Here is a 121,896-nt window from a genome sequence, read left to right as displayed (position 1 = left end):
CTCTTGAATAACTGTGATACAATTATAATTTTGTAATTCTGTTCTACCATTTACTATTTCATTGATTTGAATAAAAAAGTCTTTATGACGATATCTGTCTCAGTGTGAGCTTCTTGTCATACCCCCGTAGGTCCTTTTATAAACTCTGTGACACCTGATTCAGGATGAACTTTATCTTCTGATCAAACAAATTGGTGAGCCTAAACCCATACTAATTAATATCAATAATAAGTAGTATTAATTAATTAAAATTAATTAATTAAAATTAAATTAAGTTGCTAAATGAAATCAACACTACTAACACCTCCAAATCAGGTTACAAGGTGGGCCTGATCCTGTGAGGTGACGGGGCCTTCCCCTCCTATTGACTTCAGTGAAAGGTGCTGCTCAGCACCTCCCAGGATCTGAGCCCATCAGCACAACAAGCAGAGCCCACGGGAGAGGAAGGAGATCTCCCACAGGGCATTCAATGAAGCACCTGAGAGTAGTAAACGTGGGTTTTATTTAAAAACATGACATTGCACAGTAAACTACTAGCACTAACTTCATACAGTTCATCTACCTTTGTCCACGCTGGCCTGTGTGTGAGGGGGAGGGGAAAAGATCTCTGAGCAGAGACTATACATTTCTTTGATGCTAATGCTATGACTGGCCCCCACTCCCTCCTCTGGTCCCCCCACCAGGCCAGGCATTGCTTACATGGCATGGGATAGAATACATTGGACTGAAGCAAGCTCTTTCACAGATACAGTGGGTGGACAGGAATTTCTGGAGTGGTGGGACAGGGCTCTCGCTCCTTGTCCCCCTTCCCCAGCCTATACACACGGCTTTCGCAGCTGTAACAGATTTACCCCAAGTAGAATTTTTCCCACTTGCCATTCCTGCATGTTCAAAGTCTTCCAAGAGGATAGATGCTCTTGGGGCAGTCCAGGGGCTCCTCCCCACAGGCCAGACCCCTCTTCTATTTCTCCTTTGGAAAACGAAAAGAAAATCCCCTTTTCTTTGGGGATGCATGACGCTCTGCCAGAGAACAGCTTACTCTCGGAACCTAAATGGGTTCTCAGCCACTGGCTCTTCATTTCCACATGTCCTGGGAAATCCACACTGGTACCCCTTGGGGACACTTTGTTTTGTAACACTGATTGGCCATTTATGGTAAACAGTTGGCCCCCGAAAGCCCAGTTTGTTCTCCATTCCCCTCCTCGGAAGTGCAAAGATGTCTGGCCATGGTCTGCATAGCTGGGTTACAGAGCAATTTGCATTCTGGAGCTCAGAGATCAGCCGCTAATATGGAGTTGTTTTCTTACAAAATACAACTAAAAGACTAAGTACTGGTAGTAAATATGGATAGGCTAGGAAGGGTGAGCTCGTGGGTCCGTTTGCAGGGCATGGCTAGACCAGGCCAGCTGCCTTCTCTTGTACATTGTATTCCTTGTTCTTCTTCACCCGCCAGTTGATGATGACTAGCAGCAAAATGCCAAGGAGTTTATACCCCATCTGGAGGCCTATGTATCTGGCAAGAGAAAGAAATAGAGAAAAAGAACAGTGTGAAACTGCCAGGAACAAACTCTGATCTGATGGGCCGGTCCCTGTGCTCGCTAAGGTGGCCCTGCTGCTCCCATGGAATGATTCCTGAGCTCTGCTGAACCTTTGGAGTCTGCAAGCTGACCGAGGAGAGGCAGTGCAGGGCCATAGCTAGGGTGCTCGCTTCCTGGCTGTGCCACTGAGTGCTGTGACCTTGGGCGACTCCTGGCCCACCTGTTTGCCTCTCCCAACTTTTGTGCGTTTAGCCTGGAAGCTCTTCAGTGCAGGGACTGTCTCCTGCATGACCAGCACCTACAACAATTCTGCCCCTATCTCCACGGCGGGCTTTCAGGCTTCCTGGGACACCAATACCACCACTAACGGTTCAGCTCTGGGGACTGCACTGGGGGCTCTGCGATGAGACCGGCGCTCTGTGGGTGAGAGAGGGGCCATCCTAACTTGGAGCCCTCTCCTAGCTACACTTTAATCTATCCTAAAAGAAAATCCCTCCAGCTAAAATATATCCCAGGCAGGAGACAGGTTACTTGCCTCACACCTAGCAACCCAGCAAGAGAGGAACATCTCTGCACTGCTGAGGGGTAGGGTCTTTGGCTTATCCCACTATTTATAATAGCGGTGTTCGGACCATGTTTGCACATGCCCTTCCTCTCCCACAATCTCCTCTCAATCCCCTCCTTTGGTCCGGTTTTCCTGCTCCCAAGTCCCTGGACTATCTTGAGCATGCAGCCAGTTGCCTGATCACCCCCCTGACGTTTTTCTCAATCCTCCGAGCCAACTGAAAAGAGAAAAACTCTCAGGAACTCCCCTCCCAATGCCACCTTCTGCCACCGCTTGGCTGTCAAAATGGACCCCCCAGGGCCTGGGGGTCTGATGGCAGAGGGAGCATATGGCTTCCCGAGAACCACCGGACTGACCCATTCCAAGCCGGGGATGGGCTTGTCCTCAGGAGAGCTGGCTCTGAGTACCTGCTACGAAGGAAGTCATTGTTGTAGTAGGCGCAGAATCCTCGCTTCCTGCATTGCTTATTCCAGTGGAGGCAGGAGGAGTCAATGATGAGACCAAAGAGAGCTGGAGCAGGCAACCAGGCTGCCATGGCCAGAGGGAGAAGGGGAAGAAAGCATGTGAGACCAGCATGACACTCCTTGCCCTGCAATATAGATACAGCTGCCTGTTTAAATTTCCTCTCCTGTTTGCATGGAGAGTGTTTCCAGCCAGCCCTCAAACACAGCCTGGCATCCTGCTCCACCTGGGGGCAGGCCTGATGCTTTGCATCTGCTTTACCCCAGGTGGAGCACTAGCCTGTTGCACACTAACTATCCAAGTGGACCCTGCTGCCATGTGTTAAACATTCCCTAGTGTGCTCTGATCTACTCCTGTGTCAAGTGGGGTAATTCAGCGTGCACAAGGGAACTCTTAGTGCACAGCAGTGGTGTACACAGCAAACAGCAGGAGCTAGATTTAGATCCTGGCTTGCTGCAAACTAAGTGTTCACCCAAACACGCACTTAGACAGTCAAAAGAAATCCTGTCCTCTCTCCAGTCTCCAGCTCAGACCTGCGCTATAACATTATATGATTCACACAGAATCATAGAATATCAGGGTTGGAAGGAACCTCAGAAGGTCAAATAGTCCACCCCCCTGCTCAAAGCAGGACCAATCCCCAACTAAACCATTCCAGCCAGGGCTTTGTCAAGCCTGCTTGTTTCCTCCCAGTTTGTGCAATAATTGGTGGCTTGTACAGGGAGCTCGAGTCAGACGGACACTCACCTAACAGTCTCATCAGTAAGAATTGGACTCCAATAGCAAAGGACTTTTCATCCTGGTTCACCAACCTGTAGGGGAGAAGTTAGAGAAGATCAGATCCAAAAGTTGGACTCATCATTTTTGATGCATTGCCCTGTGTAGATAATGAACAGGTTGGAATCTGCATTCCGGTGGCTTGGGGCTCACCACGTCTCATAGAATGTTCAAGGCTTAAAGATACAGTCAAGCCAGATTTCTCTTGATTTGAAAGATGTGGGGGAAAGGGATGTTTAAGTAATTCCTGAGGGAATGGGCCATATTCAGAGAGTACGTCACTGGTGATTGGAGCTGGCCAGAAAATGGTAAGTATTTTCTGTGAAAAAAATCAAAAGAAAGGGGAAATAGTTCCCCTTAAATATTTTGCAGAATTTTTCCAGTGAAAAACTGAAAACAAAGGGCTGAGAGAGGATCTGATTGCCCAATAAATTCATTAGCAGGGAAACACCTGGGAGGGAGAAGAACTATTTAAGCTAACAGATAATACTGGCACAAGAACAAGTGGGTATAAGTGGCAGTGAGTACATTTAGGCTGGAAATGAGAAAGTTTCTGACCATCACAGGACTGAGGTTTTGGGATATTCTTCCAAAAGGAATAGTGGGGGAAGCAACCTAAGAGTGGAGGAAGCAACCTAACTAGCTTTAAGATGGAGCTTGATAAATATATGAAAACATTATATGACAGATTACACATCTGCGACAGTAGGTGACTGGACTGTGGTCCAAGAGGTCCCTTCCAGTTCCATGTTCTATGAAAACCCAAAACCTGTTGGATCTTTAAAACTGAAGTATTTCTGGTTTTTAAAAATCTCACCCCAAACAAACATTTTCCAGTTTTTGAAATATTGGTTGTTTTTGAAAACTGATTTTTTTTCAGTTTCTGTTTTTTCATAAACCCCCTCAGAAAATGTCATTTGAAACAAAAAATGTTTGCAAAACTTGATTTAGAAACAAGATGGTTTTCTTGTTAGAAACCCATTTCTAAGACAAAATGCTGCTCAGCTCACTGGTGATGTAAGTCACTCCTTGGCGGTGGGTGGAAGGAACTGATGTGCTCAAGGACAGAAAGGGGAAGTAGCAGGAAAGGCAGCCAGCAGACAGGATGAAAGTAAAGAGTGGGAGGAGCTCCACGGCCTCTTGGTTGATTTTACTGTTGCATTTACTCAGTGGAATATAATTTACACCACCACTTACATCACATCTGAATTTGTCCCAATGACTTGGTATATTCAGATATCTAATGAGCAAGTTTCATCGGGGCCATGCAGCAATTTCACACCTTCCTTGAGCATATGAAGGACGCTATTCTTTTGGAAATCTGGTCTCTGGCCAGGACTGGAGGAGATAGCGGAGTTCTGACCTGGTGAAGAAAGTAGCTTTGGGCTGAAGAGCATGCAGCGGGGAGATAGGGATGAAGGGCAGATAAATGAGAAAGAGGCAGGGTCTGCTGCATTCAGCTAGGAGGAAGAAGCTCTTGGGGAGCCCTGTGTCTTAAGGGGGTCCAAAAAGTTGGTGGATCTGGGTTGGGTTTAGTCTTAATTCACCTCTGATTGTGAGCCTAGGAAGATACAGGGCCAGATCCAAAACTGCCATAAATCCAGGTAGCTCCATTGATATCCCTTAATTATGATATTGACTTTCATGGAGCTCAGCCAATCAGCACTTGCTGAAGACCTGGCCCATACTTCCTGGCCTTTCTTTAAAAGACAACATACCAAACCCAGTCTCCTAGTTGCCTCTTGCCAGTAATAGACCTAGGCTGTGTGACCTATTCAACCACATAATGTCTAACTCTTTTGGAGCACCCACCACACACAGACACTCACTCCACTAGCCGGAATAGCATCCCCAACTCCACATCCAGCAGACCACGTCAGAGAAAGAGTTCCCCAACTGCCCTCCCTGAGCTCCAATTCAAAAGTCCATGTAGGGGTGCCACAAACAGTCACAGACTATTATACATGGGCAAGGAGGGGTGTGTCACCCCAAGCAGTAAGGAATGAGGCAGCCACTGTGGAGAGAACCAGAAGATCTGGTCATAGATAAGGAGGAAATTTGCCAGTGCTTTGCATGTGATACTTCATATGAGGTCCCATGAAACTGAACGTTGTCTCTTACCGTAATACCATCATGTAGAGGGGATTGTGAGACAGGCAGGCTACCAGGGCAGCAAATGAGATGAGGAATACGACAGGAAGGAGTAAATGGGAGCAGCTGACCAGACAGGAACCTGTCTTTGCTGAGGACTGTCCATTCTTGGTGTGGATACAGGAGCAGTTCACATAGACCTGTTTAGGGCATTAAAAAAAGACAGTAAAACATCTCTTGAGATCAGTGTATCTGGAGCAGAGATTTCGGGACTCTAACCATCCCAGTTCTCTTCTCCCACCAGTTCTCCATGGAGTAATGGCACTGGCCTCAGTGGTAGGAGTGAGAAGAACATGGCCAATAATAAAAAAATAATATTGTGAAGTCATCATTCAGTGCTTACTAGTGATGCTTGATCAACAGGAACCTGGCCTAACCCAGGAAGAGCTAGATCACACAGTTACTAAAAGTCCTACTGAAAAACAAAACACCTAAAAAACATACTCAGAATTTAGGCTATAAAACCATAAGAGTACAACAGTGCAGGCAGACCAGCAGCAAGGCAAAAGGGTAACCAATTTATTGCGTTCAGAGCAATATATATGATTTTGGGCAGATAGCGTATGTGTGCATGCGGTACAGGATACTCATGACTCTCAGAGACAGACTACAGGCTCCGAAGGCCACAGTGGCTGAGCTGGAGGAGCATAGGCAGACAGAGGTTCAGGGAGGAGACTTTTAGATACATCATAGAGTGATTCCACCTCCTGTCTGACAGCCCCTGTGTGTCAAGGAGGATGAAAGTCACGGGGCAGGAAATCATAGAATCATAGAATAACAGGGTTGGAAGGGACCTCAGGAGGTCATCTAGTCCAAACCCCTGCTCAAAGCAGGACCAATCCCCAACTAAATCATCCCAGCCAGGGCTTTGTCAAGCCTGACCTTAAAAACCTCTAAGGAAGGAGATTCCACCACCTCCTTAGGTAAACCATTTCAGTGCTTCACTACTCTCTGAGTGAAAAAGTGTTTCCTAATATCCAACATAAACCTCACTCACTTCAACTTGAGACCATTACTCCTTGTTCTGTCATCTGTTACCACTGAGAACAGTCTAGATCCGTCCTCTTTGGAACTCCCTTTCAGGTAATTGAAAGCAGCTATCAAATCCCCCCTCATTCTTCTCTTCTGCAGACTAAACAATCCCAGTTCCCTCAGCCTCTCCTCATAAGTCATGTGTCCCAGCCCCTTAATCATTTTTGTTGCCCTCCACTGGACTCTTTCCAGTTTTTCCACATCCTTCTTGTAGTGTGGGGCCCAAAACTGGACACAGTACTCCAGATGAGGCCTCACCAATGTCGAACAGAGGGGAATGATCACATCCCTCGATCTGCTGGCAATGCCCCTACTTATACAGCGCAAAATGCCATTAGTCTTCTTGGCAACAAGGGCACACTGTCGACTCATATCCAGCTTCTTGTCCACTGTACCCCTAGGTCCTTTTCTGCAGAACTGCTGCCTAGCCATTCGGTCCCTAGTGTGACAGGGTCAGGCCAGATGGCTACAGGAGAGTGATAGAAGGCAAATTAATTAGCCCCAGGTTAAGTGGGTCCCCTTTTCCTGGGTAAGGTAACAGGGAAGGTTCCAGTACAATCAGGAGCTTTCTGGAAACAATTAAGGCAGACAGGCTGATTAGAACACCTGCAGCCAATCAAGAAGCTGCTAGAATCAATTAAGGCAGGCTAATCAGGGCACCTGGGTTTAAAAAGGAGCGCACTTCAGTTTGTGGTATGTGTGTGAGGAGCTGCTGGAGAACTGAGTACAAGTGTTATCAAAAACCAGGAGAAAGATCCTGTGGTGAGGATAAAGAAGGTGTTTGGAGGAGGCCATGGAGAAGTAGCCCAGGGAGTTGTAGCTGTCATGCAGCTGTTACAGGAGACACTACAGACAGCTACAATCCACAGGGCCCTGGGCTGGAACCTGGAATAGAGGAAGGGCCCGGGTTCCCTCCAAACCTCCCAACTCCTGATCAGACACAGGAGGAGTTGGCCCAGACTGTGGGTTCCACCAGAGGGTAAGATCTCTGAGGCGAGCAAATGTGCCAATAAGAGCAGGAGTCCAAGGTAGAGGAGGAACTTTGTCACACTAGTCTGTAGCAGTGCATGGGATTCTTCCGTCCTAAGTGCAGGACTCTGCACTTGTCCTTGTTGAAGCTCATCAGATTTCTTTTGGCCCAATCCTCTAATTTGTCTAGGTTCCTCTGTATGCTATCCCTACCTTCCAGCATATCTACCACTCCTTCCAGTTTAGTGTCATCTGCAAACTTGCTGAAGGTGCAGTCCATGCCATCCTCCAGATCATTAATGAAGATATTGAACAAAACCTGCCCCAGGACTGACCCTTGGGACACTCCACTTTATACCAGCTGCCAACTAGACATGCAGCCATTGATCACTATCCACTGAGTCCGACGATCTAGCCAGCTTTCTATCCACCTTATAGTACATTCATCCAGCCCATACTTCTTTAACTTGCAGGCAAGATCATCAAGCTGGAGTGGACAGACATGATCCCACAGTTGAGACTCACCTTCCGGATGATGTCATGGTATCTTCTGCACTGAGGATATCCCTCCAGGGCATGGAACCCAGTTACTGAGACGAGACAGGCCATAATAGTAGCAGAAACAATTATTAGAGCCATAGATAATTGGATTTGTGATGACCAGGAGAATGACATGATGAACTGCCTACTGGATGTGAAAGTAATGGATCTCATGATACATCTAGATAACTTCATAGGTAGTACTGGGGAGGAGCCAATGGTCATGGTACATGTAGGTACCATTGACATCGGGAAAGGCAGGAGAGAGGACCTGGAGGCCAAATTTAGGCTGCTAGGTAAGAGATTAAAGTCCAAGGCCTCCCTGGTAGCATTCTCTGAAATGCTTCCAGTTTCACATGCAGAGTCAGTAAAACAGGCAGAACTGCAAAGTCTAAATGCATGGAAAAGACAATGGTGTAGGGCGGAAGGATTTAGGTTTATTGGGAACTGGGGAACCTTTTCAGGAAGGAGCAGCCTCTGTAGGAAGGATGGGCTCTACCTGAACCAAAATGGAACCAGATTGCTGGCATGTAAAATTAAAAAGGTTGTGGAGAATTTTTTAAGCTAAGGGCTGGGTAAGTGGACAGGTGCAGAGGAGCACCTAGTTCAAGCGGAGACATCCCTCAGGGATGAATTCATTACGGTGGGAACTCCATAGCCTAGGAAAGAGGATAGGAGAGAACATGGCAAAGTACAGGTAGGAGCTAGTGAGGAACAGTCATATGTAGAAGAATCCATTTCAATATAACCACATGAATATTGATAAAACATACAAGTGCTTATATACAAATGCGAGAAGTCTACATACTAAGATGAGTAAACTAGAGTGCCTAACATTAAATGAGGATATTGCTGCAACAGGAACCATGGAAACTTGGTGGAATGAAGATAATCAATGGGACACAGTAATATTAGGGTATAAAATATATAGGAATAACAGAGTAGGTTACTGTGGTGGAGGAGTGGCACTATATGTTAAAACTGCTGTGACAGACCCAGACCAGTGGGGTACAGGAGTCTGGCAGAGGGCAAATATACTGGTCACTGGATGAGTAGTTTTCTGTTCCCTGAGTGACCAGGGAGGGGCTGCACTAGAGTAATAAGGAACCTGCTAGAACCAATTAAGGCAGACAGGCTGATTAGAACACCTGCAGCCAATCAAGGCAGGCTAATTAGGGCACCTGGGTTTAAAAAGGAGCTCACTTCAGTTTGTGGTGTGTGTGTGAGGAGCTGGGAGCAAGAGGCGCAAGGAGCTGAGAGTGAGAGGGTGTGCTGCTGGAGGACTAAGGAGGACAAGCATTATCAGACACCAGGAGGAAGGTCCTGTGGTGAGGTTAAAGAAGGTGTTTGGAGGAGGCCATGGGGAAGTAGCCCAGGGAGTTGTAGCTGTCATGCAGCTGTTACAGGAGGCACTATAGACAGCTGCAATCTACAGGACCGTGGGCTGGAACCTGGAGTAGAGGGCAGGCCCGGGTTCCCCCTAAACCTCCCAACTCCTGATCAGACACAGGAAGAGTTGACCCAGACTGTGGGTTCCACTAGAGGGGAAGATCACTGAGGTGAGCAAATCTGCCACTAAGCGCAGGACCCACCAAGATAGAGGAGGAACTTTGTCACACAGCATAAAGCCAAATAAGGTGAAAACTGGAAATGACTTGAACAGAACCATAGTATCTCTATAGATAGAGATTTGATGCTTGAATAGTAAGAGTCTAGCAGTAGGAATATACCACTGACCATCTGACAGGATGGTGACAGTGACTGAGGCCTGGTCTACACTACGCGTTTAAACCGAATTTAGCAGCATTAAACCGATTTAACTGTGCACCCGTCCACACAACGAGGCCCTTAATATCGATATAAAGGGCTCTTTAAACCGGTTTCTGTACTCCTCCCCGACGAGAGGAGTAGCGCTGAAATCGATATTGCTATGTCGGATTAGGGTTAGTGTGGCCGCAAATCGATGGTATTGGCCTCCGGGCGGTATCCCACAGTGTACCAATGTGACCGCTCTGGAAAGCAATCTGAACTCAGATGCACTGGCCAGGTAGACAGGAAAAGCCTCGCGAACTTTTGAATTTCATTTCCTGTTTGGCTAGCGTGGAGAGCTCACCAGCACAGGTGATCACGCAGAGCTCATCAGCACAGGTAACAATGCAGTCTCCTGAGAATAGAAAAAGAGCTCCAGCATGGACCTCAAGGGAGGTACAGGACCTGATCGCTATATGGGGAGGGGATTCCATGCTAACAGAACTCCATTCCAAAAGAAGAAATGAAAAAACATTTGAAAAAATTTCCAAGGCCTTGATGGAGAAAGGCCACACCAGGGACTCAGTGCAGTGCCTTGTGAAAGTTAAGGAGCTCAGACAAGCCTACCAGAAAACCAAAGAAGCAAACGGAAGGTCCGGGGCAGGTCCGAAAACATGCCTCTTCTACGCTGGGCTGCATGCAATTCTAGTGGGGTTTGCCACCAGTTCCCCAGCCCTGTCCGTGGATTCTGAGGTGGGGGTGGTAATCTCAGCCATGCCTGAGGATTCTGCGGACGGGGAAGATGAGGAGGAGGAAGAGGAGGACGAGCTTGCAGAGAGCACACAGCACTCCGTTCTTCCCAACAGCCAGGAGCTTTTTCTCACCCAGACGGAATTACCCTCCCAGCCCTCCCAAGCCACTAGCCCAGACAATGAAGCCATGGAAGTGACCTCTGGTGAGTGTACCTTTGTAAATATAAAACATGGTATAAAAGCAAGCATTTTTTAATGATTAATTTGCCCTGAGGACTTGGGATGCATTCGTGGCCGGTACAGTTATTGGAAAAGTCTGTTAACATGTCTGGGGATGGAGCGGAAATCCTCCAGGGACATCTCCTGGAGGTACTCCAAAAGCCTTTGCAGAAGGTTTCTGGACAAGGCAGCCTTATTCTGTCCTCCATGGTAGGACACTTGACCACGCCATGCATGTAGCAAGTAATCTGGTATCATTGCATGACAAAGCCTAGCTGCATATGGTCCCAGTGACTGCTGGCATTCAAGCAATATCCATTCTTTATCTTGCTGTGTAATCCTCAGGAGAGTGATATCGTTCACGGTAACCTGGTTGAAATTCAGGAATTTAATTAAGGGCATAGAGATGGCCATTCCTACTGGGCTGTTTGCCTGTTGCTTAAAAGAAATCCTTCCTTGCAGGTAGCCAAGCAGGTGGAGGGGAGGGGGGGTAATGGCACTGAGCTTTTTCGCGTTTGGCTCACAGGAATCTTCCCTGCTACCAGCCATACGGTGGGGGGAGAAGTAAAGCGATCATCCCAGAGAATTGAATGGGGGGTGGTTTCTGCTGCTGCATGTTAACAGGAAAGAAGCAGCACTGAACAGGATTTGCTTGGTATTTAGGAAAGGAGGGCACTGTGTATATGAAGGCTGCAGAAACCGAAAGACAATGGCTTACCATGGACTCATGCAAGCTGAATTCTGCTGCCCGGACCTGCATCTGTGAGATCTCTAACACCAGAGCCACAGGCACTCAATATTAAGATGCAAAATGCGACCTTGTAGTGAAATCACATGTGCTATGTAAGGTGAATAGTGTTGTTCACGGTGAAAGAGTATAAGCATTGTTCTGTAAAATGTATCTTTTAAAATACTTCTGTCTCTTTTTTCCTTCCCTCTTGCAGCTGCAAATTTTTCAAGCCTCCCTACTCCATCCCGAAGGCTATCTCAGATAAGGCGGAGGAAAAAAAAGACGCGAGACGAAATGTTCTCGGAAATCATGGAAGTGACCCGCAATGAAAGAATTCATCTGAATGAGTGGAAGGACATGGTATCAAATTACAGGAAAGATGCCAGTGAACGTGAGGACAGGAGGGACCAACGTGAGGATAGGAGGGATGAACGTGAGGAGAGGAGGGACGCTCGAGATGAGAGGTGGCGGCAGGTAGATCAGAGGTGTAGGCAGGAAGATCAGCGGTGGCGGGATGCAACGCTGGGGCTGCTGCGTGATCAAACTGACATCCTCCGACATCTGGTGGAGCTTCAGGAACAGCAGCAGGGTCACAGAGTGCTGCTGCAGCCCCTGTGTCACCACCCTTAGTACTCACCATGTTCCATATCTTCCTCACCCAGACGTGTAAGAACGCATGGGGGAAGGCTTCGTGCACCCGCCCATTCCACCCCCGTGGACAGCCCTACCAAAAGGCTGTCATTACTTTGAAATTTTTTTAGTGGCCTTTTCCTTTCTCCTATCCTCCTCCCAAACCACACCCGGGCTACCTTGTCAGTTCTCTCCCTCTTTTTATAATGACTTAATAAAGAATACATGATTTTAAAATGAGAGTGACTTTATTTCCTTAAACAAGCTGTAATCCAAGTGGGAAGGTGGGTTGCTTACAGGGAATGAGTCAATCAAGAGGGGGGTTGATCAAGGGGAAACAAACACAGTAGTCACACCGTACCCTGGCCTGCGATGAAACTCGTTTTCAAAGCTTCTCTGATGCGCAGTGCTTCCTGGTGTGCTCTTCTAATCGCCCTGGTGTCTGGCTGCACATAATCAGCGGCCAGGTGATTTGCCTCTGCCTCCCACCCAGCCATAAAGGTCTCACCCTTACTCTCACAGAGATTGTGGAGCACACAGCAAGCAGCAATAACAATAGGGACATTGATTTGGCTGAGGTCTGAGCGAGTCAGTAATGTGCGCCAGTGCGCCTTTAAACCGCCAAATGCACATTCTACCACCATTCTGCACTTGCTCAGCCTGTAGTTGAACAGCTCCTGACTACTGTCCAGGCTGCCTGTGTATGGCTTCATGAGCCATGGCATCAAGGGGTAGGCTGGGTCCTCCAGGATAACGACAGGCATTTCAACATCCCCAACTGTTATTTTCTGGTCTGGGAAGTAATTCCCTTGCTGCAGCTGTTTAAACAGAGTAGTGTTGCTGAAGACACAATCGTCATGAACCCTTCCCGGCCATACCACGTGGATGTTGGTGAAACATCCCTTGTGATCCACCAGTGCTTGCAGCACCATGGAAAAGTACCCCTTGCAGTTTATGTACTGGTGCCCTGGTGCTCCGGTGCCAAGATAGGGATATGGGTTCCATTTATCATCCCACCAGTTAGGGAATCCCATTGCAGCAAACCCATCCACTATGACCTGCACATTTCCCAGAGTCACAACCTTTCGTAGCAGCAGCTTAATGATTGCTTTGGCTACTTGCATCACAGCAGCCCCCACAATAGATTTACCCACTCCAAACTGATTCCCGACTGACCGGTAGCTGTCTGGCGTTGCAAGCTTCCAGAGGGCTATTGCCACTCGCTTGTCAACTGTGAGGGCTGCTCTCATCTTGGTATTCTGGTGTTTCAGGGCAGGGGAAAGCAAGTCACAAAGTTCCATGAAAGTGTCCTTACGCATGCGAAAGTTTTGCAGCCACTGAGAATCATCCCACACCTGCAAAACTATGCGGTCCCACCAGTCTGTTCTTGTTTCCCGGGCCCAAGATCGGCGTTCAATGGCTAGAACCTGCCCCATTACCAGCAGGATCTCCAAAGTGCAGGGGCCTGCAGTTTGAGAGAATTCTGTGTCCATGTCCTCATCACTCTCATTGCCGTGCTACCGTAGCCGCCTCCTCCTCGCCTGGCTTTGCAGGTCCTGGTTCAGCATAGACTGCACGAGAATGCGCGAGGTATTTACAACGTCCACGTTTGCAGTCTTGATCTGAGCAAGGTCCATGTTTGCTATGCTATAGCGTCTGAACAGTTCACCCAGGGAAAAAGGCGTGAAACGGCTGTCTGCTGTTTTCACGGAGGGAGGGGTGAGGCTTTACCCTAGATACCATGAATGACTGCTTCTTGGAGCAGCTAATCCTGGAGCCCACAAAAGGAGAGGAAATTCCTGATTTAGTCCTAAGTGAAGCACAAGATCTGGTCCAAGAGGTAATGATAGCTGAACCACTTGGTAATAGCAACCACCATGTAATTACATTTAGAATTCCTGTAGGGGGGAAAATACACCAAAACCCCCGCCCCAGTGACATTTAATTTTAAGAAGGGGAACTACACAATAATGAGGATGCTAGTTAGATGGAAAATAAAGAGAGCAGTCAGGAGGATAAAATGCCTGTCACAGCTGGGTTGTGGGCTGTAGACCTACCAGAACCAGAGTCCACAGTCACAAGACAGGGGTCAAGAGCCAGCTGGGTCAGGACTTCAGGAGGTCAGAAGCAGGAGACAAACTGGAGATTCGACCCATGAGTCAGGCCAGGTCAGGTACTAGGGGCTCAGAGGCTGGTGACAAACTGCAGGTCAGGAACCACAAGACAGATGCCAACAGGCCAGATGGGTCAGTAGGCCAGAAGATCAAGCTGGGGACACAGGAGCGGGAAGCAGGAAGTATAAGGCACAGAGTCCAGAGCAGGATGGAGCCCACTAGTTCAAATAACTTTCTGCTGCTGAGTCAGAATGGGGACAGCAGGCCAATCAGCCATGCTAGGATGCTGCCAATCAGACCTCAGGGGCAGAACCTCATGCATCTCAAGTGAGCTATTGCTAACATCTGTCAGGTGGAGGGCTGGGGCATGGCTGCTCCCAGGCAGACCTGTAGCTTGTAGCATCAGGCAAAGTACTTTAAAACACCATAATAGAGGCTCAGACTAAATGTATACCCCAAATGAAAAAAGACAGCAGGAGGACCAAAAGAATGCCACCCTCACTAAACAGCAGAGCATTGCAAGCTAAAAGATGCCCTTTAAAATTTGGAGGTCAAATCCTAATGAGGAAAAGAGGAAGGAGCACACACTGTGGCAAATAAAATGTAAAGGTGTATCAAGGCAGGCCAAGAAAGAATTTGAGAAGAAACTTGCTAAAGACACAAAATCTAACAGTAACAAAAAAAAAAAAGTAAGTAGATAGAAGCAGGAAGCCTGCCAAACTATCAGTGGGGCCACTGGATGATCAAGGTGCTAAATGAGTGTTCAAGGACGACAAGGTCATCACAGAAATGCTAAATAAATTCTTTGAATCTGTCTTCACTGCACAGGATATGAAGGGGATTCACACATCAAAGCTACTCTTTTTGGATAATAGATCTGAATTATTCTCCCAGACTGATGCGTCAGTAGAAGAGGTTTTAGAACAGACTGACAAACTAAAAAGTAATGAGTTTCCCCAGTTTATACAGAATTCTTTGAAGGAGTCAATATGTACATGGAAAAAAGTGATCTGGTCGATATAGTGCACTTGGATTTTCAAAAAGCCTTTGACAATGTCCCTCATCAAAGGCTCTTAAGGAAACAAAGTAGCCATGAGATAAGAGGGAAAGTCCTCTCATGGGTCAGTAACTATTCGGAAGACAAGGAAAAAAAGAGTAAGAATAAATGGTCAGTTTTCACAATGAAGAGAGGTGAACAGCGGAGTCCCCCAAGAATCTCTCCTGGGGCCTGTGCTGTTCAAAATATTCATTAATGATCTGGGAAAAGGTAGTGCACTGTGAAGTGGCAAAGTTTGCAGATGGTACAAAATTGTCCTAAATAGGTAAGTCCAAAGCTGACTGTGAAAAACTACAAAGGATCTCACTAAACTGGGTGACTGGGCAACAAAATGTCAGATGAAATTCTACGTCGATAAGTGCAAAGTAATGCACAGGCCCGGCTCCAGGCACCAGCAGAACAAGCAGGTGCTTGAGGTGGCCAAGGGGAAGGGGCGGCACGTCGGGCTCTTCAGTGGTAATTCGGCGGCGGGTCCCTCTCAGAGGGAAAGACTTGCTGCCGAATTGCCGTCAAAGAAGAAAGTGGTGTGGTGGAGCTGCCGCTGATTGCGATCATGGCTTTTTTTTTTTTTTCCTGCCACTTGGGGAGGCAAAAACCCTGGAGCCGGCCCTGGTAATGCATATTAGAAAACACAGTCCCAACTATACATATATATGCAATGATGAGGTCTAAATTAGCTGTTACCACCCAAGAAAGAAATGTTGGAGTTATTGTGGATAGTTCTCTGCAAACTTCCACTCAATGTGCAGCAGTGGTCAAAAACTCCTATAGTGTGTTAGAAATTATTATGAAAGGGATAGAAAATAAGACAGAAATTATCATAATGCCTCTATATAAAGTCATGGAGCATTCACACCTTGAATACTGTGTCCAGTTCTGGTTGCCCCATCTCAAAAAGAACACAGAGGAACTGAAGAAGGCTCAGGGAAGGACAACAAAGATGAACAGGGGTATGGAACGGCCTCCATACAAGGAAAGACTAAAAAGATTAGGGCTGTTCAGCTTTCAGGACATTGGAAATGTCTCCATTTTTCATTGCTTTGATTAAAACTTTAGACATTTTTAACAGCTACACAATGCTTGTTCGAGATGTATTGCTACGCCAAGCAGAATTTGTTCAGTGTTTAATCTGAAACTGATAATCCAGAGGAACAGGCATCCCAGGTGATAAATCATGTTTGGTGTGAAGAAGGAGAAAGTCAAATGATTGCAGGCCTCATCAAAGCTCTTCTTTTGCTTTGAGGCAACATTAATTATACTTGTCTAAGTGTTCCGTGATCACCTTATTCCGAACATGAAGCTCCGGGGAAAGTCCTGTGCTCAGAGAAGTATGCACACGCTACTGGTGAGTCAGAAGCTGGCATGGCAATACTAATGCACACTTAGAGAGAAGTGCCCTTTGTCGGGACTGTTTTGCAACCCGCAACAATGTCACCGCAAAAGCACCCTGGGTTTTGATTCTGAGAAAACGATCACCATAGCTAGAAGTGGCTCCAGACACCTGAAGCCCACTTTTCTGGAAGTGGGCTTACAGAAAACAGTTTAGATTCCAGCCCGTCAATGTGACTACGTGGGCCAGATGGCTCAGCAGCGCATTATCTCCCCAGCCCCCGGAATCCAAGTTGCCACTACTTACCACTTGCTTGGGTGTGGAGGAATTAACAATGGAATCCATGCAGCCAGCATCGCAGGGGGAGATATACTCCACGTTGTTGTCTCCACAGACTGCGTGAAAGAGGTACTCTGAACAGGAGCACCCAGTAGGGCACTTAGCTTGTGATTGGGAACTTGATGTACTGCCAAAAAAATGGAAAAAATAAAATAAGAAAATAAAAAAAGGATAGGGGAAAAAACCCACCCTGTTGCATTCTCTGCGTGGTTAACCAATTTCCCTGTCTCTGTTTGTGTTGGGCCACTGCCATGCAATAGCCTGGCCTTGTGCCTGATTCTTATGCCCCGGCAGGTACTGCTAAAGTTTACAGTGAACTTAGCAGTAATTACTCACATGTGCACGCAAACAAACTTTCACACCCTTTTTTTTTGGTAGAAAAGTAATAATCAGATACCTAGAAATTTAACTGAGCTAAGGCCTCTGTCTGAAACCACATAACACCCAAATCGGAAGTGAGGGGAATGTCAGTTCAATCAGAATTGAAACTGGAAGCATGTTAGCTTGAACACACAAACTGAGGCAAGGGCTGAATTTAAACTTCACAGGACAAAATTCCCTACACTGATTTTTCTTTCGTTAGCACTAAGGAGGAGCAGTAAACTTCTGCAGTAACATATGACCCAGTAATCCATCTTCAGGGATTACACTCAGTCAGATCCTGGGGCGTGGTGGATGGCAGGACAGATTGAGTATGCTTTACTTCCTGCAGCAAATAGCTAACAGTCACCTGGGGCTTTCCAGGTAAAAGGGACTTTCCACTACTCATGGGCTGCTGGCACTGAGGTGGGGAAGATTTCCAGAGCAATGGAAGACATCGGCCAAAAGACATCAGACCATAGAAAGAGTTTGACTAGCCTGGTAGTTAGTTTGACCCAAGCAACCTGCAGGGGAAGGAGAGGAGCAGGTTAAGGGAGCCACTGGGGAGAAGAGACAGTGTCTGGAGTGGCTCAAATAATAGCCAGAAAGTGCTGAGCCCAAACCTGGCCCTGGAAGTGAATTGAGTTCACTGGGCCTTCATGATGAGGTGGAAGGGGGCCTCTCTCTCTCTCTCTCTTTAGAAACAGTCTCCAGTTAAATCCCTTCTCCTGGCCCTATTTGACCTGTAGGATTTTGCCCTCCCCACTCAAATTGACAAGGAATGTGGATTGTGGTCCCTCCACTTCTGCCAGCCAGGGGTTCTGTGTACAGTGGTTCCCTATAATCAACAGTGGGGAACTCACTTACTACTTGTCCTGCCTAGGCTGCTTAGATGTGGCAGCAAAGGGGCAAATGCCTGTTCTCCACTGTAGTCTCCCAACCTGCCATCTCCTCCCATTCAATTGTAACCCACACACCTCCTGGGCATGGTGCTCTGTCCCAGCTAGTGGCACCAAGACTACTGAGAGAGAGAGAGATTAGAGTCTGCTCTACAGCCTTAGCTAAGGGCCATATGGCTTTTAGCTCATGCAGTAGAGACTCATGCATTTAGCTCCAGAGGTCCCAGGTTCAATCCCGCCTGCTCTGCTGACAACCGGGGTCTGTCAGTGTTACACAATTATCAGAGAAACTCCAGCCCATGCCTTCAAGCTGGGGAGTGACAAACATGGTCTCAAATTAAAACATAAAATTAAAAACCATCACCACCTCCCAGCACTGTATTGGAGTTCAAGGGCCACGTTCCCTGACCTCGCCCCAGCATTTCCAAGGCAGGAATGAGGTAAAGTCAGACTTTAATACACAGCATCACAGCATGCAGATCTCTCTCAGCAGCGTGGCACGTGCTCCCTGCATTCCATCAAAACACAGCAAATTGTCAGTAAGTGATGGGGGCAATTCAATCCCAGAGCCTGGTCAGCAGACACTGCCCCCGAGCTGACTGCGCCCTCCCTGACAGCGACCGGACATACACAAACATCTTAGTGAATCCTGACACCACTAGAGGGCACAGTTGTGCTGACCCATAGCTCCAAATGACACCACCAAAGAGCCTGCAAGCCCCAACTCTCTGCAGCTCTGCTTCACTTGTCCAGACTCTCATCTCAGACTGCAAAGAAGGGTGAATGGCTTGGAACTGCAGCGGTAATGTGCTCAGAGACCTCCAGGTAAGTATTACCAGCCCCTACAGAGTAACCTGTTCTCTTTCTTCAGAACAGAGCCACCTCAATTAACACACAGTGTTGAACTCTAGGCTGGGAGGAATTCTTAGCTGGACCGAGGCTGACAGCCTGAGCTCCTGAAGCATGCAGCCAGTCTGGCTCCAGCAACAAGAGAACAGTGCTGAATGAAAGCATGGCCCGTGCCTTACAAAAGCTTTGTGCAGCTCAGTGGAGGGGCTGTCGTGACTGGAGCCTTCTAAATGTCTCAGCTAAGAGCTGAGCCAGCTATGGCATGACCCTTGAGGCCTTTGACACCCTGCAGGAATGGAAATACTGAGTTAGGTACCTGTGCCCTGAGGTGACTGGGATTCTTTTGCAAAGGATTTCATTCTAAGTTGTTTCACTCCTGTCTCTGAATCCTGGCCTCTCCAAGTGGGAGGTGCCTGAGGAAAACAGCCCAGATGGAAAATAGCACTGAGGTGCTGGAGGGGGCTCTCAGGACTGTGCCACTAAAATCCTGCCATCAACTGAAGGGAGAGTCAGGGGAGCTCCTTGCCTCTGATGCGGGTCACTCTCTCTGCCTATGGCTAAATCTGTCCTGCCAGAGATCCCATTAAAAACACTTGTGAAGAGGGAATTTTTGGTGTGTGGAAGCCAGCGTCATAGGATCCAGCCTTATCCTACTAAGCTATGAGCCGAGAGTGAGAATCCTGGCAGGACAAGCTCTTCAGAGAAGTAGGCTACAAGTGAGATTCCCTTTCCTAATGTGACCAACTTCCAGGATTCTTCTCTTGCCTCCTACCAGGAGCCTGGAGCCAGCCAGGCTCATGCCTCAGGCCCAAGAGTGAGATTCCTCTCTGCTTTGTGCAGGGAAGCAGAATGGCAGGTATGTGCTTTTCCCCATAGGAATGAATCAGATGGCCCCAACAGGCAGGAACTTTCCCTGGAGAAGATGCTCTTCTCTCATCTCCCCATCTTTGCAGTATCTGAGTATCTCATAATCAATAATAGATGTATCCTTACAACTCCCCAGTGAGGAAGGGAAATGCTATCATCCCCATTTTACATAGGGGAAACTGAGGCACAGAGCAGTTTTGTGATTTGCTCACAGTCATACCAGGAGCCTGTGGCAGAGCTAGAGAATGACCCCAGGACTCCTAGTCCCATGTCAATGTCGTACCCACAAAACTATCCTTCCTGTCTCGTAGATCCTTTACCAGCTTTCTCCCGCACTCCCACCCCCAAATCCAAACAATACAGGTTGAACACTATGCTGTATGGCTAATTAGAGCACCTCCACACATGGAGGAATATTTTTGGGGATTTTTTAAATTGTCAACACTCCCAATGACTATTAACCACTGCTAATGAAGTACACTCAATGCAGATCTCCTGAGCACCGTACAAATACTGCCAGCCATTTCCTAGAGGTCTGTTTGCCGAGCGCTGGTGTTGCTTTCCTTGGTTAGAAATATGTAAGTGTTTTTTGTTTAACTACAGGAGGGTGAAGGGGAGAGAAAGAATGGATAGAGTGGCCAGCCCCTGGCCCCTCCTGTTTGCAAGCAGCGCACCCCTGGGACAGAGGGCTTATCACAGGCCAAGAGAAACAACTGTGTGGAAGCCCTTTCTTAAGATATTGGCAGTATGCTGGGAAATGGTCTGATGAAACCAACGAGCTTGAGATGGAGACCAAGGGCTGGTCCATACTGGGGGGGGGAATCGATCTTAGATATGCAACTTCAGCTACGTGAATAATGTAGCTGAAGTCGAATATCTAAGATCGGAATACTCACCCGTCCAGACGGCGCGGGATTGATGTTTGCGGCTGTCCGTGTCGATTCCGGAACTCTGTTGGGGTTGATGGAGTTCCGGAATCGATATAAGCGCGCTCGGGGATCGATATATCGCGTCTAGATTAGACGCAATATATCGATCCCCGAGCAATCAATTTTAACCCGCCGATACGGCGGGGTAGTCTGGACGTGGCCCAAGTGCAACTTTATCTTAAATAAGTAAAAGGAGACAATAAAAGCCAAGAGTTCCCTCTCACACAGCCAGAGAGGCTACTCTCTGAGAGAAGGAGGGTGAGCGCCGGCTGGCTGTACTAACAGCCTTCAGACTGGGCAGGTGTTCCACTAGCCAGAGCCCCTCTCCCTTATAGAAATGTAGGGATGAAACTTACAGAGGTAGCTTTGAGTGATGTGGGAGTCATCACATAAACATTATGACCGCACCCGTTTGGAAAGGGGTGCTCTGTGCTGTATACCCTCTCTGTTCTCTGGCCGATATATTTCGGCCCAGTAGGTTGGACGTAGATTAAAGGCCAGAAAGGATCATAATGATCATCTGGTCTGACCTCCTGTATAACCCAGGCCATAGAATGTCATCCAGTTACCCCTGTATTGAGCCCAGTAACTGGTTATGTTAATAGCCAGAGGCTGCAGAAATTAGATGGGAAATGATGCTGAAATAGACCGCATGCCCAACAGACACAGAGACCATACTCTGATGATTTCCTGGAAGGACCACCTCTGAAAGGCAGAACTTCCCAGGATGTGCTAACCCTGTCAGCCAATCAGCATTCAGAGTGCCCTTTTGAAGCTGACGTCATTGCACAGTGGTACTCCCTGGTTCAGAGGCAGCCAGGATACAGAATACTTGCCCTTTTCCAAACACTCTTCTGCTCAGTCAGTCCTGGGGGAGCCCACCAAGGGGAGGTGTGTAACATTCCTCTTCTGGGTGCTTGTGAAATTCTGTGCTGTCACAGCAAGGACATATGGTCGATTTTGCTCATCCCAAGATATGCAATCTTGAGGAGCAGAAGGTAGCAAAGGGAGCAACGTGGAGGGTTAGTTTTGCCTGGCAAATGAATGTGTCAGTGCTATGGAGGCTGCATATGTGAGAGCCTGCATTGGACATAAGAACATAAGAACGACCGTACCGGCTCAGACCAAAGATCCATCTAGCCCAGCATCTGTCTACTGACAGTGGCCAATGCCACGTGCCCCAGAGGGAGTGAAGCTAACAGGCAATGATCAAGTGATCTCTCTCTTGCCATCCATCTCCATCCTCTGATGAACAGAGGCTAGGGACACCATTCTTTACCCTTCCTGGCTAATAGCCATTTATGGACTTAGCCACCATGAATTTATCCAGTTCCCTTTTAAACATTGTTATAGTCCCAGCCTTCACAACCTCCTCAAGTAAGGAGTTCCACAAGTTGACTGTGCACTGTGTGAAGAAGAACTTCCTTTTATTTGTTTTAAACCTGCTACCAGGACATGGCCTGGTTCCCTCTGCACTTGGCTGAAGTGAGCGAGTGAGGAGGAGAGCCTCCTGCAACTGCTACAAGGAGAAGCAGTGAATGGCCAGGCCTGATTGGAAGCCAATGTGTGCTGTGGGCTGGCTATGGGAAGGCCTCACTGTGCTCTCCTCATCATGAACTCCTAAGTGGCCCGTGACATACGTGAAGTCCATAGATGGCCATGGCCTTGTGTGGTGGAGTGTCTGTGGTGTGGTCAAACTGTAGTGACTGGAGTATAAACATACAGAAGGCTGTGGGTTTTGTGTGATCTGTAACTGGGCCAGGGACTGAGTGAGGGGAGAGGAGGGCAAGAAAAAGAGTTGGCCAAAGAAGGAAGGGAAGAGAAAAGTAGAAGGACTAGAGTGAAGGAGAGGTGGAACTAATCTGAGTACTTGGTGGACATTAATTTCCACTCTGCATTTTGCGGCCTCTTCTAGTGTAAGAAGATAATCTGTTAACCAGCAGCAGTAGACGACTCTTAACTCCTTTGGCTAAAGTTGGTGAGGCTCCTGCTTTTAGCAATGAAGGTTCCCAGGTTCAAAACCCACTCTAATGGCCCAAACAGGATTATACTCTCAGCCAGCCTTCCTCACTGGCACAGCCCTGTATTACCTGGGTGGATAAACCCCAGCAATGGTCTGTGTAGGGCAGCCCATGAAGAAGAGGGGGAGGCAGCAGAGAATGGAGATGAGGAGCACCACCAGTGCAAACCGTGGGATGGCTTTGATGGAGAAGCCAAAGCGCTTCATGATAATTCCTCCTAGAAGCATCCCTAGTGCGGCCGCGGGCAGGTTCACAGCTCCTGCAATGAGAGAAGAGGCAGCAGCTATGAGTGCATGTGAAGAGCTCTCCTGGCCAAGAGCCGTTCAGTACAGACATTCAGAAGAGCAGGGCTGGCTAGGTATTTGTGGTGGGAGGGGGAACCACAGACCCTTCAATCTCCCGAGGCCAATTAATTGCCACAGTACCTGATGCGAACTAGTTACCCCAGGCTGGGAAGTTTCATTGGTGATAGCACATCTATTTTTCATAAACTCTAAGCAGCACCTTTGCACCAATTTGGCCATGCCTCCTTCTTCCCCCGCTTTGATCCTAAGTCAGGGGTTGCAAGGAGGACAATGTACAACCGTTAGGCCAGCTCTGTTCCTCTGAGGGATGCCCTCAAGGCTGGGGGAATTCCTAGGTGGCTTGTTAAACTGGCTTGAGAGCCCGTTTGCTGCGGCGTGGCAGAGGATCTTGCCCATGGCAGGGAGACTACATTAATTTTACACATCTACCGAATGTCAAATTTGGTGCATCAGTGGAAAAGTTTCTCTAACCAATTGATTTGAAACATCTACCTGACTTTGCCTGCTCAAGTCAGTAGGTTGCATTGTGTACATGAGAGCAGCCTCTAGCCCACTAACAGTAAGATCAATCATGGACAGCCCGACTGATGAGGTCACCATGGCCTCATCCTCACAAACATTGAGGGCAGGAAAAGGGAAACGACTTGGATTGGCTCAAGACCAGAGAGGGTGGAGGTCTGTGAAACTTGCCTACATCCTTCCCCAGCTGCAGTGCCAGGAGAATTATTTCCCATGTTTTCCCTGTTTATATTTTAAAAAGTGGTGGAAATCATGGACTGGGTGCCCCCCATGTGTAAATGCATTTGCTGCGTTTCAAATCTTCCCTTTGAATTCAGGACCATTCACCCCCTTTCACGGGGACATGGACATGTGTCTCACCAATGAGGAAGTTGGCATAGGAAGAGGTGGTGCCATACTGTTTCTCCAGGAACTTGTTGAGGAAGGTGGAGAGACCAGCTATTACTGAGGAGAAGCTGCACTGAGCCAGGACCAGGAGGATGAAGAGGGGGTTCAGGAGCAGCTTGAGAAAGATCCGAGGGAATTCTACAAGGAAACAAGAAGGAAGAAGTAATTTATCAAGGAAGAGGTCATGCCAACAACTCGTCCCATGAAGAGAAAGCTTAGGAACAGCCTTTCTATGATAATTTAAAACAGGAACCTCTGGAGCACATGTGGGTTCTGCTATTGGAGACAATTCCCAGAAGAATGGTCATATTGGAATAGGGAGGTGAGCAGTGCTTAATTTGTAATGAGAGAAGTCCTGGGGCTCAAGCAATTATTTTACATTCATAACTGAGGTGGCAAGCCCAGAGGTGCTGGGGCTATGAACTGCTGAGCCTAGATATGCCAGGGCTCAGCAAATTAGGCACTGGAGGAAAGGCTGCCTCGAGCCCCACCATTGACCTCTTCTTTCTGTGTCTGTTTTTCTGAATTTAGATACCCTGCCCTTCTTGTAATATTGTCTAGCTGTGTCATGCTGACTTGTTAAAATGTGGGCCAGATCCTCAGCTGGTGTAAACCAATGAAACTCCATTGACTTTAATAGAGCCATGCTGATTTACACCAGGTGAAGATCCAGCTCCTGGACTCTGATTGCAAGGAAAATTAACCTTGCAGTAAGAGTTATGTAACCCATAACTTGTTCATTTGAATAAATGGCAGAGTGTAATTTATTATTCCGAAAGGCCAATCTGAGATGACTTGCATCAGGCTGGTCAGCCTAGCGATATGCCACAGACAGTTGACTGACCCCAAGTTACTCATGGACCACTGTCATTCTATTGATCACCTCCTTAACTTTGACCATTTTTTTTTAGAGGCAATTTGTCCGCATGAGGAAGAGGAAACATCCTTGTCTGGAAGCTCCCAGGCAGCAAAGCAGTGGTACAGTGTGCTACCCCTGGGGAAGGGTGGCACATCCTCTGCTAACAACGTGTAATTGCTGTGTCAGAGTGTGCTTGTGTCCCTGAGATCTCTTTCCTCTAGAGAGAGCTACATGTAAACAGGCTGGCTTAGATTGCAGTTACAAGTTTGAAGGTAGACCCAGTACCTACTGCCATTTATCTGTACTTTGTATCCCCTGCAGAATTTGGTAAGAGCAACAGGCTGGGTACTATTGTCCAAAGTGCCTAAGTGACTTAGGAGCCTCAAGCCCACTTTCAAAGAGACTTGGGCCTTAGGAGCCTAAGTCCCATTGACTTGCAGTGGGGTAGACTAAAGTCACTTCTGAATATGAGGCTTGGGCACACTGAAATATTTGTCCCTCAGCTCCGGATTAGACTAGCTGCGAGTGCTGCCAGCAAGGCCTGAGGAGCATGGGCAGCAATGTGCCAGGAAGTTACGCAATGCCTGCCTAGCCATGTGAGTCATTCCAGTTCCTGAGTGCACTATCAGCCACTCAAACAGTTAAAGTGAAAGTCTAGAACAGGAGCCCTTTACTTTTAATGAATTCCGCCAAGGAGACTTCTTCAGCCTTTGCCTTCTCCATCTTCTTCAGCATGTCTGCCTCAGCGCCCGCATCCTGGGGAGAGCAGAGAGAAGAACAGCTTACTCCGAGAGGCACTGGCAGACAGTTGGCTTTCTCCAAGTGAGTGATGGGTTCTGGAAACTACCCCATAACTGTATCAGAGAGACAGCTGTCATGCAGGTGTGGTCACGCACAGAGGCACGGGTGACAGTCTGACAATTAAGAAAGCTTAGACGTCCCCTTCCAAAGCACTGGCTGGCCTGCTCTGACACGAGCCAACTCAGCCCTTGTTGTGCTCAGTGCAGGGAGTGCCCCAGGGTGCATAAAGGGGAAGACAAGGAGATGTGCTTCTCTGGTGCAGTTGGACATTGCCAGTTGTGTCCTGGCATTCCACCTGCTGGAGCCAAGCTACTCTTTGATCTTTCACCAAGGCTGAGGCACTTGCTCAGCCTGCGGCAGTGAAGGAGCTAATTATCTGAGCGGCTTCTCAAATCTGCCCCTGTTAGGCACTAGAGTAGAGCTGGATGAAAAATGGTTTTCCCGTCTGAGAAATTTTGAAAAAAATACAAACACCCTAAATTGGGATGAAAAGTCAAATATCTCAAAAATTGGAATGTACCAAATATCAGGGCGGGGGAATTCCAGTTGGGTCAGCTGAAAGAAAATTATGAAATGTTTTGTTTCAATTTTGATTTTTTTTTTTTTACTATAAATTAACTTACATTTTGGAATGAAGAGCCGTTTCAAAGCAAAAAATGGAACTTTTCATGTTGAAAACATCAAAATGGGACATTCTGACAATTTCAAACCTTTCTCTCTCCCCCTGTTGCCGCCCAAACTGCTCTCAAAATGGGGAATTTGTCCAGACCAACCCTTTCCTGCAATCTGTTTCAATGGATCAGCATTTCTGACCCAAAAAAATGTATTGTGGAAAAATTCCCAACCAGCTCTGCTACACAACTCGGCATGGTGCTGGTAGCCCGCAGCAGAGCTCCACTTTGAACAATTTCCCCTGGGAGCCATCTGCTGGTGTCCCTGTTATCATTAGAGAACATGACCTTGGAGAAGACAGGACAAGGATGGGGGTGGTGATGCCACTGTAAGGGGAGGGAGAGAAGGGGCAGGAAAGCACAGAATGCCAAGTTGGCTATAGCAGGGAGATGGGAGGAAAGAGGCTAACAAGACAGGTGCAAGGTGCAGTGAAACCTCAATTCCTGTGGAGAGGATAATGTCTTACACAAAAATACAACTAAGTGAATGCAATGGTGATAAAAGACAGCCTTGGTGAACGAAATAGTAACATAGGAAATGCAAGAAGTCCATCGTCTCCAGTATCTCATCCCCAATGCTAGCCAGCACCAGCCACTTCAGACGGAAGAACTCCTGCCATGGGCTGTTATGGGTTAACCTATCCCAAGGCAAAATGTCTTCCTGAAGCTGAGCATTTTGAGCTTGGTTAAAGCACTGAAGCAGAAGGGCTTATGTCCCTTTCAAAACTCTTGTTTTCTGTATATCTCCAGATATTCTCATTATCCACATAAATGTCCAATCCTTCTCTGAATCTTGACAAGCTCCTGGCCTCAGTGATAGCTTGTAGCAATAAGTTCCACAGGCTCATGATGCATTGTGTGAAACTCCTCCATTTATCCGCAAACCAGAAACATCACAAGCCTCTCCACACTGCTCAGCCAACATGCCTCAGCCTTGACCTGGAAGGCCCTAATTTAGGGAGGTTCAATATCCCCGCTCAGCTAGTGGGATGACATTGGCACCCAGGTGCCAAGTGTAATGACTGAGTGTGGATTGAGATCACCAGCTCGTGACATAGTTTGGTAACCAGATATTCATGCACTGTAAGTTTAGCGGTAAAACAAGAGGAACCAGTGCAGCGTAGGGTCCTTTCTATGTGAGGAAAAAAATCCAGTTATTATTGTACATTATTTGTATTACAACACCTGAGAACAGAGACAACCCAAGCCTGCCGATAGTGTGTGTGTGGGGAGGGGGGGCAGACTGGGGGCAGCCAGCTTCAACAGTGTTACTGAGCATGCTCAGTCCGTGTGAGCTTGCTCTATATAAGCCAAACAGCAAATCCAGGGTGGGGGGGCATGTGACCACACATGCCCTCCCCTGCGTCACCTCTGCCTGGGAGCTCCGAGCAAGGACCATGGCTCCATTGTGCTAGGCACCATAGTGATAAGTAACAGAGAAAACAGTTCCTGCCCCAGAGAGTTCCCAGTCTAGTATGCGAAAGGATTCACCAGGTGGACAGAACATACAGACAGGATGGAGTGCAGGGAGGATGAGTTAACCAAATGGACAGAGTAGCAGACAAGAAGAAGTCTCAGCTTGCCACCTGCTTGCTGAAGGCCAGTTCTGGTTTTCTCCTCCACCCAGGTTAATTGCAAGAAAGTGAAGGAGTCAGTCCCTTATAGATTCACTTGCCAAGATTCACAAGCACATGTCAGAATGGCCAATATGCTGTCCATCTTCCCTTGTCTCCATTCCCCATAACTGCCCTGGAAGGAGACATGTATCACCACATAAAACACCACAAACCTGCTCTGAGCAAGATGATGTTCTGCCCCTACAATGCCTGGGTCTTACCTGCCCTTTGAACATGTACCGAGGGAAGAAGAAATAGGGAATGGAGGTTAGCAGCAGGCAGCCGGAAGAGATGAGCAGCCCCAGCCACCAGGCTCCAATCCAGCGTTGGTCATGTGGTGTCAGATTCATGAGATCTGAAAACACAGGGAGGAGTGAAGTTACCCAGTGTCCTAATACAATTCCCGTTAGCACAACATGACTCTGTCCCCCTAGGTGGCTACACTATGTATACAGATATATGAGTCTACAACTCCCTTTGACTCACCAGAGCTAGTCTTTTATCTCAGAACCTAGGGACTCACGTGTGTTAGTCTCAAGGTCTCAGGTTTGATCCCCATGCACGGTTGTCCTAATTAGTTCTTATTTTTACACATTCTTGGCCCAAAATAAAAGCAAGGAGAAAAAAATTAATCCACTCCAACCCACTTCCTAGGGGTTAGAGGAGCAAGAAGCTTTATATGAAGCCTCCTGTAAAATAGACCAAGGGCCAGATCCCCAGCTGGGGTAAATGGGCGTAGCTTCACTGAAGTCACAGAGATATTCTTCACTGAAGTCAATGCAGCTTCATCGATTTATATCAGCTGAGGATCTGTCCCTAAATGTTTCCACACCACAGGGGTCACTGCTTATGGCCAAATGATCCTACAAGGGGGCCTTGCCCCATGCACTCTCCCTTCCCTACCATGAACTAGTTCTGAATGGCCAAGGCTCATGCTGGAACACTTCCTTTGCAGCCACACCCCCATTATCTGAATGTAGGCAGCAGGGCCGAGGGGGTTCTCAAAGCCAACACATGAGGTGAGGCATTGGAGCCCATTAGTCACAGCCAAGCAAAGGCAGCATGCTGACTGGCCAGGAGTCCCTCCCAGGGAGTGTGCTGAACAGCTCTGCACAGCCTCATTAACGCAGGCACAGCCAGGCTCACACTTCAGCTGCCTCCCTCTCTCTTAGGAGTAACAGTCTTGGTTGGGGGGTCCAAGCAAGGCAGCATGTCCAGCTGGTCCTTGGCACAGCAAAGCTGGCTGAGGAGGTGGACATGGGCTTGAGGGTTCATGGTGCCCTGTCTGCATTGTGTAATCAGCAAGGCAGCTGCTGTCATTTCTAGCAGAGAACCTCCTAGCACCGTGAGTATATCTATTCCTGGTGACTGGTGGGGTCTCTAGGCCTGCAGTTAATCTCCAGGCCAAGGCCAAAGTCTGTGCTGGGCTTGCTGTGGGCCTGGGATCTACCTGATGATCTCGTGCCACTGAAGGAAACAGGAGCTCTGTCATTATTTGTAATAGATGCAGGATCAAGCACTAGCAGTGCAGAATGCAGGTTTAACCCTTCACTGCTACTAGAAAGAGCCCATGATGTGATGGAGATGAGCCTAACCGAGGACTCCATGTCCAAACAGCCGTGCACTCTGGGAGTGCCTGGAAAAGTTACATCAGCATCTAACTGATGCAGGATTCAAAGTTCTTCCCAAGAAGCCACTCAGTGGCGAAGGAGTTAAAGAAGTCTCTATTCCATCATCCTTTGCCTTTGGGTAGATGGCATGCTCGGAATCCAGATTGACAGAAGGATTGTAGAGTCAAGAAGGTGACTGGAAATTTTAGTAGCCACTTTCCTGGAAAGAATCCCTGTCCCATTGTTCCCAGGTTTGGCAACTTTCTGCTCACTGAGCTTAAGGGAAGAGCCTGTCACCTCAGCTAGCAAAGAGACAGCCTTAATGAGAGTGATTTCCGAAGGTATTAGCTTCACACCCTTCTCCAGGGACCAGAGGAGAGACAAGAGGGTCATTGCACTTGCAGCACAGACATCCTTCGGCCGGGCGACATTACTCATCCGAGGTCGAAAGAGCACTGGGGTTGGCATGGAAAGTGCATCTCTGCATTGTTAGGCCTTTATAAGTGGAAAAGGAACAAACAGCAGGCTTAAGTGTATGCTTCTCAGCCCAGACTTCCTGCCATCCAGGAATAAACCAAGGTCCAGTGCAAGCAAAGCCCACACCCAGCCAGAACAATTGCCTGGCTGCCCTGACCAGAACCAATCCATTCCTGGGTGGGTGATGTCATCAAGGGGCGACCACAGAGAGGATGCTAAATCTGTCTGTCTCCACGGAGACCAAGCCTAGCTCTTCTGACACTTCCTGCCCTCGACTCATATATTTTTCTTATCTGGCACCAGACAAAAATGTCACATGGCCCAGATCTTTCTGAAGAAACGGAGGAAAAGCCACACTAATGATGAAGTGGTGGAGAATTTGCTAACAATAGATCCCACATGTACAGTAGATAAAGGACTCCCTGCTGCTGGGAGCTAGACAAATTGGAGGGAGCTGGGTTCTCGTTCTACCTTTACTTCGCTGTGTGGCATCTCTTCTCAAATGCCTGGCTGGCTGCAGCACTGTGGAAGCATGTGATTAGGGTGACCAGATGTCCTAATTTTATAGGGGCAGTCCCGATTTTTGGGTCTTTTTCCTTTATAGGCTTCTATTACCCCCCATCCCCTGTCCCGATTTTTCACATTTGCTGTCTGGTCACCCTACATGCGATTAAACCCCAAACCAACAATATTCCAGGCTACATCCCCACAGCAATTGTCTTTTCGTTCTGGGTTTGTACAGCACCTAGCACAATGGAGTCCTGGTCCATGATGAGGGCTCCTCAGTACTACCATAATACAAATAATTAATAATAATCATCTTTGTTTTCCAGTAGTATCTGAAGGCCCCAGTGGAAATTTGCACCCCATTGTGCTAAGCCCTGCACAGAGACAGTTCCAGCCCTGTAAGAGCTTATGATCAAAATAGACAAGGTGGGAGTGGATATGACTTGGGTAAGGCACACAGCACATCACTGGTAGAACCAGGAGTAGAAGCCAGGTGCCCTGAAGTCCAGCACATAACACTATCACCTAACCATTCTACCTCCCAGCTATACAGCACGTAAGTGAGCCTAGCCTGGCCCATCCTATAATGTTCTGGGAGTGGAGCGGACCTTTCAGAAATGCATTTGCCCCTACCTGGTCAGCTGGGGTAAAGCACCACTCAAGCAGCACCCTTGCTGCCCCTGAGTCTTCACAGTGCACTAGAGTCTAGAAATCACTACAAATAGTTTCCATTCAGCAAGTCAATAAACCACACAGAAAATCTACAGAAGGGCTCTGGCTCAACATGCTCTTTGCCTGTCATCAAGTGTTATGCTACTCTATTGGCTTTCCCCAGAGAGTTGATCTCGTTGGTGGCCATATGCAGGCCTTAGAATATATTCTGTGTGGTTCTTCCAAACCCAACCTTTCAACTGGAAAAGGGTTTCCCTGATTTACTACACCCAGGGCAATGTTCCAGCCAGCAGGCCTATCAAAGTGACCATTGTCCTTCTGATGCAGAGAGGAGCCTTAGAAAGTCCAGTGCTACTTGTGGAATACTGCATCTGAAGAAGTGGGTTTTTTATCCATGAAAGCTTATGCCCAAATAAATGTTAGTCTTTAAGGTGCCACCAGACTCCTTGTTGTTTTTGTGGAATACTCACTCACGTCAGGTCTCCCAATGTCCACAAACAGTCGCAGCACCACAGACCCCAGCAAGTATCCAAAAGATGGGCCGAACACAGCGATGGAAAACAGGATTGCTGAAAGCAAGAGTGGGAGAGCACCAGAGTGAGTGGCAGATTACCAAATAATTGCTTCATTGCTGATTTGACATTTATCTTCCCAAGCGAGGCAGGAATGGTGTCACAACACACAGGATGAATAAGTCATCTCTTACCAACTGACAGATAGTTAATGCCTCCTCTATTGCTCAGCTGTTATATGTACTGTTTATTCAACAGATGCATTAGAGATGATAAATGCAGCTGCCATTCAAAAGGATCCCATCCAAACTGTCAAAAATCAAGGTCTTGCAGATGCATTTCAATGTTGCAATCAACGTTTATTGCTACCCTTTGTGTATCACCAGCTATTTATCACAGTGCTATGAAAATCTGCAGTGAAGGGAGCAGTGATGAGCCATCCCTGTGATTGTGCAGTGCTGAGCACCCTCCCCTCCTATTGCAAGCTATAGGATTGAAGGGCTCTCAGCACTTCGGAGGGTCAGTAAGCCAAACCACATATCAGGGTGGGCAACTAGCCAGGTATCTGAAGGCACCAGGGCCCAGATCTTCAAAGGTATTTGGGCACCTAACTCTCATTGAAACCAATGGGAGTTAGGCACTTAAATACCTCAGAGGATCTGTCTCTAGGTACATTGTGGGTTCATGAGGCTGAACACCATGTGCCTTTAGCTTCCATTCAACAAAGCACTTAAGCACCATCTTAACTTTAAGCACATACTCAAGTCCCATTGATGTCAAGGTGGCTTGAGCACATGGTTAAGTGCTTTGCTGAACTGGGGCTTCCATGCAGCGTAGATGTGAAGGTATCTGACATAACCACACTATTTCAAGTGTGTTACTCCTTTAAAGACAACAAGACAGAGTATTTATTCCTAAAACATAACACCAGAAGATTTTTTAAAGAGTAAGGATATTAGGAATAAGAGTTGCTTTTATTGTATTAATCATTAGACTGCAGAACACAGAAAGTCATTGAGCCAAAGAACTTAGCACAGTTCAAAAATGGATTGGACATTTCTGTGGATAACAAGAATATCCAGAGTTATAATGTTAATGTTAACATAAATTTTGTAAGGAATATTAAACCTCGTGCTTCAGGGTTAAAGCCAATCTCAAACTATTGGAGATCAGGATGAGACCTGTGGTGGGATTTTGGGGGCAGATTATATCTCATCTTTTACTGTTACATTCTTACCCCTTCCTCGGAAGTGATTGGGGCTTGTCATTGTCAGAGATGATACTGGACTGGATGGGTATGATGCATTCTCTCCAGTCTATGTTCCTATAATCATGGTATACATCTAAATGGTCAATTTACAATTGTTTAAAATAAGAACAATTTTGTCTCTGAAGTGAAGTACTCCAGACTGTGGGATCCAAAAAGGTACTAAGGGCACTCAGTCCTGAAGTGCTGGCTCCTCCTACGGAGTGAAATGAAGATGAAGATTGTTTTTTGCACACAACTGAGCCCTAAATCTGTAACTACTAATTACACACAGCCCCTTCTGGCCAGCTTTTCAGCAGAGGTCAGCATGTCGTGTGCATGCTGGGCCCAAGGGTGGGTACTGAGCACGTGAAAATTTGCCTCTGAGTCTGAGCTCTTCTAAAAATCTGTCCCTTGTAGTTCTCAGCAGGCAGCTGCCATTGAGAGCTCTTGAGAACCCAGCTGCTGTGGCCCCTGTTTCCTACAGGAGACTTTTCTAACCTTTTTTGCGAAATGAGGATGGAGGAAATAAAATCAGTGTATTTTAAAAAATCAAACCCCAAGCTCCTTCCCTTAATTTTGCCCGTTCCACCTTCTTTTCTACAGAAAGTTTAGGAAGCAGGGATTGCCTACAAGAACCTATGAGCAACGTTTTCCAGAGTGCCTACGTCTACGCTGCACCACCCCCCTGTCCCTTATGCAGCAGAGTCAGAGTCAGGGTCAACTGATTCGGGCTTGTGAGCTCCAGGGATTGCCAGGCACTGAGATTCCTCTCCCACTCTAGGTTTCTGAGCCCGGGCTCCAGCCCACACGGGAAGGTCTGCACTGCTATTCTCAGCTCCATGGTGTGCCCCCCACAAGCAGATCAGTTGACCCAGGCTCCAATATTCAGTGCTTTGTGGGTTTGTTTGGAGTGTAAATGTACCCAAAGTGATTTAGAAGCCTAAACCCAATTTTTTTTCAAAAGTGACTTAGGCACTTCTGGTCCAACTTACACAGATATTTAGGTGCCTAAGGAAGCATATAGGCACCTAGTGGGATTTTCAAAGGCTTAGGTGCCCAACTCCTATTGGACTCACACTCCAACTGAAACCAATAGGGTTTAGGTGCCTAACATGCTGAGGCACTTTTGCAAACCCTACTCAGTGCCTACCTGGATCTTTAGGTGACTAAATAGCTTTGTGAATCCAGCCCTTAGGGGTCTAAGGGTATGTCTACACTACAAAATTAAATTGATTTTATAGAAGTCGATTATTAGAAATCGATTTCATACAGTCAATTGTGTATGTCCCCACTAGGTGCATTAAGTTGGCGGAGTGCATCCTCACTTCTGTGCACAGTGGGTAGCTATCCCACAGTTCCCGCAGTCTCCGCTGCCCATTGGAATTCTCGGTTAAGCTCTATGATGGGGCAAAAACATTGTTGCGGGTGGTTTTGGGTACATGTCGTTAGTCTCCCCTCCCTCCGTGAAAGCAACAGCTGCCAGTCATTTCATGCCTTTTTTCCTGGGTTACCCATGCAGACGTCATACCGCAGCAAGCATGGAGCCCACTCAGCTCACTATCACGGACTTTAAAAGCTCGCTGGCACTGTTTGCTGACTAGGTCAGCACAACCAACATTTCCATTTTTATTGCTGCTTGCTGTGTGCTCTATAATATCTGTGAGAGTAAGGGGGAGACATTTATGGTGGGGTGGGAGATTGATGCAAATCATCTGGCATCCAATTTTGAGCAGCCAGACACCAGGGCAATTAGAAGAGCACAGCAAGGTGCGCTACGCATCAGAAAGGCTTTGAAAACCAGTTTCATGACTGGCCAGGCTACGGTGTGACAGATGTGTGTGTTTCTCCTTGATGAAAACCCACCCCCTTTTTTATTTTAATTCCCTGTAAGCCAGCCCCCTCCCCTCTTCAAAATAAAGTAACTATTGTTTTGAAACCATGCATTCTTCTTTTATTAATTTAAAAAAATGAGATAACGGACAAAGTAGCCCGGGTGAGGTGGGGAAGGAGGGAAGGACACGGCCACATTGCTTATTATTGCCACACTAAAAATCAAATTGTTTGAATGACAACCTTCTGTTGCTCTGGCCATCCTCTGGAGTGGAGTGGCTGGGTGCCCAGAGCCTCCCCCCACGCTCTTGGGCATCTGCGTGAGGAGGCTATGGAACATGGGGAGGAGGGTAGGTGCTTATACAGTGCATGCAGTGGGAGGTCTGTGCTCTTGCTGGCTTTCCTCGGTATCGCGTTCTGCCTCCGCTCTTCATGCTCAATTCTTTCCTGGCCTCTGCCACTGAATGCTTCCATTCATTAAGCTGTGCCCTATCAGTGTGGGAGGACTGCATGAGCTCGGAAAACATGTCATCGCAAGAGCGTTTTTTTTCACCTTCTAATCTGCAATAGCCTCAGGGACGGAGATGATAAGGGGACTGTAGAAACATTCTACGCTCTATGATTCTGGGGGGACTGCACGGTCACCTGTGCTGCTGAGTTCACCACACTGACCAAACAGGAAATTAAATTCAAAAGTTCCCGAAGTTTTTCCCGTGTACCTGGCTAGTGCATCGGAGTTCAAAGTGCTGTCCAGAGCGGACACATTGGAGCACTCTGGGATAGCTCCTGGAGGCCAGTACCATCGATTTGCATCTGCACTACCCCAAATTCGACCCAGCAAGGTCGATTTTAGCACTAATCTCATCATTGAGGGAGGAGTACAGAAGTCGATGTTAAGAGCCCTTTAAGTCAACGGAACGGAGTTGGTTGTGTGGATGCATTCATTTTAAAATTGACCTAGCGCGGCTAAATTCGACTTAAACCCGTAATGTAGACCAGGCCGAAGTGCCTATGTTATTTTTGAAAATGTGACTTAAGCTTCTAAGTCACCTTGGACAATGTAACCTTGAGAGCCAGCTGAGCTCCTGGCTCTCATCTCTCAGTGCATTTGGCATGGGAGTGAACTTTCAAATGGCATAAATAAGGTGAAAGTTTTGAAGCCCCAGCTTGTAAATCACAGCTCCCATTTCCTTGGGAACAGACGAGCATCTGAGGCCGAAAACTCCTTACCTGCTGGGTAATAAAAGTGTCCGTTTCAAATCCAAGCCACAGACTTTCTGAGTCTGCATTCTGTAATGTTTGGCTCCTTGAAGGCTGTAGTACCTCAGCTCGCAGAATAATAAATCAATATTAAATAACAGCGGGGAGATGGTTTTCCTACTGTTTTTCTCCCTTGGAATAGCATAATGGTTTCTCAGAGAGCAAACAGAGTAACAAGCTCTGACTCGTGTGTTTGTGCTGGACACCCATGCAGACTGAGACGCTGCCAGCTACTCTGATCCTTCCCTTTGTCATGCCCATATGACATAGATTATCATCACAAATGTAAGGAGAGCAGCCAGCTAATAAAGGGAGAGGCAGTGCAGCATTGCAAAGGAGAATCTCATTTAAGGGCCATTAGTGCTGTTCAGGGGCATGGTCAATGGCAGAGCAAAACATCAGAGGTCCGTGCCCTGCACAGCTTCAGGTGGTAATTTTGCTTTGTCTAAACACTGTGGCTGACTTTTCCCTTGTTCGAGTCTGCCACTCTGATTATGGGTTTGCATTGTTTTGAGTCTGATTAGTTCCTTGGGGAAGGTGGTCTGAGATGTGCTTCATTTTTCTTTCCCATGCTTGGCTTGTGGTTTCTTTATAAAGTACCATGTTTAATGGGTACCCACCTAAACCACTCAGCCACAGGGTTGGTGGAAAAGCAGAGAGACCACAAATTTAGGCAGAGTCACTCGATGGTTTCTCAGACGTGTGGATTAAAATGTCTAGTACAGCTGACAGTTGGACAATAGATTTTTCCTTTATGGAAACTTTTGATTTTTTGGAAAAAATATTGAAAACCAAAATATTCTGATTCAAAATCATGCCACGGTGCCTCGTCTGAATTGTAGTTTGGGTGCTTTATGCTTCCATTTTCATCTATGGGCTGGGCTCGGTGGCCAGACTGCATCTCCTATAATGCATCATTTTCTCCCCTCTTGGTGAAGGGAGGTTGTACCTTATAGGAGTCCCTGGCCATGATACAGCATGGCATTTAGTTCATCCAGAGCGCTCAGCCAATAGAGGAGGATGGGAGCATAAAACATCTGAGCTACAAGTTCCAGCAGGCACCATTTTAAATCAAAATATTTTGGTTTTCAGGAGCTTAGGTTTTTGATAAAACGTGGACATTTTCCACAGGAAGCAGACCTGTTTTTGAGGAATATCATTTAGTTGAAAACCCAGCTTTCTACTGAAAAGCAGTTTGATGGAAAATTTTCAGCCAGCCCCACTGTCTAGGCCAAAGATCATCATCAATAAGTATAAATGCTACCTTTTAGCTCCCTGAGGAGCAGCCCGTCCTTTCTCCAGTGAAGGAATGTCTCCTGGATGGCCTAGGTTCTGTTCATAGAAGGATTTCAACAAGGTGATGACTGCCCTACCCGATAGGGAGTCTGCACCAATGCAGCAAGGAGCAGCAGCCCAGAGTCCAGGCTAGCGGGCTCCTGCAGGAATGTATGACTTCCCTTTGTTGAGGTTAAGTAATATCATTTTGGGGGGTTGTTTTTTGGAATTTTTGCATTCTATATGTAAGCAGAGTCAGGATAAGCTCTACACTGACATCTGGTGGAAAGAATTTCAGAGAGTGTATTTGCATAGGCACGCCTACCCTATCCCAGACTGCCAAGCTGTGGGACTGCTTGGTGACAAATTGCTCACCCTCAGTTGGGTGGTACTTGCTAGACAAGGGATGTGGGTTCCAAAACCCAGAGAATTGAGAGGGGCTGGGGACAGGTCTCTGTGCCTGGTGGTGTAGTCTCCTTGTGGAGCCAGAAGCACCCGTTCCATCCCCTCCTCTCTCCACTGTGGAATGTCAGAGTTGATTTTTTTATTCCCTTAAGAATTTAAATACAGGTTACTGAGCTGAAATCACTTTGGGCTAATGGTGCACTAGCACTGGGGCTCCCCTACTATGAGCTGGAATCACTAAGAGCTGAAAATCACTAAAAAGCTAAAATCACTGAGCTGAGAGCACCGAGTACTGTGCTAACTAGTGCCCAAAGCTATACTGTGGAACAGAGCTGCTGGCGGAGTGGAGCAGTTGTGGGGATGGCTGGAGCGGATCACGGGACAGCTGGTGGCAGCGGAGTGGCTGGCAGAGCGGAGTAGCTGTGAGACGGGTGGAGCGGCCCACAGAGCGAGCAGAGCCGAGCAGTTTGCAGGGACAACTGAAGCAGCTCACAGGACGGCTGGTGGAGCAGAGCAGCTGGCAGAGCGGAGCAGTTTCTAAGGACGGCTGGAGGAGCAGAGTGGAGCGGCTGGTAAAGCGGAGCAGTTCGTGGAGAAGGCGGGAGCAGAACCCACGGAGAGGCAGGGCATTTGGCCCCGGACCATGTAAGGTGCCCCTTTCTACCAGTCTGGGGTGGGGGAGGCCTCTGCAGATAGACTCTCGAACTTTGGGGCTGCACTGACCCAGGACAGAGACTTTTGGGACTGTGGGTGATTTGGGGGTTGCTGGACTCAAGAGCCCAGGAAAGAGGACACAGCCCAATTTCCTGGGGTGGGTCTTTGCTCACGGTTTGGTCTATGAACTCTAGTTGAGGTGTTTTTCCCAATTTAGTGTTTGTTGTTTATCTCATGTATTAAATCTTTTCTGCTACACCGAGACTCTGTGCTTGCGAGAGGGGAAGCATTGCCTCTTTGAGGCGCCTAGGGGTGTGTGTAAGATTTTCCCAGGTCACTGGGTGGGGGCTCGAGCTGGTTTGGCATTGGGTTATTGAAACGGAACCCCTGGATACTGAACCCGGCCCTTGTTGCTGCCAACTCAGAGGGGCAGAAGGGTTACATATGTACATGTCCAAACAGAGGGTGGGAATTTTCTCTTTCTGCATATTGCAATGAGAAGATTTTTTGGATACTTCTCAAGATTTGTGTCTAAATACGATCAACCTTCATTTTTATTACACGTAAAAAAATGACTTGCATCAATTTAAACTTTGTATCCTTGTTACTGAACCCGTGGTTTAGTGGGTTTCACATCTCTCTTCCTGGCACTAGGCCTACATTTTTTACCACCCATATATTTACCATAATAAGAAGCTAATATTTAATCATTCAAAATATAATAAAAATACATTTGCCATTATCTGAAGAGATTTGTCCTTTGCCATCACAGCAATATCCCAAAGGAGTCAAAGAGGAAAATGTTTATGAAATCAAGAACTGAAATTTACATTCAATCAAATTTGATTTTTACGTTTTTAATACAATTTTTAAAATTGCATCCAGAGTTTGTAATGTGGTATTGTTTTAAACCCTGCGTGTGTGTACAATGCTACAGCATGTCCAACAGAAATATGGGAATATGCTGTCACTCAGTGCCTGAGGCAGGTTTAAAGTACCCAGCATGAATTAATGTTAGATATGAGTCAGGGAGCAGGGACAAATTGCACCGGAACAGGGGGGGAAATCTACATAAAGTGAGTAGCCATTTCTGGTATTTTTCCGGTATGTATCAGATAAACACCAATTTTTACTTTGTTTGTTTCAGGGTGTTTCTGAGGTAAAAGCCTAGCAGCAGAAGCCCTGCAGACATGGAACTTACCAATATACAGCGGAGAATTGTTTGCCTCAGCAAAGTCATCCACATAGGAGATCCCAAAGGGCTGAATGGGAACAGTTCCAATCCCAGCTAACAGCTGGGCAATGACCATCAATGCCCACATGCTGGTTGCCTCTTTGTGGGGGTCCTGGGTGGTGCTGGGACACACAAATGTATCCTCCTTGTGGCAGAGATAGGCCTTGGTGTGACTGTTGTTACCTGGAATGAGATGGTAGTAGTGTTATAAACCCAAGCACCCACTCACTGACCATTACAATGTGCCACTATGCCCTCTCACCATATGACCTTGTGTCATATTCTGCCCTCAGCACACACATCTTCTAGGGGTTGTGTAGGTGTTACTGAGGGCATAAGTTGAAGCTTTATGAGAGGTGATGATGCATGAGAAGTGAAATCCCAGCTTGAAATTCAGGCCCAGGCTGAGTTTGCAGGGCTGGTTTTTGTACTTGTAAAATGAGCAGATCTCACACTCTACCATACCACATGTAAAGTCGCCTCATGGAGTAGGAACACACTGTATGGCTGGTGAGAGAAGGTACACTGCCCACTCAATGCACAGCTGAGGCTGAGCTAACTACTTAGACCCCTCTTTAAACCTCCTTACTGGTCACACATGCTTGGGTGTTGGTGTTCAGCTAGAACTGGGAACATCCTCATTTTAATCAGCAGCTGTCATCACCCTCAGCATTCCTTCAAGGCATGACATTACCTTAGTTTCAGGGGTCAGTGTAGAAAGGAAACTGAGTGGAGGACTATTCTGATTAGAGACAGAGGAAACAGAACCTCTCCAGTAAGCCACTTTTGGCACAGGAGTAAAGATAACAGTGTTCACCCAGAAGTATTGCTCTAAGTAGTTCAGGTTAGCTTTGCAAGAGAGGGTACTGAATTCCTCGCAAATGCCACAGTAAATCTGGTTTCAATCTATTGATCAAAATACTTGTTGGTTCTAGGGTGACCAGATAGCAAGTGTGACAAATCAGGATGGGGCTGGGGGGGGGGGTAATAGGAGCCTATATATAAAAAAAGACCCCAAAATCAGGACTGTCTCTATAAAATCAGGATATCTGGTCACCCTAATTGGTTCTATTTTAAAGCAGACCAAATAATAATGGATATTTGGGGAGGGGAAAAATCTGTATCCAGTGTAGAATAAAGGCATCATAGATGAAATATAATGATTCCAGAGCATTTATTCACTAGCTCTTTTCATTCCAGTTTCTTGTTCACCTCAATTGTTTCAACATTCCCAGCAACTCTTTTTAGTTAAGAAAATGACTTTGTGGGTCTTCTGTAGTTAGAGCAAATTACAACAAAACAGAAACAAATGTTACTCAGATGATTATGGGTTTTCGCTGGCGTAATAGGACTGTGCATCCCAATAACAGGCTACCACAAAAATCCTTATGCAAGTTCATTAAAAGCAGTTCTTGCATGTGGGTGGTTTGTGCTTTCAGTATGAAGGAGCCTTCTTAACCATTGGAGATTTTTGCTTTAAAGAAAAGCAGAAGCAATACAACCATATTAAGGATTAATCTCATGCCAAATATCGTTTTATAAAATCAAGTTGGTTGTAACTTAATGAGCACAGAAATACATGCCAGACCCACACCATTACTATTTCTCTTCTGTTCAGCATTCTGCATTTCTTTCACCTAGAGAAAGCCACCAGACAGATTTTATTTAAAGCTAGTATGCCCAGGGGCCTCGCAATTTAAGAAAAGGTAATTTGTGTGTGACACCCCTAGGATTAAATTTATTTCATCTGCTTTGGGATTGGAGCTTTAGAACAGTCAGGGCATGGGTACCAGGAAGGGCAACTAAGACTCTGAGCTGAGAAGAAAAGACAGATCTGGCTGGAAAAAATAGGACATGGCTATCATGGCTCATAGAGGGGCTAAATCCATGGGCACTGCTTTGACAATGTCCCCTTATAGCCAGAGCCCCCAGCTGAGGTTAACGAGGTGAAGTCAGCTGGAGTCTTTCCATTACTTCAGTGCTCTCCTAGCAATTCCTCTTCCCAATTCCCTCCCCAGGGCAATTGTTGTAGTTGCTAAGGCTGCTTTCAAATAACCCAATCGAGAGTGAGCTAGCAACATCTTGTGGAGACCTCTGGGTTTTGGGTTGGTTGGTTTTGCCAACCCTCTATCCTGACAGAGATTCGTTCTTACATTTAAAGGGTGGGGTTTTCAAAAGGACCAAAGGGTCAGGTTTTTAAAGCTATTTAGATGCCTAAAGAGGCATATAGACATCTAATGGGGTTTTCAAAAGTGCCTATGTAATACTGACAGACCCTGATCATCGGCAGGTGGGATCAAACCTGGGGCCTCTGGAGCTTAGTGCACGAGCCTCTACCACATGAACTAAAAGCCAGCTGGCTGTTAGCTAAGGCTGTAGCACAAACTCATTAATCTCTCTCTCTAAGTGGTCTCAGTGCCACTAAATGGGACAGAAACCACACCCAGAGGTGTGTGAGTTATACCTACTCCAATGGGAATTAGGTGCCTAGAGCCTTCAAAAAACTAGCTAGGCATCTATTTGCCTTTACAAATTTGTCCCTACGTGACTTAGGAATTTTTCAGAATGCCACCCAAAGCTTTGTGGGGCAGGAACTATAAATTCTTGTGTGTTTGTACAGCACCTAGCACAACAGGGACCCTCATCCTGATTGGGGTATCTGGACCCAATACATTCTAATCATAACAATAAGAATATCTTAACCCACAGAGACCCTGGGACTCCTGACAAGTGTTCTGAGACTTCCAGCTAAGCCTGTGGCAATGCAATCTGTAAATGCACATAGCCAGCTGTCAGGGGATTGCCTCTGGAAACCACACTGCCACGGGAGCAGGCAGGAGTCTGGCATCAATAGAAGGTTGCCTAGTGCAGCATGGCAAAGGAATCTGCCCTCTCTTCTCACTCCCTGAAAACTTATCTCAGAGCCAGTTGATTATTCAGTGCCCTCTAGTTCTGGGTAACTAAAATAACAAATAGTGGCCAACTCAGCTCCCCAGAATACTTCATGATGCTGCTATGGGAGTTTGCAGGCTTATGTCTGTAGAGAGGAATGTAAGTGTGCCATCCTTTCATATCACCATGTAACAGCACAACATGCATGACGGTTTGTGCAGCACCACGTCTAAACACAGAATCACAAGGCCTTCTCCATTACTGGGCCGATATCAGCTTGCATTCATCACATTGATGGGGAGCATGGGTAAGGCTCATGCTATACCACAACCCCAGTGCAACAGACAATTTATGCACCAGCACAGCTTCATGAAATGCCTGGAACAACACAGCCCTGGTGAACAAGACATGCTCCATGTGACATACCTGTCTATGAATGCCACAGCCGGAAGCCACAAGGCTGTGTTTTGGTTCAGGCATTTTAACATATGAGGCTCTGGTAAGAAAAGAATCAGAGCAGATGACACGTATTCCCTGATCCATTTCATTGGTCAATAAAGAATAATCCCTGTTGTAAATCCAATCATCAGTTCACAAACTATCTAGCTGTGGGACCAAGACTCCTTGGTAAGATCACTGGGACACATGGCATTTGTCTGACATCCTACCCATGGGCTAGTCTGTTAATCAGCCAACTTTTCAAACAAAAATGTTTGCATGTGGATGGAAGTGAGGCAGCTAGTGATACAGGTAAGAACCTGGTTTTCATACTTGGCTGAGGATGAACTCTGGAAAATGTGTAGTTCAGTGGTGGAGAGTTGTTTTTTAATTATGTTTAATAGAACCTGGACTTCAGAAGAGCACTGGTCATGGCAACTTGCCCAGAGCAAGGAAGCACTGACCTGCAATAATAAAGCCAGGGGGCTTTGCTTTTAGCTTTCCCTGTCCCCGCACCTTTCAGCAGAGTTAGAATAAGTCAGATACCCATTATTGTTATTTATATTTCAGGAGTGCCCAAAGGTCCTCACTGAGCTTGAGGTCCATCACGGCAAGTGCTGTACAAACACAGAGTCCATTCCGGCCTAGGTTGCCAGTTTTGGTTGGACGTATTCCTAGAGGTTCCATCACATGACGTTCTTTAATTAAAGATTTAACTTTAATTCCTGGGGACTCCAAGCCTATCCTAGAGGGTTGGCAACCCTATCCCTGCCTCAAGTTATTGCAGGAGCAACACGCCATCTTGGTGGGAGACTATAGTGAATCTGAGTCCGTGTCTCCTTTTTTGCAGAGAAGAACAACTAAGTCTAAGGGCTATTTTTCCACAATTTTCTTGTGGAAATCTGGCTCCAATTGAATGTGCTCACTTAAAATGCTGGCCCTGGAAGAAGGAAGTTACAGATTCCTGATGGGTGCCTCCATGTCTAGCCAGCCTGAAATGGTGCCACCAGCAACACCTTGTCAGGCAGCAAACTGGGGCTTTTGCTGGCATATGTAAACCTAGGATTGCTCCTGGTATGCCTGAAAATGGGAACGTGCTTGCGGGAATGGGAAGCCAAGTGGATTGCATTCAGATTAGAATTCTGGATGCCTCCCCTGCATTGTTCCAGGATAGTCACCCCAGGAGGGGGCTGAGCACAGAGCACCATCATGCCTCCAGCTCTTCCTGCTTGTCAAGAGAATTGCTCTGGCGGCACAGCACAGGAAGACTGACACATGACAAGCAGAGAGACATGCACGCATGTCCATTAACTTCTCTAGGCAGGCAACATATATCCACCATATAAGGTCCCCAGTCTTGCGGGGCTCCTTTGGCCCTAATCCATCTTGGCATTCACTTAAATAATAAGACATGATAGGCAAGTTATTTCACAGAGAGTGCAGCACGTCTCACAGCTGTCAGAAGATGTGAGGGCGGAGGTCCAAGTGGGGTTAAGCCTTCCAAGAAGTGCAGCGATTGCCCTGAAATGCACTGTCTGAGATGCCTCAGTGTTACTATGCAACTGAATGAATATGTACACGGAAGTCAAAGCTGTGCATTGGCATGGCTATGGCAAGCTGAGATCCACAGTCCTAAAGCCATAATGTCATTTACAAAGGCTTTTTCTCACTGGAAATGTCTTCACATCCCCTTGCAGGACAGCTGCATTTGTTTTATTGCATTTATCAGCTCCTGAGGCAGGAACATTAGCAATGTAAAGCTCCATGCGTATGTACAGGGGTCACTAAATGATGCTGTGCATTTATATCACGGCAGTGCCGAGAGGCCCAAACTGAGATCAGGGCCCCATTGTACTGGGTGCTGTACACAGACATAAACCGTGCCCCAAACAACTTGCAACCTCAGTAGACAGGGGATACAGAAGTGAAGTGACTTGTCCCAGGAATCAAACCCAGGTCTCCTGACTCCCACCTCCTCTGGCCCACACAGCCACTCTCTAAACAAACATCTGGCAGCAGATCATTTGTTTTCAATAGGTCGGTTAGTCTGTTCTACTGATCCCTAAAAGAAAACAGTAACTAACAACAACAGTGCTGCTGGCTCTAGCAAATGAATCACGCATCTCATGGCTGCGGAGCCTGCAGTGGCAGCTCTTGTGATGATGCATAAAATTCCTTTGTTCCCACCATTTTCAGGGCTAGTTTGGAATCGTGGGCTGTGCTCTGAGTGAGAGCTTGCGGGGCGCAGAACCGGGTCCCAGCCTTGCCACATCAGGCCCTATGGGAGTAGAATGGAGCAGAGGATTGTGGAGCTGGGGACGAGCTATTGCAAGAGCCAGGGGCAGGGAGAAAAGGAAGCGGGGCTGGGAGGGAGAGTCTGGGAAGCAGTTTCTGGATCCCAGGGACAGGGGTGGTTCTGGGGAAGCAGAGAGGAAGGATAAATAAAATAAAAATGAAATATTTTTAGCTATTTCTGCAATTAATTATAATTGGATCCATTTTTGTAAATAAAACTGTCATTATTACTGGACAGTTTATCTAGTAGCTCACAATTATGCAAAGCAGGCAGAAGGATTTAAAAGAAATGTATGAAATGCATTGAATATGAGGAGAAATTCAAAAGAAATAATGTTTAAGGATGATAAAAGTAGTCACTGCACTCAAAATGGGTTCTGTAGTTATGTCAAACTGGCCCAAAACCATAAATCTCTCTGGTCTTAAATCTTATCCAGCTAAGCATCAGTCTTAAAGTCAGTTCACATTGTTCATCTGTCTTAAGGTTTGTACTCTGACCCATCACAATTCATGGAATACCAGGGTTGGAAGGGACCTCAGGAGGTCATCTAGTCCAACCCCCTGTGCAAAGCAGGACCAATCCCCAGATAGATTTTTACTCCAGATCTCTAAATGGCACCCTTATGGATTGAACTCACAACCCTGGGTTTAGCAGGCCAATGCTCAAACCACTGAGCTATCCTTCCCCCCTGAGCTATAAGGGGCACGTACATTTCATGTTTTCTAAAATAAGGGCATGATTCTTTGTGTCTGACTTATGAATGAGCAGGTGCCTGTGCCTGTACCCGAGAATGGGAGGGAAATCCAGGGGGAAGGATCAGGGAGGAATGGGGTGGGGGGCGGGGTGGAGGGGAACTAGGAGGGCGGAACTCGAGACAGTCTTAGGAAATTAATGAGACTTTGCAGTCAGGGAGAGGAGAGGAGAGGAGAGGGATGCATGCGTCTGTGTGCATTAAAGGTTGTCTTTTCAACCCAAAATGACCACACGCACACTGGCAGAGGAGCAAAGGGGAGTCAAATGATAGAGTAAAAGCCATGATTTCATGGTTTTTTCAAATCTCGGGATTTGGGGGCTAATCTCAGGATTTCTGCTCTCTTGCAGCTAGCAATACTGCAATAAGTTCAGTTCTTTTACACGTTCTGCACCCTCAGTGCATTCCTGGCAAGGAGAAGGAGAGAGTGAGCATCCTGACTGGGGAGGCTCATGCTGCCCCCAGCGGATGTGGTGGGGAGTTACACCCCCCAGGAGGAGATCAAGTCACTTACCCGTGTTCGTTTGGGCAAACTCGTACCGGTCAGAGAGGAAGTGTGGAAGGGTCACCAGGAAAGCCCCCAGGGCCAGCAGCAGGCCCCCCAAGCCGATAACCCGGGGGCGGTGAACTCGATTGCCAAAGTAGCTGACGAAGATGATGAGGGCGACATTGCCAATCTGGGGTGGGGAGAGCAAAGTGGAGAGAATGTCACAGAAGGCAGGAAGGAGATGCATGCAGGGTGACCAGATGTCCTGATTTTATAGGGACAGTCCTGATTTTTGGGACTTTTTCTTATATAGGCTCCTATTACTCAAAATGAAAAGCACAACAGGGCACCATGCACTGAGAGAAAGGGGTGGGGGTCACTACAAAGGCATCATTACCCACCCTGTGCTGAGACAGCACCTCAGAGCATCCACTGTGATAGGACAGACTTCGGGCATGTCTACACTACAAAGTTAAGTTGACTTAATTTAAGTTGATGTCCACCCACCGCAGTAATTAAGTCGGTCAGGCATGTCCACACCACACTCATTGTGATGGTGGAGTGCGTCCTCACTAGCAGCGCTTGCTTCGATGCACAGAGCAGTGCACCATGGGTAGCTATCTCACAGTGCAACTAGCTGCAGGTGGGGTTGGGATGGACTTGCAGTGCCTCATGGGACCAAAATATAATTGCAGAGGGGAATGGGAACATGGCTTCAACCTCTCATGATGCAGCTTCCTTCCTCCCTAGCCTGATATCAAGGGCAAACCCATGTTTTTTCGTGCCTTTTTTCAAAACCCAGGCTTAGCCGCATGTAGCCCAAGAAGCATGGACCCTGCTCAGCACTATTGTTGTGAGCATTATGAACACCTTGCATCTTATCCTGAGTTTCCAGAGTTGAGATAGGAGCTGTCACGTGGAATATTGTGATGTCTTTCAAGCAGCCTGCTGTAAGCCATAGAATGAAACAATTCCTGGGTGCTGCTGGCAGTCATGCAGCAGTTGAACACAATGGAGCACCATTTCTGGTTCTGGGAAACAAGCACTGACTGGTGGGATCACATTATTATGCAGCTATGGGATGATGAGCAGCGGCTGCAAAACTTTCAAATGCGGAAGGCCACTTTCCAGGAATGTTGTGCAGAGCTTTCCCCAGCCACAAAGCGCAGCAATACTAAAATGAGACCTGCTCTGACAGTGGAGAAGCAAGTAGCGATTGCTCTGTGGAAGCTTGCAATGCCAAACTGCTACTGGTCAGGAGGGAATCAATTTGGAGTTGGTAGATCCACTATGGGAGTTTTGTGATGCACGTTTGCAGGGCCATTAATAGACTTCCTTTAAGAACGGTAGTGACTCTGGGCAACGTGCAGGATATAGGGGATGGTTTTGCATGATGGAGTTCCCTAACTGCGGTGGAGCTACTGATGGAATGCATATCCCTATCTTGGCACCAAACCACCTTGCCAAAAAGTACATACACAGAAAGGGGTACTTCTCAATGGTGTTGCAAGCACTGGTGGATCACGGAAGGCATTTCATCAACTTCAACTGGGATGGTCAGGAAAGGTGCATGACACATGCATCCTTAGGAACATAGGTCTGTTCAGAAAGCTGCAAGCAAGGACTTTCTTTCCAGATTGCAAAATAACCATTGATTATGCTCCTATTACTCCCCACTCAGCCTACCCCTTGCTCCCAGATCCTTCTCAGAAGTGCTGCTGCCAAGCCAGTTCTCCCCCATTCTGTATTTGTGCATTTGGTTTTACTTCCCTAAGTGTTGCACTTTACATTTGTCTTTGCTGAATTTCACGTTGTTGTCTATAGCCCAGTTCTGCTCTGAATTTCACTGCATCCTCCAAATTATTGGCAAACCCTCTAGCTTTGTGTCATCTGCAGACTTGATCAATATGCTCTGTATACCTAAGTCCAGGTAATGAAGATAACAAGGATTCTGGTGGCACCTTAAAGACTAACAGAATTATTTGGGCAGAAGCTTCAGATGCATCTGAAGAAGTGGGTTTTTTTATCCACAAATGCTTCTGCCCAAATAAATCTGTTAGTCTTTAACGTGCCACTGGACTCCTTGTTGTTTTTGTGGATACAGACTAACACGGCTACCCCTGATACTTGACATTAATGAAGATGTCAAACAATACCGGACCCACAACAGATCCCTGTGGAACCCCACTTGAGACCTCTCTCCAATCTGACATCATTCCACTATTAGTTACTCTTGCTTTGTGGTTGTTGAATGTGTTTGTATGAGGGCCCAGAGAAGGCCAGATAATGATTTAACAGACTGGGCTTCACTCTTTTCTGGGAATCACTAGCTTGTTTTAAATATCCCCTTTGGGGTAAATTGTGCATAATTACTGGTTTTTAAAGAACAGTGTTATTGCTGATGTGTAGGGCCCTACCAAATTCACAACCATGAAAAATGCATCATGGACCATGAAATCAGAGCTCCCCTGGGAAATCTAGCTATTGGAGGAGAGGGGGAGGGGTTGGGATTCCTCAGCCACTGCTCCAACTGCTACTCCCAGCCGGGCTGGGAAGGGATGGGACTTCCTCTTCCCCGTATGACTGTTTTTAGGGGGAGATCAGACCCATGTCCAGGTACCTCCTCTGGGTGCAGGAAGCTTCAGCTGGCTCTGAAGCCAGTGCAGCCACAGAGCTCCTGCAGCCGGGGAAGGTACCTGGAGGTTGGTCTGATCTCTCAACACCCCAGCCCCTGGCCAAGAACAGCTATGCAGGGGAAAAGGAAGTCCTTTCCCTCCCAGCCTGGCCAGGACCAGCATCTAGGAGTCCCTGGCTGGAGTGCTCCCAGCAGCACAGGGAGATCAGATCCACCTCCTCCTCCAGTAACCTCCCTGGGCTGCAGGAAGCTCCCCGGGGCCTGCTGCCTTCAGAGCCCAACTCTGCAAGCAGCACTGAAGTGAGAGTGGCAATCCCCCCATCCCCCTACAATAGCTTTGTGACCCCCCACAACCCAGCTTTGGGTCAGGATCTCCACCATTACCACACTGTGAAATTTCAGATGTAAACATCTGAAAATGTGAAATAGACTAATTTTAAAACCATATGACTGTGAAATTGACCAAAATGAGCCATGACCTTGGTAGGGACTTATTCATATGCTAAAGGCTAAAGCTCAGCAGGTTTCCTTAAAACACCAAGTGGAGCATCTGAATTCCAGATTTGGCTTCTCGTTGTCTAGGTTGTCATGGATTGGGGTAGAATCTGCCAGAAGAAAGGGTTCCACTCAGCTTCCAGCTAGTTAACAGCTGTTACTGGTGGATGATTTAGGCTTCTTCATATCCTCAGCTGATGTAAACTACCCTTGCACTATTGACATCAGGGAGGCTATGCTGATTCACACCAGGTGAAGACCTGGCCCTAGATAGCTTTCAACACACACACAAAAATATGCTCCATAACAATCCCCTCAGTGTTGTGTTGCCTAAGGATTTGAATATACGACTAAGACAACTAAATCCCCACATGATGCTTTGGAAATGTCCCTTTTGGGAGCAGCATAAACTAACAACCTTCCCTCTCCCCCACAATTCAGTGATAAAGTCACAATCCCTCACCACCTCCTTTCCCATTTGTTCTTGGCAGAGATAGGCTCTAGCTCTGGCATCTGGAGCTCCATAATGTAAGGTGATGTTTGGATCTAGGTGTTCAGTTTGAAGCCATTTCCCTAGTATTGCTGTAGAGATTTCAAAACAATTCTACAGAGCATACGATTCATAGACAAAATGGGTGAGTTGTATAAAGTTATAATTACAGGGGTTGTGTCAGTTTGGAACAAACTTAACTTTATTAAATTAGTTAATTGTGGGTAAATATCCTTTTTTTTTATATTTGTGTGGCCTGACTTGTTTGTCCCTTGTAATTCTTGGAATTTCTTTAATAGTAAATGAGAAAACTTTATAATCCCAGAAAGACAGGCAGGGGAGCTCACACAAAAATATTATAAAGCGTTGAAACAAAGACAACTCTGTTGTTTGAAAATCGATGGTCTCTGAATAGGATGACAGAGACTGTTATTTCAACCACCTCACAGTTATTGCTGTAATGGAATATCCCACATGCTGTCTGCCTTGCTCTGAAGATGAGAAATACTGGGGACGTTGGTATGTCCCAGCTGTGAGTGTTAGGACATGGTTCAGGGCTTTGCCAGCACATTTCAGGGGGACTGACATTATAATCACTTAAAGGTGGTGTTTGGCACATTCAGATTGGAACTTGTATGTTTCACCACATTTTAGGTCTGAGCCAAAGCCCAAAGTCAATGGAAAGAGTCCCACTCACTTCAACGGACTTTGGATGTGGACTAGAATGGTTTGGAGCACAGGAAATATACTTTCCAGAAGAACGACCACCCTGCAATGACAGGATGCATATTGTAAACCCATATGGATGCGGATGATAGGTATAATTTGTGACACTAAAAGCTTGGGGTGGGATTTTCAAAGGTGATCAGCATTAGCCTAATTCTGCTGCCCTTGAAGTCAGTAGTAAAACTCTCATTGACTTCAAGAGCACCAGAGTCAGGCCGGTGCTGAGTGCTTTTGAATATCTGTAAGGCTAGAATTTTCAAAGAGGGACTAGGAGAGCTGGGCAACCAACTCTCTTAGGTTTCTTTGAAAATCCCACCCTAAATCTGTAATTTGTCAGTTGAGCCCCCTACATATATACAGCAAGTACCATTCCAAGTAAGCAGAGTGCCAGCATTTGTCCTAGAAAATGTTGAGAACATTAATGTGAATAAAATATATTAGACTTTCATAGGAACCAGATAATCGGTATTTGTTCATTTCACAAAATACACTCAGTTATGCATTCTGGGGTGCATGCATATTTTACCATTGGTTACACAGCAAGAGAAAAAATAATTCCTCAAAATTGAGCAATCACTAACTTCCACTCCCCACACAAGAACCTGGGAAAAGAAATGGGCACCAGGCCCTAAAGGTTGACAAACATGGGCTCAGCCAGATCAGTGCAGGAAGTAAATTCCAAAGATTAAGATTTTCCAATAAGAACATTTAGTACCCAGACAATTACATTTAGGGCTGTTAGCTGGTGTGCCCTAGTGACCTCAGAACCAGAGAGCTTTCCAGTGAAATGCAATAATCTAACCAAAAAGTCACTAAGGCAGAGGTCACAGTGGTGACATCCAGATCCAAGAGAAAAAGCTTACAAAAATCTGGCCTGGCATAAGAGAGAAAAAGGGGCTTTGGGGCACCAATGGCACCAGTGATTCCAGGAGGAATCAGGGATCCAAAAATACTGTGGGGAACTGCTTTGGAACAGAGAGAAGAAATCCCCTTCACTGATGCAGATGGAACCACACCTCCACCCCACTTATTACTTAACCTCAAGATCCTTCCCCAACCCACTCTGGGCCAGATTTTCAGAAGGGCTCAACACACAACATGCTGAACTCTCTTGAAAAATCTGATCATATGGAATCTATGCCTGTCCGGATTAAGCATCCAAATCTTGCCCAGAAATTGGGTTAGACTAAAAATCTGTGCCATCCACAACCCATAAGAACAGGACAGAGCTGCATGATATCACAAATAGAGGTGATAGTATTACCCAAGTCATTTCAGTACCTTCCTCAGCAGCTCCACATACACATTGAACAGGGGGGTCTTATAGGACCTCATGTAAGCTAAATACCCCATACAAGAAACCTAGCAATCACTTCAAACCATCCTCTAGTACCTCATGAGCAGGAAAAAGCTGGAGCCATTCAAAAGCAATAACTAAAGCAATACCACAGGTAAGGCCCTCAGGCCAGCAACAAAAATATCATAGTGATTGCTGTTGAATGCTGCCGAAAGATCTAAGAAAATCAGCATGGACACCTGACTTTCATCCACAGCAAGGAGGAGATGGTTAGCCAACAAGCTGGTATGTGGCTGGGCCGGTGCTATCTGGATGATTTCATAGTTCCGTGGAGATGATGGGAGAGCGGGAGACAGCTGGCCAGACTGCTAGAGATATGTGGTGGTTAGGCTACCGCTCATATATGTGAAGGAAGCTGGCAACCTGCCTTTCCAAAGGGAAGTGATAACTATCTTAAGGGCCAAATTAAATGTATAGAGAACAAATGAACAAGATAGAAGGTAAAAGGAAATAAAATGTTTAGGATGAAAGAAGGAAAGAAAAGCATTAATCTGGGTGTCTGACCAGTGCTATCTAGCTAGCTACTGTCTAAGGCACTTCTACACCACCTCTCACCATACATAGCTAACTTTTGGCTTCTATATACCATTGTGCCAGGACCTGCATTGCGATGCTAGTTGAGTTTCTCCAATTGGAGCTTCCCATTTCAAGAGCCGTACGTGCAATAAGGAACAGCCTTGATGGAATTCTTGAAAAGAACGTTCTGTGCATGTGCAGCAGCCACCTTGTTAAACACCTCTGAGGTTTTACTTTTTTCCTTTCCAGACTTCCAGACTTGACTCTACTCTACACGAAAGACCGAGCACTTGCCCAACTTCAGGTTTAAATCAAAGCTGTTCCTGAGTCATAAGGAGCTGAGTTATAACTCGAAAACAGCCAAATTGAGGCCAGCCCAGTAATACAGTGCTACCGCTGCCTGAAACCATGCAGGGAATGCAAGTTCAAAGTCATTCCTTTGCTTCAGGGTCAGCAGGAGCTGGGAGCACTGGGGAGCATACTCCATTCTTAGGGCTGTTGATGGCTGCATCTCCTCTTAGCAATGACCAGAAGGAGCTGAGAGCATAGGCGCTGACTCCGTGGGTACTCCAGGGCTGGAGCACCCATGGGGAAAAATTAGCGGGTGCTCTGCACCCACCAGAAGCCAAGCTTCCCCTGCCCCCTCCTCTCCTCTTTCTCCCCACCCCCAAGCATGCCGTGTCCTCCCCCTCCCTCCCAGCACTTCCTGCCCACCGCCTATCACCTGTTTAGTGGCATTTAGGACTTTCTGGGAGGGAGAGGAGTAGGGACACGGCATGCTCAGGGGAGGAGGCAGAGAAGAGGCAGGGCAGGGGAGGGGACTTGGAAAAAGGGGGTGGAATGGGGGCAGGAAGGGGACGGCGCTGGGGTGGGCAGAGACTTTGTGGAAGGGGTGGAATGAGGGTGGGGTAAGGGCGGTGCAGGGGCGGGCAGGGCGAGTGGTGAGGTCGAGCACCCACCAGGCAGATGGAAAGTCAACGCCTATGGCTGAGAATGTTTGGTGAACAGAGGCACTGACTGACATTAAACACTGCTGCAGGAGTGGAAGGGGACCATTTACACATTCCCTGTTCAGGGGCTGTAGGGCCTAATACATCACTGGTGCAGAGCTGAAGACAGCCTTTGGTCCTGATTCAGCAGGATGCTTCAGTATACACCTAGCTTTAAGGAGTCAGAGTCCTAAGTTGTGCCGCTGTTTCTATGTCCCCTATTGAGCTTTGCAGGGGCATGGAATCGCCAGGGCTCAGGTGTTCCCCAGAGATGCCTCGCCGACCCCACCATGCTTGAAGCCCTCTTCCTCTAACCTGTCCCCACTTTGACACCGCTCAACCTTCTGCCCACCCCAGAACGCTGGATGCATCTGCAGCTGCTGCAGAGATGGCACAGAGCAAGCAGAACTGGCTCTGTGCCTGGGCAGAGGGACCTATGCAACTGTGGCATTCTCTAGGGGATTCATACCTACCCTACTGCCCCTTTTTCACCAGTCTAGCTGGATCTATGGGCCCTCCTGGGCACCAGGAGTGCAGGGGAAAGAACAAAAAACCAACAATTCAGGGGCTAAACCACAGCTGTAAGCCAGGTCCCAGCCCAGAGTGAATGACGACATCTGAGTTAGGAATGCCTGAAAACAGGGATCTCTCATGGAAAATGCTAACAGATCCCTAATTATGGTGGCACTACTGCAGCGCTGCTATAATAAAACCTAGCAGCACTTGGTAATGCTCTATTTTAGTCCCAGGTGATGCGAAGGATTCGGTAATGTTTTGGCAAATGCCCATGAAACAAATTGGGGGTTGCACCTTCATGTAACAAGACATCACACATTGCATCCAGCGGTACTTCTGAGGGCCTGGCATGACGTTCATTTCAGTTAAAACCATAGGAGTAGCTTGCAGATAGGCACCAAGATGTAGGTCAGATTCTCTTCCCAGCAGTCATTAAAGGGGGAAAACCATGTTCTAGCTTTAGCGGGTTCTCTCTCCTCCTTACATCTCTGCTAAGACTATCCCCTTAGGAGGAATAGAGTATTCTAAGTCACAGTGGCCTCTAATGAAGAGTCTCACTAGCTGCCATCCTCCAAAGCTGTGTGCAAACTATACTTCTTTCCCCGAAATGGCCCCACCCTGCTGTAGCAAATGGTGGGAGCACTAGTGTAGACAGGGCTAAAGCCACTCCGGAAATTTGAAACTGTCATGCTTGTAAGAGTATGACATGATGGGCAAAACGCCAGCGCCCAACTGAGCCCAGACTACACTGGCATTCCCACCGTTGCTGTCACAGCCGGGTGTAGCAGCCGCGGGGAATTTTAGGGACACAAATGTAGTGCATATGAGGTCCAAATGTCCTGCTGCTGGCTGCTTCTGCTGCTCACTCCCAAGTTTCCCACTGTGACCCTGAAATCCTGCAGCACCCCTGCTGGTGGGAGGGATTACTGTATGTGGTGTGGCAGAGACAGAGGTGGAGCACCAGGGCAGACAGCCCAATAAGAAGCATCTGCCATTTAAAAGTGAGAGAGAGCAAAAGGAGAAGGAAGAAAGTGGGGTCTGGGGCAACACTCTGCTTCCCAGACATCAATTCTAGTCCCACCATCCCTTAGACTCCTGCTTCTCTCAAATTTTTATTTACCCTAATAGTACGAGTCTCTGGCAGGCAGACCTAGCAATCAGCTCATCTGGCACTTATAGGCTTTGCTAAGGAAACACAGAGACAGGGCCTAGAAGTCCTTCACAGAGAGCAATACCTCCACCTTCATGTCTCCCAGCTGAGCCCATTCTCGTGCGTCTTAGGCAATTACCTCATGCAGGCTGGAGATGAAGCCGGAAGAGAGACTGGAGAGCCCAAAGCGCTTTTCAATGGTGGTCAGGCTGCTCTTGAAGTTAGCACTGTAAAGAAGTTGGAATAACTGGAGGAGGCCATGGCAAATCACAAACACCTGTGAGCAAAACAACACAGCATTGCAGTTAGTAACTGAGCCATGCCCCCACAGAGCCAAGAGCCACACCCCATGCTGGTGTGTAACCAATTCAACAGTCATGGACACATCTGCTTTATAACCATCACACACAGCATGTGTGAACAGAGCAATCAGCTTGGTCCAGGAGTCACCCTCACAACCTCATCAGTCAGAGGCCTTCATTTAGGAGTGATTTCATTATTAATTTCTTTGTGCATGGGCACAATTCCCCAGCACGTTATCTGCTCTCAGGGCCCCATCTCTGCTACAGCCGACCTAGGAGACCAGGATGGAGCTTGGTTTCTGGATTCATTCGCCTTGCTTCTGGCTTGTTGGCACAGTGACATGAGGTCCACTCTCGCGCTGGCCTGATTTCCCCAAAGGCAAGCATCCCCCTCTGCAGCACTCCCAGCTCACAGACTCAGAGACGAGCTACGGGCAGAGCAGCACCAAGAACTATACAGACCTCCTGCCCTGTGCAGGCTGAATGCCTTCAATAAGGGCTTGTGGGAGGACAGTAGGAGGTGGTAATGTGTGTCCTGAAAACTAGCTAAATATTCCTGTGCCGCCCAACATCTCCAGGAGAGTCACTCATCAGTTCTTTGCCATCTATAGCAGGACAAAACCAAAGCTCCATGTTAGCTGTGTGTTCCCTGCTCCCTGCCGGCTAGCAGAATATGCCCTAGGCACACTGACTCCCTAGCTAAAGAGATCTGTCATCCTTCTTCCCTTGTGCCAATGCATCCAGAGTCCTACCCCTGTCTCATCACCGCATGACTGACATCTTTTGCTCCCCAATGGACCTCAGAGCTGCAGAGGTGCTTCAAAGGAGTCGCTGTGCCAGCTAATACCAAGGTTTCTGGGGTGCAGCTGAGGCCCAAAGCCAGCGAGACACAGCTGCGCAGAACTGGGGACTCCATTGCGGAGAAAGGAACTGCGGCAGGAGCAGCAGGCATGCCACAGCTGGATGAGAGTGGTTCAGCACTGACCTGCTGGAAGGTGACTTGTTGCCAAGCCCCTGTACTGCACTGGCACCCAGGTACCACTTACGGTTTCTGTAACCCTATGGCTGCCTCTCTCCCACAAGATTTTGTTTTCTTTGTAGCTGATTAGCTGAGCAGAAAAATCAGAACCACTTGGGGACTGGCAGCATTGTACAATGGGTAGGGCTGGCCTGGGATCCAGGAAGCCTGTCTGCTGTTCCTAGCTCTGCCACTGACGTGCTGTGTGCCCTTGGGCAAGTCTTTCCATGCCCATTTAAGCTGGGTGGGAACCCAGAGAGACAAAAGATTCCTGCCTTATATGTAAGATCTGGGGCCAGCGACTGTGTCTTATTCTATGGCTGTGCAGTGCTCAGCACAATGGGGCCCTGAGCTCTGCTGGTCGTGCTGAAATACTAACAATTATGATTTTTATATTTAATAAAAAATAAATTCAGAATTAGACCCAGGGACCAATACATTTCGTTTTGACTGGTTCAGGAGCTAGGAATCTCTCAGCCAGCAATTTGCCTAGTAAGCTTCACCCCAATGTACTCTTCCATGGCAAGGCTGACGGGGGAACCATTAGTGAAAAAGCCGTAATGGGGGCTAGATCAGGCTTGCGGTAAGTATGAGTGGCTCAGTCCCTGTATGGAGGCTGCAGGACGGGAAGGCTTACTCCTTCATATGGTGGGTGACAAGCTGAAATGGAAACTTCCATTTTATCTATTGTAGGTGTGAGAAATTCTGCTGTGGGCCCCCTTCCCAGGACATCTGTGTGCTACGTAACAAAACAGACTTTTAACTCTGTCTGGAACTCTGGACTTGAACACTCTCTGCAAGCAGTTGCTGGGCAGTCCTGGCCTGATAAGTGGTTTACTGCCTCCACTGTGGTTGCTTTACAGACCTCCTGTGACTTTTGCAGCTCAATCTGCTTCCTTGCTGCACCATCAGAATCCTGGAATAGGAAAATGCATGGCAGGGGACTCTGGTTCTTTAGCAGCAGGCTGGCTATAGATGCTTACGAAGATGGAAAGGTCTCCTGGAAAGACTGCATGTATTATTCCTTCTTAATTAATTTGTTAATGTTTGTGCAGGATATTGAACATGTAATTATGCAACAGAAATGCTAAATATTATGACTAAGTAGTATTATGTATGTGTTCACTTTTATGGCTGCTGGGGATTAGGGATTATATACTGTAGAATATTTATTGTGTTTATATAACCTGGAATACATAGTATTATTGCATTTTATCGGTTCCTGCAAACAACTTATCCTTTCTTCGCTGCTGGGAAGTAATTGATTTAGTTTGGGAAGGAGTTTTGTGTAGTGGTTAGAAAAGGGGACAGGGAGTTATGTTCTTAACTCTGCACTGATTATTATTTGTATTACGCTCATGCTCAGAGGTCAGGGTCCCATTGTGCTAGGCGCTGAACAAACATCTAAGAAAGAGACAGTCCCTGCCTTGCAGAGAGAGACTTGCTGCGCTGTCCAAGCAAATAACTCAGTGCCAGATTCTCAACTCATGTATATCGGTGTAAAACGGAGTTGAAGATCTGGCCCATTATTATCAAGATGTGCCTCCATTTCAGTCATATATAAAACAGGTGAAACAATCCCTCATCTAAGAGGTTGGGTTATTGTTTGTAAAGAGCTTTAAGAGCCACAGATGAAAGGGATTGTATCCATGCAAAGTATTATTGCTACTTAAAGATCATTATGGCATGACAAGAGCAGCAGAGAGCTGAGATCCCTAGGGCCACACTACGTAAGGGGCTTGGCATGAGGAAACCAAACGGATGGAGCTAGTGCAGCAAACGAAGAGTTGGAGAGGGAATATGTAGGCTACTTGGGACAGGGCAGGAATACGATCAAAAGAGCCAGGGTAAAATACAGCAAGGAAGTCATCCGCTTCCGGAGATGGAATAGGACGCTCTCAAAACTCTTTGATCTATATTTAGCCAGATCAGTTTTTCTTTGTTTTCTTGGGAATGTGACTTGTCCAAACTGTGCCAATACTATCTAAAAAATAATTAAAGATGGAGAAAAGTCTTTTTATGTAAATTCTCAGGAAATCAAATATTTGCCGGACTCCGGAAGAATGCCCAGCAAAGATAAAGTTGGGAAGCCTAGACCCGCACACTGGAGATCAAAGGTATCACAGTGCTAACAAACTCCTCAGGTCTGTGGCTGGGTTAATAATAAGGATTATTCTTTATTGGTATGGTGGTAGTGCCTGAGAGGCCAGACGGGAAAGGCCATGGAGATCTTATGCAATGTTAATGCAGCAGTGTCCTCCAGAAATGAAAATGAAGCATGTGAAAGGAAACTGGTGATTTTCCCCATACTGAGCCCAAACCAGAACTCTACATCCAATCTTTATATCTCTGCCATGAGCTGCACCAACACCCCAGATCCAAACACCATGGAATCTAAAGTTTTCATATCTGGATCAACACCTTAACTTTCCCAAATTTCTTGGGGTGAAATCCTGACTCCATTGAAGTCAAAACAAGTTTTTTCCATTGACTTCAGTGGGGCCAGGAATTCTCCCTGGGTATTCAGATTTAGTTTATTATTATAGAGCTAGGTTCAAGCTGTGAACTTGGATTTGAACTGGGATCCAGATCTGGGGTTTTGGTTCAGGCTCCTTCTAAACTCAAGAGTAAGGCTGTAGGACAAGAGGAGACTCCATGGGGCCATAGATATCTGCTGCACTGGATACAGAAGCATGATTGCAGGCAGAGAAATGAGAGCCAGAAGTAAGGGAGACGTGAGGGAGGGGATGGGCTCAAGAGGACAAGTTGTGGGTCAGAGACCAATAATAGAAAGGAGATCTCCAAGTCAAGCCTGGGCCAAAGGTGACTCCTCATGGGGAGGAGGAATCTCATTGACAGATCATGTTCAACTAGTTTTTGAAAATCTATCTGGACCCTGTTTAAGTAGGGCTAATTAGGGAGGCTGAGGATGGGGGCTGGGAGCACCGAAGGTACAGAGCAGCTGGAGAGAGTCTATGGTGCAAAAGACCATGCAACAGAAGCAAAGCTGTACACGAAGGGGAGGGCGGAGCTGAGAGGATGAATTTACATGGAAAGAGGCAGCAGGATCCCAAACCCTTCTCTAAAAGTGCTCAGCAGCATGGGAAAAAACAGGAAGGTCCAGAGCTCTTGGGATAGCCAAAGGTGGACAGTGGAAGAGTGGACACAGCTGGGAAATGAAAGCCCAGGCTCAGAAACAAGAGGAAAGGTTGAAAGCAGAAACCTTGATGGCACCAGAAGGGAGCGAGGATGGGGAAGGAAACCAAGGGCAGGATGCAGCAGAGGAGTCCAAAATGGAGAGACTGGACATCACAACTGACAGGATAGGGGAGAGCGGGAGAGATACACTTGTTGAAGGAGAGCAAGTGGTGATGAGAGAAGGAATTCTCTGTCCTCTTGCCAATGATCCCCTTCATTAGGAGTCACTAGCTGGTGGCAGAAGGAACCTCTTGAGGGGTGTTGACTAGAAGTCAATCCATCTGACTCTCCTTGGCCAGACCCCTGACAGGCTAAGGCAGGGTGACAGAGGGAGTGGGGAGAGGTGTGGCAGTGGGGCCTGAGGCAGGGCGATGCAGAAAGGGACCGCGGGGAAGGAGTGCCAGTGGGGCCAAAGGCAGACAGATGGAGGAGTGCTAAGACAGGGAAGTGCAAGCACTGGATAACACCTTTTCCACCTCCCCCCCACCCCCGAGTAGCAATGCAAAGTACAGGGGAAACTGAGCCACCGACAAGATTCACAAAGATATTATAGAAAATGCCCAGAGTCACAGGCTGTAACTCAGCAGGCTATGGTTAGAGTGGGCTGGGGGCAGCACGCTCTGGTGGCAGCTCAGCAGACCAAGGGTCCATTTGTGACTCTGCCACTGACCTCTTTGGGCACGTCCCTCCCCCTCTGGTTAGACTGGAAGCTCTTTGAGGCTGGGGCTGTCTCTCACTGTCTGTCTGTCGTACACCTAGCACATCTCAGCCAGGGCTTGTCAGTGCTACTGTAATATAACAATTATCCCTTTTACAGCTGAGACCCTAAGGGCACATCTACATGGTGAAAAAACCCTGCAGCAGCAACTCTCAGAGCCCGGGTCAACGGAGTCAGGTGCAGGCTGCAGGGCTAAAAATCGCAGTGCAGACATTCTATCTCAGCCTCAAGCACAGGCTCTGAAACCTGTCTAGAGGGAGTGTCTCACAGCACAGGCTTCAGCCAAACCTAAATGTCTACAGGGCTAGTTTTAGCCCTGCACTGGGTGCCCGTGGTTGCTGACCTGAGCTCTGAGATTCAGTGGCACCAGGGGGGTGGAGAGCGTTGGCTGTGTAGACTTGCCCTAAGTCCCTGTCTCTATGCAGCAGCAGTTTGATCCTATCCTTTCTCCACTACTGTAACTGATGTGCAGGATTCTCCTCCCCCCACAGGAGCCTGGGTGACCCCAGCTGAAGGGGCTGATTTAATAATACTTATTTTTATTACTCTTTGCTGTGAGCCTCTGTGCGCAGAGTGAACACCACTCGGGGAGGTGGAACCATCCCAAGCGAAGACAGGCACGGAAACCAGGCAAATGCAAAGAGCAGCGCCTGAGGTCAGTGGCAGTGAGGCCAGGGGATGGGAACTGAAGGGCAGGGGAGTTTTATTACTCTGGAAAAGCTGAAATTGGAATACCACCCACAACATTACAAAACAGCCTCTGATCTAGGTTAGTTTCAGGAGCCAGGCTGGATTGTGGAATTTTCCAGATGTGTTTTGGTCAGTCTTGAGCTGATATAGCCAGGTACCTGATCCAGGGTCTCCCTCACATCCAGCAAACTAGGCGTTTACTGGGCTAAGAATGTCCAAATCCCACAGAGGCGTTACGCATAAGTAACAGTGAAAGGCGCTTCTTGGACTGGAGTACCCCTGAGCATCAGCCTGAGGAGGACTGAGGAGCTGGACTGAAAGCATCACTCTGAGGAGACAGGATACGTGGCTTGTGATAATGAAGGGGCAGTTGTTCAAAGGCACAAATGGGAGCTGGGCATCGAACTCCCACTGTAGCTTTGCACGTCCCTTAGCAGGGCTTTGACCTCCTCTTTTTCTCTCACTATTGCCTGGTGTCTTTCTATGTGCCGGCCTTTCTGCACTTGGCTTCATTCTCTCCTCCCTCAGACTAATTTGTCTATAATTATCCCTCTTCTTTAAATGTTGCTGGTTATTCCTCTTTCCTCATGAGATTCTGTGTTTATTAATTATGAGGTGGATCACAGCAATGAGACCCAGCCAAGCTCAGGGATCGCTAGGTTAGGGACTGTCCTGACACATAGTAAGGGATTGTAAGTGCCTCAGAGCACGGACTATCTAAATAACCAAGGCAGACAAAGCGAACAGCAAACCAGAGGCAAAGTGACTAGCCCAAGGTCACACGGCAGGTCAGTGGTAGTGCTAGGCGCATGCACAGAGCACCTCGGTGACAGGTCACTCAACTTTTATAAACCTTTACCAAAAAGAGTTTAAATAAGAATAAAAAACTAACTCTGAGAGAGGTGAGATGTTGACCCAAAGTGCAAACAATGGCACCAGGGGGAGGGGGCCAGAGGACCACTCGAATGCAAAAATTCTGTGTTTATCTCAAATCCATAGTTCACTGACCCTCCTCTAGCAGAGACAGCAGGGAGCCTGCCCCTCTCCAGTAGGATTTTCAGAGCTTTGGGCGAATTCCTGATCAAGGTGCAATAGTATAGGCAAATGGAGTGAAGCGCAGAAAAGCCAAGGCATGCACCCACACGCATCCGCAAACACGCGCAAGCACAAACTCCCTCAATCCCCTTTTAATCACCTTTCAGAGTGGCTGAGTGCTCATGACTGCAGGTTGTTTATACAAGATGCTTGACTCCCTTCCAAGCCACACTTTATATTAAAAGGGAAGCAAGCACCTGGGGAGAGGATCCTCACACACATACACACAACTCCCACTGCCTACTCCAGGTCTGGAGCTTCCAGGGCAACATTTTTGCTAAGGAAAAAACCCACCTTGTTGCATGACGCAGAAGGAATATTTTCCCCACATTCCTGGATCCTTGGGACTATTCCCTCTCCACCCCCACGTCTCGGATTTGAAATGGATAATATTGTTGGACATTAGGGAAAGGCATCAAATCCAGCAGAAATCTACTCCTCCAGACTTACTCCATGGGACTGACTGGCACAAGGGGAATTATACAAAGAATCCACATGCCGCAGCTATCACACAGCAGACCGATAACTCACCAACGCATCTGAGGAGCCAGCCCTGGGATCCTGACATTCAGCTTCAAAGACAGGCTGGGGAACTGCAAGGACACAAATCTATGTCCAGGAATTGTGGCCAGCTGCATGGTGGGACTCTCCCTCTGCATATGGCTAGCCTCTCTCCTCTCTGCAATGATGATAATTGAGCCAGCTTCCACTCTGCTGCCAGTTGGCTACTGAGCTGCCAGCTACATTGTGTGTCACTAGTAAGGGGAGTCTCACAGCAAGGAGGATTATTAACGATGCTCCGAGCATTAACTGGCCCTGGCTTTTAGACATGGAATGTAATGCCTGGTGCTGGGGGGGAACATGCTTCAAGCATTCCCGCTTTCCTTGCCAGCAGGGTCTGCTGCCTGCAAGGATATTTTATGGAGGAAACTGAGGCAGCTACTGAGGTGGAAACAGGGGAACCTCCAAGCAGCACTATCTTCTCATTCTGCATGGCCCCACTGCAGTCTCCTATGTGCCGCGCAGAGCGGTACCAGAGAGGCCTAGCTAGCTGGGGGGATCTACCAAATTAGGACCTGGCTTAATTATGAAACCAGGATTTAGATTTGGTTTATCATTTTTACAGAACTGTCCACAATGTCTAATCGTTAGTATGTTACTTAGAGAAGACAATTTTCGTTATATTAACAGTATATTTAGCCCATGCTATATACTGGGTCAACTCTGCCATATTCTTATCTAGTATATCTTTCTATTATTACTGCTTATGTAAGAAAACGCACCATCAACAATTTTGTTTACCCTTAAAAGTCACTAACTAAAGACATTCTGAGAAAGTATTTTAAACATCCCTGTTATGAAACATGGACTATTTTGTAACAGCTTGGGGGGAACATCCATGGGGTTAGTGAAAACCAGTCAAAATGCTTTTGAGGTTGCTCCAAGGCAAAGCAGAGTTGAGACATTTGATAACCCCCCCCCAATACATTTATTGCAGGTGGGTCAGAGTTAAGGTCATTGTGCTGTGATAAAACAAGAATTGCTTTTCATGTAGTGAGAAAAGGGCGCTGGCTCCTCAGCCAGCATCAGTCAGCACTGCTCCACTGAAAGGAGTAGAGCTCCTATGATTTATCCCCTCTGAAAATCTGGCCCACTGTGCTTATGGTTATTGTGTCAGTGATGCAAGATTTATTCTGACCTTAGCTATTCCCAACAAGGAGGAAACTTGTGTTGTGCCTACCCACACTCACCTGCTTTGTGGAGACTGGACTAGGTGCTAGTTCTCCACCTGGCTACAACAGCCACACATTAGCCCAGTGCCATTCCAGAGAGCTGTACTGGCGTAACGACATGGAGAATCAAGCCATTAGTCTCCAGGCCATCAAACCCTGGCACAAAGCTGCCAGAATAGGGGCCAGAATCTGCCTGATCATCCCAGGTTTGTGGATAAAATTATTCATCCAATAAGCTTGGTTAAGATTTAATTTTAGAAACAAGCCTCCCCTCCCCCAGCCCTGCTTCTTCACATAGACTCGGAAGCTTCTTACAAGGTCCTTAGCTGCACCCCAGTTTCTCCCCAGGGCAACTCTGGGCAGAGGAACTGAAGATTGAAACACTATGCGCATGGTGACCCTGTACCTCAGGAAGGCTATTATCCGTGTGAAGAGGGTGCAGCACAAGGCAACAGAGATAATTCAAGGTGTGAAGAATGTAAACTAGTTGGTAAGAGGAAAATGGAAGCTTTTGCAGGTATAAAAGAGAGTGTTAAAGTCACTGTATATTGTCTCACACTACCATGGTTATTACATTACAGTAGCACCAGGAGAGAGCAACACAGATCCGGGTCCCACCATGCTGAGAGACAATCCTTGCCCCAACGACCTTACAGTCTAAATGGACAAAGAGTGGGAGGGGGAACTGAGGCACAGAGTGGGCAGTGACTTGCCCGTTGACTGACAGAAGAGCCATGAACAGAACCCAGTACTCCTGAGCCCTAGGTCCGTGCTCTAGTCACTAGATCATGCTGCCTCCACCAACCACCACTTCCAAAATGAAGGGATATAATCTAAAACTTTGGCCCCCAGGCAGAACTGGGATAAATATATAGATTGAAGTACTGGGGAGAGTCATTGAAGCCAATGGAAAAACATGAATTTGAAAGATAGCAAGGTGTCTTCCCAGAAGAAGGGACCAAATTTGATGAAGTAGCATGAGTTTTTAAATCAAAGCTGGCTGAATAGCCTTTTACCGCTCCTAAAATATCTAGGACCAGGTGCTCAGCTAGTGTAAATTGATGTCAGTTCTTTGCCTTCACTGGGTCTTCCCCAGTGTACACCAGCTGAGGATCTGGCCTGTTATGCTCTTGCAAAATGCTTACTTGTGCCACTCCATTACCCATCATTTCAGTTTTTACAGGCACTTATCAACACCTATGTAAGTGCTGAGGAGATCTGCCAAGGTGATGCGGCTGCCTAACCAGATGGGAAGAATCAGAACCTTCCTTGTGAAACATACAGAACAGCTGTCTTGGGAGCAGTAGAAGAAGTGAAGACACTTAGAGAATTCATCTGACTGAAGACACTGATTTATGACTTGGCCAAGCATAGTTGTGGTAAGGAGACATGCTCCCCAAAATTAAATGAATCATGGAGGGGTAAATATTTGGAAAGGGCTGGCCTTTTCAGGAAGCTTGTTAGCTCTTCTGCAGTAGACATGCTGCTATTATAATTGTACATGGGCTCTAGGGGGCTGGTTCAGAACCTGCTGACTTCAATGGAAACATTATCTACTATGCTGTGCTGCTACAATTCCAGCCATGCTATTTTGTGCTTAGATGTGAAACCATTTTTCAACGCTTTAGCCACACCCAAGAAGGTACCTTTCACTTTCAGCCACTAAAGTTGAATATAGTTAGGGGCCTTAATTGGGTGCTTGGTCTAATTCAGCCAACTCATTCCAAGGAGAGGATGAGTCATTGGTGTAAAGCTGTAATTTAGTTTATGAAGATGATGGCATAGGTAACAGGCTAAGGCAGAGACAAGTCCTACTATCGAAAGCTGCAGTGATTCGGATGGTTCCCGTTTTGGAGAGAACTATCAGCTTTGCTGTTCACAGGTAATTCATTGCTCATGCAGCCCAGTCAGTCCAGGGTGGGTGGGGAAGGTGTGCTTTTGTTGTTGCTACTTAGTATTCTGTGCTCTTTCACTGGGGTTCCATAGTCAGTATCCATTGGTGCCTGTCTAGATTCACGTGTACTCTGTGGGACCAAGAAAGGCATGGTGAATAGTTCTGTTGCCTGCAGTGGGCCTGGGTCAGCCTGCAGAGCAGTGTTCTCACCGCCAAAGTGACAAGCTGTCACATAAAAGGTGGAACTCCAAAACAAAACAGGGTTTGTCCCTTTCTTGCTTTGCTTATTTCCAATGCATAAAGGAGGCCTCAAACTGCTGCCTTTTTAAAAAAGTAATAGACTTGGTTTTTTACATTAGAAATAACAGGTCTTGACATCTCCATTTTTGCTGGAAGCCTAATGTGATGACGGTAGCCAAAGATCCGAAACTTGCATGGGGAATGGCTGTGTAAAGTCAGCACGGTTTAATGAATAGGGAACCTTGGTGGACATCAGGAAACTCACAGTCTGGTCCCAGCTCTGCTACTGACTTGCCATTTGACCTTGGGCACATCACTTCAGCTCTGTTTCCCCTCTCAACCTTGGTCTTGTCTATTTAGACTGTAAGATCTTTAGGGTGGGGACTGTCCCTTACTACCTGTCTATAGCACAGTGAGGCCATGATCTTGGATGGGACCTCTAGGCACTACCATTTACAAATAATAATGTTTAGTCAGATGCGTAAAACACTCTTCATGGTCTGTGTATGTTATACTCTGTTTAACTCAAATGCCTCACCAACTCTTGGGAGAAAAGCTTTCTCTGAAAGGTGCAAAATTGTCTTCTCTCTAACAGAGCTGAAAAATTTCCCTGCTCCTCCAAAGAGTTCTCCAGTAAAAACCAGAATAGAAGAACTTGATATTCCTAAGATTTCTAAGATAAACAATGGAAACCTTTACATACAAATTTGATAAGGCCATCTTTATATACCACTAATGAGCAGCAAAACGGCAGAAACAAGAAAGAGTCAGTTCCTTTGGAATCCGTCTTTACAAGTCACTGCTTAATACACCAAGGGAACCTTTCCATGTACAATGGACTGAGTCATAAGGTGTCCAAACTGTCAAACACAGAAGGAAATGAACTCTTCTTTGTAAGACGAAACTTGACAAACACACAGACAGGTGCACCAGTATGTCAAGCTTTCACAGCCAAAGCCCACTGGTTTTTGTTTTTGATGTCATCTTCACTGGCTTGTCACTTTGTACCAACCAACATTCACTTACAATGTTTGGTTGTCCAAGGAGGAGGCAGGAACGCTGCAGCAATGCTGCTTGGGCAGGAGTTCACAGCCACTCCAGCAGGGACCTCTCTCAGGCCTGCTACAAACAAACAGTCATTTGCACTGGCATGCAAATTACATTACAAATCATCATGAGGGACAGTCTGGCTCCCTAGTAAACCGTGTACATTGGGGCGGGGAGGCAAATTGCCCTTCACACTTGTGGATCTCACTACAGTCAATAGAAACCAAGGACAGAATTTGGCATTTAGTTTTTATTTCTAATATAAGAAACTAAAATAGACAAAATCTGTTTAACTGATTTTAAAGACCATCTTGCCCATCCTCTTGGCAGTATTATTAGTACTGATAAGGTTTTCCTATTGCTGAATAATCCATATTTTCCTGAAGTCACACTTCAAATGCAAAGATATTTGTCCTTTTTTGGGCTAATCAATAACTCAAGTGTGCCTGTGCTTTTCCAGAACAGTGCTACATGCTGCTCCCACTAGGCGAGAACTGGGGGCATTGGCAGAACTATAGGTGGAAGTGCTACTGTGCTCACTTGTCCTATCGAGATGTTACAGGGAAGTACTGGGCCCAAGCCTCAAATTTCAGATCCAGATTTCAAACCTCTCCAAGGCTGGGGATGTTCAGATCTGAAGTTTAGTTTGGATCCGTCTCTAACAGACACTGAGATCTTCATTTTGAAGAGCATGGGCTGTTGTTGATACTCAGGCCTGGTCTACACTACGCGTTTAAACAGATTTTAGCAGCGTTAAACCGATTACCGCTGTACCCGTCCACACTACGAGGCCCTTTATATCGATATAAAGGGCTCTTTAAATCGGTTTCTGTACTCCTCCCCAACGAGAGGAGTAGCGCTAAAATCGGTATTGCCATATCGGATTAGGGTTAGTGTGGCCGCAAATTGACAGTATTGGCCTCCAGGCAGTATCTCACAGTGCACCACTGTGACTGCTCTGAACAGCAATCTAAACTCGGATGCAGTGGCCAGGTAAACAGGAAAAGCCCCGCGAAATTTTGATTTTCATTTCCTGTTTGCCCAACTTGGAGCTCTGATCAGCACGGGTGGCGATGCAGTCCCAAATCCAAAAAGAGCTCCAGCATGGACCGTATGGGAGATACTGGATCTGATTGCTGTATGGGGAGACAAATCTGTTCTATCAGAGCTCTGTTACAGAAGATGAAATGCCAAAGCGTTTGAAAAAAAATCTACAGGTTACACAGTGCTGCGTGACAAGTGTAACGGGAAGCCAGAGACTCAAACGGACGCTCATGGAGGGAGGGAGGGAGTACTGAGGACTCCAGCTATCCCATAGTCCCCAGCAGTCTCCGAAAAGTATTTGCATTCTTGGCTGAGCTCCCAGTGCCTGTAGGTTCAAACACATTGTCCGGCATGGTTCAGGGAATAGATCATGAATTTACTCCCCCACCACATGAAAGGAAAGGGAAAGAAAGTGTTTCTTGAATTCTTTCAATGTCACCCTATGTCTACTGAATGCTGCTGGTAGACGCGATGCTGCAGCAGTGAAGAGCAGTATCTGCTCCTCTCCCCTCCCTGGTGGCAGACGGTAAAATATGACTGATACCAGTTGGCACCATCAGCCTGTGAATGCTCCTGGCTTGCCTCAGGTGAGGTCGGCTGGGGGTGCCTGGGTAAAAATAGGAATGATTCCTGGTTATTCCCAGTAGATGGGACAGAACGGCTGGTAACCATCCTCATCATAGCAACTGGGGGCTGAGCTCCATCAGCCCCCTCCCTTTCCTGTGTAAAGAAAAGATTCTGTACTGCCTGGACTATCATAGCAGCAGCATGCTGGGCTCCTCTCCTCCGCACCGCTTAATGTCCTGCCTGGACTGTCATAGCACCTGGAGGCTGCCTCCTCCCTCATTTTATCTCACTAACAAGTCACTGTTTCTTATTCCTGCATTCTTTATAACTTCATGACACAAATGGGGGGGACACTGCCACGGTAGCCCAGGAAGGTTGGAGGAGAAGGGAAGCAGCAGGTGGGGTTGTTGCAGGGGCACCCCCCCGTGAATGGCATGTAGCTCATCATTTCTGCGGGATCTGAAACGGAGCAGCTGTGCTCTCTGATACACTGGTTCTCTAGTACATTTGCCCCATATTCTAGGCAGAACTGGTATCAGAGGGGAAGCCGTGTTAGTCTGGATCTGTAAAAGCAGCAGAGAGTCCTGTGGCACCTTATAGACTAACAGACGTTTTGGAGCATGAGCTTTTGTGGGTGAATACCCACTTCGTCAGATGCATGCATCTGAAGAAGTGTGTATTCACCCACGAAAGCTCATGCTCCCAAACGTCTGTTAGTCTATAAGGTGCCACAGGACTCTTTGCTGCTTAGGCAGGACTGACTCTATTTTTAGAAACCATAAAGGAGGGATTAACTCGGGGAGTCATTCTCAGTTTTGCTTTTACACCCCCGGCTGATCTCAGCCAGGGGCACCCATGATAGCAGCAGACGGTACAGAAAGACAGATAACCGTCATCTCATTGCCAATTTACACTGGCAGCAGACGGTACAGAACGACTGGTAACCGTCTCTGCTATCATGCAAAAGCAAATGAATGCTGCTGTGTAGCGCTGGAGTATCGCCTCTGTCCGCGGCATCCAGTACACATACGGTAACTGTAAAAAAAAAAAAAAAGCTGAACGGGCTCCATGGTTGCTGTGCTATGGCGTCTGCCAGGGCAATCCAGGGAAAAAAGGCGCGAAATGATTGTCTGCCGTTGCTTTCCCGGAGGAAGGAATGACTGACAACATTTACCCAGAACTACCACGACAATGATTTTTGCCCCATCAGCCACTGGGCTCTCAACCCAGAATTCTAAGGGGCGGGAGAGACTGTGGGAACTATGGGATAGCTATGGAATAGCTACCCACAGTGCAACGCTCCGGAAATCGACGCTAGCCTCGGACCATGGACGCACACCGCTGAATTAATGTGCTTAGTGTGGCTGCATGCACTCGACTTTATACAATCTGTTTTATAAAACCGGTTTATGGAAAATCGGAATAATCCCTTAGTGTAGACGTACCCTCACTGAGGCGCTGATTCAGGAAAGTATGTCTGCACATGCTTAAAGTTAAACCCACACCAGTCAAGTACCTCACTGAACAGGGAAACTTTCCTGAATTAAGGCCTGACAGAACTGGTTGCAGAGTGCCTGCCTGCACTAGTCTATGTTGGGGCTCTTCTCAGTCCAGATGGGTTCCTAATGAATCACCAACACCAGCTCCAGTACCAACTGAACTTTTGGGGGCTGACTAGATCTGGACCTGCATCTCTTCAAAGAGCTAAAGAAATCATACTCCAGAGTTTTCTCTGACTCTTTTCAGAGTGGCAGCCGTGTTAGTCTGTATCAGCAAAAACAACAAGGAGTACTTGTGGCACCTTAGAGACTAACAAATTTATTTAGGCCTAAACTTTTGTAGGCTAGAGCCCACTTCATCAGATGCATGAAGTGAAAAATACAGGAGCAGGTATAAATACATGAAAGGATGGGGGTGCTTTACCAAGTGTGAGGTCAATATAATGTGATAAATCAATTAACAGCAGGATACCAAGGGAGGAAAAAAAAAACTTCTGAAGTGATAAGAGAGTGGCCTATTACAGGCAGTTGACAAGAAGGTGTGAGTAACAGTAGGGAGAAATTAGTATTGGGGAAATTAAATTTAGGTTTTGTAATGACCAACCACTCCCAGTCTTTATTCAGGCCTAATTTGATGGTATCCAGTTTGCAAATTAATTCCACTTCTGCAGTTTCACATTGGAGTCTGTTTCTGAAGTTTTTTGTTGAAGAATTGCCAATTTTAGGTCTGTTATTGAGTTACCATAGAGATTAAAGTGTTTTTGAATGTTATGCTTCCTGATGTCAGATTTGTGTCCATTTATTCTTTTGCCTAGAGACTGTTCGGTTTGGCCAATGTACATGGCAGAGGGGCATTGCTGGCACATGATGACATATATCACATTGGTAGATGTGCAGGTGAACAAGCCCTGGATGGTGTGACTGGTGTGGTTAGGTCCTATGATGACATCTTCATCATCTGGACTCATGGGAAGGAGGCATTCCAGCAAGATTTCAACGATTTCCACCCTACCATCAACCTCAGCCTGTACCAGTCCACACAAGAGGTCCACTTCCTAGACACTACAGTGCTAATAAGCAATGGTCACATAAACAGCACCCTATACCAGAAACCTACTGACAGCTATACTTACCTACATGCCTCCAGCTTTCATCCAGACCACACCACATGATCTGTTGTCTACAGCCAAGCTCTAAGATACAACTGCATTTGATTCGATCCCTCAGGCAGAGACAAACACCTATAGAATCTCTATCAAGCATTCTTAAAAGTGCAGTACCCACCTGGTGAAGTGAAGAAACAGACCGACAAAGCCAGAAGGGTACCAAGAAGTTACCTACTACAAGACAGGCCCAACAAAGAAAGTAACAGAACACCACTAGCCGCCACCTACATCCCCCAACTAAATCCTCTCCAGTGCATCATCAAGGATCTACAACCTACAACCCTCACTCTCACAGACCTTGGGAGACAGGCCAGTCCTTGCCTACAGACAGCCCTCCGCCAACCTGAAACAAATGCTCACCAGCAACTACACACCACACAACAAGAACACCCAACCCAGGAGCCAAATCCTGATACAAATCCCAGTGCCAACTCTGACAACATATCTATTCAAGGGACACCATCATAGGACCTAACTACATCAGCTATACCATCCGGGGCTTGTTCACCTGCACATCTACCAATGTGATATATGCCATCATGTGCCAGCAATGCCCCTCTACCATGTACATTGGCCAAACCAGACAGTCTCTACGCAAAAGAATAAATGGACACAAATCTGACATCAGGAAGAATAACATTCAAAAACACTTTAATCTCTTTGGTCACTCAATAACAGACCTAAAATTGGCAATTCTTCAACAAAAAACTTCAGAAACAGACTCCAAAGTGAAACTGCAGAACTAGAATTAATTTGCAAACTGGATGCCATCAGATTAGGCCTGAATAAAGACTGGGAGTGGTTGGGTCATTACAAAACCTAAACTTAATTTCCCCAATACTAATTTCTCCCTACTGTTACTTACACCTTCTTGTCAACTGCCTGTAATGGGCCACTCTCTTATCACTTCAGAAGTTTTTTTTCCTCCCTTGGTATCCTGCTGTTAATTGATTTATCACATTAGACTAACCTCACACTTGGTAAAGCACCCCCATCCTTTCATGTATTTATACCTGCTCCTGTATTTTTCACTTCATGCATCTGATGAAGTGGGCTCTAGCCTATGAAAGCTTATGCCCAAATACATTTGTTAATCTCTAAGGTGCCACAAGGATTCCTCGTTGTTTTTTCTCTGACCCTGTGGCACAAGTCACAGACATGATTAAAAGAATCTGGTTCCACACTGCAAGATGGAACTGAATTTCAACCATGTTCCCCAACACTGTTGATTTTTGAAGACTAGATGGGACCTCTCTCTTTCAAAGAGGCATGAATCAGAAGGGATCATGAGTTGAGATGTCCCTCAGTGGTGATGTTATTAACATTCACTGCACATTTTATGCAGAACACAGATGTAAGTATGCCCACTCTTTCATATAACAGTTACATTAGTATCTAGTATAAACTGTGGAGCGGTTTCTGCCATTCCTCAGTGCGACAGAACATTTCACCACCTTAGCCCAGCGAATAGTTACCATGGTCTGTTCTACCACAACTCACTGAGCTTAGATTGCAAGTTCTTTGAAGCTATGTGTTTGAACAAGGGGGAGTGAAGCCTCTGGCTGCTACTGAAACATGAACATGTAATTATAGCAACAACATCAAGTGCTATTGACACATTTTCTAGCCAGATGGTCTGATCAAGGTCTCATCTACCTAGATGTCACCATTTGCTTGGCCAGTAGAATTTCCCCCAGTGCTTGATATTTCCACAGTTCAGGCTCTCTCTCTAATGGCTTCAGCTTGTCATTTTACTTTGCAGTCTTCATTACCACAAAAGTTTATTTTCTTGCCATGTGGTTTGGTCCTTGCACTTTCATTATGTTTATGAGCTCTCTTCTCTCCACGACATGGCCCGTATCTGATATCAGCTTCCTCCAGAGCTTAAGATCCCCTTTGCTTTCCTTGACCCACAATCTTACACAGCCTCTCCCCCTCACACCCATATGCCAGGTCATACCCTAGGTCTCACTATCAGCAACACTCCTCTTCCATTCTGCTCATAATCTTATCTACACTGACCACTCCTTGGTTAAGTTTGGGCACTGAACCACCTCACCCCTCATAAAATTACCCTGTTTCACTGCTCCTAGCAACCTGATCCCACTAAACTTTTCATCTTGGCTTGCTCTCTGGATCCCTCCTTTCTTGACCCTTCTCCTACAGTTCTCTTACTTATGGTGCTGTCCAACTCTTTGCCTTTTACCAATCTGTTCCTATCAAAAAACCACCTGTAGTTCACACCAGCTCCAGAACATTACAAGCATGAGTTGAGCTTTATAAAAAATACACACACATCCCATCACGATAGCCACTAGGAAATCTGTTCACATACAAAGGGATGCTCTCAGCAATGCAAAATCTCCCTCTCCCTCACTTGCTTTCTCTTCCTTCACATTAATCCCCTTCTCCGCCTATCCAGCTCATACATGTTTCTCAGCATTTCCTGGCCAAGTACAAGGGATTTGCTTCCTTCTTTAAAACTGTGATCTCTCTAATTTGTCATGACATCTCCTCCACCACGACATCTCTTCCTGGCCACCAGCCTGAAATCAAACTATCTACTGAGCAGGTGCCAATGATTTTGTTAATATTTTGTTCTTCTACTGATATTTCATCAGGTAAATAACAGGCAGAGTGCATTGCAACAACTTTTTAAACAGAGTTCCACAGCATGACAGGATAATGGCTATGTTTATAGAACACATTTCTTTCATTAAATCTTTGGTCCCATTGAAGTAAATGGCAAAACACCCATTTACTTCAGAGGGACCAGGAACAGATAGCAACTTGTATGTATATATTCACATATTATTAAAACATTCACAAAACAAGATGTTCCACTGCGTGGGCTTCTTCCCCTGGGGAAAGGATCAGAGCGCAAACACATGCCAGGTGTTAGTCACATTGCTTAATGCATGTCTGGAAGGCACTCAGATATACTATAGTGATGACTGCAGCGTAAGAACCTATATAGAATAGATTGGGGAGTTAGGAGCTCAAATCCCACTGAATTCCAAGGAGAGCTGGGCAGCTTGGTAAATCCCAGCTCAAGTCATTACAATAAAATGGCAGCATGGATAGTCCCTTTCATAGCTGCAATACCATAAAGGCAGTAAGGGTCAGACTCTGCCATCTCTGCTCATGGGAGTAGCAGCTCACTCCAGGAGTACTCCCTCTGAACTCAGGGGCACTACTTTTGGAGTAAGGCACTGCCCAGCATGAGTAAGGATGGCAGAACTGGCACTAAATATACAGAAGTATTTTTTTTCTTTATTATGGATGCTGTGGGCCTGATTCTTGTTTATAGCTCTTGGACCATGTTAATTAGATTTATCCTACTCTGGTAGCTCAAGGGGGCCTTACAGTAGCCATACAGAATTAACACTGCCAGAGCAGTGTGAAGGAGTGATTGGGAACCAGGCCCTGTGAGTCCCTCCTTCACCTTTTCTTATGAACTCCCCACATGTTTATGGATAAACAGAAGCGCTGCTCCCACGCATCTCACCTACTGTTTTCTCCCTCTCCTTCCAAACAATGGCATTGTCCCTCAGACATTTCTGACATAAGACAGTCCCTCAAAACCCATCTTCCCAGACCCTCCCTTTCTCTCCTAGTTCCCTACTGCACTTTGCTCCCTTTTTAAAAAACCCTCCCTAGATCCTGAAACACTTCACCTGACATCTTAGCTACCGCCTTTCCTACCTCTGCTAATTTCCTAAGAGAGTAGCCCTCATCTCTCCAACCACCACAGCAGCACCAGTATGTTTCTCTGCTCTAGCCCTGGCACACAAACTGATTTTCTCCAAGGACCAGGGGTTCATTCTTCTTCTTGAGCCTTCAGCAGTCTGAAGTCCTCCCTGGACCTCCTACAGATCCATGCAGGTGTCACTGTCTCCTTCCTGTCAATGTTCCATTCCTGCCCTCTTTTCTTTGGTGGTAGTAATTGTTCTGTACCACAGCCCTCTTTGGTAGAGTCCCATGAGCCCATTTTGATCCTGTGCTATTTCCCATCCATCTTCTCTCTCTCATCAAATGGCTTTAGGCTGAGGCAACTCCACCATACATATATATTTCTACACCTCTGATGACCTGTGTCTTCATCATAACTTCCTCAAGTTCCCTGAAAAACTGAAGTGTTACTCTTAAGCAAGAGCTTAAGAGATCCCACTTTTTTCCTCCATTCCCCTCCTGGACTTGGATAGCGTGGGGTCTCCAGCATCAAAAGAAACTTGAAGTGAGCCTTGAACCTGGCTTTGCCTTCTCCTCCCACATTTCCAGTATCAGCAGATTTTCCTATTGCTGCTATTGTTGTTTATGTACAGCACTGCCTTTACCTCAACTCCACTTCTGTTGGCATCCTCCTCCATGTTTCCATCTCACCCTGCCCAGATTATGTCAGCTCCATTTTGTTGGCATCTCTTGTTCTCCAGATGGCAGCATGAACAGAGTGCCACTGACCACTTTCACAGGTGGACAGAGAAGCATGACCTCATCACAGATACGTTCAAATGACTCCACTTTCTTCCAGCTCATTTCAGGATGCTCTCCTTGGTGTTTAGGCTCTCCGTGGATTTGCTTCTACCTACATCATTATGTCTCCTCCCACCATCTCGCTCAGACCTTCTCTCTTTCCCATTATGCAGTCTCAATGGATTGAGAATATAATGGTACTTCAGCAGCCTTGACCACTAGACACCGCTTTCCTGAATCTCCAGCTAGTTTCAAGGTCCATCTGAAAACGTCTCCTTTCGCTTTGCCCATGTCTCCGAATTTCTTGCTTTCTCTGTTTTTTTACTTTCACTTTGGAGCTCTGTTATTTAACTCCACAAAGCATTTAAAACACTTGACACAATAAAGGAAAACACTCAGTTGCAGTGCTCACTGAGCACAGACCTGTCCATCTAAGTTAATAACTGTTTTGTGTACACAGTGTCCTGGCCCACCATAGTTCTTGGGGCACTGCATGGACAATGCTAATTAAAACACCATAAACTAAATAAGATAAAGTAAATAAACCACAATAAAAAGGTGCCAAACTGTTTGCCACACGGTGCAGGGGCAATTTAAATAGAAAATGACTGCTCAAATAGTTTTCAATTGCTGTTTAAAAGGATGGAATGAACATCAGTAGGGCGATGAGAGGCAGCATGGTCTAGCAGTTAAGGCATTGGACTGGGACTCAGAAAACTGAGGCTCTGTTCCTTGCTGTGCCAGTGACCTGCTGTGAGACCTCAGGCAAGTCACTTCGTCTTTCTGTACCTCAGTTTCCCCTCCCTATCTTTGCAACTGTGTTATCTACTCAGACTGTAAACTCTTCAGAGCAGAGACTATCTCCTGTTAGGCTGCTCTTAGTTGGGGCCTCTCGGTGCTGCTATAATTTAAATATAGTGACACTAATAAATAATAAGGGGGAGTAACTGCTACACCCTAAGGGACCAACACCACTTACAGTAAGGTGCAAAGGGGGACCCCTCAAAGGCTGGGGGGCCAGAGCACAGTTATATGCCAGGACAGTTATTAATGTAGGAGCAATCACAAACCATGGACGTGTCATCCACAAGACCTTTCTCAAGCCCTGCTCTCACCCTATTCCCCCAGCTTCCTCAATGATGCTTTCTAATCCATCCATAACAGGAAAAGTCCCCCATCCTACCCTGATCTGCAAGGACCTTGCAGGACATTAGAAGCAGCCTGACACAGAGAGCTGTTGTGTTCAAATCTTTCTTTTCATTCTATCAGCAACAGCTGGTTCCGCTTGACACCCAGAGCTTCGCCTTGCTTCCTCTTACCCACAATTCTCCAGGTCAAGACAACAAAGCAGCAGGTGAGATTGCTCAGGACTTTGGCTAACTATCGTATTTCCAAACACAGAGATTAAGGAGAGCTAGACCCCTTTAACTGCAACCACACAGAGTAGCTGCACAGCCCGTCCCACCTCAGAATGACTGGGTCATACTGGGAGCTCCCTCGACAGTAGATTAAGGGAGGCAGGGAACAGGATGCTGTGTTTTAAAAAGCTGTGTTTGTTATTTTGGGAATCGGTCTCGAGCAAGGTACTTTGGAAATGCTGGCCTGTGAATACTGCCACCTCTAATAAATATGGGCTTCATTATCAGTACCTGGCGTGCGTAGTTAGAACGGCCACACTGGGTCAGACCAGTGGCTCATCTAGCCCAGTATCCTGTCTTCCAAGAGTGGCCAGTGCCAGATCCTTCAGAGGGAATGGCAGAACAGGACATTCAGTCTCAGCTTCTGGCAGTCGGAGGTTTAGGGACACCAAGAGTATGGGGTTGTGCCCCTTAGCAATTTTGGTGTATTGGAACTACAGCAGTGTTCAGCACTTGCTATTGTTTATATGAGGACACTTAGCTTTATTCATTGATGCCCTGATCATGTAATTGTTTCTGTGCAGAGCCCAAGTGACTATTGGTACAGAACCAGCTACTTATTTAATACATTATTTGTAGTGCCAGCATGTATCTTTTAAATAAGGGGTAGAATGCTTTATAAACTGGGGAGCTACTCTGCCAGTCAAACTATTGCTCTTGGGTTAAAGATGAAATCCTCATGGCACAATAATGCTCCCATCCATTCCTGTTGCATTTGCCACAACATCTTTTGACAGAGGGCATTGGTGGCCACTGGTTGTCAGTCACTTTTCAACCTCAGGGGCAATCATTTTTGACCCAGACTTCCATCCCATCTCTATAGACAGAGACAATCTCAGTATTTCTGGTTAGTTAAGATGCTTGGAGAAAATGTATATGCACAATATAGTGTCTCACAAAGGCTTAGCTATTTCTCTGTATTGTAAAAAGCATTAACTTTTATACATGTTTACAAGGCAGAGAAATAGCTAATAAGAATACTAATAACTCTTTTAGTTCACTGTTTCTTCATTTGTAAATGCTAACAGGTCTGACTAACTTATTCAAAGACTTCTTTGCAACACTGGCAGGGAGGGTACTAAAAGGAGTGGTTCATCTACTCAGTGTCGCTTATGGTAGAAAGCGAAAGAGAAAGGCCTTACAACATTTACTAAAGATGGTCAGACTTTGGATTTGCGAGATCAACAGAGAATGCTTTGCTCCGAGCTCTCACGTGCTTCCTCCTGGGCTTTAGGTTCTGCATTGCTCCAGAGGTGTACAGTAGCTGTGGTGGTTCAAAGATCAAAATTGGCCTTTGGTATAGCTGGGGCTTGATCCATTAATAGCTTTGAAGAATAGGACTAAGGCTTTAAATTGGTGTTGGAAGCTGACTGGGAACCAGCGGAGGGACGTGAACATGAGCCTGATGTACTCACCATGGCCTGAGCCATGTAGACAGTGGGCAGTAACATTCTGTACAAGCTGAACCCTTTGTATCATCTTCACATTCAGATTCAGATACAATGAGTTACACTGATCCAGCCTGGTGGTGACCAATGCCTGGATCACTGTGTTCAGGCCCTCAACCAGGAGGAAGGGACAGAGCTTCCTAGCAAGCTGGAGGTGAAAAAAGGCATGCTACCTGGTTATCTAGGCTTAGCAAGGGGTCAAATAGTACCCTGAATCTTTGCACAAATCAGCTAAAAGAAGCTCCACTGACAGAAGGTTCCTGGGTCCATCACACCCAAGCCATTGTGAATGGAGCAGTATGGTGCAGAAATTACTGTTCAAAACACAAGGAAGATCTGCTGCTTGCAGTGTTGTTGTAGCTGGGATGGTCCCAGGATATCAAAGACACAAGGTGGGTGAGGTAATATATTTTACTGGAAGAACTTCTGCTGTCAGAAGAGACAAGCTTTCGAGCTACCCAGACCTGAAGAAGAGCTCTGTGAAACGCCAAAGATTGTCCCTTCCACCAACAGAAGTTGGTCCAATACAAGATATTCCCTCACCTGCCTTGTCTCTCTCGTGAAGATATGTCGGATTTGGGTGGACACTAATTAGAAGGATATTAATGTTTAGGGGACAATCCTGTAAAATAACTGTTTCCACTCTAACAAGTTTTTCAACCTTAAAACAGCCTAGAGACCAATGATTTTTCTAAGGTCTCGGATATTTTTCCTGCCTCTCTCCAGGCATCCAGCAGCCTTTTGTGCCAACAGGAGTAGTACATACTGCCCCATTGAACAGATTCTGCTGTCAGTTATAACTGCAGAAATCTGCAGTAAAGCCTGGGCCCAAACCTGGGTTGCTGCTGAGGACCACACACTGCAACGCCTGTCTGTGTGTTCCATTCTATAAATCCGATGAAGTGGGCTGTAGCTCACGAAATATGATTATGCTGAAATAAATTTGTTAGTCTCTAAGGTGCCACAAGTACTCCTGTTCTTTTTTCAGGACAGCACAATTCAGGTGGTTTTTAAGAATGGTTTTCAGACTTCCAATCCTGGGCTGGCTGTACCTTGAGTCTGTCACTGATATAAACTGGAGTAACCTGAAGGCTGCTCTAAATTAGACCAGCTGCCAACAGCCCAAGGTGCATTTCATAGATTCATAGAGTTTAAGGCCAGAAGGGACCATCTGATCATCTAGTATGACTTCATGCATACCACATTTCAACCATTATGGTAGCCAGAGATTAGCAGGGCATAGAGAACCCTGGAGATGCCCCTTTCCCTGTCCCATACCTTTTTGGCAGCAACTGGGAGACGAGGTGACATAGCCAGCTCTGCGCCACAGGAGAATGCCCCACAGTTCATTCAGTGGGGTTAGAGCCCCTCTGTGACAGCAAGGCAGTCCAAAGCGGCCGATGCAGCTGAAAGTCAGGGTTAAGACTTCAGGGGAGTTACTGTGGATTTATACGGGTGTAACCGAGAGCAGAAGGGGTGGTACAAATTAACTAACTTTATTTATCCAGTGTTGCTTTAGGGCTGCCCAAGAAGCATCAGACCCTCAGAAGGGGTAGTGGGGGAAGAAGAGGGCTTGTTCTTTGCCCATCAGAGGAAAAGGAAACAAATGATTAAAAAGACAATCAGGTTAAAAAAAGGTGTGCCTGGGAGCTCAGTGCCTGGCATAGCCTGGGGCGTTTGAGACCTGCTGTAGTAAAAGGTTCAGTTCCTAAAGGAAGTGCTGACAAACCCTTACAGAGCTACTATCAGATGGTAAACAAACAACTATTATCTGATGCCAGTGGGAAGTCACCAGCCCCAGGGGCAGAGTGCACCAGCACTGACAACTGCTGCCAGCCTGGAGATCAATGGCTGGTCTGCTGCTTTGCTTCTCAGTGGGTCACTTACACGGGGGAATCAGATCTTACAGGTAGCGATGCCACTGCTGTGCCATGCCGAACTCCTGCAGCCAGCTGCATACTGCCCACCCGATCTGTTCTGTCGCCTCTCACACACACGCCTGCTGGCTCATGCTCTTACACACACGGGGCTATTTCCCTGTTTACACAGTGCATGTTATTCCTTCCCATTTGTGCTACCCACATCAGTAGAAGAATATAGGCATGTGTCTGTGAAATAGAGAAAGCTTCACATGGTTAGTTTAGGAATTGGATCTCCCAGCAGTTCTCTAGGAGCTGTTGAGTTTTTTAGACTTTGGGTTGAGGGAGCAAAGAGTTAAAATGTCCTCAGGGGGAGTTCTAACCACCAAAATAGGCAGGGCCTGATCCTCAGCTGGTGCAACACCTGTCACACCATTTACACCAGCTAGGGTCTGGCCCAAAGAGTGCGCTAAAGCGCATGGGGAAAAAGAGTACGTTTCAAAATGTGGTTGCTACCATGTTTTTAAATGCTAGTGTAGACAGGGCAAGTTGTAGTTTTAACACCTCTAGACCTTGTCTATAGCAGAGTTTTAGCTGTGGCATTTTAAAAAAACAACACCCCTCTCTGCCAGTGTGGACATCATCTGCACCCTTTATTTACAGGGTAATGAATCCACCTCTTTGACGACTTCAGCAAGGGAGAACTAAACCAGCTGAGAAATCTCTCACACTTGTAACCGTATTAACAACTGAATTGTCCTTGCAGAGATTTTCCAAGCAAACTAATATGATTTTAAGGCAGCGTTCTCTTTTCACACCATGATCCCAATGATTCCCTAACAAAAGACATGTTGTGGGTTAAATAGTAGGGGGGCAGATCCATAGGTGGTGTAAATCAGCATAGCTTTCCCACCTGTTAATCTGGTCCTATGTGTCCGTGCATCTCTTACTGTGAACAACTATCTCAACAAGAAACTTGCATTGCACTATACTGCGAGTATTCACTGTGCCAAGAACTACTGTACCCCCAAATCTACATTCATTGCCCTGCCACATGCTTGCCAGCTTCTTTTAATACTTGGTATTGCAGGAGGATGAGGGAGTTTGAAATGCTGCGTTTTAACAAGTGCACTGAGTTTTAGGAGCTAAAGTGTGAATCAGGACCAATGCTACTGTTGGTAAAAGACTTGTGAAAATTTGAAAAGCGAACATGTCTTCATTCTCCCAAGCATCTAAGGGAGAAAAGTAATACAAAGTTAAGCTCCTTACCTTGATATTGCAAAAGATGTTCCGGTAACAGGTGCGACAACTTTTGGGGCTATTGCTGACGCCTGGAGCTTTGCTGTTTTCAGGCTGAACTCCCATTGTTTGATTAGAATTCCTGTTGGAGGCCAATGCACACAGTTAGTTTCCTCTCTCTTTTCCCTAACTTGCCAGTAAATCAGAAGTGTACCAAAATGCCGAAGTGCTCAGCTGTCTGTTGATATAAACCTCTCTCCTTCCTTTCCTCCAGCCTGGATTCTGATAAGTCACAAATGAAAGCTGTCCAAGCATGTGAGCCTTAGTGAGCGTGAGCATGAAGTTTTTATAAGACTGTTCTCTGGAATAGTGATGATGAAACTTTATTTCTCCTCCCTCTTTTCTTGTGTGTGTGTAAAGAGAACTTTAAAGGCACAGGGAGGCTAAGCCAGGCTCTCACACCACCCCTCTCAGGCAGGTATAGGTAAAAATCTGTCACACATATGACATTCCAGGGACAGGTGGGAGCTCTCTCTCCTCCCTTCCTCTCCCCCTCTTCCCCCACACATGTCGATCATAAAATACACCAGTGCAGAGTTGGATCCCTTAGCTAGTGCTGCAAAATATCTGATATTGCTTTCCCACCATAAAGATATTCACAGCCTCAATCACCCTCTTGTCTCCCCCTCCTCCCCTCAATCCCCTTTTCCAGCGGAGTTTGTATAACCTAATGAAAGCCAGAGGCTCCAGGAAGAGGGACTTTGCTATTGCCGATCTTATTAACACGAAAGGCACCAGTATATCACAGTAATGGGCAGCAGAATAAAGACCTAAAAGATGGGAAAGGATGAAGGGATGCCTGCTTGTTGTGCAGACTATGTTTGTGCTAATCTGCCTTTCATGTCTCTTGCAGGTGAGATTGGCAAAGGGGAACTTTGAAGTAGAGAGCAAGAGAAAGGAAGAAATCTCTCTCTCAAGCAGGTGGGAGGTTTGCAGCACACACAAGGCTAGCATGTTCTGCTCTCTGCTTGTTTTCACTTGCAAAAAAACTGCGTTTGTAAATTTCCAGAGAGCTGTTCTTTCAGAGACCTTACTGGGGTTATGTTTGCACAAAGAACTGATTTATTTAAACTGCTTTGCGGGGCGGGGGGGAGGGGGAGGAGTGGGAGGAGAGAAGGGCAGGTTCTCATTTGCTCAGGAGGAGGAGCTGAGTTTCAATTTAAATATTTTCTCAAAAATGCCAGACTCAATAGATGATGCCTGAGGCTTTCCAGTGTGTACAATCATGCATGGGAGAGAAAACCTGGCAAAGTGATCCCCTAGAAAACCACGGCACAATAGCAGTCTGATTTATTTTAGTGTTCTTCAAGTGCCTTCACACCAAACAGCCTAGCTGTAAATTGCTTGTTCCTAAGCGTTGTGCTAGGATGGAGGTGATCTTGGGAAGGATAAGACTGCCTGTGAATAAAGCTGCACATGATCCTGCACACTGCTTCGTGTGGCCAGATCCCTGTGCCCACACAGGAGCCATTTGACTTCAGTGGGGCTCTGAGTAGTGCGACCAAATAGCAATTGTGAAAAAACAGGACAGGGGGTGAGAGGGTAATAGGCACCTATATAAGAAAAAAGTCCCAAAAACCAGGACTGTCCCTTTAAAAACGGGACATCTGGTCACTCTAGCTCTGAGTGGATACTGGAGTCTCCCTGCACAAAGCAGTTGGCAGGATTGGGAGCACTGCTGGTGCTAAACACAGAGCTGAGTGAATAAAACAAGATATCCCAGAGTATACCACTTTAGCAGCATTTATTGAGATATTAGACATTTAGATAACAAGAATATCCAAAGTTATAATGGTTAATACCAAAAAAACAAACAAAGGTTTTTGAAGGGCTTCTGCACTTCAGTGAAGCTCTGGATTAGGAAAAGCTTTTCCTAGGGGAAGATTATACCTCCTGCAGAGTTTCTTACACCTTCCTTTGAAGTACTTAGCCATTGTTACTGACGGGAGATTGGACTCTCCCATCTACTCTGGCTATTTTTTTCTCCTTGCAAAGTATCCATGAGCTGACTGTGATATCTTTATATTCATTCATTATGAACAGTCAACAAAGATTTTTTTTTTAAACTTTAGACAGCTCACAAATGTAAACTTGACCAGAACTGATTAGCTGTGATTGGTCAGGTAAATCACATGGAATTGTTTCCACTTCATGATTGCAAAAGCTTGCAAACACTTCCACCATGAATACTAGAATTTGCTTTCCAAGAACATTTGGGCCAGTAACCTTTGATTACTCTTGTTAGCAGAAAGCAAAGACAGTAAGGGAGGAGCAGAGCAAAGCGAATACTTTAAAATAGTCAAATTAATTCTCAGGAACTCTTTTTTGCAGTACTTGGCCAACTTTAGTAAATAAACTTCTGGGTGAGCTGCTGGGGCTGCTCTGAATTTTAAATTGGGAGCCATTTAGCATCAGTTATAGTGGCTCAGCCAGTGAGAAACTCCCCTTTAAGTATGGAATCGCTGCCTGAACAACACAGGGGCAGTTTTGAATTTGAGACTGAGGTGCACTCAAGGATCCCCACTGATTCCAGGGGCCTAAGAAAACTCTCAGATTTCCTTAAATCTCTCCCCCCAACCCCCGTGCAATTACAGCCTTGAAAACATAGATCACCAGGGCTGAGAGCCAGCCACTGGTTTCCCCTAAAGAGCTTCAGCCTTGGACTGAAAAGACCCTGGCCCTAGCTCCCTTGATATTTAGGAGAACCCCAGATGAATTCATGACTATGTGGAGGGCAAGGGCAGCCAGGCTGCTGAGGTGGGCAGTAGGGTGAGCATAAGTTCCGCTCCACTCCAAGGCAGATTCTTGGTGAAACACCTAGTGCAGTAACCTCTGGCCACAATAGCAGGAGAGGCAGCGTTGACAGAGCATGAGGCTGAGAAAAAAGGGATTCCAATGCTCTAAACCTGGCTCTGTGACCTTGCTCATGTCACCTAACTCTCCTGCCTTAGTATCCTCATTGGTAAATAACACTGCTGACTTACTAATCCTCCGGGAGGATAGGGTGGAGCTATGCCAACCAGGTAGCTAACATCTGAGGCACTTTATAACTGTGTAAATGACTTCATAGGTCCAAGGCAGTGAGAGTCAGGCCCGATCTCTGTACAAGGAGATAGTTACTCTTGGGATATCAGCATCTTGTGCAAATGGCTCAGAGCCAGTTGCTTGTATTTAGGTGGGGTGGGGTGGCAAAAAATTATGTCACAGTCCCCCAAGTCTGTCTCAAAAACAGAATGCTCCAAGTGGGTCTGAAGGTACCAGGCAGACACACCCTTTGTTACAAAATGGGGTATTTCCACTAATTGACTAAGTATCCCTCTGTATAGCTCTCCAGTAAACAAGCAACATAACACCCGCAAAGTCTGACTCTGGGTTGATGGGAGTGTTGCGCCTCAAAAGTATGTTTTTTGCATTAATGAAGATAGCAGCAGGTTGCACTGTGCAGGGAGTAACTTTACCAACGAGTCCCATGTGGAGCTTAAGTGCTTTGCTGGATCAGGGCCCAAACGCCTTATTTATCTGGAAGGGGCATTTTTTCCTGCTTTATTTGCAGCCAAAAAAAAAAAAAGTCTTCATAGATGGATTTAAATTCACCCCGATCTACTTTAAAATAGAAAAATAAAATAAAAAAACCAAAAAGAACCCCAACAGCTGCTGGCAAAGAGCATCAGCCCACACTACAGGGCACATCGCCTCTAGCCAGGTCATCAGCAATCTCAGAGGTTTGATGTTAGACACTGTATAATGGAAGAGAACAACACTTAGAGATGGGAAGCTGATTGTGATAAAATAGTCCCAGCCTAGATTGGTTACTGGTATGACCCAACATACTAATGCTTTCTGTTCCCACTGCTCAGCTACAGTCCATGTCAGCAGGACATTCACTTATGTTGTACTTATCAAGCAAGACCCCTAATCCAGTTAGAGTGGGTGCTTAAATCCCTGATGTTAGGTTGGGCCTTAAGTACGTGCTGAAGTGCTTTGCAGAACTGGGGCTCTAATCTTTTGGCCTGGATGTGGATTAGCACCTGTGGAAAGTAGCAGCCTCCAGCAGTGCTTGCACCTGCAGAGTGCCATTGCTATAACTGTGGTTGAGCCTGTGCAAGGGATTCAGAAGAGAGACGGGCTGCTTACACCACGCACTTGTGCAAGGGCCACACACAGGGGTGAAAGTAAGGCAGTATAGGCCAGTACGGCATACCCATAAAAGTGGCCACAGTACCAGCCCATACAGGTGACTTTAAAGTGCTGCCATGGCAGCGCTTTAAGGACCCTGCTTAAAGCACTGCAGAGCTTAACATCATTGCCCCCTGTGCACCCAACCCCAGGCCCACCAATGGGTGGGCAAAAGGAGCAGCTGCCCCAGGGCTGGCAATTTAAAAGGGCTTAGGGTTCCAGCCACTGTGCCACTATCGCCAGAGCCCAGGCCTTTAAATCGCTGCTGGAGCCTGGGGCGGGGCAGGCCAGGCAGCATGGATGGGCTGGCTGAGGAACACTGATCCCCTGCCCCACCCCTTCCATTCAAGGGCCCTCCCCTTCCAGGGGGCCGAGAGTCAGCTCCCATACTAGTAGGAGTTCAATTTTACTTTCACCCTGGCCACACACAACCAGCCAAACAATGCCTGATTTGCAATGAATATTCAGTGGCCACAGACAAAGCCATTTGAGCACCTTTATATAAGTAAAGACAGATCAGCTCCCACTGTGCACAACAGCTAAGACACTAACTGATACAGAAACACTCAAAGCATAACCATACTAAGTGCTAACCCAACAAACTCACACTGTCATGGTAGGCTCTTTCCATCTTAAGCATCACCATCTATGGCAGAGGTTCTGCCGGCCAAATTTATACCCTTAGCTACACCTGTGCCACCCCATTTTCTTCAGCAACACCTGTGCAAACCATTCCAGCCTAAAGGTTACATGGGTGCCACTGAAGGCATCATATGCAGAAGGTGCTTCATTACTCAGTGAATAGTCAACTTAACCCAGGCCATCATGGAGGTGTGTAATACCTCTCAGCTACTGTCTACTTATAAGAGAAACCCCAAATTCTAGACCCAAATTTACTCCATGTGGTACAGAGCTGGTGGTCTTGCTCTATATTATTTTAAATTACAGCCCTCAAACAATGGGTTATGCAACGGAAGTGGCAAAACATATTTCTGCTGAGAATGTGAATCCTGCCTCATCTTAAGAATTCTCCATATTGTCCTCATTTTGAATCTTTGCCCCACAGTTGAGTCTTGGCAAGCTGAGTGGTATAGCTTATGGATTTAGTGCATAGGAAGAAACTGATTTACAGCACTGAGGGAGAGGAATTTAGCTTCAAATTCTTATTACTCTTTTTTATGTGATATTGGCGAAATCAAGTACTAGCAGGAAAATCTCAGTGTGTGGTTTGGTTTGGTTTGGTTACAGTACTCAGGGATGCATTTCTTCTTGAGGCTTTGAAATCAGATCCTCCTTAAAATGGTCATACTTCTTGCACTGCCAAGGGGTAACTCCACCACTCAAATTAAACACTTGGAATTAAAGGAAAAGGAATCAGTGCAGTAAACCGAATGCAAGCTCAGCCACTATTGGCATTCCCACCTGCTGCTAGGGCTGTTTTTTTACCACCCCCAAGCAAAAAATAAAAATAAAAAATGCCACTCTTGGAATTGTGCCATCCCAAGCACATGCTTGCTTTGTTGGGTGCCTAGAGTTGGTTCTGCCTGCTGCTCTAAGATGTCCTTGCCATTTGGTCACATGTAGGAGGTGGTGATGGGCAGCAGAATAGGACTGTAAATAGTAGCTAGACAGTATTCCTGGAGGGTAGAAAGCAGGAAGCTGGTAGCGTATTTCAGAAATGCATGGCCAGAATACTAGAGGTACTGACCCCAATCCTCAGGTATGGGTGAACTCAGTCTACATCACCTTGGCTACTCCCCAGTTCTAAAGCCTCAGGTCTTTTCTAAATTAATCCCAGTTCCCCATTATCCCAAATCCCAAATGGCCATTCTGGGGGCTGAGAAATACTCCATTCATGGCCCCTTTTCCCAGCTATGCTGGGGGCTTCAAGCACTCAGGGATTCCTCTATGCTGAATTTATTCCCATCTGGTGAGTTCCATCAGCTTTGCAGTCCCTTTGTGCCATGAAAGTGGCTCAAGGAGGCCATCAAAGATCTAACATCAGACCCATTTCCCCCCATCTACACCATCAGACTGTTTGCCCCTCCTCACTCCCCTCCAAAGCAGCAATCAGAAAGAAGTCTATCAGGCCTGACCCACCACTCCGTTATTCCAGTTTCTGGCTGGCATCACCTCATTGATGGCAGTGAAGCTACACTGGTGTAGAAGTGGAGGGACACAGTGAGGACTCAGGCCCTTTTAACAGGTAGAAACAAATATGGTTAAGTGGAGCCTACATCACCAAAAACATGAAGACTCTGCCAGCCTGTAGATTGCTACGTCCCCTCTAAGGGTATGTCTGTGCAGCAGTGGGGAGGTTGTGATCACAGCATGTGTTAGAGGGACCTCAGCTAGCTTGTGTCTAGCTAGCATCTCCCCATTGCAGTGTAGACATACCCTGTAGCAGCTTGTGCTACACAAGGCTGGGAAAGAGTCTTGGTGAAATCTGCCTGCCTCCCCAACCCAGGCAGCTTTATAATACACTTAATGCTGTCATTTCCTTCATATTTGTGCCAAAAAAAGTTGGGGTGCCTCTAAGGGGTGAGTCCCAGACTGGCTACTCTCCTCGATCTGGTTTAATTGGACACTGGCCAATAACTGGATTCCAGGTCTCACTTGGACTCCATCCATTCTACCCAGCCCATTCTTCTCAGTGATCTTTGGCCTGCAAGTTCTCATAGCAGCACCACACACACAGGTACAAGGAGTTAGCAGCAAAAATAACACTGCTGTTCCTGAGGCAAGATGAGATACTGCTGTTGTTCTCTGGGAGAGACCTTTGTCCACGACAGCAGCAAGCGGTATAATTTCACAGTGCTCTGTACACGCTGATTAGGGGGGCCCACCAGCTACACTGGAGTCGGGCTCAGCAAAATGTTTGTTTAATTTTTTTTTTAAAATAAAAGGCATTTTCATTCACTGCAGGCCTTCCAATTAGCTTCTAGAGAATGCTGGCCGGACATTTTAGTATAGCCACTGGTGATCTTTCAATGCAGAGACAAAGCCACTTGGCACCACCCAAACAGCAGAATGGAAGCATAGTTACTCCTGTGGGGGAAAGCAAGCACTTCAATCACTGCTGTTTTCCCCACAGCCAGATAGGAGAGGGGCAGTCTGCAGCTGTGTTAACACTTCATGGAATATTTCATGTAACGTGTTTATGCAAAATGCAAGCTAGCAAAGATACAACCAAAAACCTTTGGGCTTCGGGTAGAAAGGCACGACACACAGAGTCGCACATTCTTAAGAACAGTGAATATTTTGGTCTTACTGTTTTTTCCTCTTATGGCCAAGAAGATTCATTGGTACAGGAACACCTGGTATTGTTATTATGTTTATATTACATTGCAGGAACCTAACTGAGATCAGGGCCTCATTCATGGTTGGTGCCGCTACAAATACAGAGTAAAAAACCAGCTCCTGCCCCAAAGAACTTACAGTCTAAATAGACAAAGGAAGGATTTTTCCCATTTTACAGCTGGGGAGCTAAGGCAGATAAAGCGACTTGCCCCGCATTGCCTATGGCAAGGCGGGGAGCTAAAGTCCACATCTCCTGAATCCCAGTCTGGTGACTTAACCCTGATGTGAGACACTTAGACCCAAAGCTGAATGTTTCTTATTATTGGTTATGGAGCATTATTAATATGATCCACACTGGACAATGCAGACACACACAATCATGCTAGGCAGGCAGGACAGGTCAGACACACAGAGCCTGATTTCAAGAGATTCAGCATGGTGCAAGCACACTGACTGCTGAGCTCTCTTGAAAAGCTTTCCCCTAGTTAGGTGCCTAAATGGAAGCAGAGTATTCTGTAAATTGAAGTATCAGGAGGTAGCTGTGTTAGTCTGTATCCACAAAAACAACAAGGAGTCCGGTGGCACCTTAAAGACTAACGGATTTATTATTTGAAAGCTTATGCTGTCATAAACAGATAGTTAAAGGTTAAGGTCTCTTTTACCTGTAAAGGGTTAACAAACAGGGAATCAAACTCCTGACCAGAGGACCAATCAGGAGACAAGATACTTTCAAATCTAGGTGGAGGGAAGCCTTTGTTTGTGTTTTTTGGGTTTGGCTTTGTTCTCTCTGGGCTCTGAGAGTGACCACACGTACCTACAGGCTCTCTTCTATTCCAGTTTTGTAAGTACAAATGTAGAAAGGCAGTATAGTTTGTATTTGTTTTCCTTTATTTGCAATTGTGTACTTTGCTGGAAGTATTTTAAATTGTATTTGCTGGGGGGAGGCTTCTTTTTAGTTTCTATAAGCTGACAGACCCTGTAACTTTTTACCATCTAAATTGCAGAGATAGACCTTTTACTTTTTTCTTTCTTTTTATTAAAAGTTTTGCTTTTAAGACCTGTCTGATTTTTTCCCCTTGTTGAGGCTCAAGGGAATTGAGTCTGTACTTAACAGGGAGGGAGGGGAGAAGGGGGAATCCCTTTGTTTTAGATTCACAGAGCTTGAATCTGGATTGCCTCTGGGGGATGGTATCATTCCTCTCTGTGTGGTGATTCAAGGAGTTGAATCACGGTGACCTCCTAGTGTACCCAGGGCAGGAAAGAGCTGGGAGGAAGAAAGGAGGGGGAAGGGAAATGGTTTATTCCTCTTTCTTGTGAGACTCAAGGAATTTGGGTCTTGGGGTCCCCAGGGAAGGTTTTGGGGGAGACCAGAGTCTATCAGGCGCTCTTCCTGGTAGGTGGCAGCATTACAAGATCTAAGCTGGTAATTAAGCTTAGGGGAATTCATGCTAGTACCCATATTTTGGACGCTAAGGTCCAGATTTGGGAATTTTACTATGACATATGCCCAAATAAATCTGTTAGTCTTTAAGGTGTCACTGGACTCCTTGTTGTTTTTGTAAATTGAGTGAGTGTGCTGAGCCCTTGGAAATCTGACCAAGAGCTCTTTTGAAAATCTTGCCCTCAATGCATCAGCTGACAAGGTGAGAGAAAAATCTCAAAACATTGGAAACATTGCCTATCATTATGTGTGAAATTATCCACCCTGATGGATTACCGGTGCTACGCTTTGTGGAGGACATGAGCTAGAAGGAGGGGGTTGAGTGAAGAGAGGCTGGTCATTCAGCACAGGGCCAGGCAGGAAGCTCTAAACATAGGGTGAGGTGTGGAGAAGACTACTGAACTACACCTGGGTGGGAAATGGTTTCCCCATCTCATTAAACTTTTTCAAAAATATTCCTGTTCTGTATCAGAACAAAGCTGAGACCTTTGGAAATTTTTCATATAAGAAGAGAGAGAGACACACACACACCCCAAAATGGCCAAAAGTTAAGTGGGTAGGGCCCTCACTTGGGATGCAGGAGAATCAGGTACAAGTCCTTCCTTTGAATCAGACAGATTAGGGACTTGAAGCTGGGTCTCCCACATCCCAGCTAACTGCCCAAATCACAGGGCTGCAGAGTTAATCTCTCTCTGGCCCACTAAACATTTAATTATTTATATCAAGCAGAACAGCTCCAGGCAGAAAATGGAGATCATCCTGTGACACAAAGGCCCCTTGGCAAAGAGTCCTCTCATCTTTGCAAACAACTCTTGTCTCAGACCTACAAACTACTATATCAAATACATTGCTTACAGGGTAATTGTCCATAAAAGGTAACATGTAAGGTCTCTACTGAAAGCATAATCCTGGCACAATGTGTGTATGGGTGATACTGATATTTAAGGAATAACATAACTATATGATGTTTATGCCCTGATGGTTGTAAGGTTAAAAGATGTCACCAGGCAGTAATATTATTCAGTGATGGCCTATTCATGCAGAGAGAGTGGCCACATCTCCTGGTCAGCCAGCGATGTAATGCCAGGCTAAACTGTCCACCATTGCTTCATCCCAGAACAGTCAATGGAAAACCATTAAAGACAACTGCAAACAATCGAAACCCCTTGGAGATCAAGAAGGAACATTACAACAGACAGGGGTTGGCCTTGTCTATGGATAAAGACAGACTGTTTCAGTATAACTTAGAGTGGGGATAGGCCCTCTGGATCCATTCACTGAGGAGTCATCTTGTTGAGTGGGGGTGTTTTTCATGAAAGTTTGGATCCTTGTTCCGGGAAGCCAGCCAGCTCTACAACAGACTGAACTTTGGGGGAACAACCAACAATATTAGATAGGCAAGGGAACTATTGATAAGTGTAGTCCATAGTTCACCTTTTATTATCTTGTTTTGTATTGTAACCATTTGTTTCCATCACACCCTTTTGTTCCTCTCCCTGTTCATTCTTAAATAAACCTTTGTTTCATTACAAGTGCTGTACGTTACATAGGAGTAGTAGTTTAAGGTAAAACTGGGATAACACTGCTCCTTTGGGACAGAGGATGTGGGATGTCTGTGAGTAGCCGGTGTCAGGGGCTGGGTACCACAGGGGGATGCTTCAAGGGGACTGAGGCACACTTTGGGTTAACCTGAAAGACAAAGTCAGGGCTGTCATAGATCGAAGGAAAATGCTTGAGTGCCTGAAAGGCTGACACTCTATTAAGCACCAGCACGACTCCCTCAGGCTGGAGGCTGGGGGCAACAAGGTGATTCACAGTCCTGGAAACATCAAGAACTGTTACTCTAGCATAGGCAGTGGTTTGGGTACTCCGCAGGGATTGAGAAGACCCAGGTTCAAGGCCTTGCTCTGATTTTGACCTGAAAAACTTTTCCTGGTGAAAATTTTGTTGGAACTGATAAGTTCCCATGAAAAGTTTTGGGTGTGATAAAATGGCATTTTCCCAACAAAAACCTGTTAAGTCAAAAAATGGCCAACCAGCTGTATACCAAAGGGGCATGAAGGCTGATCTCTTGATAGAATGGGTAGACAGCAAGAGAGGGTAGAGGATTATGGCATTGAATGATATGAGGGAGTAAACAAAGAAAGCCCACGGTGGAATTGTTTGGGGTTTGCTGGTCTCTCATTTCATGGGCTTGGTTGGGCTGTTCTGAACAGCATTGAGGCAGATACAACATTATCCCATTAGCTTTTAAAAATGAATTTGCTGCAACTGCATTTGTGCCCTTTCTGTAAGTGTTGCCCATGAACATCTGAGTATAACTGTTCACTGAGATTTAACTGTGACCCTGCAGGCTTGAGTTCTCACAGGCAGAGACTTTTAAACTTGCAAGTGCAAGTAGTTTCCGCTGGAAACATGGGCTGGGTCATTACATGATACAGCAGGGGGTCAAAACTCTGCCTCAGAGCTCTGGCACAGAGGCAAGTAAGGGAGCCAGACAAGGATCTACCCACTCCCTTCACAACCAGGGCTGGATGTGCGCACACAATTACCTTGTGTCAGTGACTGTGATGATGACAGCAGCTTACTAACTGTGATAGCCAGACTGGTTTCACTCTGCCAATAATCATCTTTGATCAAGATCTGAATTGCTGCTAAGAGGAAGCAACTCCTGTTGCTTGAAAGACAGACTGAGCTGACTCACAAGCTAACGCCTTCCTTCAGAAACAGCAAACATTTGCAAGAGGGCTTATCAGCATCCCAAAAGGGCTTTTCCCAACAGCAGACAACCAGTTCCTCCCAGGGTGGAGGATTGCAAATGTTGTCTCTACCTTCCAAGGAACATTTGAGGAAACAAAAGTTGAACCCAAAAGAGGAAGTGACAATGGTAACCCAGAGGTGAATACTGTCCGGAATGGAATTGGAGCAGGTCCAGAGAAACACCCCTTGGAGAAGAGGTCAAGGTTAGGTTGGGGTCAGTTAACATGGCCCTGACCATTTTCCTAGCACTCTAGGCTCCCCATTAGAGTTGATCTCGACCAGATAATTCAAGGCAACCTATTTCTACATTAGGAGAAAGGCTGGAGTTAGCTAATGTGTTAACTGACCCTGCTTTAAATTTAACATCCTATTCTAGACAACCCCAGTGAGGGATGGTGGTGCAGGCAAGCCTTTGTAGATAGTAAATAGGAACATCAAATAAACTTGAAAGGTACAACAAGGCTGTGAGGACGATTTGGGAGACTGGATATCACAGGGATGTGACTTTAGCAGACTGGGATCCTGGAAGGGCCAGGGTGGGAGAAAGAGAAGCCTTACATTTATTTCTAGAGAGTGGTGTAACTGAACCCCAGGGAACCTATCTAGATGAGCTTTGCAGCGGTTCAGACTAGACCTCTTAAGCACACTTTTTTTGTCTGATCACTGTATGCTGAATGTCTTTCTTAGAAATAGGCTACTTCAGTTTCAGGGTCAAATTCCTCCCTGCTGGTAACTCCTCTGAAGTCAGTGGAGTTATACAAGGGCGAAGCTTGGCCTTTAGACTGTTGGGGGGGCTACCCATTATTTTTAATGGAATCTGAGCATATAAATCTTCAGACAGATTTAAAAATCTCAGCCTTTGAGCATTTCACACTGAACAGCCCAGAGAGGAAAACAACCTTCAACCTTCAGAAAGAGGAAGTGAGAAATGGATGATTGGAGCATACCTCATTTGGGATTCTCAGTAAAAAGAGCAGGGATTAAGAAATCATTTTCCTCATTTGCAAGGACTTGGCCAGATGGGTGCCTGGTAAATGTCTGCTGACCATGAATGAGACCCTAGCATAAGGGTGACAGGGTTCAGAGCAGTACACTCATAGTAATATTTTAATGAAATAATTGTTTGTTTTGCCGTAGCACCTCAGAGTCCTGCTCACAGAGCAGGAGCCCATTGCCCGACAGTTCAGACCTCAAAAAACTTACAAGCTAGAATGTCAGTATTGTGTACCAGAGGCAATTACATGACTCAGACAAGAATCTAACTACCCTGTTTAAAGCAGGATTGCATTTTCGGGCAATTGCTTTGTGTGAATGTGATGAGAGAATTTAATATAACTCTTTTCCTTGACAACACATTTTACAGTCATCTCATTATGGCAGGAATGATGCCTTAAGCAAGGCTTGTGTGGTCTAGAAAGGGAAAGATTTAACATTTTGCTAAAATTCTCTATTCCTATTAGTCTGCTACCTTGCTCTACTTCTACTTCTGCAGGAGAAACTCAAACCCTTTCAGGCTCTACTGATTATAAGAGTTACGCTCCCACAGTCAAGAAACAGAAACAATAACATGTGGTTTATGTGCCTCGTCACAACTAAAATTTCAAATATCAGGGAACAATAGCAGCAGCTAAGTGTTTGTGATCCAATCATAGAGGGATACAAGTGGGTTGAAAAAAGAAGGCACATTTGATTAACAAAGAATACTCTAGAAAACTGCATTCTACTCGCTGCAAGTCGAGAATGAGGCTGAATTAATTAATCACTTTAAATTATTCACTCAATCCTAGTCAAAACGGTTGATCTTATTTCCACACTGGGAAGGTAATGGAATGCCTGCGAATACGGGTTGTAAGGTTTGCAAGAAAATGGCTCGAGAGTTGTTGACCTTGCACCTGCCTTTCCAGCAGGCATCATGAGCCAAATTCCAGGTTCCCACCATTGACCCAGTTTTGTTCCTGCAGCTGTGGTAGACTATAAATTGCAAGGCAACGCCCGGCTCAGAAATGCAAATGAGGCAGGAAGGGATAGATGGGAGTGAGGGCTGACTTCCTTGGAAGGCTATTGAAATGCAGCTTAAGTCATTTTTGTGATGTCTTAGGGCTGAAGTTTTACAATGTGCCCTGAATAAGGGGTGACATGTGGCTGTGCAGCACCAGCCGCCCTGAGGGTCAAACGGTGACTATTCTATAGGGGCTTTACGCTGCGCCCATCGCCGTGGTGTTTGAGTGCCAGCCCGTAGCACGATGCCTGACATGCCCACTCAGGCACCCCTCGCTCCCCGGGCAGTAGCCTGTGCTGACCCCTCCCCTACATAGGTCACTCTCCACAGCAGCTCCCTGCCCAACAGCAGCTCCCCTGCCTCCCCCCCGCCACAAACCAGCAGCGAGGCACAACGGGGCTCCACCTGCTCCCTGGCTGGGCCAAAGGGACAGGTTCATGACAGAGCCCCGAGCAGGTCCCCGCCAGGTACTTGGGGGACTGGTGGGGTGCAGAGAGGATCCCTTCTTGGGCTGCTCATGGGGCGACAGGGCAGGGCCTCAGGCCCTCCTGGCCCTACCTCTGCGCAGGCTCCATTGGCTCCAATCACAAGGCCGCCAGCCCAGCTGCCAGCCTGGCCCCTCCAGGTCCAGATCCACCCAACCCAGCAGGTCCCTGCCGCTGGCGGTTGCTTTTTTCTGATGGGAGGGGGCAGGGGCAGGATGGGCTGCTCCACTTTCCGTAGGGGGAGAGGGAGGGCATGGAACCTCCCAGCCTGGGAAGCTCCCAGCAGCTCAGGGCCTGCTCTCCCCTCCCTTGCTGTGAAAAGTGAGCTGGCCCAGCCGTACCCCTTGCCTCCTCCCCCGTATATAAATAACTGCCACCTCCTGCAGGCATTCGCTCCAGAATGGTCTGGGTGCAGGGTCCCCGCCTCCTCCCTCCCCCTCTCAGCCCAGCTGGCTGCCGCTCCCTACCCAGCAGGACCCTCCCACTCTTTGCAGAGCTGGATTGATGCAACCCAGGTCCCCAGGCAGGCTGGTCTTGTAGTTGGAGCCAATGGAGCCTGCGCAGAGATAAGGCTGGTAGCACAGAGGGACCTCAGTACTTACCCCAGCTGGGAGAAGGTATCTGCTTGGGTGGACTGGCTCGGCCTGCTGTACTCTTCCCCTTCTGCCCCACACAAGTCCCCTTTTGGGCCTTCTTAGAGCAGTGAGTCTTAGCGTTAACACTCCATGGAGATGCATGGGCAGATCCTCCCTCTTAGAGCTTTTGTGTCAGGCTCTCTGCAAATTCAGGCAGGCATTGCTCCCTTGGTTCCCCCTCTCAAAGCTATTGTCAGGTTCTCTGCAGACTCAGTGCTTGCGTACATGGGGAAATTTACTGTCATAATTATACAGGAATAATTATACCAGTATAATACCATATGTGGACACATATTCTGGAATAAGTGCCTCTTTATGGTTTAGCACTTAAACCACTTCCAGTGCAACATAAGGTAAAGGAAAAATAGGCTCTCATATTGCAAAATGAGTGTCAACATAGGGAGTAATAGTGGTAAAACTACAGTGGGGTAATTATTCCAGTATCATTATGCCAGTAAACTTCCGCATGTAGACAAGCCCTGAATCTGCAGAGACCTTAACACAATAGCTAGATTATGCTGCTAAGGCCTTGGATACACTGGAGAGTTGCAGCGCTGGTGGTGGGTTTACAGTGCTGCAACTTACTCACCGTCCACACTTGCAAGGCACGTACAGTGCTGCATCTCCCTGGCCGCAGCGCTGGCTGTACTCCTGCTCTGCCTGGGGTATAACGATTGCAGCACTGATGATGCAGTGCTGCTCCACCAGTGTGACCACCAAAAGTGCTGTAATTGGCCTCCAGAAGTATTTGGAGGTATCCCAGAATGCCTAAGCACCACTCCAAACAGGGCTGCAAATGCTGCAAATGTGGCCACGCTGCAGCGCTTTCCCTACACAGCTGTACGAAGACAGCTGTAACTCCTAGCGCTGTACAACTGCAAGTGTAGCCATATCCTAAACTTCTCTGTGTAGACAAGCCCTCAGACAGATGCAACTGCATTAGTTACACTTGGGTCATTGTTTAAGCTTTTCTTTGCAATTAATAGGGCTAGAACCCTTCTCCCCCCGCCCCGTTTTTTTTAATGACAGTTGAGTACCTGAGGTTTTTCTCCTCTTTTGTTTCCCCCCCACACCACACACTGTTCAGTGGATGCTCCCCCACTCACTTATATGGATCTTTCCCTTGCACCTGGCTATTTCAGTGCCCCTCCTCCTTTGTTCGTGGTGGCTCAGCTCTTGCTACTACGCCAGTTATGGGTCAGCGGCAGGAAAGTGAAACTGACAAGTAGAGCTGGTTGGGAAATGTTTGAAAATTATGACAAAAAAGAACATTTTTTTCATGTTCACAACATTTTTTCTTTGAAACATTTCAGGTTTTGGTTAGGGGAAAAAAAACCTCCCAAAACTATAAGCCTCCAAAATTTAAGATTTTTGGTTTCTAAAAACAGAAAGACAAAAAAAAAATCAGCTTTTGATTTTTCAGTGACAAATGTGGACATTTGAGTTCAAAGGAAAAACCATTTTCCATTGAAAAAAATGTCATGGAAGAGTTTAGACCTGCCGTAATGACAAGTTTTCCACTCTTTGGTGTACTTCAGACAGATGAAATGTTCTGCAACAACTCACATCCACAAAGGATTAGAACCCAAAGCTGAGCTTTTAAAAAGCTGTCTAGAAATTTAGATACCCAACTTCCATTAATCTTAATGCTTCCACATCCCCGAGGTTGCTTTGAAAATCTCAGCCTAACAATCATTTTATTTCTAATCTGCTTGCTCCCCACTTCTGCCCTTTGCTAAAGAACAAGGAGTGCTGTACAAGCCACTAAAGAAGGTCACAATGATAAATAAAATAAATACAAAACACTAATAAAAGACCACCTGGTGGAGGCAGAAGCCAATCCAAAGCCAGGCAGTTCCAAGAGAATCATTGCTAATGTTTGTTCTCAGCATTATTTTATAAGGGCAGGTAAGGCACAGTGCCGGGTTGTTTATCAGGGTGTCTTGGAAATTTTTTGGAAAAGGTCTGTTTCACTGGGAAGAGAATGAAAGAAAGATCTAGTACACTTCATTTCTAATATCTGGCTTCAACAGCGGGTTCATGGTGGGTGCACTGAAGGTCTTTAAATTCTAAGTACTATTCAGTATGTAACGGCAGGTCCCTTTAGATGAGCAGTACACAATGTAAACAGTAGATAAGAGAATTCATTCTCGTATCAAAATACATATTTTTATAGTATTTACTCATTTTACTAGAGTAGCAGCCACCACTGTAGTTCAAATTGCACAAGCATTTAAGTCCAACCCTTTGTTTCAGTTCCTTATAACTTTCCAAAACGCTTCCCATTTGGGCTGAAATCTTCAAGGTTTGATCTCTGCCAGACGGTGACATTTTCTGAGGAAAATTAGTTCAGCCTATTGAATAAGAAGCAAGTGAAAGAAGTACACTTTTTCTGTTATTAAAAACTCCCAAAACATTCTTCTTACCTTCGTTTTGTTTTGAACTGCTGCAGTGAAACAGTTGGGGGTAAAAGTTGAAATTTGGCAGGGGAATAGCCATCATTGATGAGAAGTGCTTCAGGGCATTCTAGTGCAAATTGGCTTTGACCAGACCACATTATGAGCCTTTGAAAATCGTACTTAATGAAGGCACCATACAACAGGCATGGCTTCCTTTCAGCAGTGTTTGAAGCATACATGAAAGGCTAATTTCATAGCACTATGACAAACTTAAAAACCAGTGGAGTGAGTTCTCTGACTCTGTACCCACACCTGCTATTAATATCTCCTCTTCCTCCAGTTCTCTTCCATCTGTTTCAGCATGGCAGCAGCAGACTTTTACACAACTTACAGTGGCCCTTTCTTAGAAGAACATTATCTCCTCCCTCTCTGGCTCTGCTTTGCTCTACCAGCTCTGAAGATGCCCTTTTCACACACTGATGGCATGCAGCTGGGCGCAGTCTCCATGGACCCCGGGGAGTCTTGCCACATCCTCGCCACCTCATTTTCCATTCTTTGTTTCCTGGTCCCTAAGGCTTCTTCTGGAATCACTCAGGTTTTCTACTTTCTATTCCTGTTTGCTGACCTTCAATGCACTGAAATCTGCATCTTCACCTTTCCTTTGACATTCCAGTAGGGGCTGCACACTTTTCCTAGGGAAATATAACATCACTTCAGCTTCTTCACTGTCTTCTGGTCTGGAATTAGGCCTGATAATCAACGTAAGGTCTGCACTGGATCCCACAGTGAGGATGAGGGAACATACTTGGTACTTGTTAACAGAGCTCATTGGAAAATAGAAATCCATTCCTGTGAAAAACTTCACCTTAAAAAAAAAATCCTGAATCACGATGCAAAGTCAAAAATGTGAAATTTTTCACATGAAAGGATTTCCAGAAAAATTTCATTTCAGGACAGATTAAATGGAATTTTTTGGCCTACCAGCAGCCTTCCTGATGGATGGGCAGGATGGATGCCTGAGGAAGGGGCTAGCCACAGAGCCTAGGAACTAGGGAGCTAACTAACCAAGGAGTGAGCCAGCCCTGTGGACCTGGGAGCCTGGCAGCCCACCAGTCCCAGCTAGTCCAAGGAGAAAAAACGATGAGTTGCCTGGTTTCCATCTAAAGTTTCAACAGAATGGCCAGGTTTCCGCAGAACATTTTGATTCCATTGAATCAGCATTTTCCCACAGAAGAGTGACTGGGGGGTATTTTCCTACAGAACAGTCTTCCATCCAGTCATGCTAATTTGATAGAATCAAAGCCTTGCCCAGGAACATGGCAATTCTGCTGAAACTTTCAACAGACCCGAGACCCTGCCTGCCTCCCCAAGAGCCTGTGTTTCCTGTGACCCTCCCTCCCCAAAAAGCATTCACACCTCTGTTGATGAATCAGTGGGTCCCAATGTGCATGTGCCACTGTGAGCTGTTTTGCATTTCTGCAGAACTCCTTGCAATGGCAGACCTACTCTGGCCCTGCTCATTCCTCAGCACTGTTGTTAAAGCTTTCAGAGAGGGTTACAGAAAACACAGACTTTTCCATTTGCCTGGAAAAGCAGCTCCAGAGCCTCCACAAACTCTTATTTTCAATTATTTTATTTGTCGTTTCTGCACCTTTTAGATAGTTTCATCCTTTTCATCCCTCTGCTCCTGTGGAGATGGCCCCTGTCCTTTTTCCCCATTGAGATCTGGGTGTCTTTGCTGCAGCTGCTCTTTTTGTCCTGCAATCCCACCTTCTTGCAGACATTCTTCTTGGAGGTGGGACTTTTCCTCTTGTCCTCACTTTCCTTCCCAAAGCCTTAGCAAATGGCTTCCCAGTTGAAATCCCAGACAAGCCCCCACTTGTAACACCAACAGATCCCTGGATCAAACCAGGGACCTCGGGAGCTTTGTGCATGAGCCTCTACCGCATGAGCTAAAAGCCAACTGGCTGTTTGCTAAGGCGTAGAGCAAACTCATTTCTCTCTCTAAGTGGTCTCGGTGCCACTAGATGGGACAGAACACCCCCAGGAGGTGTGGGTTACATGCACACACAAGTGATTTTATAACTATGTGGCTATATGCTGACGTAAGTTAAGTCAACAATTTTGTAGTGTAGACATGACCTCACTCTCTTGTCCTTTATTCCTTTTTCTTTTGCTTCTCTTTTGTTTCTCCTCTTTCTTGAGGTGGGATCCAGCCAAGAATGATGCCCTCAGTTTTCTCAAGGGATTACCAGGGTATTTACAGGTTTCCGAGTAGCAGCCATGATAGTCTGTATCCACAAAAAGAACAGGAGTACTTGTGACACCTTAGAGACTAACAAATTTATTTGATCATAAGCTTTCGTGGGCTACAGCCCACTTCATCAGATGCATGCAGCGGAAAATACAGTAGGAAGATTAATATATATAATATACACACACAGACACATATATATACACACACACACAGAGAACATGAAACAATGGGTGTTACCATACACACTTTAAGAAGAGTGATCAGTTAAGGTGAGCTATTACCAGCAGAGGAAAAAAATCTTTTGTAGTGGTCATCAAAATGGTCCATTTGCAGCAGTTGGCTAGAAAGTGTGAGGAACAGTAGGGGGGAGGAAATAAACATGGGGAAATAGTTTTACTTTGTGTAATGGCCCATCCACTCCCAGTGTTTATTCAAGCCTAATTTAGTGGTGTCTATTTTGCAAATTAATTCCAATTCAGCAGTCTCTCGTTGGAGTCTGTTTTTGAAGTTTTTTTTGTTGGGCCACATGCCAAAGGTTACCGATCCCTGCATTAGTGCATGGCCTCAATACTTTTTTCATGAGGAAGTGACAGTAGGGTTGCCAACTCTCCAGGATTGTCCTGGAGTCTCCAGGAATTAAAGATTAATCTTTAATTAAAGATGTCATGTGGTGAAACCTCAAGAAATATGTCCACAACCAAAATGGGCAACCCTACATGACCGTCTTTATCATGATAAGTAAAAATAACCATTCAGAAATGCTGGCCCAGCTTTGCAGGGGTCCTAGTGACTGTAAGGATGTGGCAAGGAGTGAGCTAACTTCTCATCACAAACACAATTGAGACATCCATCCACCTGGCATGACATGTAGCTCTGGACAGAATCAGAGCTGATGTTTCTGAGGGACACTCCATCCAAGGCCAGCTTTTACTACAATCATATGTAGAGTCAGCTCACTGGTTAGCCTGATCCCTTCCTCCAGCGCAGGAGTAGCCCTAAATCCCAACTTCTAGCATTTTTGGACCCTTCACATTTTAAAGCCACCCCCAACAACAGCCCGGTAATCATTAGAAATACCACAACAGGTTACCCTCAGTGCTTGAGGCAGTTAACAACAGTACGGTTGTATCTAGTAACTGTACCGTACACAAATGTAGCAATGAAGTCTCATTACCATTTGTACTAGTACAGAGAGGCTTGAACCAGGTTGGGGCACCATAGTGCTAGAAACACTACTAACAAACAACAAACAGTCCATTCAGTCCTGACTCGCACAGCCTGAGACAAGAGAAACTGTCTCAGAAACTGTCTCATTGAGAGATGGAATGTCAATGAGCTCCACCGGAGCTGGGTACCACAGATCTCAGTTAAAAGTCTCCTCCAGAGGAGCATCACTTAACAATGAAGTGATGGTTCCAGGGCAGCCTCGCTCCTGCTGTAACTCTGTCACCCTGGGACATCACACGAGTATTGCTGCTGACAAAATGAAGAGCCAGAGCTGGAGATGTTCAGCTTGGCTGCTCCCTGCCCCTGAGGGACAAGAAAAACGACACCAAATAAATATTCCCTCAAATTTCTCCCATCATCCTCCTTTCCATTCTATAGCAGCGGGGGCAGGCTGGAGAAACCCATGGAAGCCTGCATCTCAGGGGAGACAGGTATGCACATGGGTCTGTTGGTTAGAGATTCCAGTACAGCCCAGATTCTCCACCAGGCTCGGTCCTCATGAAATACCAGCACTGTGGTTCCCAAGATACTTGCAAGCAACCAGAGACTTTAAAAATGGTGGGGGCAGAAATTGTCCCAGCACTGAAATGTTTGGTATCCACATGCTGTCCACGAGACTTCTCTGAAAGCCTGCCCTTACTCTTAGATCTATGCAAATTTGCGAACACCATCACAATATGATGCCTATCTCAGAAGTGTGTTGATGGCCACATTCCCCCTCTGCATTCAGTCTGATGAACTACTTCAGTCCTTGACGTTGGGGACCACTGCCTCTGCTGTGGGGAAGCCGAGGGAAGGAATGAATCATAGACCAGTTCTTTGGACCAGTTCCAGCAAGCACAGTTCCACACTCCCGGAGTATCAGCAAGGTCAAATGAGTTTAGGCTTTGTGTGAAGAAATCAGGTTGACTTATTTACAGCTGCTGTGATGAGTGTGACAATCACTGACCTGAAAGCACAAATAAGAAAACTGAGTGCCAAGAAATACAGATTGCCTTGTGAAGCATCAGTACTATTATATACTGAAGCTCCCAGCATGCTCACAGTTCACATTATATTTGTTTTAATGCAGTTGCACGTAAGGATGAATTAGCTCCTCATCCGGATCTGTCTTTCCATTATATGCAGGATCCAATAAGAGCCAATAGTAGGAAGCTGAAGCTAGACAAATTCAGACTAGAAATAATGCTGGTATATTTTACAGGAAGGATAATTAACCACTGGAACAAATCACTAAGGGACATAATGGGTTCTCGTCATGTGAAGTCTTTAAATTGACATCCAATGTCCTGCTAGAAGATAGGTTCTAGCTCATCCAGATGGGATGCATTTGGGCGCAGGAATCATTTGGTGTTATTTTCTGGCCTGTGTTACCTAGGAGGTGAGCCTTGATGATCTATGATCATCTATTCCATTAGAATCTATGACTATCCATTTGGCCTGGGGATGCTGTGTTCCTAATCAACAGCTGGCAACTGTGGTTGAAGCATAGCTCCTGGACCTAATCAAAGATTTTATTTAAATCCAAAATAAGAGCACTTGCAATCATTCTTCGGATGGAGTCAGGCACAATGGGGAGAGGCTCCAGAGAAACCCACTTCCAGCACTCCTTGGCATCACAACCAAGAGACCAAAGCTGGAGGAGTTAAAGATAGGTGAGTCATGAGAGCTCAGGTTATGCCCAAAGAGAAGACAACATGGCTTATGGGCTCTGGATGGCCTGCAGGGCACCATCAAATAGCAGTTATTGCTGCAGCTAACTGACAGCTCAGTGAGCTCACACAGCATGCAGGCTGGGCCTGGGGAATCATCCCTTTAAAGCAGCACAGCCAATTGTTTGCTCCCCTCCTGTGGATCTGGGAAGCTCCAGGAGGCATTGTCTGTGTGTGGTGAAAAAAGGCTCCCTGAATCCCCTGTAATGGGTGGTACTCTGCCCCAGCATATGGGGGGTCTTAAAGGCACAATTGACACCTCTAGAATCCAAGGAAGGTTGAATGTTGTATGGTCATTTGGGGAGACAGAGAGATTCATTCCGTGTGCATTGACCAATCCCTTTCCTTCTCCTCCCCTTGCAGAGTCTGCCTGAGGGAACTGGAGTTAGGCAGGACTATTTACATTTGGCAAAGCTGGCATAAGCCAGCATCACTGAAGCTTGATAAGGACAATTAGAGTGACAGACGTCCTGATAAAATCCAGGAGCGTCCTGATATCTCGGCATTTGTCTCACATCCCGATTGATGTCCTGGACAATGGAGGAGGAGATTTCCACAAACACAAATCACATCCAGGAGCCCAATGCTCCACAGGGACATAGACACCAACCTGCCCTTTGTGCCTATGGAAATCTCCCCACAAAGCCTAGGAACAATGTTACCAGGGGACTCAGACCCGGTGTTCACAGCCCGATCATGTGCACTGCATTTGTTTTGAGGAAATCTCAAACTCTCCTCCTGGTCGGGGTAGACTAGGCCCCAAGTGCCGTCAAAAAGATGATACCCGCATCCCGCCCCCCCCCCCCCAAACACAGACATTTGTGCTTCAATCACCACTGAGAAGGAAAATTCCATGACTCAAGCTCAGCAGAATGTTATCTTGCACATGCACTTAATTAAAGCTAGGTATCATTTCCTCAATGTCTGTTCCTGTTGTTTGACCCCTGACCCCCTTTTCTTTCCTTTCCAAGGACGGTTCTCAGTCTGAGTCGCAGCAGCGAGAAACACCAAACCCCTTCTGGGAATAGCATCTTGAAAAGTGTCTGTCTGTCTGTTTTATCTTTCCGATTACATTGTTTTGAAAGTGTCTCTTGACTGGAAACACTAAGTGGTGTCTCCACAGCCAGATGGGAACGGACACAGGTCATCTTATTCCTCTGCTTGCCTCTCTCTCTGTTCCTTCAGAAACTGTTACTAAGGAAAGTAAATACACGCCTCTCAGCCAGCTCATCAGGGCTGGGGTGGGGTTCTTCTGTCCAGCGTCTGAGTTAGGACAGTGCGCATGGCCTATTTCTCCACCACACAGTGGCTTTGATGAGAGCTTCCGCAACTGGCTGTTAGGAATGCTTATAAATAACTTGATACAATACAATGAAGCTGTCAAGCAAACAATGGCCATTAAATTTAGATAGAATAGACTCAAAGGCACCACTGACATTCCTCCTTCTGGAGACGGCTCTCCGCAGCCATCAGGGAAAACACAGGATAGCCATAGGTTATATTTGCCATGAAGCTAGGCAGAGATGCATAACATCTATCCCTAAGGGGCTTCCTGAATGATGACTGCCTCAAAACTATGGATGCCGGCAAGATCTCTGTGCTCATACTACCTGGCCTCTGCTAGACAGGATAGGTCAAAAGGTACTGCTAACTTGCTCACAGGATGTGGCTGGAGTAGATGGAGTCCAGCTTAGTTCTGTGCTAACAGATCCTTTCCAGCAGACCTGAGAATGATAGTATGTAATGGATCCTCTTCCATGAAGGCTCTCACTTGTGTGGTTTCCTAGGGATCCATTTTCTACCCCCTTCTTTTCAACCCTTCTGCTCCCAACAACATGATGATGGCATGCAGTTGTATATCATTTTTCACAGATGCAACCAATGCTGTTACTACGATGTCCCCACAAATGTACTAAAGGTCAGCTCTCGGCAGGACAGTAGCCAGCTCAAACTCAGCTCAGGCAAGATCCAAGAGATGCTGAGCAGGAGAGGGGAAACGCTCTAAAGAACTAGCCAGGAGACTGTCCCCATCCCCTTCCACTGAAAGTATCAGTTGTCCTTTCATTGTCAAAATACTGTGAACACTTAGGAGTCCCGACTGTCTCTCATTGAGTCTAGAACTAGATGATTAGGTAGCAACAGTGACAGAATGCGCTTTCTGCCACTTCCAGCTCAGTAGGAAACTCTCCCCCTTCCTCCTGGCAAGGACCTGGTCATGGCGGCTCATGCATTTGTTCCCTCCAGGCTGAATTACTGTAACTCACCTCACCTGATGCTGAATGTGAAAACAAAGCACAGGTTCCAGCTGGTGCAGGAAATGGCTGCCCACCTCCTTTGAATCGAGGCTGCCATAGGCACATCAAGACCATGCTCAAGTCCCTTTACTGGCTCCCAGTCAGCTTCCAATGCCAGGTTATGATTTTGTTCCCAATTTCAGAGCCATGAATGGATCAGGTCCTATCTCCCCAAGACGGCTGCATTTCTTGGAAAGAATGTAGATCAGAGAGGCCAGGAAGAAGCACTGGGGGGGCTATAGAAAAGTCAATCGCGATGGACAGTGTCCAGCTATGGGGAAACTTTCCAGAAGAAATGTGACTAATCCAGTCTGAGCCCTTTCTAGATCTCACTGTACGACCTTCTTTGGTCAATCTTTAAAAGCATAAACAGAACAATGCAGTGCATTTACAGCAGCAACTGCCCCTCCAGGAAGGGAAAAGAACCAAAGACTCCATCAAGTTCATTAAGGCCCCTATTAGACCTTTCCATTAACTAGGGAGTTGAGCTATGGTAATGGGTGCAGGCCAAAACCCTAAAATGGAGAGATATAAATAGGAAGGGACTTCATAATTTCCCTTTATATTACATTTGGAGCTAGAAGGGGAAATGATGTCGTCTTGCCACAGATAAACAATTCTTGGAACAAGTGACTTAGGGCAATCTTAGCTGGAAATGGAAAGGGAGTGCAGGTACAATAAATAAAAGCTGGCACAGCTCAAATATAACTAACAAAATAAGCTGTAATTGTAAGTTAGGAAAGTCAAGGAATGAGGAGATCACATGCCCCGGAAGGAGCACCATTGGCTGCTACGTCCTGGAAACAATCTAAATTGTTACAGAGACTCATTAACAACTGCAGCAAGGCTGCGGTCTGTGAAATTGCTGCCACGCAAACAGTGCCATGGGGAAGGAAACTTAGGCCATAAAGTTGGTGTGAGCCACAGAAATACAGATTCTTGGGCAGATGGTTATGTGAGCAGAACTGGCACTGGAATGAGAAACATGGAGTTCTCTCCACAGGAGGTCGTTCTTAGGAACAACAGACAATACGGAAATGGCAAACACAAGAGCATAAGACCAGGGGCTCTTGCATGGAAATATACTCTGGGAAGAGCTTGTAAATCTGCGTGCACCCTCCACTGGCTATGGAACCCCCTCCCCGGCCACTGAAGCTGCACATAGGAGTTGTACAGGGGTTGCCTGGCAGAGAACCAGCAGCCCCTTTAAGGTTGGTGGCTCAGGGGCTCTCACTCATTGTGTGGGCTGAGCTCAGGTGAAACCTCCAGGTGCTGCTGCCATACAGATAATTCTAATCACCACAATCAGCTGCAGGCCAGGTGTGTGCCTGGGCTTGCACAGGGGTATGTGAACGCCTAATGGGAGTGTGTGGGGGGGGGAGAAGGGGCTGCAGATCTGCATGGGGGCCAGGGCCTCTGAACTATCTGACAGAGGAAACTTGAGGCAATTTTTTCCACTTAGCGGATTTCGAGACATTTCCAGAGAGGTTAATGTTGCATCAAACCTTGCAGAATGTTACTTACCTTTGCCTCCTTCCTTCCCCTTGCCCCTGGAGAGATGGGAGGAGGTGGTTTGTCACTCCTGCCTGGAAGCCCTCCGTCTCTCATCAGGCATGGATGCTGCTCCACCCTCAGCAGGAACTCTTCCGTGGGTGCTCCTCCACCAGTTCTTCAGCAGTGGCTCCTACTGCTCCCATTTCAGGTGTGCTTGTGAGTGCTCCCCCCACACGAGAGAGAAGGCAAGCTCTCTGCACTCTCAGTCAAAGAGCACAAGTTGTGCTCCCCCCCCAATGCATGCTGCCTGCTATCTCTATGTCCACTCCCCAGCACACACGCTCCCATGTGCTTTCCCTCTGTGCCAAATGATAAGGAACCACCTAATGCATGAGTCACATCAACCCCCGCCCCGGCCCCCGGAGGACCCACACCCCTTGGAAATGGCTTCTGCTGGCTGAAGCCGACCTTCCTGCTATTGGCCACGGCATCCCTGAATTCTGCAGGGGAACTTGACGTTTGCAGTCCCTGGACAGTTGTGGCAGCACACAAAACAATGCGGTTGGGCATGAAATAAAATTACAAAAGTGCTCTGGAATTTGCTTTTCAGGCTAACATTCCTCCATGTGGGAAATATCCCCTCCTCCAGATGGGCAGGGTTTACTGCGCCGCAGGCCTCAGCCAGGAAGCAGAAGACATCAGTCTTGTGGGGCCTGGCCAAGAGTATACATGGGAGTACCAGACCAAAGAACATGTTGTTTCCAGCTGGGGACACAGTCCTTCCACCACATGTGCAGGCTTCCCTCCCCAGGGACATGTCCCAGGGAAACCCAGCATCACCTAGTAATAGGAGCAGGTGGTAATTTGGCTGGTCAGGTGCTCAACAGGAATTGAGCCTGGGTTCTAGCTCCAAAGCACAGGCCTGTGCCGTCTGAGCTGATAGATCAAACCCATTGGCTGGAGCAGCAACTGGCATCTGTCCCTGGGGCATCAGCTACAGAGGCCTACATGGCCACTCTCACGGTACACTTTCAATTCACTGCGCCAATAAGGTGGCCAGTTAAAGCCTAGAAGAAAAGCAACCAGCCTTGAATGGCCTTGTTTGACTGAACAAAGGGTAAGAAAGTGAAAACAGAGAACTAAACAAGACTGGATAAACAACTCTGCTGCAAATAGACTAAAAACTAAGCCGTCCCTGCCTGAACCCCACTGGATAGCTCCCTTTATGCAGAAGCTAACTTCCACCTCTCTGGGAGGAGCACACTGCCCTGTGGCTATGGTCTGCTTCCTAGGGCCCACCAGGGCAGGACCCTGCACCCACCCAATTGCAGGAACAGCAAAGGCAGCTTACCGTCATCTTCCCCCCTACACTTCCCATGCCCCAGGCGCAGGAGGAGAGCAGCTGAGAATCAGGCTCCTGGTTTGAGATTTTGAGACATCCCCTTCTGCCTGCAGGAAAGAAAAAGTCGCTATTTCTCAGGGGCTGGTGGAGTCCCACCCTGCTGAGTCTCTGGGTGCCTCCAGATGGTGCGACTCCAAGCCCGGGTTTGGTTTGACTTGATTTATTCAATTAATATTTATACAGGATATGGTCCACTGAGCTGCAACATCTCATTCACAGGGACATCTTGTTATCAAACAGGCAAGGTTAAATCAACACTGCAGAGCCGTAGGACAATACCCAGGCAGACACAAAATGCAGCCCTGCCAGCATCAAACTCGCCAGGGAACACAACCAAGCACTGCGCCCACAAGGGGTTTAGCAACTGGCTTATTTCAAGCTCATCTGACAGTGGCACTGAGCAGAGAACGCACGCCACAGCGTTATCAGCACTCTGTCATTCACAAGAGCACTGTTTGTAGTGACCCCAGGTTGTTTGAACTAGACCCAGAAAACAGGCTGCAGTGAATAGCTCTGCGTTGACAGGGACATAACATCTGAGGCCTTCCAATCCTTTCCCCATCTTTAGAATCAATGATCCTGAACATCTCAGAAATTCTCCGTGCCATCTTATGTTACCCTCTGCAATTTCCCAGTCTCCTGCCAGGGTTGACCAAGGTCCAGAGGGCTGTGCTGTGTATTTTTCTGTCCTCTGTAGCGAAGGAATTCCCTGTCCTAGAGGAGCCAGCTCTAGAACTCTGGCCTGGTTACAACAGGTGCATGGACTGGAATCAGGTGCTTCACCCAAAGGGGACTAACCTGGGGTTTGCAGCCTTTTTTGGAGGTTTGAGAAGCTGCAAGAGAAAGAGGTTAAGAATTTTTCTGCTTGTTTTTTACATTAGAAAGGTGAGTCTTGCCAGTCCATCAGACAGCTGGGGAACTGGCAGGGGTGATCCTACAAGGATCAAGGAAGTGAAACCTGATGTAGAGTCTCCTCTAGCTTCCATCACAAGCAGTGCAAAGACTCCCCTCTCTGTGAATCTGGCTCGAATGGAGGAGGAGTGTATTCTGGGGGGGCCTGTTTGGCATTTCCTAACACTGATTTAAAATGAACACTTGGGAGAAAAGCGCTGCTGCCTTACACTGAAGTCAACTTCAAGAATAGGAAAGAAGTGACTGAAAACATAATATGACTGGCTAAAAGCCAGGCTGGAGTCTCTGAGGCTGCTCAAGTGATGTGGCACATAAAATTTACCTCCAGCAGCACATTGTGCTAGAACTGAATGGAAAATTACTGAAAATTAAAAAAAGGAGGCAGTGGAAGGCAACTAATCTGGATCATAGAGCCAGGGAGAGGAGGGAATACAAGTTCCTGACCCTGAATGGTGCAAACTTGGAAAGTGAATGTGCAAGCACAGCTGTGCTCTAGAGAAAACTGTTCTTACAGTCAGCTTGGGAAGATGTGCATGGCAGAGCAGGTGCTCTTTCTAAATGGTCAGCAGTGGCGAAAGCAGCCAGCATGCAGTAAACTCTGCAGAGTACCCACGTTTCAAAAAGTTATCCAGCATAGATTCAGAGACTTGGAAACCAGCCAGGACTCCTAAGCCACTCCCGTGCTGTTAGAGATCAGGGTGAGACTTATGTGGGGGACAAACTGTCCCACATCTGCTATGGCAGGGGTCTTACACCTTCCTCTGAAGGATCTCATGCTGGCCCCTGTTGGAGGTTGGATATTGGGCTAGACAGGTCTTGGGGTGATCCAGGCTGGCCAGTCCCATGTTCCATTCTGATCATCTCGTCCAATCCGCTGCATCACACAGGCCAGAGGGATTCACCCAGCAAGACAGACTCAAAGACGGGTGAGCCAGAGGTTTTCAGAAAGCTGTCCAATCTGGATGGAAGGACGCCAGGGATGGAGAGCATCCCACATCCCGTAAACTGATCAATTACTCTCCCTGCCAAAAAATGGCATTTCATTTCCAGGTTGAACTTTGCTGATTTCAACAGCCAGCCACTGGCTCTTGGACCTGTTCTGCCTGCTAGAGTAAAGAGCCCTCGAGCATCAGAACTTTCCTTCCTGTGTTGGCACCTATAGGCCACTCTCAAGTTGCCTCTTAACTATTAGCTAAATAGATGGAAGCCTCTAAACTCCAGAGCAACAACATGGTGAAAGTGTGAACCAGACCTAGTGGTTAGAGCAGGAGTTGGTAGCCAAGAATAGGAGCCCAGGATCAGAGTTGGAGTTAGAGGCCATAGGCCAGCACCAAAGTCAGGAATTGGAGCCCAGGGTCAGACCCAGCTTACCTGGCAAGAGGCAAGGCTGTGTCCAAGGCAGATGCAGGGCTGGGAACAAGCAGGCACAGGAGCTATCACAGCTGGGGAAATGCTTTGAGCTAGTCTGCTGACTCTTCCCACAGGTCAGGTGGTGGGCCAATCAGGCAGCCCACTATAGGCTGCTTTGCTTGTTGGGTAGCCAAGAGACTGGCTTTGCTGCTGGGCCTGATTCCTGACATTCATTCATGCAATAACTAAATTGATCCTCTGGTTCCCTGACCAGCATGCAACTCCTGCCTTGCTTCTTTCTCTGTTCCAAACCCCATGCCCCCGGGTCATTCACAGCTGTGAGATGTGCTTGTGCTGTTCTAGAGCCCAGCAGAGGCAGCACACGACACTGCGAAGTAAGAGTATGGAACAATCCCAGCGTTTCTCGGTTCTGTTATTTTGAAATAACTTGTTTCACCCACCTCTGCCAAAGGTTAAAAAGTCATTGCGTTCCCCTGGGCAGCCCAGTGGTTTTCTATACGGGATGGAAACAGCATGATGTGACGGGGCATTTTTCCTGTTTTGTTTTCAAACAATTTCAGCTATGCAGAGCAATGCACATGCTTTTCAGGCATCACCATGAAGAATGTCATTAAAGTGAGTAACCTCTGAGGGTGGAGGAACAAATGTGCCTTTTCCAAGGGCAATTAATTATTGATTTTACATCGGTGCCTAGAGGTTCTCACCGAGATCTGGCTCTGCTATGCATGGGGCTCTTCAGCCACAGAGCAAGGGATGGGCCCTGCCCCAACCAGTACAATCTAAAGAGATATGTGGGAAAGGACCCAGAGGCTCGGCGAGGTGAAGCAATTTACCAAGGTCACACAGCAGATCAGTGACTGCTGGGGAAAGTACCCAGCTCTTGACTCCCAGACAGAGACAGAGCATGCGCGGGACCATCCTCCCCAAAGAGCAGGGCTGTTCACTAAGCATTCTTTTCCCTGTCTGGGGTAACGGTTAACCCACTGATGGCTGGTTCCTGTATCCTGGGAGGCAGTGTCCACAGGAGAATATCACCTTCTTGTCTACTCTCCAGGAGCTGCTGTGCACTTTCCCTCACCTCCCATTACACGGGGCAAAACCCCTTCAAAAGCCAGACAGCCGCCATTCCTTCTCCCCCTAATGCTCATCTCTGCCATGATCCTTATAGAAAAACTGCCAGGGCATAACAGTGAGGCTGGGCTGAGTTGTGGCCACTGCTATTGACTGGCTGGGAAGTGCACACATGGCCAGCCTGTGCTAAACATGAAATTCTTTTTATTACCCCTCTCCATCCACCATGCCGCCCCCTTGTTTGTTTCATCTGCCTGTTCTGACCTGTCTCTTGGATCACAAACTCTTTAGGAACAGGGATGGTCATTTACCTAGCACAGCGGGGCCCCATGCTAGTTGATAACCGGGTAAGCTGTTTCTAGAAAGCTATTGCTTAGAATACCTCTGTGGCTCTCCAGTTTCCATATGGCCTGGTGCAAAAGGGGTCACGTGGCCAGCCCCTCTCTGGAGGCTGGTATTAGAGCTGGTGGGGAAACGACTGCCTTTGCTGCGAAACATTTCAACCAAGACAAATTTTTTAGACTTTTTGCCAAAACAAACCCAATTTTTTTTCAATAAACCAAAAGTTCTTGGAGTTCTGGTTCTTCTATAAAAAAACAGAGTTTTCCCACGACTGGTTTTTTTCACCCTCAAAAATGTCTGTTTAATCAAAAAAGCCATTTTTCATTAGAAAACCCAACAACATTGTGATGGAAATTTTTTTTCCAGCTTTAGTGGCTCTTAACAGCTCAGATGATCTCACTTTCCAGGAAAAACTGCTGCCTGAGCAACTTCAGATCCTTTCAGTGGAATTTGTGGGAAAGGGGGGACCCTAGTGTTCTGCCAGAAGTGTCATGGGGACATCTGTGCACTGAAACCTTGGAGAAAGACTCGCTTAGAATGATCTTCACCTCACATTTCCTGGAGTGCTAGAGAAGAGGACTGATGGGAAGCTGGCCTGCCGTGCTGTTATTAGCCTCAGCTCCTTACGTATTGATGGGTGAACAGAAGCATGTTTGTTCAATCCAGATGTGTAGCCGAGGTAGATGTGAAGGACACAGCACATTCTGGCTGTCCACAAATGATGTCTGTGCAACCTGGTAAATGAGTCCTCCTATGTATTTAAAAGTAGAAGTAGCATGAATGAAGACTGATGATGACATTCCTTTTCCCTCTGTGACCTTCTTAACTTCAGGAAGCATTAGACCTGATGCTCTGTCTGCAGCTATTTCTTGTCACATCCTGCTCTGCTCCTACTTACCACACCAGTCCCCTTATCTTGAACTGTCCCCTCTGCTGAAGGTTTAAATGAGACTTCAGTGGTGCATGGCAAGCACTCCACACAGGGGCTAATTTCACCAGAGCAGTCAAACCGTGCATGGGCAGGACAATCACTGGTTGTATCCCTACTGTGTATTGGGGAAAAGGAGAGGGAGACATTCAGAACAACCTGGGATATATGATATATTAGGGAGGATAATATAATCCCTCCCCCAGTTGGTAGTTGCCAGGACCCTTATGACAACGAAGGCTCATAAGAGCTGGGTCTAGGAAGAAAAGACATCTCTCATAATCAGGGGGTTTGGTACAGGTGTTTTTATTGCAGGAATTCCTGCTGCTGTTCCTGGTCCTCTCTAGGAACCGGAGGACCAAGTACCCTATAGTTGAAATTCTGCTTCCATTGAAGTCAATGGGCATTTTGCTATGACTTCACTGAGGTCACGATTTCACGTATGAGTTCATTTGAACTTCATGGTGTGGACAGAGTGAGTGCCAAGTTATATAACTCTCTTAGGGCAGCTTGTGGCTCCCCATGTCTAAGAAAAAACATTCATCTTTGACTTCGCATGAGATTTATCAAGCCACGGCGCTATCTTGGCCCAGGCACTGTAACGTGTCTCTAGAATGATTGCTGAGACAGAGGAAAAGTGACTAGCACTTCACTGTTAATACACAGAAGCATTTTGTTGTACGATACACACTGCATCATTCATCTCTGTTCTATATCAAACGGGATTGTTCTTTAATCATGCTCTTTTTTGTGTGCAAACAGTTTAGTTTTTTATGTTCTTCTCATCACCTGGATTAAGCCTTAATCCAGGACAAATCTTACTGGGAAAAAAAATGTTCTCTGAGTTTTTATATCAAGTTTTTTCAGTAAATCTTTCCATTCCATTGATGCAATGCTGGCTTTTGTATATGCTCTAAAGACACATGAGAAGTCGTTTTGGCTCACAATTTAAAGTTGGCTGTATTTAAATTTAAAAAACTGCTGACTATGAATAGAAGACTTGGGATTTCAAAAACAAACCAACTAAAACAGGTTTCGGAGGTTTGAACAATGCTCCTATGAGGGCTGTCGATTAATTTCAGTTAACTCTTGAGATTAACTCAAAAAATTAATTGTGATTTTAAAAAGTAATCACAATTAATCACAGTTTTAATCACTGTTAAACAATACAGTACCAATTGAAATTTATTAAATTTTTTCAAATTATTGATTTCAGTTACAACACAGAATACAAAGTGTACAGTGCTCACTTTATATTATTTTTATTACAAGTATTTGCACTGCAAAATGATAAAATAAATGTATTTTTAAAAATTTACCTGTAGCAGGGCAAGCAGCCCACTCTGGAGAGAAAGGGGTTAAAACCGCTCTGGGAAAGGGCTGCCCCAAGAATCTAATCAAGTGAAGGCAGGTAGCAGCCAATCCAAACCTGGTAGGGCTGGTATAAAGAGAGCTGTGAGCTGGGAGCAGGCAGTTCCACTCTAGCCTTGCAGTACGAAGGACTGGCTGCCTGGGAGCACAGGGTACCTTCAACAGAGCGTGCTGGGAAGGGGCAGCTTGAGCTGGGGGGCTCAGGTCTGGCAACCTCCCAGGCTGAGGCCTGACAGGAAGGCCTAAGGAGGTACTGGGGCTGCAGGGAAAGGCAGCAGGTCCAACCTCCTAGCCAATGATGAGTGGCCATTGCAGACTGCAGTTTGCCCTGAGCAAAGGGACTAAATGAAGACTGGCAGTGGGTCACTGAGGCGAGGTGGGCTCAGGGAGTGGGGTTTCCCTGGGTGAGGGGCAGCACCCCAAGGTAGGGCACTGTGGACCAGGAGGGATGTGGGGCCTATACGTGGTGGAGCTAAGGGACTGCAGGGGAGTAGGTAACTCGACGGCGAACCAGCCTCGCGCGCTCCAGGGCTGAGAGAGCTATTCCTGGTGACGCGCTGGAGGTGCTAGCCTGAGTCGCGTCTGCTACAAACTCTACGTACTGTAATGCCAATCTCTTTATTGTGAAAGTAATTTACAATGGTGATTTTTTTTGTTATGTAACTGCACTCAAAATGTAAACTTTAGCTACTAGTCTCACGTCATGTTCTTGTTTGTCCTGCTAAGACAAGAAGTTTGTTTACTTTACAGGAGATATGCTGTGCTCTTATTTACCATGTATAGAGTGAAACCAGTTTGCATGGCACGTTGGTAGCTGATGTTGCAAATATTATGTTCCATGCGCGCCAGTGTCATATGCCCCTTCTGCTCAACCACCATTCAGAGGACTTGTGTCCATGCTGATGGCACTCATTTAAAAAATGCGGTTATTACATTTTTGACTGAACTCCTTGGGGAGATAGATGTCTCCTTCTCTGTGTCCCCCATTTGCCATATATTTCATGTTATAGCGTCATAGATGATGACCCAGCACTGTTGTCCTTTTTAGAACACTTTCATTGCAGATTGACACACAAAGAAGGTACCAAAGAAGCCAGCAGCATTATCTCCTGCAATCTAACAACTTGTCGTCTGAGCGATTGGCTGAACAAGAAGTAACTTGCAAGCTGTAAAGTTTACATTGTTTGGTTTTGAATGCAATTTTTTGTACAATTCTACACTTGTAAATTCAACTGTCATGATAAAAGAGATGCACGAGTACTTGTATCATCGGTGAATGAAAACTACTATTTATTTGTTTTTTACAGTTCAAATATTGTAATCAAAAATATAAGTGAGCACTACGCTTTGTGTTCTGTGTTGTAACTGACTAATACATTTTAAAATGTAGAAAACCAAAATATTTAAAATAAATGGTTTTCTATTGTTTACAATGCGATCATTATGATTAACTGACTATAAATTATACAACCTGGTGTAGAGGGCAGACTCACCTCTGGCGCTCCTGCTGGTGACTTCCGGAATTAGCTCATTCCAGCTCCGGAGCGCCCTCTGCAGGCCAGTGATCCGCCTGTCTCTGGCCCTGTGTCCCTCCCTGGACGGCGGGTGCCCTTTTAACTGGGCTGTTGCCCCTGGCAGTACCCCACAAATCTGGGTCTCCCTCCAGGGGAACCCCCACACTATCCCCACTCACCTCTGTCATGGTACAATTCCCCACTTTGAACCTTAGCGTCCAAAGATGGGGTACCAGCATGAATTCCTCTAGCTCAATTACTAGCTTAGAACCTGTAGTGCTGCCCCAACCAGGAATTCCAGGCCTGGTACACTTGGTCCCCCCAAAAACCTGCCAGGGACCCCCAAGACCCAGACCTTCTGGATATTAACACAAGGAAAGAAAACTCTTTCCCCACCGTTGCCTCTCTGAGGCTTCCCCCCTGGGTTACCCTGAAGATCACTGGTGATTCAAACTCCTTGAATCACAAAACAGAGAGGATAATTCACTTCCTCCCTCCTTCTCTTTCCCCTTCCCAGACTCTCCCTGAGAGAAGTAATCCTGGCACAGAGAGAAATCAGCCTCTCTCTCCCTCTTCCCTCCTTTTCCCACCAATTTGGGATCCGACCCTGTCCCCTGGGGTTCACACCAGAATAAAAAACAATCAGGTTCTAAACAAGAAACTTTAATTAAAGAGAGAAAACAGTAAAATGATCTTGTAAATTTAAGATGGAATAGGTACAGGGTTTTTTAGCTATAGACATGGAACACCTCCCAGCCTAAGTATATGTAACCTTTCTGCCTTCTGAGTTGGCAGCAACAAGGGCCGTTCAGTATCCAGGGGTTCCGTTTCAGTAACACAATGCATAACCGGCTCGAGCCCCCACCCAGTGACCTGGGACACTCAATACCAACCCCCCTGGGCACCTCTAGGAGGCAATACTTCCCCTCTCGCAAGCACGGAGTCTGAGTGTAGCAAAATCTTTTTAATAAAGGAAGGAATCAATGCGGCATCCATTGGAGAAACACCACAAACAGGGTTATACACAAACCATAAACAAAACCCACCTCCAAGTACGTTGGCACTGTCCTTTTTCCCTTTAGGGTTTTAAGTCCAATCACCCCAAAGTCCAACACCTAAAAGTCTTGGTCAATGCCACCCAGAGTTCAGCAGTTTATCTGTAGAGGTCCCTCCGCACAGCCTGGGTAGAAAGGGGCACTTACGTGGTCTGGGGCCAAAACTGCCCTGCCTCTCATGGGTTCTGCTTCCGTTCTCCACAAACTACTCCACTTTACCAGCCGCCCACCTGCTCCTCCAGCCATCCTCAGAACTGCTCGCTCCACCAGTGCTCTGCTCATGAGCTGCTCCAGTTCTCCTGCAAACTGCTCAGCTCCGCTGCTCTGTGGGCCACTCCACCCGTCCCACAGCTACTCCCTCTGCCAGCCGCTCCGCTGCCATCAGCTGTCCCGTGATCCACTCCAGCCCCCCACAACTGCTCCACTCCGCCAGCTCTGTTCCACAGTTAGCTTCAGGCTCCCACTGTTAGCACAGTACTCAGTGCTCAGCTCAGTAATTTCAGCTCTTTAGTGATTTCAACTTAGTGATCTCAGCTCTTAGTAGGGGAGCCCAGTGCTAGTGCACCATTAGCCCAAAGTGAGTTCAGCTCAGTAACCTGTATTAGATTCTTGAGGTAATAAAAAAATCAACTCTGAATTCCACAGTGGAGAGAGGAGGGGGTGGAACTGGTGCTTCTGTCTCCACAAGGAGACTGCACCACCAGGCACAGATATGTCCCCAGCCTCTCTCAATTCACTGGGTTTTGGAACCATGTCCCTTGTCTAGCAAGTACCACCCAACTGAGGTTGAGTCATTCTGTCACAAAGCAATCCCACAGCTCGGCAGCATGGGATGGGGTAGGCGTTGCCTAGCAAATACACTCTCTGAAATTCTTTCCACCAGATGTCGGGTAGAGTATCCTGACTTGCTTACCATATACAAGTACAAATTAAAATCTTTTCAGCAAAATACCAATTGAACTCCTTTCAGCCAAGTAACATTTGAAAGAAGAACAACCAAAGCCAACTCGCTTTATCTACCTAGTACCATAGTCTGAATCTATAAGAGCTCTGTATGGGAGATGGAGAGAAAACCTGGTTGCACATTGCTCCCTCTGAGCCCCAGAGTGAACAACAACCAGAACTAACAAACCCACAAACTTCCCTCCCTCAAGATTGAAAGCATCCTGTCCTTCTGATTGTCCTCTGGTCAGGTGACAGCCAGCTTACTGAAACTTGTTAGCCCTTACAGTCAAAGAGATAAAGTACTTCTGTGCTATTAATTTTCTTATCTGTTATCACAGCCAGTCTTGGCTACTGCCAGTCATCACTTAGACCCCGTTCACTGGGGCAGACTGCAGTGTATCGCCACTCATTCACAGGCAAAGGGGCTTGGACCTGCTGCCTTGCCTATCCGTGGGATGCCCTTTGGAACCTCAGTACCCAGTTGGCCTTACCCTAGGCCTGCAGCCTGGAGGGGTTTCCAGTCCAGAGCTCCCCAGTCTTGCCTTCCCCCAGCCCTGCTCCACTTAGGTACCCAGGTACACTCCTAGCAGCCAGCCGTCTGCCTCTAAAGGCAGAGAGAGTGTGAGACTGCTTCAGCCCAGCAGTCCTTTATAGGGCCAGCTGAGTCCACTTGGGGCGTGGCCAAGCGGCTGCTGTTCCCCACTCAGCCTGGGCTGTTCTCCCAGCCTGCCAGCCCTCTCCCAGGGCTGGTTCCACCTGTCAGGGTGGAGCGGGCACCACCTCGCTACACAGGGATTTAAACCAAAAATAAAAACTTGCTCTAAACCACGGACTTTGGACCTACTTTCATATTGGCTACTTTTCATAAGGGACAGGGTATTAAAGGATATCTCCCCAGTCTTTTCCCTCAGTTCTCCTTCCTTTTTCTGTTTAGACTGTAAGTTACATGGGAGCAGAGAGGTCTATTACTAGGGTTCACGTAGCATCTTGCACAATGTGGCCCCAATCTCAGTGCAGGTCTCTAGGTGCTACCTTCACCTAATACATGTCTTCAGCCAGACTACTGTTCACATTTACAGTGCACTACAGGCTAAGCAGTAGTTTCGTCTTCTTTAAGAAGATAAAAAGGTATAATCTGACCCATAGATTGGATCTGAGAGTATTCTGTCCTGTGTTTCAAAAGTAGCAGTGGATGAGCTGGTTTGGATAAAATCAGATTCACTATACACTTCCAACCTTTATCCAGTCATCTCATTAAAACTTTTTTGAAATAAAACAAAAATCACCACAAGAAGTTTGGAAGGACATCAGAGGGTAAAGGATATTTTCGTTCTTGGGTTTTATTCTTTTTACTGATATCTCTTAAAAATCCATGACAAAATTTTGAGGAAAACAAGAACAATGGCATTTTCTGTGAATTTTTTCCTAGAAATAAAGAACATTTTTTCCAGCTCTAATTGTTAAGACAGTTACTGTGGAGGGGCTGAATGGCAAAATGCCCATCATCTCCTCGACACGTCTTAGGGTGGAAGGAATTGCTCCGAGGGAGTAAAGGACCATTACTTGCATCCTTGCTTGGTGCTGTCAAGAACATCTTAAACTAAACTATTCCCAATGCCAAGGTGTCTCAGTTGGCTCTGCCTTTCATCCAGCAGTATGTCCTCTCATCAGTCTGGGTTACACTCCAGGGTGACCTCAACACAGCCCCTGACTTAAATTTTCCACCAGAGATGTATGTCCTGTACTGCTCAGCCCTCTCCTGGACACTCCAAATATATTAAGCCCTTATTCTGGTAAGGGAACAATTTGCCAGCTTTTATCTGAAATAGTTATCCAGTTTAAACACATTGGATTAGATAAAGCAATAAAACAAGTTTATTAACCACAAAAAGAGAGAGATTTCAGTGAGTACAAGTAATGAGGCATAAAAGTCAGAATGATTACAAGCCAAAATATTACTAGTAGCTACTTAAGAAACTGACACAGTTGCAAAGGAAACTGTCCTTACCGCATGCGCTGCCAGCAGATCACTGACCAAACCATCAGGTCAGGACCCCGCTCCCAGAGTTCCAACGGCTGTTTCCTTTTGTCTTCTCAGGTGCAAGAATGAGGTGGGTAGGGAGAAATAGCAGGTACCTTCTCTTTGCCACTTCTCTTTATAGTTCCAGTCCCCTTCTTGAAAAAACCATTTCCAGCTGAGAACCGAGAGACAAAGAGTCTATGGGAAAGTCTACACTTAAAATGCTGCATTGGCACTGCTGTAGCGCTTTAATGAGACGTTCTGTGCCAGTGGGAGAGCACTCTTCCATCAGCATAGTTAATCCACCTCCGCGAGAGGCGTTAGCTATGTCGGTAGGAGAAGCCTCCAGCCGACATAGCACTGTCTAAGCCAGCGCTTAGGTCTAGGGTTGCCAACCCTCCTAGATTGGCTGGGAGTTTCCCGGAATCAGACTCAATCCCATCGTTTGCCATTGAAAGCAAAAAGTCCAGGTGGCAGTGCAGGAGGGCTAAGGCAGGTTCCCTACCTGCCCTGAGTCCAAGCGGCTCCTGAAGTGGATGGCATATCCCTGTGGCCCCTAGGCACATGGGGAATCAGGAAGGCTCTGCCCACTGCCCCAATCCCGAGTGCCTGCTCCGC

At 46.6% G+C, this 121,896-nt stretch overlaps 1 protein-coding gene across 4 annotated transcripts; it reads right to left on the bottom strand.

The window, feature by feature from the left end:
- Window positions 1-484: 484 nt before the first annotated feature.
- Window positions 485-108,713, bottom strand: SLCO2A1 (solute carrier organic anion transporter family member 2A1). Of its 4 annotated transcripts, XM_030574700.1 has the most exons (17): window positions 108,378-108,713; window positions 101,015-101,654; window positions 99,391-100,055; window positions 82,139-82,250; window positions 55,600-55,737; window positions 46,614-46,776; window positions 39,690-39,905; window positions 31,774-31,872; window positions 28,259-28,392; window positions 25,624-25,705; window positions 24,064-24,228; window positions 22,949-23,138; window positions 16,922-17,081; window positions 5,464-5,633; window positions 3,313-3,377; window positions 2,511-2,631; window positions 485-1,513 (listed from the first exon to the last, which is right to left on the bottom strand). In XM_030574700.1, the coding sequence occupies exons 3-17, from the start codon at window positions 99,600-99,602 to the stop codon at window positions 1,393-1,395; spliced, it is 2,148 nt and encodes a 715-aa protein (XP_030430560.1). In that variant the 5' UTR covers window positions 99,603-100,055; window positions 101,015-101,654; window positions 108,378-108,713; the 3' UTR covers window positions 485-1,392. The 4 variants fall into 4 exon arrangements, with proteins under 4 accessions (XP_030430560.1, XP_030430561.1, XP_030430562.1 ...); XM_030574701.1 differs by lacking the exon at window positions 99,391-100,055 and having other exon boundaries at window positions 108,378-108,712; XM_030574702.1 differs by lacking the exons at window positions 99,391-100,055; window positions 101,015-101,654 and having other exon boundaries at window positions 108,378-108,711.
- Window positions 108,714-121,896: the final 13,183 nt, after the last annotated feature.

This window comes from Gopherus evgoodei, chromosome 9, assembly GCF_007399415.2.
Source record: "Gopherus evgoodei ecotype Sinaloan lineage chromosome 9, rGopEvg1_v1.p, whole genome shotgun sequence".
NCBI lineage: Eukaryota > Metazoa > Chordata > Testudines > Testudinidae > Gopherus > Gopherus evgoodei.
The sequence above is the reverse complement of the archived record's forward strand: the minus strand, read 5'-3'. Positions and strand labels throughout refer to the sequence as shown.

Bases quoted from the DNA above. Each gene is read 5' to 3' on its own strand.
- SLCO2A1 (XM_030574700.1), bottom strand. From the start codon at position 99,602: ATGTATGCTTCAAACACTGCTGAAAGGAAGCCATGCCTGTTGTATGGT. The intron at 24,229-25,623 runs GTAAAGGGCTCC...GTTTCCTTGTAG, and splicing joins CTTGGCGGAATTCATTAAAA to AATTCCCTCGGATCTTTCTC. The intron at 1,514-2,510 runs GTACTCAGAGCC...TTCTCTTGCCAG, and splicing joins AATGACTTCCTTCGTAGCAG to ATACATAGGCCTCCAGATGG.